Source organism: Watersipora subatra, chromosome 1, assembly GCF_963576615.1.
Source record: "Watersipora subatra chromosome 1, tzWatSuba1.1, whole genome shotgun sequence".
NCBI classification, from domain to species: Eukaryota; Metazoa; Bryozoa; class Gymnolaemata; order Cheilostomatida; family Watersiporidae; genus Watersipora; species Watersipora subatra.
In genome coordinates, this window is record NC_088708.1 from 39,302,168 (window position 1) to 39,410,659 (window position 108,492).

General features: G+C 35.9%; 5 protein-coding genes across 9 annotated transcripts; 3 read left to right on the forward strand and 2 right to left on the reverse strand.

The window, feature by feature from the left end:
* Window positions 1–15,246: 15,246 nt before the first annotated feature.
* LOC137387424 (zinc finger protein Helios-like) lies at window positions 15,247–16,029 on the reverse strand. Its single transcript, XM_068073849.1, has one exon. It carries the CDS (start codon window positions 16,027–16,029, stop codon window positions 15,247–15,249), a length of 783 nt encoding a protein of 260 aa, XP_067929950.1.
* Window positions 16,030–18,549: 2,520 nt separating this feature from the next.
* LOC137398497 (myosin regulatory light chain LC-2, mantle muscle-like) lies at window positions 18,550–27,998 on the forward strand. Of its 2 annotated transcripts, none has more exons than XM_068084622.1 (6): window positions 18,550–18,681; window positions 19,282–19,300; window positions 21,724–21,798; window positions 22,657–22,834; window positions 26,985–27,063; window positions 27,657–27,998. In XM_068084622.1, exons 2-6 carry the CDS (start codon window positions 19,289–19,291, stop codon window positions 27,808–27,810), a joined length of 498 nt encoding a protein of 165 aa, XP_067940723.1. In that variant the 5' UTR covers window positions 18,550–18,681; window positions 19,282–19,288; the 3' UTR covers window positions 27,811–27,998. The 2 variants fall into 2 exon arrangements, with proteins under 2 accessions (XP_067940723.1, XP_067940718.1); XM_068084617.1 differs by lacking the exon at window positions 21,724–21,798 and adding an exon at window positions 21,895–22,005.
* On the reverse strand, window positions 27,917–80,880 carry LOC137398416 (cytosolic purine 5'-nucleotidase-like). Its single transcript, XM_068084525.1, has 13 exons — window positions 80,863–80,880; window positions 72,009–72,103; window positions 64,997–65,151; window positions 64,699–64,772; window positions 60,433–60,547; window positions 52,819–52,914; window positions 52,638–52,726; window positions 44,451–44,602; window positions 43,380–43,520; window positions 41,988–42,180; window positions 35,927–36,149; window positions 31,887–32,124; window positions 27,917–28,327 (listed from the first exon to the last, which is right to left on the reverse strand). The coding sequence occupies exons 3-13, from the start codon at window positions 65,131–65,133 to the stop codon at window positions 28,103–28,105; spliced, it is 1,683 nt and encodes a 560-aa protein (XP_067940626.1). The 5' UTR covers window positions 65,134–65,151; window positions 72,009–72,103; window positions 80,863–80,880; the 3' UTR covers window positions 27,917–28,102.
* A 27-nt stretch (window positions 80,881–80,907) lies between these two features.
* Window positions 80,908–81,453, forward strand: LOC137387433 (guided entry of tail-anchored proteins factor 1-like). The gene has a single exon (XM_068073861.1). The coding sequence runs from the start codon at window positions 80,908–80,910 to the stop codon at window positions 81,451–81,453; it is 546 nt and encodes a 181-aa protein (XP_067929962.1).
* A 5,619-nt stretch (window positions 81,454–87,072) lies between these two features.
* LOC137398392 (fibroblast growth factor receptor 2-like) lies at window positions 87,073–101,282 on the forward strand. Of its 4 annotated transcripts, none has more exons than XM_068084501.1 (15): window positions 87,073–87,214; window positions 87,676–87,853; window positions 89,412–89,601; window positions 89,829–89,864; window positions 91,819–91,976; window positions 92,186–92,370; window positions 93,013–93,178; window positions 93,277–93,597; window positions 93,963–94,138; window positions 94,367–94,539; window positions 95,969–96,090; window positions 96,274–96,581; window positions 97,097–97,290; window positions 99,239–99,479; window positions 100,588–101,282. In XM_068084501.1, exons 2-15 carry the CDS (start codon window positions 87,754–87,756, stop codon window positions 100,747–100,749), a joined length of 2,532 nt encoding a protein of 843 aa, XP_067940602.1. In that variant the 5' UTR covers window positions 87,073–87,214; window positions 87,676–87,753; the 3' UTR covers window positions 100,750–101,282. The 4 variants fall into 4 exon arrangements, with proteins under 4 accessions (XP_067940602.1, XP_067940614.1, XP_067940621.1 ...); XM_068084513.1 differs by having other exon boundaries at window positions 89,433–89,601; XM_068084507.1 differs by having other exon boundaries at window positions 87,079–87,214; window positions 87,708–87,853.
* Window positions 101,283–108,492: the final 7,210 nt, after the last annotated feature.

Sequence of the window (108,492 nt, forward strand, 5' to 3'; positions counted from 1 at the left end):
GACCCACTGTGTATGTTTTACTTTCTATGTCGCCAAAGCTAACACCTAATCATTTAATGAATGATTTTATAGAAACTTGTTAGTAACGAGTAAAATGAAATCAAATGTTTTTGAGATAAATGCATAACCAGAAATTTAAAATCTAAACTATGACGTATTCTTAAAAAAAATCAGGTTTGAAACTTTATAAAAAATAAGGAATGTTTCAACAAAAAGATTGCAAAGCAAATCTGTTGAATAACTGTTGTGAAGATATTTAATATTTGTTACTGCAGCTCAGAGTCTCAGAAAATCTCTTGGGAACCAGAACTGGAAGCGATAGCTGAAGAGTTTGAAAGCCGACTAAATCTAATGTTATTCCATAAGCGTGACAAACAGACAAAAAGATCCGGGCTTGAGTTTCTGAAAGGAATTCTTCAGCCAAAACAAAGTGAGTTTTTACTTCTACTTTTTAGTTTTTGTAACATGACCTGCTGCAGTAATACAACAGCTAATCCATTTTATTGCTTTTTCATCTTAACATTGCATTGGTTTCTTATGAGTGACATGCAAATCTTCATCTGTATCTCTAGGTAATCATGATATAGCGCAACTAGGCAGCAGAACATCGATACCACCTGTGCGAGTTCTTGCTAAGCAACTGACAGCGCGGACAGTTGAAGGTTTGGAAAAAATTTATGCGCAAAGCCATAAGCAAGTGTGTAGATGGAGTCTCATTGGTCTCTCTGCAACTGACTCGCCCAACCGACTTTTGAAACAGTTTCAATGCACTGTTGACCCTATACAACCAAATGTTAACCAAAATCAGCAATTCTGTGGTATAGAGCACAATGCTGGAGATTATATGAGGATGGGCGACTCAACACCAAATGGCAAGTGTTCACAGGTGGTTAGTAACCAAACAGACGCGAGTGTAGGAATGGATAGTGTCAGCTCATTGTCAGATTTATACACTGGTGAGCCTTTCCTAGCATCTCTCAATTATAGCTTTATCTACATATATAACTATGGTTAAAGCTTCACAGCGGCTCTACTAGAAATACTGAGCAGACATCGGAAACAAATTCAATTTTAATCCTGTTTGTTTTCACACAAATTAATCATTTTCTATTAATATTTATGTGTTTGCCAGAGAATCATAACAACAATGCAAACAATAGACTTTCTGACCAAAGAAAAGACTCTCCAACGCCTTCTAAAAGTAAGGACCGCAGTAACTGGAGTCTCGCGAGTTTCACAAAAAAGAAAGACACAAATAAGCTGGTGGTTCTGAGAGAGTTGGGTCCTGAATCTATCTTTGGTAGTGGAGGTATAATCACAAGCAACTCAGCGCATGACTCAAGATATCAGAGCACATCTGACTTGCACTTAGCAAACATCAAGTAAGAAGATTATTTAGTAACTAGCTGTTATTATCGAGAGACGTTTAATTCTTTACATGTTTTGGAAAAACACTGAAAAACATTCAATTTTGGGTTGGTTTTTTATCTTGTTACAACTTGGAGTTATTGCTTCTTGTGAAATCATTGCTGAGGCTGTAACTCGGATAAGTTATGTGTTATAAATAAACATGCAAATGCTCGACAGAGTAAGACTATATATTGATGCTGTAGAAATAAACTACCCTATACACCATTATCTGTATAGAGTCACAGCAGGTACTTTCATTATTATCTGTTTAGAGTCACAGCAGGTACTTTCACCCTTATCTGTTTAGAGTCACAGCAGGTACTTTCACCATTATCTGTTTAGAGTCACAGCAGGTACTTTCATCATTATCTGTTTAGAGTCACAGCAGGTACTTTCACCATTATCTGTATAGAGTCACAGCAGGTACTTTCACCATTATCTGTTTAGAGTCACAGCAGGTACTTTCATCATTATCTGTTAGAGTCACAGCAGGTATTTTCATCATTATCTGTTTAGCGTCACAGCAGGTACTTTCATCATTATCTGTTTAGAGTCACAGCAGGTACTTTCACCATTATCTGTTTAGAGTCACAGCAGGTACTTTCATCATTATCTGTTAGAGTCACAGCAGGTATTTTCATCATTATCTGTTTAGCGTCACAGCAGGTACTTTCATCATTATCTGTTTAGAGTCACAGCAGGTATTCTCACCATTATCTGCTTAGAGTCACAGCAGGTACTTCACCATTATCTGTTAGAGTCACAACAGGTGTATGAATAGTTATAACCCATTTACCAAACTGACACATAAATTCTCTAAACAAATGTTCGATGAATATGTTAAAAGCTTCTCTATGATAGCATTTTTGCTGTTAAAAATTATGTTATATATGAATTCCTAAATTTCAATTCTATAATTGCTTAAAATGCCATATTACCTTGTAATTTGATTGTGTAAGGGTTCCTTAAAGATAGAGGAAGGTGCCATCTTATTCGACTGAGTCTCTCCCATCTAGATTGGAGAGGCAGTAAAAATCCACAGTCATTCAGCAAGTTGTCCGGTCTCAATCTAACAATAGTTAAAATAAAATAAAACAACATCTACTAATAGTATGGTTTGTAGCTAGGAATGCACAGCTGTTCATGATATTCTTACACCCATTCAGCCCACTACCCCAGTAGTTCATGATATTCCTACACCCATTCAGCCCACTACCCCAGTAGTTCATGATATTCCTACACCCATTCAGCCCACTACCCCAGTAGTTCATGATATTCCTACACCCATTCAGCCCACTACCCCAGTAGTTCATGATATTCTGACACCCATTCAGCCCACTACCCCAGTAGTTCATGATATTCTGACACCCATTCAGCCCACTACCCCAGTAGTTCATGATATTCTTACACCCATTCAGCCCACTACCCCAGTAGTTCATGATATTCCTACACCCATTCAGCCCACTACCCCAGTAGTTCATGATATTCCTACACCCATTCAGCCTACTACCCCAGTAGTTCATGATATTCCTACACCCATTCAGCCTACTACCCCAGTAGTTCATGATATTCCTACACCCATTCAGCCCACTACCCCAGTAGTTCATGATATTCCTACACCCATTCAGCCCACTACCCCAGTAGTTCATGATATTCTGACACCCATTCAGCCCACTACCCCAGTAGTTCATGATATTCTGACACCCATTCAGCCCACTACCCCAGTAGTTCATGATATTCCTACACCCATTCAGCCCACTACCCCAGTAGTTCATGATATTCCTACACCCATTCAGCCCACTACCCCAGTAGTTCATGATATTCTGACACCCATTCAGCCCACTACCCCAGTAGTTCATGATATTCTGACAACCATTCAGCCCACTACCCCAGTAGTTCATGATATTCCTACACCCATTCAGCCCACTACCCCAGTAGTTCATGATATTCCTACACCCATTCAGCCCACTACCCCAGTAGTTCATGATATTTCTACACCCATTCAGCCCACTACCCCAGTAGTTCATGATATTCCTACACCCATTCAGCCTACTACCCCAGTAGTTCATGATATTCCTACACCCATTCAGCCCACTACCCCAGTAGTTCATGATATTCCTACACCCATTCAGCCCACTACCCCATATATTGAGAATTGAATAAACATATTAAACATTCACTGCTGTCGGCAGCATTTACTAAATTGAGTGTATTAAGAAAATTTGGAGAGTAGTTATTAAATTATTGGTTTCACTGAGCAGTTGCGAGTATTATAAAATTTCTTCACTTTGCTTGTTGTGGTTATTTAAACTACTACCAGTTAAGCCCTCAACAGTCATACAGTTATTCTCTTGTTGCAGCATGCCCAGTAATAGTGAAATAGCTGCCTCGGGAACGCTCTGTGACAGCGCACTGCTTCATTTCAGCGCAGAGGTTATAGCTCGAGAACTAACTCTCATTGACAGAGCAATACTAATCCGATTGAACTACAGTAAGATAGTCAGTTCTATTAGAGACCACAGTCTAAACGCAACACAGGTACTACATGCAGTCTGCCAAATCTTATTGACTGAACTTTGTCATTGATGGATTTTACCGGCCTTGTGTTTGCACTAGCTATTTTGTCTTTTTAAACTATTTAATGGTTCAACTAGCTGTGCATGTTGGGAAGGAGGTAGAAGGATAGAGAGATGGTAGCAAGAATGGTTAGGAATGACAACTAAAGAAAACCTGGAAATATTAAAATGTTTGTGCAAACTATGCTAAGCTATGCAAGAGAAGTACTGTGACGCGAGCTCTATTATACCTGCATAAGATTTTGTGTTTGTCTATTCGCAGAGGCTAGGAAGTCATCAGCCGCTAGCAGCATCTATCAAACTAGCTGAAAGGCTACAGAGCTATTTTCTGTCTGAGATCCTGAGATGCCAAGATATCGATATTCAAACAGATGTCCTTCGGCATCTCATATCTGTATGGTTTGCGATTTCTCCGCTTTATTGATTTACTGCATGGTTACACGGCACTGAAACTTCCTGCTCACGCGTTCGGAAAAATGTCGCTAAGCAATTCTTTTGTTTTAATAAATGCTTTTTAAAGGCGGTTTTTGACCTTCTCGAGCGAACTGTATTTCATTACTATAAATGTAACGCATTACCAGTAATCTTATGTAACAGGTATGTGTACTGCTGAATAGCCAACACAACTACAACAGTCTATGGGTGCTAGTGGAAGCCCTCAATAGTCATCCGATCAGGCGACTGCATAATGTTTGGTCAGCATTAAAGAAACACAGTCTAGACAAGTACAAGTAAGAGTGTAATAAGTCTATGCATTCGCTTTATTTTATTCTCTCATACTTCCTGTCTAGTGTTTCTTATTTTATTCTCTCATACTTTCTGTTTGGTGTTTCTTATTTTATTCTCTCATACTTCCTGTCTAGTGTTTCTTATTTTATTCTCTCATACTTCCTGTCTAGTGTTTCTTATTTTAATCTCTCATACTTCCTGTCTAGTGTTTCTTATTTTATTCTCTCATACTTCCTGTCTAGTGTTTCTTATTTTATTCTCTCATACTTTTTGTCTGGTGTTTCTTAGTTTATTCTCTTATACTTTCTGTTTGGTGTTTCTTATTTTATTCTCTCATACTTCCTGTCTGGTGTTTCTTATTTTATTCTCTCATACTTCCTGTCTAGTGTTTCTTATTTTATTCTCTCATACTTTCTGTTTGGTGTTTCTTATTTTATTCTCTCATACTTCCTGTCTAGTGTTTCTTATTTTATTCTCTCATACTTTTTGTCTGGTGTTTCTTATTTTATTCTCTCATACTTCCTGTCTAGTGTTTCTTATTTTATTCTCTCATACTTTCTGTTTGGTGTTTCTTATTTTATTCTCTCATACTTCCTGTCTAGTGTTTCTTATTTTATTCTCTCATACTTCCTGTCTAGTGTTTCTTATTTTATTCTTTCATACTTTCTGTTTGGTGTTTCTTATTTTATTCTCTCATACTTCCTGTCTAGTGTTTCTTATTTTATTCTCTCATACTTTCTGTTTGGTGTTTCTTATTTTATTCTCTCATACTTCCTGTCTAGTGTTTCTTATTTTATTCTCTCATACTTCCTGTCTAGTGTTTCTTATTTTAATCTCTCATACTTCCTGTCTAGTGTTTCTTATTTTATTCTCTCATACTTCCTGTCTAGTGTTTCTTATTTTATTCTCTCATACTTTTTGTCTGGTGTTTCTTAGTTTATTCTCTTATACTTTCTGTTTGGTGTTTCTTATTTTATTCTTTCATACTTCCTGTCTGGTGTTTCTTATTTTATTCTCTCATACTTCCTGTCTAGTGTTTCTTATTTTATTCTCTCATACTTTCTGTTTGGTGTTTCTTATTTTATTCTCTCATACTTCCTGTCTAGTGTTTCTTATTTTATTCTCTCATACTTTTTGTCTGGTGTTTCTTATTTTATTCTCTCATACTTCCTGTCTAGTGTTTCTTATTTTATTCTCTCATACTTTCTGTTTGGTGTTTCTTATTTTATTCTCTCATACTTCCTGTCTAGTGTTTCTTATTTTATTCTCTCATACTTCCTGTCTAGTGTTTCTTATTTTATTCTTTCATACTTTTTGTCTGGTGTTTCTTAGTTTATTCTCTTATACTTCCTGTCTAGTGTTTCTTATTTTATTCTCTCATACTTCCTGTCTGGTGTTTCTTATTTTATTCTCTTATACTTCCTGTCTAGTGTTTCTTATTTTATTCTCTCATACTTCCTGTCTAGTGTTTCTTATTTTATTCTCTCATACTTTCTGTTTGGTGTTTCTTATTTTATTCTCTCATACTTCCTGTCTGGTGTTTCTTATTTTATTCTCTCATACTTCCTGTCTGGTGTTTCTTATTTTATTCTCTCATACTTCCTGTCTGGTGTTTCTTATTTTATTCTCTCATACTTCCTGTCTAGTGTTTCTTATTTTATTCTCTCATACTTCCTGTCTGGTGTTTCTTATTTTATTCTCTCATACTTCCTGTCTAGTGTTTCTTATTTTAATCTCTCATACTTCCTGTCTAGTGTTTCTTATTTTAATCTCTCATACTTCCTGTCTGGTGTTTCTTATTTTATTCTCTCATACTTCCTGTCTAGTTTTTCTTATTTTATTCTCTCATACTTCCTGTCTAGTGTTTCTTATTTTATTCTCTCATACTTCCTGTCTAGTGTTTCTTATTTTATTCTCTCATACTTCCTGACTGGTGTTTCTTATTTTATTCTCTCATACTTCCTGTCTAGTGTTTCTTATTTTATTCTCTCATACTTCCTGTCTGGTGTTTCTTATTTTATTCTCTCATACTTCCTGTCTAGTGTTTCTTATTTTATTCTCTCATACTTCCTGTCTAGTGTTTCTTATTTTATTCTCTCATACTTCCTGTCTGGTGTTTCTTATTTTATTCTCTCATACTTCCTGTCTGGTGTTTCTTATTTTATTCTCTCATACTGCCTGTCTGGTGTTTCTTATTTTATTCTCTCATACTTCCTGTCTAGTGTTTCTTATTTTATTCTCTCATACTTCCTGTCTGGTGTTTCTTATTTTATTCTCTCATACTTTTTGTCTGGTGTTTCTTATTTTATTCTCTTATACTTCCTGTCTGGTGTTTCTTATTTTATTCTCTCATACTGCCTGTCTGGTGTTTCTTATTTTATTCTCTCATACTTCCTGTCTAGTGTTTCTTATTTTATTCTCTCATACTTCCTGTCTGGTGTTTCTTATTTTATTCTCTCATACTTTTTGTCTGGTGTTTCTTATTTTATTCTCTTATACTTCCTGTCTAGTGTTTCTTATTTTATTCTCTCATACTTCTTGTCTGGTGTTTCTTATTTTATTCTCTCATACTGCCTGTCTGGTGTTTCTTATTTTATTCTCTCATACTTCCTGTCTAGTGTTTCTTATTTTATTCTCTCATACTTCCTGTCTGGTGTTTCTTATTTTATTCTCTTATACTTTTTGTCTGGTGTTTCTTATTTTATTCTCTTATACTTCCTGTCTAGTGTTTCTTATTTTATTCTCTCATACCTCCTGTCTAGTGTTTCTTATTTTATTCTCTCATACTTCCTGTCTAGTGTTTCTTATTTTATTCTCTCATACTTCCTGTCTAGTGTTTTTTATTTTATTCTCTCATACCTCCTGTCTAGTGTTTCTTAGCTACTTTTGTGTTCATAGTTGATTTCTGCTCATTGACCAGATGCTGGACTAGACTTCAGAAATGGATTGATCCAAAGCATTCTCAGGGACAACTTCTAAAGGTTTTAAAAAAAGTGGAGACAAAACCACACATACCTTTCTTTGGCCTCTATTTTTATAATCTTCTGTTTGCTAACGATAACATTGCTACTAAACTGGAAGACATGATCGTTAGCCAGAGCTTTGTAAACAGTAAGTGATGTAAAATGTTACTATGCTGACTAGATGCTACCTGAAAAACTGCTAAGTAAAACAGATCGTGTAGGATATGGAATGGCATAAATTTGAAAGTAGATAACTATGTGAACGGGGATGACAGTCAGGTGAGAAAGAGTTGTAGTGATGGGGACCACTCCGGTAGTCAGCACACTTATGATTCTTGTAGTGATGGGGACGACTCCGGTAGTCAGCACACTTATGATACTTGTAGTGATGGGGACGACTCCGGTTGTCAACACACTTATGATACTTGTAGTGATGGTGGACAGCTCCAGTAGTCAACACACTAACCTCTATTTTAAACTAACGCAACTGAAGTTATATCTACTAAACTGAAAAATTGGATATAAATGTAAATCAAATGCTTCCTTGCCATGGTATGTCCTTTTTAGAAATACAATGAACATTTATAGCATAAACTTATGTGATTGCGTCAAGTGCCGCTGAGGCTGCCTTATTGATAGGTTTCTGATAGCCATTTGCTGCCACCTGTTACCTACTATCGTTATCTTCCAACTGACATAACCGACACTCGGTCATGTCAGTCACTAGTCAGCTACTTGTTATCTGATGTCAGTTGACATTTGTTTGCTATTGCTACCTTAGAACCAACTGGCAAGTCTAAGCACTGGTCCGGTGATACTCTTGTGAACTCTTTGAAGGAAGAGATAGAAATGTTCAACAATTCCGACACATTTTACAGCCGAATGGTGAACAGCTGCATTATGTATGATGAAAAATGCAAAGGTCAGTAGGTGTTGCAAATTTAGTTGTTTTTCACTATAGGAACTCGGGCTATATGCTATCTATATCAGTAATTATGCTAGTAAAAGGTATAATTGAACATTAATTCTTATAGAGAATGTGACTGACAAGAACGGAAGGATTGTGATAATTGACAAAATAAGAAATTAAGTAGTAACTGAGATGATAAACAAAAATAGAGAAGTCAGCTAACAATTTAAACTGACTTATCAATTTCCATTGATCGAAGAAGAGAAAGAAGGGAAAAACAGAGCGGTAAGAGCTAAATTATGCATATGAAGAAGAAACAGGAACGTCGGCATATCCAAATCGGAAGATGAACGCTAACTAGGAGATAGTTAACTAAAAACGCTGTTGCCTTAGAAAGCCCAATTGGTGATCTAACAAGCCCACTTGTATAAATCATTAGAGTATACTAGCTGTTCCGGATAGTTGAGAGCCTAAGAGCAACCCTGTGCACTAGTATGATTAAAAAGTGCCATGACTATTAATAGTGATTTATAAAATAAAAGTTTTGAAAAACTGTCTAGAATCGGTCAATGTCTAGCAGGATGACTGAAGGGAGAACAGAAGCACTATGAGTGAACTCTGCTGAACTAAGTACAAGGTCATATGATATCTACCAGCTATCTACTAACTCATCCTTGTATGATATCTACCAGCTATCTACTAACTGATACTTGTATGATATCCACCAGCTATGTACTAACTCATCCTTGTATGATATCCACCAGCTATCTACTAACTCATCCTTGCATGATATCTACCAGCTATCTACTAACTGATACTGGTATGATATCTACCCGTTATCTACTAACTGATACTTGTATGATATCCACCAGCTATGTACTAACTCATCCTTGTATGATATCTACCAGCTATCTACTAACTCATCCTTGTATGATATCTACCAGCTATCTACTAACTCATCCTTGTATGATATCTACCAGCTATCTACTAACTCATCCTTGTATGATATCTACCCGCTATCTACTAACTCATCCTTGTATGATATCCACCAGCTATCTACTAACTCATCCTTGTATGATATCTACCCGCTATCTACTAACTCATCCTTGCATGATATCTACCAGCTATCTACTAACTGATGCTGGTATGATATCTACCCGCTATCTACTAACTGATACTTGTATGATATCTACCCGCTATCTACTAACTGATACTTGTATGATATCCACCAGCTATCTACTAACTCATCCTTGTATGATATCTACCAGCTATCTACTAACTGATACTTGTATGATATCCACCAGCTATCTACTAACTCATCCTTGTATGATATCCACCAGCTATCTACTAACTCGTCCTTGTATGATATCTACCAGCTATCTACTAACTCATCCTTGTATGATATCTACCCGCTATCTACTAACTCATCCTTGTATGATATCTACCCGCTATCTACTAACTCATCCTTGCATGATATCTACCAGCTATCTACTAACTGATACTTGTATGATATCCACCAGCTATCTACTAACTCATCCTTGTATGATATCTACCCGCTATCTACTAACTCATCCTTGTATGATATCCACCAGCTATCTACTAACTCATCCTTGTATGATATCTACCCGCTATGTACTAACTCATCCTTGCATGATATCTACCAGCTATCTACTAACTGATACTTGTATGATATCCACCAGCTATCTACTAACTGATACTTGTATGATATCCACCAGCTATCTACTAACTCATCCTTGTATGATATCTACCAGCTATCTACTAACTGATACTTGTATGATATCCACCAGCTATCTACTAACTCATTCTTGTATGATATCCACCAGCTATCTACTAACTGATACTTGTATGATATCTACCAGCTATCTACTAACTGATACTTGTATGATATCCACCAGCTATCTACTAACTTATTCTTGTATGATATCCACCAGCTATCTACTAACTCATCCTTGTATGATATCTACCAGCTATCTACTAACTCATCCTTGTATGATATCCACCAGCTATGTACTAACTCATCCTTGTATGATGTCTACCAGCTATCTACTAACTCATTCTTGTATGATATCCACCAGCTATCTACTAACTCATCCTTGTATGATATCTACCAGCTATCTACTAACTCATCCTTGTATGATATCTACCAGCTATCTACTGACTCATCCTTGTATGATATCCACCAGCTATCTACTAACTCATCCTTGTATGATATCCACCAGCTATCTACTAACTCATCCTTGTATGATATCCACCAGCTATCTACTAACTCATCCTTGTATGATATCTACCAGCTATCTACTAACTGATACTTGTATGATATCCACCAGCTATCTACTAACTCATCCTTGTATGATATCTACCAGCTATCTACTAACTCATTCTTGTATGATGTCTACCAGCTATCTACTAACTCATGCTTGCTTTTTTACTTGAATACACATTTTTCTTATACAGGGCGCCTCAAGTCAACACCAGAGCTTGTGACACTTGATGAAAAACGGATTAATGATGCACAGAGAAAACAACTCCTTCTTCACCAACTCGCTTCTGTCCACTATGACTATGAGTATAATGTTAGTTTGAGGGCCCACCTACTTCGTGCTCCATATAATGCGATGATACAAAATTATCTCATCTCACTCAAGGCTAAACCACTTTCTAGTTCAAAGGACAAATTCTGAGATATGGAGTCACCGATGCGCTTCATCTTACATGGGTGACTCTGATGAGAAATTGTAGGCGTTCAAATGACTGATGCGTCTGCTTTGTTGAGTGTTTTTATCCTTGATGACCTTCAGTTTTCTCTGTAGGTTTGTCTCAAACATATTGCTTTCATTCGCATTAAAATAAGTTCACATTTTTTACCCAGATTATTTTTTCTGCACCCTGTGGTCTGTCTAACTTCAATGCTGCTTTACTCGTTTCTTGTGGTTGAGCATGATGTTGCTGGGACATGAAATACATTAGATTGAGATACAGTATCTGTTGCCGGTTTGTACTGATTGTATTGGAACTAAAAAGCTGAAAAACTAAAATTTGCATTAAAGACGCTTTAAACAATCCATAATATACTTGATTACTTGTTCCACATGGCAGAGAAAAATTCCCACAAGTTTTATAAATGTCAATAACCCAAATAGTATCAGCTTCTTTTTGCTATGTTGTAAGCTGTAGTAAGTTGTAGCTATACCATTGTAGTTGAAACAGTTGTAGCTATACCATTGTAATTGTAACAATTGTTGCTATACCATTGTAATTATAACAATTGTAGCTATACCATTGTAATTGTAACGACTGTGTTCTATTGCTACAGATATTCTGAGTGTTTTGGTAAAATGAATCTATTACTACTGTGCATTTGGGGAATTGTTATTTGAACAGATTATGTATTAGTATTACATATTGAGAGTTATAAATTGATTCTTCATAAAAATAACATTTGTCATTCAATTGGTCACAACATTTATAAGTATTAAGAACACTACTGCATAATATTTTCTTAATTAAAGTAGGTCACTAGGTTAAACAGAATACTCCATAGAATAGCATGTTCAATATAACAATTGACTATAGTGCATGTTATAGTATATCAGCATGTTCAATATAACGGTTGACTATAGTACATGTTATAGTATATCAGCATGTTCAATATAACACTTGACTATTGTACATTTTACGGTATATCAGCATGTTTAATGTAACAGTTGAATAGGGTACATCCTGCAGTAGATAACTGCAAGATTAACATCTCCGTTGCATGTCTGATTATGTTCATTACCAACATTTCTATGACACTCAATTTCGTGTTTACACTATCTACATCTATAGACACTTGTCTGATAGTTCTAAGTAGACATGAAGGCTAACCTACTATTTGAATTTAATCAGCTTTGTCATCATTTGTTTGCAATCACTAGAATCATGTAATTCTAATAACTAATAACTAGAATAACATGTAATACATGCACATGTATGACAGCGTGAAGGTAGCTAGATACAACAATTCATTGTACGCCGGGTCTTCATAGTCTTTGGCATATAAGGTGTTGACTACCCACCATGACATAACATCACTTAAGGTCTCACATCAGCGCAATATGAATACAGAGGCAACAGCTATAGAAGGCCAGTTTGGTACATAAAATGACACTTTGAGACAGGTGCTTGCAATGCTATGTTAGCTTGTAATCAGCCTTCGACACCAAATGATTCATTGCACGTTCCTCTCTTACAAGTTATACACCTAATTTTTTATTTTCCATATTTTTGTCTCTAATATTAATATAATTAAATAAAAATATATTCTAATAATGCAAGGTAGGTTCTAAGTAGGTATTTGAAATATCAAAATCATCCAGTTCATCAAGTTTCTACCAATTCAACTGTGTTTGGTGCCAATCAAAGAAGAGACAGTGCTTAAATCGTTCCTTACATGCAGACATTTAAATCGGTTGAGTAATAAGTATAACAGATACAAGATCTGCCACATCTAAAGATGATGGATGATGAACAGCCAAGAGATGGTCTACTGTTTACCATCATCGAAGGGTGCATCTAGCTGTGTTTCTTTGTTCATTGCACGATTGTTGTTTACCAAATCGATGCCGCAAGCATTTGTTCAATGATGTTCACATACATGCGAAACTATAGTTTATGTAACCTTTGCTTCGCACTACTCATTTATTTATCAGCTGGGATAAACAGGAGTCATGTTTTTTGTACCTAAAGTGTAGAAATCCTTTGTTCAACAAAAACACCTACGCCATTTTCAATTGTCTGCATAAATTAACAACTTGTTTTGAGTTTTATGCATTCTAGGCTAGATCGATTGATTACATTTATGATGCATGCTGAGTTGTGTTTAGAATCACAGGTCACTATTGATTGATAGTCAGCGACATTGTGTAATGTTAACACCCACCCAGTTTTTATTCACAGGCAGTAACCTCAGTAAAAACCTGCCAAAAAAACTTTTTTTTCGGTTGCCTTGTATATAATTAAAATTGTGAAATATTATATTTTTATTAACACGCATCAGTCTTTAACCTTTCCTGTGACAGGTTTATACACTAGTCAAATATATGCAATATCATAGACAATATAGTTTAAAAACTGTATTATCTATAATATTGATAATATAGACAAAGATTATAATATTTGGCATTTATTTAATTTGAACCATATCAAATAATTTATTATCTATTAATAGATTTAGATTATCTATGATAAGAATCAAAATGTCAGTTTTCTAAGCTTTTTAATGAATCCAGTGAACGTTACATTTATTGTCATTTTTAGGTTTATCTCCCCCTTATCTTTAGACATTTCTGTTATCTGGTAACTGTGAACAGATTATCACTTAACAAGCTTGGTTTGACTAATCTGATGATTGTCTGTAAAGTTTACTTGCTGACATCTCTATTCTCTTTTTACAATATTTTAGGTTTTAAACAATTCTGTCAGAACATTCTTCTCCGTACTGCTGTAGATTCACGTTTCTTATATTTTGTGTGTTCGACTACTTCTTTATCCATCTCAGCCAGCCAAGGTCACCCATGCCTCGCTATGACTATATTTCAGCCAAACACATACACCATGCCTCACTATCACACTATTTAAGCCAATCACACACATTGTGCCACACTGCCACCATTTCAGCCAATCACATTCGCTGTATGCTTTACTATCATAATCGTAGCCTATCAAACTGTTTTCTTTTTACTGTGTTTATTTATTACATTTTACTCAAACCTTTTCTGTGAGTTGCTCTCACCTTCAAAAAAGCCATGTCTTTATTTGCGACATCATCTCACAGCTTCAATTAGTTATACAAGATTATACGAGGTTATACTAAGTTTGAAGAAAAGCAGAAAATGTGAAACAGACAAATATTTAGAAGTAATCTTTCGTAAGTCACAAACTTTGAATATAATATATTTACATGTCATAAATAGGAATATAATATATTTACATGCTATTAATAAGAATATAATATATTTATATGCCATTAATAGGCATATAAATCTGCTATGATCAGTCATAAGCACACATAAAATATAAAACAGTATAGAACGAGTATAATATGATTATCTAGTGGCTAAATTTGCTTTAAGTTGACAATAATATTGATTTTTGTTACAAATGCTAATAAAAGTCTTTAATGCTAATCTTTTAATGTCTAGTATGTAACTAGTGTGTGTAACTACTGTGTGTGTAAGTAGTGTGTGTAACTAGTGTGTGTAACTACTGTGTGTGTAAGTAGTGTGTGTAACTAGTGTGTGTAACTACTGTGTGTGTAAGTAGTGTGTGTAACTAGTGTGTGTAACTACTGTGTGTGTAAGTAGTGTGTGTAACTAGTGTGTGTAACTACTGTGTGTGTAAGTAGTGTGTGTAACTAGTGTGTGTAACTACTGCGTGTGTAATTAGGGTGTGTAACTACTGTGGTTCACAGAATCGAGTTTTATCTCTATGTCTGATTATGATTTGTCAAAAAGCAGAAGCTGATGTCAACCTAGAGCTGACACCAGCCAATGGGGTATCCTTCGTCTCTGACACCAGCCAATGAGGCATCCTTTGTCTCTGACACCAGCCAATGAGGTATCCTTTGTCTCGACACTAATTTGGCGCTGCTATGCCGTTAGCTGTGTATGACGTGAGCAGCAAATTGTAATGGAGTAGAGCACTTCTTTCCACAAATGTTGCACTGCAGCGGAGAGTTGCAGTTGTGTAAACCAGCGTGTAGATTATACATGGCCCTGTCTAAAAAGATGATATCACAGTATTCACAGAAGAGTAGTCCATTTAAGCTGCCGATGCCTCCAGCTTGACCATCTCTGTTTGCTCGTGCATCAGCCTGGATGTTGTACGTCGGGGGTGACCGACAGCCTGCAGCAGTGAACTCGTGTTTCAGAATTGCCAAATGATAATCTGATTGTAAAGTATCATTGAAAAGATTACTATGACTTCTTTTGTTACGATCAGTTCCATGAGCGACCTCATCCAGGCTTGACTCTCTTAATTCATTGCTTGGAGACTTTGGCTCCGACTTGCATATTCTTTTTGCCAAAGGCTCTCCATACTCGACTGTTTCTCTAGTGCGACACGCTAAAGGGTTTGTCTCAAAAGCCTTCATCGAACTCTCAAAACTTTTCGTGTAATTTTTACTCAATAATGCCTGATCAGTATTTTTACTGTATTTAGGCTTTGACTGCAGAGACTTGGCTATACTTTTAAGTTGCTCCTTACAGTCTTTTGCTCGCATTTCTGAAGATCTAAGGCTAAGGTCTAATGGAGTTTTGGTCGTGTTATGATGAGAAAGGACATGCAAGAGACATGTATCTTCACACGCAAAGACAATGCCACAGAAGTGACAAGAGAAAGAACCAGCCAGGCTGGTCTTCTGGAGGAGATGAGGGCTCATTGTGTGGGACAAACTGTGCATAGCTAAGCTATTCTGGTCTTCACATACCTGCAGCATACAAGTTTTCATAAGTCGTCTAGCTTGCGGTTAACTGCTTGAAATGGATATAAACCTTTAACAATACCACGACTTCAATTGATTTTCTTAATAAACAAAATGTGTAGAAAGTAAAACAAAAATAAATCATTGTGTAGCCAGAATCAACTAATAAGTATTACTTGAAATAACCCGCCAAAGTTTGCAAAATGCGCAGCTGCTAACACTGGCCACATTTGTCCATGGCAATAATCAAAGCCTTTCAGCTTTCATGGCTATCCAAAGTAACAAAACAAAGTTTGCAAAATAGCTCAACTCACCAGCTGACATATGTCACATTTGTATTCCATGGAGTAACCAGTAATTTGGTTTTTTGATGGCACTTGTAAAAGCCTGTCAATTATTCTAGGGCTAGGGCTGCAAGCTCTTTTTGACATGGCAGAAGGTAGTTGTAAAGCCTTCAAATCCTCAGCTGTAGAAAAACTGTGGTCTAGCATATGCATAGCCAACAGATCCCTGCTGTCAAAAGTTCCTTGACACTTATCGCACTTCATTGTTGACATGTCACAGCAGTTTCTCTCTCGCTCTGCTACAACAAATGATGTGAGTTGTCAGTGTTGAGTATCCTATATCAATGTGAACTCTTTAATAATTTATAACTAGGCGCAACCCTGGCTTATAAAATAATGATATTATACTAACAATGGCAGCAATTTACACTTTACTCATTTATTATTGATAGCAGCATATATGCTGCCATCAAAACCCTTGTCATTTTGTCAGTGTACCATATGGGATTAAAATTGCTTGAGTATTCAGCTTCAATGAGCTCTTCGGCTTTTCTTGCTAATGAACACAAGAAGATACGAAATGGTTCTATCTAATTAAACTGTCAACTGCTGCTATTTTAGTGTCCTGATATAGAATAACAGTTGGAACAGAAAAATTCAGTGTTTTAGGTTCAGAGGTAAAGACATCGGTTTGTTGATTGGTAGATGTCATTCATGAGTTGTGGTGTTTTCTAACCGAAACCAAAGAAGGACATGCTTGCATTATAATGATGCCTTTAATGATGCTTTTAATTTATTACTCAGCAGTTAAGCCGCTGACAGCTATCTAAAAGTTGCATCTTTTATGAGTTTTTACATCATTCTGTTGCGAGTTGTGGAGCTTAACAATATCTCTGTAATGGAAACCTCTTATTTACATTAGATCCTTCGAGGTATCTGCTATTAAGGCAGCAGCGCTAATTATAGTCTGCCATTGACAAATGAATCAATACCAACCAATCATACTTGTGGTTTTACTAAATAATCGAACATATATAGTGTATATTTCCCAGTCACAATGCATTTTGTATATCACAAAGTCGCAATGTGTTCTGTAGATCACTCAGTCACAATGTATTCTGTAGATCACTCAGTCACAATGTATTCTGCAGACCACTCAGTCACAATGTATTCTGTAGATCACTTAGTCACAATGTATTCTGTAGATCACTTAGTCACAATGTATTCTTTAGATCACTCAGTCACAATGTATTCTATAGATCACTCAGTCACAATGTATTCTGTAGATCACTCAGTCACAATGTGTTCTGTAGATCACTCAGTCATAATGTATTCTGCAGATCACTCAGTCACAATGTATTCTTTAGATCACTCAGTCACAATGTATTCTATAGATCACTCAGTCACAATGTATTCTGTAGATCACTCAGTCACAATGTGTTCTGTAGATCACTCAGTCATAATGTATCCTGCAGATCACTCAGTCATAATGTATCCTGCAGATCACTCAGTCACAATGTATTCTGTATATCACTCAGTCACAATGTATTCTGCAGATCACTCTGTCACAATGTATTCTGTAGAGCTGGTTACAATAACATGTTGTAAATCATCTAATCACAATAGTGCTCTGCAGATTGTTCAATTACTGTAGCATTCTGCAGATCATCCATCTTAATATTACTATGTAAATCATTCAGCCACATTAGAGATTACAACCATAGTAAAAATATTGAATGTTTTAATCGAGTGCTCATTTATAACCAAACAGTTTATAAAAGCTGAGATATCATATTCGACTAGTCATGGAGGTGCTAACATACATGCGATGAAATATTTTATAGGTTAACACAAAGAGCTCTTAAATAAATTGTGATTAAATCTTTTTTGCTGTACGTGATACAGGTTTGCCTTTGAGTGATTTTGAGGAGTAATAATGACATCATCTACATGTAAGTTGACTGCAGTCGATCTCATCAGACAAATGTGAGTTTGAAAGAGTGTCTGCTAATTAGGCAGAAGGAGGCACGGATCCTGTAATAGCTCTGAGATGGCTCATTGTTGCTCTCCTTAGTTTAATTAGGCTAGGATATTGCCCTCACCTGCGCTACCTGCCGCACAAGCTTTAATGACACATGCCATATATGGCAAGCCACCAGCAGTTGGTAATTAAGCTTTAGCTGCTTGTTGCGATACTCTCATCTCACTTGGCATCAGTGGAGGCGTAGGGCTTGTAAAAAATAAGCGAAAAGTAGTGTTTGGGAATTCTAACCTGCCGCTATATTTTCGAATCTCTGGATAAGATTTTAAATACAAGACTAAATATGTAAGTGAATGGAATCTATTTTATTTGCATTATCAGAAAATATTCTTAATTAATTGTATTAATATCAGAGACAAAAACGTGGAAAATAAAGAATTATGTATAGAACTAGTAAAACAGGTAAGTACAATGAACCATTTTGTGTCAAGAGCTACTTAAAAGTGTAAATAGCATTTCTGCACATGAGCACCTGTCTAAAGGTGTCATTCTATGCGCCAAACTCGCCTTTTATAGGTGTTGCTTCTGTACAGTCATATCGGACTTATGTGAGAATATAAGTGATGTTATATTACAATGGGAAACATTTTATATGCTGGAGACTGCAAAGATACTACGTCTAATGCATTATTGTATCTATTATTATTGAAGGTAATGATGACAAAGGTGGTTAAATTTAAATTGCAGAATAGGCAATATGTCTAGTTACCACGAGTGTTACTGAATTAGTGAAAACCAAGTTCTTGAAAATATCTATTATAATTTTTCATTAGTTTTATTATTTAACCATTGTAGTTTTGCTTTCTGCAGACTTATCATAAATAAACAGACCGTGACACTGATGTTTATTTACATCAACAAACTGTTTTCTTTTTTATTTTGTAGATCAAAAATGGCTGAAGAAGTAAGTAATATTTATTCATTTTACTATGCGACAATATATAAATTTAAAGCAAAATCTTAAATCTTTTATATTTAGCTATTATATTATACATGTAAGTAACAGCATCTTTGATAGAGTGTCTATATACATAGTAATAGACCTACGTAGAAGTACTATTCATAGACATAATGGCTGATAAGGTGAGGCAATAAAATGCAACAAAAAGGTACAATTAGCTTTTGGTTTGGAATGTGTGAGGCAATCACCAACTCCTCTGCAATTAAACAACACGTGATGTAGTAGCCATTAGGCTTGATAAAACAGGGATGCAAATGCTTGTTCACACATTTTATTGGTAAAAAAATCTCAGAACCTACCTCTAACTAAATTGCCGTTCCTACTGGCGTTTCATCATTGAATGAGATATTTATGACTAGTTCAAATGTCAATCCAATTTAGAACAGCATGCAGACCCGGCCCGGCCATGTTGTGTTGATGCATTTAGCATAAATATTTTACGACCAGACATATGGTTTTCTTTTTGAAGAGAGAATTATAGTTTAATTCCACTTTTAACTTGTCTGTGCTCCAAGTTTACCAATTGTTCAGTAATATTCATATGTTTGACCTGGAGCCAGTGAACAGGGCAAAGCTAACTTACAGTGTACAATGTACTTACAATGTACAATCACAGCATTTACAAGCATAATAAATATTTTACAAGACAAAAATCTAAACTACTGCGTATAAGCGCAATTAGTTTTTACGGGTTCATCTGCGTGGAAGATACAGAGAGTCAAGTTTTCTGTCACATATTGTTCAGGACTTACCCGCTGCCTGTGAGTTATGATAGGTACTCAGTGCAGAGACAGCTTGCTTTTAATTATTCTAATAACAAGCAAGCTACTATTTGATTGTCAACTAAAAAGCTTGAAACCGGGAATGAAAAAGAAAGGGAATCGCAACACTCATATAGCTATGGTATAGTCAAACTCCATACATTCATATAGCTATGATATAGCCAAACTCCATACATTCATATAGCTATGGTATAGCTATACTCCTTACACTCATATAGCTATGGTATAGCCACTCCTTACACTCATATAGCTATAATATAGTCAAACTCCATACACTCATATAGCTATGATATAGCTATACTCTATACACTCATATAGCTATGATATAGCTATACTCTATACACTCATATAGCTATGGTATAGTCAAACTCCATACATTCATATAGCTATGATATAGCCAAACTCCATACATTCATATAGCTATGATATAGCCAAACTCCATACATTCATATAGCTATGATATAGCCAAACTCCATACATTCATATAGCTATGATATAGCCAAACTCCATACATTCATATAGCTATGATATAGCCAAACTCCATACATTCATATAGCTATGGTATAGCTACACTGTATAGTTGCACATAGCTAATTACTGGATCATGTTCTCCCAATACGGTGTTAGTTGACTCCATCAACTAAATCAATTCTCTCAGCAAACGCAATAGACAGCAATTACGTGAGTAACTCAAATGCCAAGGTATTCATAGAGCAATTTATAGAGCAATTTATTACGCTTGAAGGAAATGGCGAATGGCTTGAATACCATTTTTATGTTGCTCCACGACGTCATTCTCTTTTATCCTATCGTAAACCAGTTCTGCGCAACTAATCCTCAGAACAGGCTGCAGAGCAATTCCGTAGCCTTGACCTAAATACTGTGGTAAAAACACAAATCTTCTCCTTACACGCGTTCTTGAACAAGAAGGTTGTCTGTTTTGAAATTGAAGGCCTATAGAATTTGGGCTCATTTAAATATGAAGGAATGCTACCTTATGTTATATGATCACTAAAATGCTGGGTAAGGTTTTTGTAATAGAAACTTATATGTTGGGTGATATGTTCGTTACAATACATTAAGTAGCTATACAATATTTGTTATACACCAAGTAGCTGCTGTCTTGGCCTGTTTTGGCAGCGATGAAGACTTATAAAAATATACACTAGCATTTACTGGGCTAAAGTTGACATTGTAAACAAAGTGACTCCTTTTAAGGGATTATCCAACTTACCTGCGCACTTACCTATGCAGTCTAGAGACTACCACTTGAAAAGAGACATACAAATAAATCTTTATGTAAAACTCTGACTAAACATTTACAAAATAACTTATTCAAATAGTATGTAAGGCCATATCACACTGCTATATGTAGCGTGTTATAAGTAGCATGTTATAAGTAGCGTGTTATAAGTAGCGTGTTATAAGTAGCAGTGATACTTCGTATAAAATTAAACTGCTGTAGAAAGAAAACGCTAATAGAAGTTGTAGAAATCATTGTTTCCAGCTCAAAAGGGGAGGTCTTGGTATACCCAAGCACTCCATGACTGGACTATTACATTGCTTATTTCGTATAATTGCCAGAAAAAAAGAATGCACAGGGCGACAACAAATGTACTAGGAATGTTCTCTCAGAGTCAACTTCAGGAGTTTAAAGAGGTAGAGAGAGAGAGGGAGAGCGTAGTGATGTTGAGTGCTGCTATGTCTGTATTGTCTGTTCGCTATACGGCGTGTTCTCATGTCATTCCTTCATAGAAAGCCAACAGGAAGAAACAAGCGGAAGGAGATGAGCCTAGAAGGGCGCAGAGAACTACCTCTAACGTCTTTGCATTTTTTAATCAAACTCAGATACAGGAATTCAAAGAGGTTTGATTGCTCTTTTTATATATGTGCTTCCAACCATTTTACTCTACAAATGCATGTTGTTGTTCATTTGTTTGTTTGTTTGCTTGTTTGCTTGCTGCACATACAGTGCATGTACATGTATGTACATGTATGTATATGATTATGATGATCATCTAACAGGTATTTTCTCAAAATTTTTTGTCTCGATTAAATAGCTTGTAATCAGCTATTATATAACTTATTATATAACTTATTATATAACTTATTATTAACTTTCATCATGTTAAAGATAAATTTAAAAAAATCATATTTTTTTTGCTTAAATTTAATTCTGTTTGTAATACACATAGATATAGTAAACCCTTACTATATCTATGGTAATACATTATGTTTAAACTCGACTGTTTCTCACATGTTATGATGTCAAGTGATTTTATTGAGTTACACATGGGTCTCAATCAAGCCACGTCACAATTATTTCTTCATTAGCCTCTGCTCCACCTGTTTCATTTTATTGCTAATATTCGAATGAAAGAGGAAGACAAATAATCGTTTGTATTTTCTTAAGATACCTAGGTTGGATTAAAAAGAGACTTATTTAAAGATTAAAAACAGTTTGCTTCATTTTATTACTAAAAATAGTCTCTATAAGCACCGAGTCATCTTCTCTAGGCATTCTCCATGATCGATGCAGACCGCGATGGTTTCATTGGCATAGAAGACCTTCGAGAAATTCATCTCAGCCTTGGAAGACAACCTTCAGATGAAGAACTAAATAAAATGTTGTCTGAATGTCCAGGACAACTCAACTTCACTTCATTTTTAACCTTGTTTGGTGAAAAGATGCATGGTATGTAGAGAGTTTGTTTTGATCATATCAGGGGGGCCGGTGACAATATTGTTTAGAAAAACAGTACATGTACTCAACTAGTCTAAGTACATGTACTCAACTAGTCTAAGTACATGTACTCAACTAGTCTAAGTACATGTACTCAACTAGTCTAAGTACATGTACTCAACTAGTCTAAGCAATGACACTACTAATCGTTACTATAATAAGAGCTGTGTTCGCCTGACCAACGCCATTGTTGGATGCTAAGAAAAAGATTGCACTGTACACGATTTGAACACGCAGTCATTGACTTTTTACACCGACACACTGCGCCAATCATTGAGCTTTCCTGGATTAAAATAATTGTGCATATATATGTACGTACTTATTCTCTGTGCTTTATTGACACATCTGACAATCTCCTACAGCTCACCAGCGTATCAACTAAAGATACATTCTGAAGAATAGCTTCTAATTCAACTGAGTAGATATGCGTCATTTTAAGTTTTTGTATAATTTGTAAGTAAAGTTAATAACCGACTAAAGTGGTGCAGAGACGATACCAAGATTTGACCTACTAGTTTATATTGGTAGGTCATATGTACTTAATGGTTACTGTTTGACCTACTAGTTTATCATCTCTAAAGATATATTGCCGAAGTCAACAATGCATGCCTCTATCAACCGGGCTACAAGCCTCATTGTACATGTACATGTATGTAGCGATGCACAACTTTCTCTTCATGTGAATTCGTAGAGATTTGTCTGCCTCTTCAAATATGAATCAGTAAGGGAACATAACTCTAACAAAGTGTTGTCACAATAATATAAAGCATGAGCTTCCAATTATTTAATAAAAAATAATAAACAATTGAAGCGAGTCTTAAACAAGAAAAAAAAATGTAATGCTTGTATCAATAACAAAGGGAGAACAAAACTTTAATCAAGCAACAATATAGTGGCTTGTAGTGACAGACCTGAATATGTTTTACTTAAGCTATGGTGATGCTAAACTTAAAATGTTTACACGTGACAGTACGATATTTATATTGAGCGATAATCTTTTTTAGCCTTTTTGGGAAGGTTAGGGCTTAAATGATAGGTTACTATGTAGTTTGAGTTTCAATATTCATTGCTCAACACTGGGAATGGCTCAACCGATAATATCAGAGCTTTGGGGGGAAGTTGGAAAGTTCTGAAAATGAGAGAAAGTTAAATATTGAAATTTAGAGTTTGTGTCTATAGTCTTTCGGGCGGCAGACAAGTATATTTCACACGTTGGCTCTAAGGCTTAGACTATAATAATATTAAAACTACAAATCTTAGTATGGCAAAACAAACCCCTCTGACTGTTTTGCAAAAGCAAAACAGTCAGAGGGGTTTATCCTCGGCTATCGTGGTTACAATATATAACAATTTATAAATGTAGTTTATCTTCACTTTAATTTAAATAAACAATTGAGCTATAATGCTATAGTGGTCAACTCTTACTACAAACAATAGCAATTCTTTATAGTATAAAACTTTTTAGAACCACATTAGTGTATGCCTAACCTCAGTGTAAGTCACATTAGTGTAAATCGAACCTCAGTGTAAGTCACATTATTGGAAGTTTAATCTCAGTGTAAGTCACGTTAGTGGAAGTCTAATCTCACGGTAAGTCACATTAGTGAAAGTCTAATCTCAGTGTAAGTCACATTAGTGGAAGCTTAATCTCAGTGTAAGTCACATTATTGGAAGTTTAATCTCAGTGTAAGTCACGTTAGTGAAAGTCTAATCTCACGGTAAGTCACATTAGTGGAAGTCTAATCTCACTGTAAGTCACATTAGTGGAAGTCTAATCTCACGGTAAGTCACGTTAGTGGAAGTCTAATCTCACTGTAAGTCACGTTAGTGGAAGTCTAATCTCACTGTAAGTCACATTAGTGGAAGTTTATCCTCAGTGTAAGTCACATTATTGGAAGTTTAATCTCACTGTAAGTCACATTAGTGGAAGTCTAATCTCACTGTAAGTCACATTAGTGGAAGTCTAATTTCACTGTAAGTCACATTAGTGGAAGTCTAATCTCACTGTAAGTCACATTAGTGGAAGACTAATCTCACGGTAAGTCACATTAGTGGAAGTTTAATCTCAGTGTGAGTCACGTTAGTGGAAGTCTAATCTCACTGTAAGTCACATAAGTGGAAGTCTAATCTCACTGTAAGTCACATTAGTGGAAGTCTAATCTCACTGTAAGTCACATTAGTGGAAGTCTAATCTCACGGTAAGTCACATCAGTGGAACATTAGTAACTTTAAACCTCGGTGTGTTAGAAGGACTTGCAATATCCATTGTCCTGAAAATACCCCTATTTTCATTCTTATACTTTTCACAAGCGCAAAAGCTTTTTAATAAACTAAAACCTTGGCTGCGTTTTGCATTTGCTAACCAGCTGTTGTGAGTGTTATACAACAGATAGCTGTTATACAACCAGCTGTTGTGAGTGTTATACAACAGATAGCTGTTATACAACCAGCTGTTGTGAGTATTATACAACAGATAGCCGTTATACAACCAGCTGTTGTGAGTGTTATACAACATATAGCTGTTATACAACCAGCTGTTGTGAGTGTTATACAACAGATAGCTGTTATACAACCAGCTGTTGTGAGTGTTATACAACAGATAGCTGTTATACAACCAGCTGTTGTGAGTGTTATACAACAGATAGCTGTTATACAACCAGCTGTTGTGAGTGTTATACAACATATAGCTGTTATACAACCAGCTGTTGTGAGTGTTATACAACAGATAGCTGTTATACAACCAGCTGTTGTGAGTGTTATACAACAGATAGCTGTTATACAACCAGCTGTTGTGAGTGTTATACAACAGATAGCTGTTATACAACCAGCTGTTGTGAGTGTTATACAACATATAGCTGTTATACAACCAGCTGTTGTGAGTGTTATACAACAGATAGCTGTTATACAACCAGCTGTTGTGAGTGTTATACAACAGATAGCTGTTATACAACCAGCTGTTGTGAGTGTTATACAACAGATAGCTGTTATACATCCAGCTGTTGTGAGTGTTATACAACAGATAGCTGTTATACAACCAGCTGTTATGAGTGTTATACAACAGATAGCTGTTATACAACCAGCTGTTGTGAGTGTTATACAACAGATAGCTGTTATACAACCAGCTGTTGTGAGTGTTATACAACAGACAGCTGTTATACAACCAGCTGTTGTGAGTATTATACAACAGATAGCTGTTATACAACCAGCTGTTGTGAGTGTTATACAACATATAGCTGTTATACAACCAGCTGTTGTGAGTGTTATACAACATATAGCTGTTATACAACCAGCTGTTGTGAGTGTTATACAACAGATAGCTGTTATACAACCAGCTGTTGTGAGTGTTATACAACAGATAGCTGTTATACAACCAGCTGTTGTGAGTATTATACAACATATAGCTGTAATACAACCAGCTGTTGTGAGTGTTATACAACAGATAGCTGTTATACATCCAGCTGTTGTGAGTGTTATACAACAGATAGCTGTTATACAACCAGCTGCACGTGCTACACAATCTTTAGACGAGTGCTTTAGCGACATTGCTTAAGCAATAGAAATTCTTGTCTCTTGTCTCACTGCATGCAAATCAATAGAAATGAGTACTTCCTGGCTAGACACTGACTAACTACAATTAGTGTAGACAATGATATCTAAGTAAATAAATCCCATTTTGTCATTGTGTGTGTTTGTTAGTTCGTGTAGACACCATTCATTTTCACATTTTATGGCCGATTTCACATTTCTGAATTTCACACTCTCACTTCACTTCTTCACTATTCTCTCTGCCTTCTGACAAGTCGCTAAGATTATTTGTTTTCAAAACTCTGTTTAGTTTCTAAGAATCAAGCTCTTAAACACCCAATTGTCTCCAGCTGTAACTAATTGTGGCTATTGTACGATATTGTGGCTAAGATTTTATAACAGTTTTTGTAAAATAAAAACTGAAGTTTTCTGCTCGTAAGCAATGACATGCGACGGCATCTGACATAAAAACACTTTCATTTTATGGTCTGTTGAAAAGCTCATAGTTGTACTTCTAACATATAATATATTGTAACTGGTAAAATATTTGTTGCATCCATATATGTGATTATTAAAGGAACTGATCCAGAAAACACACTTAGACAGGCTTTTGAGCAGTTTGACCCAGCCAGAGTGGGGAAGCTTCCAGAGGAATAGTAAGTGTACTCTGTCTAACGTACTGTAAGTAGTAAATAAACAGTTTCAGGCTTCCTTGCACTAGCTCTCCACTACTCATTTAGCTTTCGTCCAGTCTACCCAGAGATAGCTTCATTTGTTCAAAACTAACGGCTGTCTTGTTTTGGATTCCTGCAACCTGCGACACGCTTGCATCCTACTAGCTCGGTTTTACAGCTCACTAAACTACATATCTCGAATCGCTACCAATAAGTCTATATGTAGAGACAACTCAAAATGAAAACCGATCTTTCCCTTTTGTATTTTTTCTCACGGGCGGTTGTTATGAAAGTCTCGTGATGGGTTTGATTCTCACTATTGGATGCTTTAGTGATTGTCATGCGCCTGAAGAATAAAATGAAATCCAGTCATTTAGTTACATGACCATTTTTATTCTTTCAACTTGATAATTCATATTCTCATAAATACATCACACCCCTTTTAAATAGTCATTGTATGATCTCTAACATGTTTGTTTAGATATAAAACTCTATTTCAGGATTAATATAGGCTGTCAATCTTATACAACTATTCTAAAACTCTCCTCAACCATCTTTGTTGCCTTTCATTGTAGCATAAAGGATTTGCTGCAAAACATGGGAGACAATTTCAAAGAAGATGAAATTCGCCAAGTCTGGAAAGAAGCACCCATATCTGGAGGAGTGTTTGATTATGATGCATTCGTTACTCTCATAAAGAGAGGAAATCAAGAAGAATTGGCAGCATGATCTGCCGGATTTTTTGTCAATCATAATAAAAATAATGACAATGATGTTGCTCAGAATCGTACGCTGACTCGTGTGTAGAACAGATTTTAATTGCTAGTATTATAGCTCGTTTTGTGCAGTTTTATATGCTTAAAATAATGTGAATAACAAATAACCTAAACAAATAAAATTGGAGGGTGTTTGTAAAACTTTCAAAATATTAAACTATGGTACCATGTAGTTGCTATAATGGCGATAGTTGAAATAAATGATTAATGAAGAATTAATAAAATTTATTATAGCCTCAATTCTCTTAACATAATCCATTTTCAGCAAGTTTATGAACGGGCGAGCCTTCATCACTAGACATGTCATCATCCATGTTATGGCAGCTGCTGTCCATAGTAAGTTGGTTAACCTTTGGCTCACCATTCATAGCTTCATTCGACCAAGTTCGCTTGTCCCTCGCACAAACTCCACCCATACTTTCATCGTCATTGAATTGCTCAGTATGCTCGACAGTCGACTCATGAGGCATCTGCAAGCAAAATTACTATTCAACACCAATCTAGCAGATATGGTGATCACAAGCGACTGATCTAGCAGATATGGTGATCGCAAGTGACCGATCTCGCAGATATGGTGATCACAAGCGACCGATCTAGCAGATATGGTGATCGCAAACGACCGATGGTAAAACAGAGTGTAACAGAGACAATCTGAGAATCAGCCGTGACTATAAAAAGTTAACCCACATAGGTTGGACTCGGGGAGTTAACTGCCTGTTCAATTAATATTTTTCTGACAAACTTGAGCAGGCATCTGCTGAACAGTGGGTAAGTTTTGTATCATGAGAATCAGAATGAGGTACTGAGATGTACTTCATGGCTGAACTTAATAAAGCCTAACCTGAACCAATATTGTTCAGATGAGGTTTGGTAAACACCGAGGCTGAACCCCAATGGCTTCTGATACACCAACTTTTGTATATTGATAGTAATATGCAAACAACAATATGCAAACCTTACGGAAAAGACCGATACAAGTTGATATATAAATGTCAAGATGTCATCATAGTGACCTTGTTCCTCCCTAGTTGTTCTGAAATATATTGGTTTTACGGCAAATACTTTGTAGTAATGCTAGTCAACTGTGCATATAAACGCGAGCCAACAAAATAGACTTATTAGGGAACCTGTACTGACAGAGGTAAGCAAAGGTAAGTAAATTATCAGGTCCAGAAGCTATCAAATTGAGGCTGTCTTAAAGGTTGACTTGCAACAAAATTCGCATTACAGTTATTTGATACCAAACGATTCACCATGTCTTACTCTGTTGTGTTGTAGGTGCCAAATATGTGGGAATGTGATTACAAGCTCTTAAAAGCGAACAGTTAATTGCAGCCATCACGAAAACACCGTAGTTTGGAATCCCTTTCCAAAACGGCTCAAATGGGACGTAGTTGAACAAGATGGCTTCTGTTTATACTTTCATGCAACCTCATTCGTACAAATATTTTCACAAATATACTTCACGCATTCAATAAAACCATGCCTATTGTTCTTACACGTCTATTTCATCATCATTGTAATGCTGGCATTTTGAGCACTGATATTTCAGAACATACCACAAAAAATTGTTTAATTTTTTAACCTTAGCTTGAACAATTGTATATCATCCTCTGATAAACATGACGAGCCTGTTGGTCTCCTGTGAGGATCGAAAAATGCTGCAGAAATTATTCGCGCTGTTTGGCAGGAAGTATGGGTCACACGATCAGATTACGACTAGACGATTAGACCAAGCCGAAGCAAAACCGTAAAGTAGCGAGCATCTATATTTATTACGGGCTTTTCGGTAAAACCCGAAGTGTTTGTCATAAACTAGTGCTCCGAGACGTTTGATATTGAGCCTTTTATTGGCCGTTCAATTCATGTGATAACATCACGTGTCAAAACAATAACCAAAATGTTTGAGAACGTCATCAAAATAAAGAGATTCTACACTACAACATTTTTGTGATAGCTGTGATTAACTGTTTTGAGCTTTTAAGAGCTTGTAATCACATTTCCACATATTTTGCGCATGCAACACAATAGAGTAAGACATGGTGAATCTTTTCATATCAAATAACTGTAATAACCTTTAAATAAGAGACTATCTTATCAAACTTGAGACACAAAACTAGATCAAGTCTGCATTAGTTCAATCAAGTCATTAGAAATTTAAAATCATTCTCTAACATTTGCAATAAATTTATTTAATTGTATAACTTGTGGTTTGAATTATCTTAATCTCAACCAGATGCACCTAACTCTGAGCATAAAAGGTTGTGTAAGCTCTAAGTGAAACCTTTGATGATGTAGAGAGCCTTTGATGGTGTGCAGGGGAAGATTTCATCAACTGGTCAATAAGTTGGTAAGTGAAGGCTGAGGTTACCTATTGATCACTTGACGAGTATAAACCGTTACATTCAGGTCATTGACCAGATACAAGGGATGAAACTGATCAGCATATCTAACTGGTAAAGATTTGTGTGACTTATCCAAAAGGCAAACTTGACCCAAACAGAATGCAGAGAATTTTTGATTAAATGTATTTAGCAAAATTCTTCAGGTTTTGGAGACATTCTCATACCAAATGAAGGGTTGAACACGGACAGTTCAGAATTCAGGCTGATGAGTCATTATGCTGCGCCTTGGTAATATTTAGATGGCAAAAAACTAAACTATAACATGCATGTACCTAAGGAAATATAAGCGTGCTTCATTTTATATAACATAGAATCGTGTGGAAAGAATACTAGAATGGCACTAAAAACAGAGAACTCTATAACCAATTCACTTGAGCAGTGACATCGCCAATACAAGCTACATCAACAGTTTTATTGGAAGCACTATCAAAATTATTCAAAAATCTTTAAAATGGCTCTACAGTGAACTTATAATTCCAAACGTCTTTTAAAAGACGGATGTCGAGGATATGTCGAGGATATGTCGAGGATATGTCGAGGATATGTCGAGGATATGTCGAGGATATGTCGAGGATATGTCGAGGATATGTCGAGGATATGTCGAGGAATATGTCGAGGAATATGTCGAGGAATATGTCGAGGAATATGTCGAGAAATATGTCGAGAAATATGTCGAGAAATATGTCGAGAAATATGTCGAGAAATATGTCGAGAAATATGTCGAGAAATATGTCGAGAAATATGTCGAGAAATATGTCGAGAAATATGTCGAGAAATATGTCGAGAAATATGTCGAGAAATATGTCGAGAAATATGTCGAGGATATGTCGAGGATATGTCGAGGATATGTCGAGGATATGTCGAGGATATGTCGAGGATATGTCGAGGATATGTCGAGGATATGTCGAGGATATGTCGAGGATATGTCGAGGATATGTCGAGGATATGTCGAGGATATGTCGAGGATATGTCGAGGATATGTCGAGGATATGTCGAGGATATGTCGAGGATATGTCGAGGATATGTCGAGGATATGTCGAGGATATGTCACGCATGGAAGCAATTTGGCCCTGAAGATTGTCTCAATCGTGCCAAAAATTAGCCATAACATCACAAAATGATAAATATGACTGAGTGTGCAGAGGTTGCTATTGATCTTGTCACGCTGACCTCTAGCAGCTACCGCTGACATTTACCAATACACAGAATGAGACCACATGAATTAAATTAGCAAAAGGCTAACCATGCCCAGCGTTATCAACCAACTAACAAATATCAGAACTATTTATTTTACCAAAATCCATCTTTTACAAGTTCAATTATATTTTTGTCATAGACAGTAGCTAATCATGACGACACAAGTTACATAAAATGAATTTTTAATTAGCAAATTAAATGCACTTCCAATACATTTAATCATTAAAATACCAGGTTTAGAGTAAAGTTTTGCCAACAATTTTTTTAACGTGTTGCTTATTGCTGATAGCCCTACAACAAAAATCTAAAGGATTATGAGTTATATACAGGCGTGGCAGATTTAATGATGTACATGTTAGCAAGGGGAGCACCCAAGAATAGGAGAAGGGTAGTGCAGGAAGTGAAGGACTATAGCCAAAATACACACCAGCATGGGTGGTGACCTGAACAGGTAGCAGAAAGGGTAGTGCAGGAGGTTGAGGAAGCTGGCAGCATAGATGTCAGCGTATCTCATCGCTTGACTCGCAAAGAACGTCTGCCGAGAGCCGCTTCTGAATAGACTTCCTATTTTGCCGTAGCTCATGTCCATATTGATTGTAGCCTCTCGAATGGCTGCCTTAACGTGTCTTGTGTCGGGGCGAGTAGTGGTGCTGCTGTCCAATGCCCTAATAAAATATGGGATGTACGAAAAATGTGATGGCAATTTATAAATCTGTATCATTCCATCCTACATAATTCCATGACTCTTTCCAGTTCAATAACACAAACACACCTCTATGAATATGTGCAACTATATATAAAAAATATATATAAATAATACACCATAAAACCTCCATTTGAACGCCATGGTGCTGTATTTGCCAATCCGTTGACTTTCGTGGCGTTTAATTAGAGATGGCACTTTATTTTTGGACTAGCTGGTCAGAATTCTGGATAAATTTAAAACTTTTATGGGCAAATCGATGTTAATGTCGCCTACATCCGCACTCTCCCTCGGGCCGAACGACATTAATAGTGTCGGCGTCAGCATTTTTGCTAAACGGTTTGTTATATACTCCAAAGTATAAGATGGAATTAAGCAAGGAACTACTCCGAGTAAAACATTAGACTAATGCAATTATTACTCATTTTGAAGAAAAACCAAAGACCTTGAGTTAAAAAATGAACTTTGATACCCGGCAACCATGGCTGCCCCTACATCGTACGCTGTACCTGAAGAGCATTCTAATCCTTTATCTAAATGTTTTGAAGTCTTCAGATCCAGTTGAAAACCACCTTATGGACGATTCTGAACACAGTGAATCAGATTTATACCTTAGTGACTTCAAATCAGAGTGCAGTTCTGATGATTGTGATAATCGACCTTCTCAGGCTCACGTCATCAAAACCATGGCAACCATGACAACAATAAGGGAAGAATTAATTGTTGTTGAAGTAATCTCGTCATTATTAGTACAATTTTGCAAACAAGGAAAGAATTAATCGTTGTTGATGTAATCTAGTTATTATTAGTACAAGTTTGTAGAAAATCTTCTACTGATCACTTTCTATTTTGAGTTCATGAAGAGCAAACAATGAATGTCAAAGTAGAGGACTACAGTGAAACTCGGATAACTCAAACTTCAAGGGACCGAGCAAAAGTGTTCGAATTATCAGAGTGTTCAAGTTATCAGGGCACTGTCACAAGTCCATGTATTTACTTATTTATTAGTAGATACATGAACATATACAAACTATAATATAAATCAAAAGCACAAATGGCTTGTTTCAAATTAAATGCTTCTAATGTAAAGTTTAAAACGTTTTTATCAAAAAGTATAGAGATTTTTCTATCACTTGAGATTGGTTTGTTGTTTGAGGTGATGTTATTGCCAGGACGTTTTTTAGATTGACATTGGCAAAACTTGATCGTTGCTGAAATGCTAAAAACAAAGACATCTTTTTCTTTTGAGCGTTTTACCCACGATCAATTTTGCCGATCTTTCTTGAAGTTTATGGAAAGATTACCTTACTTTACCTGGGATTCGTTAAGAGCAACACTCCGAGGCAGTTCAATTAAAAGTTTTACGCTGTTTTACGGTACATTGTATATCACTCACGCTTTTTGAATGGATACTTATTGAATGTACACACGTATTTTGTGTTTAGGTCAAACGATGAATAGTTTTTTTTAGCTAAGACAACGTATACGTTTGACTACAACAATTCTTAAGACGTTTTAAACATTCAACATTCTGACGTTGATTCAACATGGAATCAACGTCGGAAAACTATTCATCACGGGCTAGCCGGGTCACGCACTCAAGGATTTTCGCCACGCAAATACAAAACAAAAACAACATGCTGTTTTTGTTTTGTATGTGCGTGGCGAAAATCCTTGCGCCCGTGACCCGGCTAGCCCGTTCTATTCATCGTATAGCAGTATAAATCAAATTTCACCAAACCTTTAGAACAGTCGTTGACAAAAATATTTTGCCGATGGAGGTAATAACGACGCTTATGAATTACGAAAAGTTGAGGTTTACCTCTATGGCTTGGAATAAAGTGATTTTCTAAAGCGATAGCAACCGTTTCGGTAGCCGTTGGGCAAAAAACAGTTCGTTATAACAGTGTTGAATTCGAGTTATATAGAGCCATTTATCATTGCGTGGGAACAGACCAAGCAAATCCAGTCGAGTTAACCATGTGTTCGCTAAATCCGAGGGCGAGTTATCCATGTTTCACTGTATTTTATTATAGACTAGTGGAGTACTGCAGTATTATAGTGGAGGACTATTAGAGGTGGCGTTCAATTAAAGGGTGGCACTGTATTTTTCAACCCTTCCCCTATAATGGTGTTCTATTAAAAGTGGCGTTTAAATAATATAATATATATGTATAACATAATATAGTGTATAATATCACATACATGTAAAATATATATCATTTACATAAACAATATACATAAATATATAAAACATAATATATCACACATTATATAAAATGTTATACATATATTATATAAATATGATATACATATTTATATAATATATGTATTATGTAATATATACTACATAAATATATACTACATAATATAGGTATATATTATCTAGTGCATATATATTGTGTAATACATATTTTATTATAAAGTGTATATATTATATATTATATATAATACAGTATATATATTAAATAGCAAGATTGAGTGTTTCAGCTCAAAACTTTCATTCGTCCTTGGAAATGAAAGTCTCAAAATGTTTTGTTTGAATGCCAAATTGTTTGAGATCTACAACATTTTTTATCGTATCGTGTCTAAACACCAACTGTCCTTCATAAAATTCGGGCCTCTTTTACGTATATACTACCAATCGCGGATCAAACTTGCTCGGACACGGAGAAACGAACGAAAGGCCGTGTCGACCATAGTCCGTGTTCGGTTAACAATGACGTTTTGTTAGCTCAATATAAGAATATACATGTGCATGTATACAGTAATTAATATAATTTCATGAGTACAATTTAAATATAATTCACATACTACAGTTAATACACAAACAACACTTAACATTAATGAAACGATAAGAATGAAAGTGTTATCGTGTGTTCTTTTAGCTGCGGTATTTCTTTGTAGAGCGATGGCTATCGGTTTCATTACATCAAAAAGTAAGAACTATTCAATAGATGGTAAAAATATACATGTACAAAGCAATATGTTTATAATAATTATGATCAATCAAGCTCAAAATTCTTAGAATATATAACTTTGGTATTTTAGAGCTGTTTGTGTCACTTTTGTTTACAAAAACTACATGCATATCACTATTAAAATGTTGTATTTAAATCGTTTACACCAGGTGAAAATTCAATTTAAAAATAGTTTTATTAATTTTATATATACCAAGTAGCTAGCACTTGTGTAGTGAAATCATCACCAAATGCTCATTATTTTACTGTCTCGTGTCTCGAGTCTCGAATTTTTACAAGACAGTGTCTCGAGTCTCGTCTCAAACTTAAAAAACCTGTCTCGTTCCACCTCTAATGTTATGTATGTAGCTGTGCTGCAGCTGCCCATCATTATAACTTTTGGAGATCGTCCACAAGAATATTTTTTCAAATATTGAAGAACAATCTCGAAAAAGATACATGTTAATACACAGCTCCGCAAATACACGACTCTGATTACACATGAAACACATGACTTACTACATATGCACATATGAAACACATGACTTACTACAAATGCACATATGAAACACATGACTTACCACATATCCATGTATGAAACACATGACTTACTACATATGCACATATGAAACACATGACTTACTACATATGCACATATGAAACACATGACTTACTACATATGCACGTATGAAACACATGATTTACTACATATGCACGTATGAAACACATGACTTACTACATATGCACGTATGAAACAGATGATTGTATTAAAACACTACAAATAGATGAATACTCTATACTAACTTATAGAGCTCTCCCAGCTGTCCCTCTAGACTCTGTATGTCCTCGAACAACTCGCACTTGTCTGTCCAAACATGCAGCTCCCTAGCGAGCTCTGGCACAATCAAAAATGTCCGCCAGCCTCTCATCTTCTTCGATTTGAGAATATCACCAAATATATGGTCCCCAACATAGAGAACATCACAACCTCTCGCACCAATCATATCCGAAAAAACATCACAAGACCCTACAAGTAAAATTATACTAAGATGTATACTGTTACTACAAGTATATATTAAATGTATACTGTTGCTACAAGTATATATATATATCAAGATGTGTACTATTACTACAAGTATATATTAGATGTGTACTGTTACTACAACTATATATTAAGATGTGTACTGTTGCTACAAGTATATGTATTAAGATGTGTACTGTTACTACAACTATATATTAGATGTATACTGTTACTATAAGTATATATATTAAGATGTTCCTACAAATCTTTACAATAGAAGCCATGCCTGTCTGAAGTCACTGGAGGGTGGGATAAAGGATTACGTCATATGGAATTTGAACAAACGACATTCGGCTTAAGAGTCATCACTCTAACGCCTGCACTTACGAGTCATCACTCTAGCATCTGTATTTACGAGTCGTCACTCTAACACCTGTATTTACGAGTCATGACTCTAACACCTGCAAATACGAGTCGTCACTCTAACACCTGTATTTACGAGTCGTCACTCTAACACCTGTATTTACGAGTCGTCACTCTAACACCTGTATTTACGAGTCGTCACTCTAACACCTGTAATTACGAGTCGTCACTCTAACACCTGTACTTACGAGTTGTCACTCTAACACTTGTACTTACGAGTCGTCACTATAACACCTGTACTAATTGACCGCTTTACAGCGTCTCTGAATAATTATGCAGAGACTCTGCGCTTGAGCAGCACTCCTGAACTGCCACACTACTAGTATATATAAAAAGTGTATTGAAATTAAAACTATTTTAATGGTGACTAAATATGAAATGAGATAACAAATTAGCATTCAATGAGGTGATTAATAAGATGCGTAAATATATACGATATATGTCTACCTGTCAGTGCTGATATGTATTCTTGGAAGATAGCTTCAAAACCATTTTATCAATAACCAAGCTACTGACAACCTCAAAGACAGGAAATGAAATAGAGGAAAGTAACCAAAGTCAAAAATATCAATGATGTTATCTTAAAAGGTCACATATTGTGACCGAGTATATAATAGAACATGTGATGTTATTTCCTTCCAATTTTCAATTCTAGCCAGACATGTAGATAAAATCCTGTTGACAACCTGGTCTCTCACTCACACAACCATCTATTAAGTTGAGAATCACATACGGTAATTCCGTGACCTCTCTTGGCCAATAAAGACTCCTGAAGCTAACAGGAAGGATATTCACGCAATTGATTGCAAAAGATTGTAGCAAGAAATTTGTATTTCCAACAACACAATGTTCCGACAAGGCAACAAGATACAACTAGCCATGACTACCCTATTCAAGAGTGACTGTTACACACGACAAGGCAAGTCATAAATATCTCCAGTCATATCTGGCTTGCAAAGGCCTGTACAGGTGCAGGGGTGGCAGGGGTGGCACTGCGAATGGAATCAAGTGATGAGGATGTGAGGAAGAAGATGAGGATGTGAGGATGTGAAGAGAATGTGAGGAAGCAGGATGAGAGGGTCTCTCAGAGCTCTATGATTTGCCGTGTGCTGAGAATAAAAGTGAAAATTCTTGAAGCGATGACTGACAATAATTTACTATTATGCTCATTCCTATATAAAATTGGAGTACAGTGCACCCTCCGGATACCATCACCCTGATATACAGTGCACCCTCAGGATACCATTACCCTGATATACAGTGCACCCTCAGAATACCATTACCCTGATATACAGTGCACCCTCAGGATACCATTACCCTGATATACAGTGCACCCTCAGGATACGATTACCCCGCATACAGTGCACCCTCACGATACGATTACCCTGATATACAGTGCACCCTCAGGATACCATTACCCTGATATACAGTGCACCCTCAGGATACCATTACCCTGATATACAGTGCACCCTCAGGATACCATTACCCTGATATACAGTGCACCCTCAGGATACGATTACCCCGTATACAGTGCATCCTCAGGATTCGATTACCCTGATATGCGATTTGTTCACCTTACGAAGTTGAACATGGTGAGGTTTTCAACTCATCACACAAATTTGATTTCACCATATGAATTCAAGAAATTTTTTGCCCTAGTTCAAATTTGGCAGTCGATGTGCTTATTACGTACATCGAAATAGCAAAGACGCCGAAATGCGGTTCGCCGAAAACATTTTCACAACATTTGGAAAAGACACGGTGACCTATTTCTCTCAGGTCAGCATTCCAAGTGGGAAATTTTGTGAAAAGTACATAAGCGAGAGCAAATATTCATTTTTAGCGTTGTACTCCATTTTACTATAAACTTTTATTCAACATCTATATATATATTTCTCAAAGTATGTGTGTATGCAAATATGTATGTGTCATTCCAACTATAACTATTAAAATCTTGATTTGAAATTCCGCATTCTGATGAATTTGAACTCACGACGAATGTATCAACAAGTTTCTTACCAAGTTTCATAACAAGTTTTCTTAGTTCGCTCTACCACTGAGCTACAATGGCATAGTAATTAGATATGTTTTCATATACGACATAAACCATGGGCCTGCTAATTATTTCAGCCTTGCGTCCACGAGATACAATGCTTCTGTTCGAAAATATTTTGGGACCTAAGTATATGCAACGCAATGCTTATACGTCTTTTTTCGTTAGAGCTAATTTATTCGGCCCCACGATATCGACAATAATTTATCACAAACTGAAAACTCGGTTATCAATCAAAGATTTTGAGGTTTGTTTGTCTCGGATCTCGAACATAAATTCGAGAGCTTGCACATTAAAATTGGAACAGCTCCGGCAACAGCATGAAAACACGGAGAAGCAATTTACGCTTCATATATTCTTTACAAAAAGGGAGGAACCATCTTGGACAAAGAGATTTACCGAATAGATTTGCTAGAAAAATAGCCCCTCCAGTCGAGTTACCCTAAGTTGTTTTGGAGGATGAGTCTCTTTTAAAGATGTGAAGTAAGGGTGCTATTGCTGTTTATATTTTCTTTTTCCTACAATTTTTGATGTAACTAACCTGTTGCATTTTTTTCCTGTTTCATTATCAATTTCTGCAATTTTTGTCATTGTATCTTAACCTTCAATGCTTTTGATGTTTGGAGAGCAAAACATACAGAATTTTTACTTTTGTTTTCCTTTTCCATCATCATAAATAGAAAACCTTTCATTAAAATTAAACACGATATACACCATATCTACTCGTTATTATTTAAAGTATGCAGTATACAGTACGTACAGCTTATGGTGTATAATGTAAAATGCTTTACCGAAGTTGTTTTCTCGCTTTGAAATGAATTAAAATGATTCATTCATTCTAATGGGAAAAATTGTTTAATGTGACGAACAACTCGGTTTTCGAACCGAGATTTCACTGTATGTTAATAAAAAATATACATCGTTGAAAGTTATGAAATTTTAAATTTACAGTCGTTTGAAACCGTGACAATTGTTTTATTTCTTTTGAATTTAGTTGTCCTGAACAAAACCTTTTCCTCATGATACGAAGTTTGAAAGTTGCAGTTGTTTGACAAAATTTGAAAACATTTACAGTTGACTTTATTTTCTCTTTTAATTTATTTCAACTACACAAAACACTTCTCTCATGATGTGTGGTTGGAAAGTTAGAATGGCAAATGTTGTTATATGTTAAATGCAGATCAATTTTCTGCCCAAAGAATTTTTTATTACCCAGGCAACGCCGAGTAGCGCAGCTAGTACGTATATAACTACAATAATCTATATTTAATTCGTTAGCTATGGAATCGGAGACTGATATAAATGTTACAGGACGAAGGAAAAAATGATCTCATGATAAAAAAAGTTGGAGATCACAAATAAATAAGAAGACACCTGTATCATTAATATTGCCAAAGAATATGGTTGCAACCAATCAAAAAATTGCAACTATTATTGAGAACAAGAAAACCATTAAAACAAGCAAAGCAAGCAAAGGGAGGAGCAGCCGACGGCGACGTGAATGAGTTGGAGGCCATGCACAGGATCAGCAGTCAAGAGGAGCAACAATTTAGTGGCGGGAAGTATAGTCATGAGAGGTACATGAGTTATTTTACAGAAATTTTGAGAAGGCTTGAGAAAGACTCAATTGGATAGATTTTTTTCAAAAGATGTGTCCAAAAGCACAGATGATAACAGTGAATCTAACTAAAAGCACAGATGATAACAGTGAATCTAACTAAAAAGCTAAAGATGAAAGCACTTCAAGTGTTTAATTTACTGATGTGGACTGGTACATAAAAACAATACTGCACAATGCATGTATAATGTATATCATTAATTGATCTTCTTTGTGTGGCATGTTTTACATGTTTTATTCATTTCATGTTTTAGTTTATTTCCTGTTTTATTTATTTCATTTTGAATTTATGTTTTAGTTTCTTGTTTAACCATGTCTTCGCAGGCGGGCCTGTTTTCTACTACGTAAATACAAATCATCTTATGTATGTAAAGCATATACAACTAGCCACTGAAGATAGTTGATGCATCCACATTACTTTCTAGAACTTGCTAAAACCCTGCCCTCTAGGGCATAAATACGTACAAACCTCTGTATGTATGGTTACATACATACATTCTTGTGCACATTTCATACAAGACAAACTACAACTTCTGGATCCTTTTACAAGCGTTAACTAGCTAGCAATCGTCTGCCTTGCACCAGCATTTACAGCAAGCATCTTCTTCAATAAATGATCAAATAGGCTATCTTCTACATTGCACCAAGTTAAGCTTGTTGCCTTAGAGCACCCCTCCACCAACAGGAAAGCTGTCTCTTCCTGGTCATGTCAGTTTTTCAGAACCGAAAAGTGGTTAGCTTTGTGTTTTAAAATCAGTAGAAAAACTGGAGTAAACAGAAGTAAGTTAACTATTGCCTGGGCTCATCTCCATCAGCCTCAACAGAAGTAAGTTTACTATTGCCCTGGGCTCATCTCTATCAGCCTCAACAGAAGTAAGTTTACTATTGCCCTGGGCTCATCACTATCAGCCTCAACAGAAGTAAGTTTACTATTGCCCTGGGCTCATCACTATCAGCCTCAACAGAAGTAAGTTTACTATTGCCCTGGGCTCATCTCTATCAACCTCAACAGAAGTAAGTTTACTATTGTCCTGGGCTCATCTCCATCAGGCTCAACAGAAGTAAGTTTACTATTGCCCTGGGCTCATCACTATCAGCCTCAACAGAAGTAAGTTTACTATTGCCCTGGGCTCATCACTATCAGCCTCAACAGAAGTAAGTTTACTATTGCCCTGGGCTCATCACTATCAGCCTCAACAGAAGTAAGTTTACTATTGTCCTGGGCTCATCTCTATCAGCCTCAACAGAAGTAAGTTTACTATTGTCTTGGGCTCATCTCTATCAGCCTCAACAGAAGTAAATCAACTCGTCTCCAAGCATGATTAGAGGGAGTAAAAGTGCATTGTTGGACTCATAGTGCTCAGCTACAGCTACTAACGATACTTGTTAGCAAGGACTTGTTACAAAATAGAGTAATATTAATAATCCTTATCATAACTTCTCATTTTAAGGAATAAAACTTTTGAAAAAAATGAAAACAATTCAAACCACCTTAAAGTTGGCTGGTTCTCCGATGTTTTGAAGGACTTAGTTTATTTAGATAGTCTACTTAGATATTTAGTCTAAAGTCTTCTAATAAGAACAAAGATGATCTTAAAACTGTACTGACCCCCTTCCCAAGTGAAAATAAAACTAAACTTGATGACTGAGATGAAATGTGTTAAATTTTATTCGATTTCAATGATCTACGGAATTATATTACATGAATTCTTTTCATGAGAGAACTAGAACACGCCTCCAGAGAACTTACCTCCAGAGTAGATCGAGTGCTTCTCTAAAGGTCCGATGGGAGATCCTATCTTCAAGCCCGAATTATTGTCATTAACCTGTCTGAGTGGAGTTCCAGTCCCAAAGTAACGAGGTTTGCATGCATCCACCACTATGTAATCAAAGTAGGACTTCCACGATCTCTTTTCATCACTCAGTATATATGTCATTACAGCCTGATGAGAGGTAAAAAGATGGTAAACAACTTGTTAAAAAATGTTCAAGTCTGCTGACGGTTACTACGCAAACACGGAGTTACATTCACCCATTATTCATTAGCGAAATCATTGATTGTGATCAAGTGATTGACCTCTTGTAATTGGTTCCATGATGTCTCACTGTATAGACTATGTAATAACTGTATAGACCGCGACAACTGTGTCAAAGTCGGTGGAGGTTTTTGCCACCGACTAATGCCCACTTTTACAGATCTCCAAAGTGTGCATTTTTAGTTTGCACTTTTATACATTTTTTGAAAAATAATTTATAATAAAATGTTACCTGTAACCCTTTGTTACCATATTTCTTTCCTTTTGATGGTAAGACTGCTTTTTGGCAGCATTTTATTGACAGGAATGATCATAACAATTGCATCACAACAATTGTATCGACTCAATTTGCATCAACATTCACTGAACTACCATCAGATTATAGAAGAGTTTTTATCAGCCTAGTGTTCCAAACTTTTTTCCATCAAACCAGTGTCTAACACATATACAGTGGACAGCCATAAGGTGCATATATACAGTGGACAGCCATAATATCCATAGATGTATCCATAGATGTACTAAGTTTATCAACCTAAGCGTTTTCCAGAGATGTACTAAGTCTATCAACCTAAGAGTTATCCATAGATGTACTAAGTATATCAACCTAAGAGTTATCCATAGATGTACCAAGTATATCAACCTAAGAGTTATCCATAAATGTACCAAGTATATCAACCTAAGAGTTACCCATAGATGTACTAAGTATATCAAACTAAAATTTATCCTTAGATGTACTAAGTATATCAACCTAAGAGTTATCCATAGATGTACTAAGTATATCAACCTAAAAGTTATCCATAGATGTACTAAGTATATCAACCTAAGAGTTATCCATAAATGTACTAAGTATATCAACCTAAGAGTTATCTATAAATGTACTAACAATATCAACCTAAGAGTTATCCATAGATGTACTAAGTATATCAACCTAAGAGTTATCCATAAATGTACTAAGTATATCAACCTAAGAGTTATCCATAAATGTACTAACAATATCAACCTAAGAGTTATCCATAGATGTACCAAGTACATCAAACTAAGCATCTACAATACCAACTATAAGCGTACTGTACTGCCCAGTAAATGTGTAAAAGTTAAGAACTTACGTCCGAGTAGTCAAATTCACTGTTGGTGAGGAGGAAGGTTTGTATGCCGTTGTCTCGGAGTCTCCCAAGAAACAGACCGAGTCTGCTGTCCTTGACCACATAGCGCTCAAGGTTAGCCATCACTGCTTTCTTCAAATTGCCCTGCAGAAACCGACATCCCACTTAGACCAGCCATAGAGATTGGAGATAACGAGAGCGGTGTGTATGCTAAAGGGTTGGCCACATAGCACATACTAACCATGTGCATATCTTGGTGAAAGTAATGAAAATTTATGAGATCATACAGGTTGAAGTTGAACACAAAAAATAAATTTTGTTCTAGCTATTTCCTGTGCTACATTCGAGAGATTCTATTTGCTGCCTTTTGAATCACAATTGAATCTATTGTTTGTCATGAAATCACACAAATACTTTGACCACTAGTATGAAGTTGTCTTACTAACAGCAGCATGAGCAGCTGGCTGAACCAAAGTACCATAAATATGACCAAATGGTTCAGTTGCAGGCCTTTATGCTTCGACTACTTTGGTTGTTTTTCACATCTACAACCTCTGACATTAGAAGCTGTGGTTTAACTTTCGTGTGGTTACCCCTTTATGCAAACAGAAAAACAGCAATTTTCTACCCTTTATAGACTAGATAAAGCCCTGTCATATACAACCTCCCCAACACTAAATCTTCAGTCAATGTAGTCCCTTTATAGACTAGATAAAGCCCTGTCATATACAACCTCCCCAACACTAAATCTTCAGTCAATGTAGTCCCTTTATAGACTAGATAAAGCCCTGTCATATACAACCTCCCCAACACTAAATCTTCAGTCAATGTAGTCCCTTTATAGACTAGATAAAGCCCTGTCATATACAACCTCCCCAGCAGTAAGCTCTAGCATATACTCCGCTATAACAAAAGCATGCAATCTAATGTCAGGCTGCTAACTGTTGCTCTCATTGATGATATACACATGAGGCCTCGCAGACTTGCCTCAATCTTGAGCAAAACAAGACCCGAGGTTAAGACGAGTAGAAATCAAAAACCAGCCATGTCAAGGATACTCACAGCATTCCTTACCTTCATGTGAACCCACTCATTAGCCTTCCTCACATCCTGTTGAATAGACCTCCACGACATGTAGAGATCATCGTGTTTGATCCCCTGGCAATGTTTGGTGTAGCTGGGGTCATTGGAGAAGTAGTCAACGATCAAGGCCAACAGATAAGTCTCTGAGGAAAGAGGGAGAAAAGAGGTAGAGAGCTGATGAGAGAGAACTGATATTAACATGCTCTGATGAAAATTACAGCAATTCAATGTGTTGGTAACAATACTCCTTAGTTTAAAGGGTCACAGGGTCACTCGCATCAAATGCAACAGATCTTTTTGTATCATTTGAGATTTTGTTTGTCGTATTAAGTGATCTGACTACCAGGATGTTACAATATTAAAATTAACACAACTTGATCGCCGTTAAAACTCCCAAAAATGAAAAAAATGAGGTCAATAGTTGCACTTCCTGTTTGTCCCTCTCGTTATGACATCGGCTATTGCGTTCAAGTTGCAGTGTTACCCGCCTCTGCTGATATTGTATTTTCTCATGATTGTTGGAACAAAACTTAAAATTTAGCCTCAGCTACATTGCTATAGATGTTTCAAATGATTTAAAAATAGGTCAGAACTTGTCCTAGTGTTTTCCTCTAAATATACTGTGTAAACACTTGTCAACAACTTGTCAATATTTATCAATTGTAAACAACTATGTTTAGGCATATTTATTTCTTCCGAGTATATAAACTGCAATCTTAAAATGCGACTAGAGGCGGGATCTGACCACCATTATGTTTCAAGGTTAAAATCGATATAACACGATTGCAGCCAAGTTATATCGATTTGAATCTTGAAACTTCCTGACATTTTTTCCGCCACACGATATCAACAAAAATTTCTCTTGAAATTCAAATTTGGCAGTCAGTATGCTGAATACGTCAAAATAACGAAGATGCCGATATGCTATTTGCTAAATCCCTCTCAGAACGACTGAAAGAGATAAGGTGCTCGCGCTCAAGTTAAGAATTGTTCTTTCCAAATTATAGTGAAAACAAAACCGGAAACAGATAAAATTTTAGACGACAAAATTAGGTGATAGATAAATAGGGTGATAAAATTTTAGACGATAAAATTAGGTGATAGGTAAATAGGGTGATAAAATTTTAGACGATAAAATTAGGTGATAGGTAAATAGGGTGATAAAATTTTAGACGATAAAATTAGGTGATAGGTAAATAGGGTGATAAAATTTTAGACGATGACAAAGCTTGTTTTGTTTCAACAAAAGATATGAAAACAGAAAACAAAAGAAATAATGATGAGGCCCAAACTGCGCAGTAGCATTGCTAGTCAAGGCGCTGGGCCACAAGTTAACAGCGAGCAGCCAGAAACTATTTAGTCACCGCCCAACAGGTACAGCTTGAGGGCACGTCTAAAAGTGGGCCCACTCACAACCCTACACAGTTCATCAGGCAGAGCGTTCCATTGTGCTGACTGCTGGTATGACATTCTGTGATGACCCGAAGCAGATTTAGAGGGAAGTAGCTTTAGATTTAAGAAAGAGCAGCGAGTGGGATATTGATGAATGCGATGTGATTTAAGGCTGTAGAATAATTGATGAGACGCGATGAGAGTTCGAAATTTATAGAGTTTATTCACAGTCAAAATTGAAGATTTTTGAAGAAGTGGGCGAGTGTGTTGTGATTTAGGTTTAGTTTAGTTGAAGTTTAGTAAAATACATACTAAAACTTAGCTTTAACTAGTATGTGTTTAGTAAGCTAAATTCATCTAAGCTAAATTTAACGTCTATTTTATACGTCTGTCCGGAATGTAAGAACTCCCTACTGTAGGCTATATACTACACATAGTACATTGTAGTGTTACATTTTAAAGAATAGAGAAAGCATAATATTATTATGCTTTATTATTTATCTTGAGGTGTTGACTGATGTTCTAAAAAAAAATCAAGGAGATTGACCAACCAGAAGCTGAGATATAGCCAGCCAAACACAGGTCTACCAAAAAACAAAAGTGTTTTGGTAATCATCAATATGTGACGTATGAAATCGACTTGTTTGCCATTGGCCAATTAAGCCAACTAATGCGCTCTCCTATAACAATCACGGCGTTTTAATTGGTTTAATCCCTGGAAGTATAGAACAATCAAATTGAGCCTAACAATCATTGCTCTGAGAATTCCGAACCAGTCCCTCTGACCTGTAGATTAGTTTTAGAATAAAATAATTACACGCATCTATTATTTCGCAACATTCTGCTATCACTTTCTACAAATTATATTAGTTACATCATTTACTCTATACGCAGTTATATTATCACTATTTTGTATAATATGCATTATGATTATTATATTAATCATAAAAAATAATCATAGATAAGATAATAGATCAATAGAAAAATCAAATGAAAAGTTATCGTTTTCTTTTCTTACAGCAAGAGCAGCACGGTCAAGTTTTTCTTTTTAAGATTATGGCTGTAGTGAACTTACAGTCTGTTAATAGTGACGATAATCATGAAAATCAACTGAATGCTGCAGTAGATACACAGTAGAAAAATGATGATTGAACAAAAATTTACATTCCCATTTCTTATTCTAAACGAACTGCAATCGCGGATGTCGCATATAGACTATACACGCGCCGTTCGTTGAACAGAGGATTTTCGGAGCATATCCGTGGAGATCGAGTTAAAATTTGAAGCCCAATAGTCAAAATCTGCTCTTATGTTTTGAAAAATCACGGCGAGGGGTTGTGGGCAAATGCCTTTACCACACAATGTTTGCCTGATTTTCTTGAGAAACCAGAGCTAGTCTGTAAATTATTTACTATCGCGAGAAGCGTTTCACATCTCGTAGCCAAAACAATCATTATACGTAACGGCGGTAAGATTGCGCAACTCCGGCACATGAACATTAAGTCGATTTTATACGTCACAGTTTTCGGGATTTTCGAAGGGTTTTCCTCTGATTCTTTATTAGGTAGACCTGTGCTTGGCTGGCTATATCTCAGCTTCTAGTGGGCCAATCTCCTTGATTCTTTTTTTAGTCAACATCAGTCAACACCTCAAGATAACTAATAAAGCATAATAATATTATGCTTTCTCTATTCTTTAATGCAGATAGTAACCACTTAATACAATAAACTTACTGTAGGTAATTATACCTAGTTACTAAGGTTAATATGGTATTTTGTTGGCAATTTTTAATATGTACAGTATGCATATGAAATTTTTATGATTTTTATCAGGTGTTTGCATTAGATAATTACTATGGGTTTCTATACCCCTTAAAATGCTAACACCGGAATGAATTAAAATCACATGGTGTGAGTCCACTGAATATTCATCCATATAGTTAGCCACTTTCTAGGAAAGTATTTTTGTTAGCCATAAATTATTCACCAGCTCAAAGCATTCTGTGAATTATGTTCGATGTTGAGCAAATGATTGCATTCATTCGAAAAACATCTTTGGTTTTAATAGTTTATAAAAGTATTTGACCAGAGATAGAGCGGAGAACAACACTCTACTAGTTGCGAGTAAATAAAGATCGTGCGTTTTCAAGAAGGGAAGTTTCCTGAAAAACAATTGCGCCATTGCATCATCCAAATGAAGTTACATTTATCTCAGAACTAAACAAGTAGCGAATTTACAGCAATGATAGCTTTTCAATGATATAGAAATTGACCAATGGACTGAAATCTAGTGAATTCCCATTCATCTGGTGAGTTACCATTCATCTGGTGAGTTACCATTCACCTGGTGAGTTACCACTCATCTGGTGAGTTACCATCAGTAACTATATCAGTTGCTAAATGGTTTGCATGGAATGGTATTATGGTGCCTTACAGTGCCTCGCATTGCGTGTTTGCAACTCGAGTTGATCAACTCGAGTTGCACAACTCGAGTTGTGAACGCGCAACACGACTTTTCAAAAGTAAGGTGCAATATATTGGTATTACGGTAGCATAACCGTAGATATGGTTATATTAACGATGGTACATAAAGAGGCACCCGTTAGCTAATAGAAATTAAACTATGTGTGTACTGTAAAACTAGAACTAATAGCGAATTATTAGAATTATACTGTGCCGAGTTTGCAACTCGAGTTGTACAACTCGAGTTGCAGAACTCGAGTTGTACAACTCGAGTTGTACAACTCTAGTTCACCAAAATCCAGGCCGAGTTCTTTCAACAGCAACTCGAGTTCAACAACTCGGCTTGAGAACATCTCATCATTTTATTTTCTCTAGCAATATTTTCTATATACGGAATTTATTTTGGTGCATCATTAAACGCCGTTGAGATAATTTCTATGTTCATTTTCGGTGTTCATTCAGTTTATTGTCAGATTCTAGAGAGATGACCCTTTTTTCAAATGAAAAAGAAGTTGCCCAGCTGGCTGCGAATTTCTTTTTCCCAAACAGGTTTGCATACGGCAGTAAAATTTTGGCTCATGATTGGCGTTAGTAATTGAGTTTTAGTAACCAAAACTTACATCATTACATTAGAAATCAATAGTTATAATTAGAAAGGAACACAAAATTCTAAATAACGTAACAAAACTGATATTATCATTCAAAAAGTGCTGTTAAAACGTAAGAGGCGCTCACTTAAAACTCATTAATTAAAGCCATTTTGAATAAAATTTTGGAATTTTGTGTTCCTCTCTAATTATAACTATTGACTTTCAATGTAATGATGTAGGTTTTGATTACTAAAACTCAATTACTAAAGCCAATCATGAGCCCAAATTTTACTGCCGTATGTAAACCTGTTTGGGAAAAAAATTTTTGCTGCTCAGTTCTCATATAGATTGTTTTTAGTTTGCTTTTTACATTCTACAATTGTTTTTGTCTCTTTAAATTTATAGAAATGAATATGCGCAAATCTCGCCAATATATATAATTTAAATATGTATACATATTTAAATTATTATTATTAAATTTCTGTAAATGAAACACCCCAATTACTCACTTTGCTTTCTTTACGAACCCGTGTTAGTTTTGCGTAACGCAACTCGAGTTCATCAAAAACCCAGGCCGAGTTGTACAACACGGCAACTCGAGTTGTACAACTCGAGTTGTGAACGCGCAAGGCGAGGCACTGTAAGGCGCCATAATGGTATTCCATGCATGTATTCCGTGGTATTCAAATGACGTTGCTATAATAATTGGACCCGAGTAATAATTCTGTTGCTAACAGAATTATTACTAGTCTTGTGAGTGAAGCTAATGACAAAAACGGATGAAAACAAATATGGCGTTTACTTTAAATGACAATGTGGGACTCACTGTGAAAGTGATTTCATTGGCTACTCAAATTGTGGAAAATCGGTCTATAATCAGCCATTGAACAGGCAATGCCGATAAACTTCACCATAGACAAAATCGATCTTGGACTCGTTTGCTTTGTTCACACGATGCAATTCTCGGTGATGAAAAAATCGGCCAGAGAACCGACTTGAAAATGGGCTGGAGTGAATGCAGCATTAGTTACTGTAAAACCTCTATTTGAACGCCATCTCTATATGACCGCCACTATTGAAGAAGGTTGAAAAATAGAATGCCACCCTTTAATTGAACCAACCACTATTTGACCACCACTTTGGCATTGATCTTTCCGAACCCATAATATCAACTGATCAGTAGAAAAGTGTCCACAAAATCGTACTAATAATGACTCGGTTACATCAATAAAAATTAATTTTCTCGTTGTCCAACGGCAAGACTTTCCATTTTTTCCCATTAAAACTTTGAAAGTAACATCATAGAAATAATTAATAAATGTATCAGGCTAATAGTAGTTCCTTGTTTAACGCGGTCTTTCTACTTCGATGTATGTAAACCGTGAAAAACGGTTTACATTTACGATGGTAGATAAACCACTAGCTTTAGACTAAAAGTTCTACTTAATGCGCATGCGGCTAAAAGACTATCCATTGTGTGAGATGCAATGCGTAAAAGTTTTGCTCTGCTAAAAAAATTGTTTGGACACTAATATCGACTAGTTCAGCAGTGCGGAAGATGAGTAGAGGTCAGAAGACATTGTGGAAAGTATTGAACAACCAAAAGATGTTCGTTCCATCAAAAAGCAACTACCAGAACACAACTGGCTGAGCAAACGATGCAAATATTTTCGCTTTAAAAATGTTAATTTTTGTTTCTGCATGTAATATAAGTATGGTTCTTTTACGTGACTTGTTCGTAAACATAAACTTGTAGTATTTGATAGATTTTAATTATTATGTAACTTATAAATTTGCAGATTAGCATATTGTTTGATAGCATCATCGTGATTATCTTAACTCGGCTTACAATGGATCGACGCTCGTAACTCCTCTTCTATTGCACATAAAAAGCTAGTTTTTACTGCAAACTGTGAGTGCAATGAGCTTTTATGCAACATTGCTAAATATAACAACCAAATAAAGATATGCCTTCAAATTTAGAATGAAATAAAAATTGAAAGCTCCAACAAATTAAAAAGCAGGACACAGGCTAAAATATAACTGCGGGTTAATAGCAAGCAATAAATATCAACTAGTAGAGAATGTCTGAAATGTCACAAATAATGTCGACCTAGCCAGTATGGATGCTTAACCATGAGTCTCGTATATTGTTTATCATTTCTCTGTAAGACATGAAAATAAATCCCCTTCAGTTTTAGGGAAAATAGATTTCATAAATGTATTTGTAAATTATAAAATGAAATTTTTTTAGTGAGAATACTTTATTTGTGTATCATAGCTATAATATAGTTAATACTGGATAAGAAGGAAAGTTGAATGACATTTGGTTGATGAGATCGAATTAACAGCCGTTTAAGAAGATGGTGATACTGGTGGAAGGTGGTGATACTGGTGGAAGGTATTAATACTGGTGGAAGGTGGTAATACTGGTGGAAGGTGGTGATACTGGTGGAAGGTGGTGATACTGGTGGAAGGTGGTAATACTGGTGGAAGGTGGTAATACTGGTGGAAGGTGGTGATACTGGTGGAAGGTGGTGATACTGGTGGAAGGTGGTGATGCTGGTGGAAGGTGGTAATACTGGTGGAAGGTGGTAATACTGGTGGAAGGTGGTGATACTGGTGGAAGGTGGTGATACTGGTGGAAGGTGGTAATACTGGTGGAAGGTGGTAATACTGGTGGAAGGTGGTAATACTGGTGGAAGGTGGTAATACTGGTGGAAGGTGGTAATACTGGTGGAAGGTGGTAATGCTGGTGGAAGGTGGTGATACTGGTGGAAGGTGGTAATACTGGTGGAAGGTGGTAATACTGGTGGAAGGTGGTGATACTGGTGGAAGGTGGTAATACTGGTGGAAGGTGGTAATACTGGTGGAAGGTGGTGATACTGGTGGAAGGTGGTAATACTGGTGGAAGGTGGTAATACTGGTGGAAGGTGGTAATACTGGTGGAAGGTGGTAATACTGGTGGAAGGTGGTAATACTGGTGGAAGGTGGTAATACTGGTGGAAGGTGGTGATACTGGTGGAAGGTGGTGATGCTGGTGGAAGGTGGTAATACTGGTGGAAGGTGGTAATACTGGTGGAAGGTGGTGATACTGGTGGAAGGTGGTGATACTGGTGGAAGGTGGTAATACTGGTGGAAGGTGGTAATACTGGTGGAAGGTGGTGATACTGGTGGAAGGTGGTGATGCTGGTGGAAGGTGGTAATACTGGTGGAAGGTGGTAATACTGGTGGAAGGTGGTGATACTGGTGGAAGGTGGTGATACTGGTGGAAGGTGGTAATACTGGTGGAAGGTGGTAATACTGGTGGAAGGTGGTGATACTGGTGGAAGGTGGTAATACTGGTGGAAGGTGGTAATACTGGTGGAAGGTGGTAATACTGGTGGAAGGTGGTAATACTGGTGGAAGGTGGTAATGCTGGTGGAAGGTGGTGATACTGGTGGAAGGTGGTAATACTGGTGGAAGGTGGTAATACTGGTGGAAGGTGGTGATACTGGTGGAAGGTGGTAATACTGGTGGAAGGTGGTAATACTGGTGGAAGGTGGTAATACTGGTGGAAGGTGGTAATACTGGTGGAAGGTGGTGATACTGGTGGAAGGTGGTAATACTGGTGGAAGGTGGTAATACTGGTGGAAGGTGGTAATACTGGTGGAAGGTGGTAATACTGGTGGAAGGTGGTAATACTCTAACTGATCTAATCATCAACTGCTGGTATGTAGCCTAAAACCACTCACCTGGCAAGTTGAAGAAAGTGTCTAAGATGAATATGCGGCTTTCTTCATTTTGAATGAAGCGATTAGGGTAATTGGCCAGCACTTCATTCCTGCATTAGTAAGATTATTCCATGTTATACAAGAAACTCAAAGCTAGAGTAGCTACAGCAGGGAATGCTCAAGTTCGTACAGAGGAACTTACCGAGAGAGAAATTTGAACCCATGAATTGCGAGCAAGATGTTCCCATAAGCATCCACTTTGAGTAGATTTCCATAAAGATTGTCAAACCACAGACCTCTACAAGGCACAGACAGCATTCTACTGTAACTAGCAGTCGCTTACAAATAGACATACACGGGCCTTCATGACCGCTCCATACAACCAATGATATACAGCCCCCATGATGGGGGTTGTATATCATCGATACAACAGACAACCCACTAGTATAAAACAAGAAGTATGCAACACTGGACATCACATATAACATAACCTAGTGACATTACACTTAGTTTAAATAAATATTTAGCAATTCCAACTAACAGGACGAAGGTAAAAACATTTTTACATCAAATATTATATAGTACGGTAAGTTGAATTCTATGGGGGCTAATAAAAGGAATAAGGGCATATCAATGTATGACATTTTATTGAGTTACATATGAAAATTTATCCATTAGTCTAAACAAAAAAGCAGAATATTTATTTGTGATCATGAAACAGCCAAGTCAGTATTTGTATAGCCATCAGGTATAATGTATATGTGTGTACAGTATTTGTATAACCATCGGGTATAATGTATATGTGTGTACAGTATTTGTATAACCATCAGGTATAATGTATATGTACGTACAGTACTTGCATAACCATCAGGTATAATGTATATGTATGTACAGTATTTGTATAACCACCAGGTATAATGTATATGTGCGTACAGTATTTGTATAACCATCAGGTATAATGTATATGTGTGTACAGTATTTGTATAACCATCAGGTATAATGTATATGTGCGTACAGTATTTGTATAACCATCAGGTATAATGTATATGTGCGTACAGTATTTGTATAACCATCAGGTATAATGTATATGTGCGTACAGTATTTGTATAGCCATCAGGTATAATGTATATGTATGTACAATATTTGTATAGCCATCAGGTATAATGTATATGTGCGTACAATATTTGTATAACCATCAGGTATAATGTATATATGCGTTCATTATTTGTATAGCCATCAGGTATAATGTATATGTGCGTACAGTATTTGTATACCATCAGGTATAATGTATATGTGTGTACAGTACTTGTATAACCATCAAGTATAATGTATATGTGCATACAGTATTTGTATAACCATCAAGTATAATGTATATGTGCATACAGTATTTGTATAACCATCAAGTATAATGTATATGTGTGTACAGTACTTGTATAACCATCAGGTATAATGTATATGTGCGTACAGTATTTGTATAACCATCAGGTATAATGTATATGTGTGTACAGTATTTGTATAACCATCAGGTATAATGTATATGTGCGTACAGTATTTGTATAACCATCAGGTATAATGTATATGTGCGTACATTATTTGTATAGCCATCAGGTATAATGTATATGTGCGTACATTATTTGTATAGCCATCAGGTATAATGTATATGTGCGTACAGTATTTGTATACCATCAGGTATAATGTATATGTGTGTACAGTATTTGTATAACCACCAGGTATAATGTATATGTGCGTACAGTATTTGTATAACCATCAGGTATAATGTATATGTGCATACAGTATTTGTATACCATCAGGTATAATGTATATGTGTGTACAGTATTTGTATAACCATCAGGTATAATGTATATGTGCGTACAGTATTTGTATAACCATCAGGTATAATGTATATGTGCGTACAGTATTTGTATAACCATCAGGTATAATGTATATGTATGTACAGTACTTGTATAACCATCAGGTATAATGTATATGTGCGTACAGTATTTGTATAACCATCAGGTATAATGTATATGTGCATACAGTATTTGTATAACCATCAAGTATAATGTATATGTGCGTACAGTATTTGTATAACCATCAGGTATAATGTATATGTACGTACAGTACTTGCATAACCATCAGGTATAATGTATATGTACATGTATGTATATGGAAACCATTAGCTGAAATAGGTAAGACACAACGATTAGGGTTAACATGTAATTTTCTGTCAATTCATAACAAACCTAGGATTTGTCTAAATAAATGCTACATCTAAAAGAAATATAGTTTGATTTGTCTATGTTCATCATAGACTATAAACAGTGTCTATGTTCATCATAGAGTATAAACATTGTCTATGTTCATCATTCAGAGTATAAACATTGTCTATGTTCATCATAGAGTATAAACATTGTCTATGTTCATCACAGATTATAAACATTGTCTATGTTCATCATAGAGTATAAACATTGTCTATGTTCATCATAGAGTATAAACATTGTCTATGTTCATCATAGAGTATAAACATTGTCTATGTTCATCATAGAGTATAAACATTGTCTATGTTCATCACAGATTATAAACAGTGTCTATGTTCATCATGGATTATAAACATAATAAACATTATAAAGTACATCTCTTGTGTAGCAGAACTAGCCTCCTACTAGATCAAGTTGGTAGATGTGACACTTTATTAATTCTTAACCTAACCTTTTTAGTGTCAGAGCTACATTACAAATCTTTTATCTATTTCACCAAAAAAAGCTATCAACTGTTTCATATTTTTTGTGTGATGTTAATGTAGTGCCTCCATCAAGGCCTAGTTATTCCCAGGGTGTTGCCATGGCGAACTGGGCTGTACATATTTGCTGTGACTACAAACAAGCGGTTGTGTTGATAAATAAGCTGACCAATGAGGATTGGCCTCAAGGGTGAAAAGCCCACGACATCCTAGCTGGATTTTCCAACACACCTATTTAAGTACTGTCAGGTTATTTATTAGCTAATACGGATCTTTATAAATTTGTGATAGCAATAATGTTTGTGTAGCCATTTGTATCGCTATTATTTGATCAGAAAATGCTACATCTTAGCGATGAAAACAGTTGTGTACAAATTTACTCTAGGCTCATGGCATAACTAATCTATGGAAAAAAAGAATTTCAACAGATTTAATTATCGAAAGAATTATCTACAATGTTTTATCAACAATTCCAAGTTGTAATAGCGTAACAGTTGTCATATAGCTGTTGTATGCAAAAGTATGTTTGTCCATGTATAAATAGCAAATGGCTTATGTTGGAAATGAATACTATTGAATGAGATTGAATGATATTGCTATGATCAACTGTTTCAGGCAATCGCAGTTGTTTCGATTTTACCTCCCCTGATGTAGATCAACATGCTCATCTCGAAATGATTTACCAACGATGATTTGTCGATACGTTGCCAACGCATCGTTTGCGTAGCAAACGCATTGGCTTCACAAATGATGCACCGACTACACATACGACACAATTTTTTGGGGTGTGTAGCCTGGCCTTTAGGAAAGAATCTACTAGCAACCTAGAATGAAGTGCTTCGGTACATTTAGTGCAGCAATGATAGATTTTACTGACCCAGTTCTGCAAGAGATCGCACTCTAAGAACTATAGTACTTTGACAGACAATCTTCCAATGGGACAGACTCCAATTTATACCTCGACTAATTCTATCTTGTTCTAGCGTGGTCCTTAGTCTAGCATGGTCCTTAGTCTAGCGTGGTCCTTAGTCCCATATAAACTTAGTGAAGAACGCTTGGCATAAAATCATGATATGTCTAACATTCCTCCGCACTGTCATATTATTATGATATGTCTCATGTTCCTCCGCACTGTCATATTATTATTATACGTCTCACGTTCCTCCGCACTGTCATATTATTACGATTTGTCTCACATTCCTCCGCACTGTCATATTATTACGATTTGTCTCACATTGCTCCGCACTGTCATATTATTATGATATGTCTCACATTCCTCCGCACTGTCATATTATTATGATATGTCTCACATTCCTCCACACTGTCATATTATTATTATATGTCTCATGTTCCTCCGCACTGTCATATTATTATTATACGTCTCACATTCCTCCGCACTGTCATATTATTACGATTTGTCTCACATTCCTCCGCACTGTCATATTATTATATGTCTCACGTTCCTTCAACCTGTCATATTATTATGAAATGTCTCACGTTCCTCCGCACTGTCATATTATTATTATATGTCTCATGTTCCTCCGCACTGTCATATTATTACGATTTGTCTCACATTCCTCCGCACTGTCATATTATTATTATATGTTTCACGTTCCTTCGCACTATCATATTATTACGATTTGTCTCACATTCCTCCGCACTGTCATATTATTATCTGTCTCACGTTCCTCCGCACTGTCATATTATTATATGTCTCACGTTCCTCCGCACTGTCATATTATTATGATATGTCTCACATTCCTCCGCACTGTCATATTATTATCTGTCTCACGTTCCTCCGCACTGTCATATTATTATTATATGTCTCACGTTCCTCCGCACTGTCATATTATTATTATATGTCTCACGTTCCTCCGCACTGTCATATTATTATGATTTGTCTCACATTCCTCCGCACTGTCATATTATTATGATATGTCTCACATTCCTCCGCACTGTCATATTATTATCTGTCTCACGTTCCTCCGCACTGTCATATTATTATTATATGTCTCACGTTCCTCCGCACTGTCATATTATTATGATTTGTCTCACATTCCTCCGCACTGTCATATTATTATATGTCTCACATTCCTCCGCACTGTCATATTATTATGATATGTCTCGCATTCCTCCGCACTGTCATATTATTATTATATGTCTCACATTCCTCCGCACTGTCATATTATTATTATACGTCTCACGTTCCTCCGCACTGTCATATTATTATGATTTGTCTCACATTCCTCCGCACTGTCATATTATTATGATATGTCTCACATTCCTCCGCACTGTCATATTATTATTATACGTCTCACGTTCCTCCGCACTGTCATATTATTATGATTTGTCTCACATTCCTCCGCACTGTCATATTATTATGATATGTCTCGCATTCCTCCGCACTGTCATATTATTATTATATGTCTCACGTTCCTCCGCACTGTCATATTATTATTATATGTCTCACGTTCCTCCGCACTGTCATATTATTATGATTTGTCTCACATTCCTCCGCACTGTCATATTATTATGATATGTCTCACATTCCTCCGCACTGTCATATTATTATCTGTCTCACGTTCCTCCGCACTGTCATATTATTATTATATGTCTCACGTTCCTCCGCACTGTCATATTATTATGATTTGTCTCACATTCCTCCGCACTGTCATATTATTATATGTCTCACATTCCTCCGCACTGTCATATTATTATGATTTGTCTCACATTCCTCCGCACTGTCATATTATTATGATATGTCTCACATTCCTCCGCACTGTCATATTATTATCTGTCTCACGTTCCTCCGCACTGTCATATTATTATTATATGTCTCACATTCCTCCGCACTGTCATATTATTATGATATGTCTCGCATTCCTCCGCACTGTCATATTATTATTATATGTCTCACATTCCTCCGCACTGTCATATTATTATCTGTCTCACGTTCCTCCACACTGTCATATTATTATTATATGTCTCACGTTCCTTCGCACTGTCATATTATTATTATATGTCTCACGTTCCTCCGCACTGTCATATTATTACGATTTGTCTCACATTTCTCCGCACTGTCATATTATTATGATATGTCTCACGTTCCTCCGCACTGTCATATTATTACGATTTGTCTCACGTTCCTCCGCACTGTCATATTATTATATGTCTCACGTTCCTTCAACCTGTCATATTATTATATGTCTCGCATTCCTCCGCACTGTCATATTATTATGATATGTCTCATATTCCTCCGCACTGTCATATTATTATGATATGTCTCACATTCCTCCGCACTGTCATATTATTATGATAGGTCTCACATTCCTCCACACTGTCATATTATTATATGTCTCGCGTTCCTCCGCACTGACATATTCACTGAGCATCTTCCTAAATTGCCTCGAAGCTTTCCATTCTTGTAGAATGAGAAAGAATAAGTGACATACTCAATGACACTACAGTCATTCATAGACCTAAATCTGTAGTAACTCGTTTTAACATCTATTGTTATATCGTAGAATAGCAACTTACAATGCCCACTGTAGGCCATTAAATTCTCAAAATCAACCAAATGAAAATACAAGCCATGCCAGATGTCTAACATCAGTCATGTGATACTTTAATTACGAAAACATTATCTTCCAGACGACCTTGGTTTCTAGCTGGCCGACGGCCAAAAGAATAACGTAGAAAAGCTCATTTTACAGAGGATGATCAAAGAACCATATTTCCTAGCTAACAACTTGGTTGTATTTATAAATTTTTCTAAGAGAGATTTTTTTTGCCTCACTCAGCATAGTATTTAACATGTTTTAGTGTTGCACACTTGCGGACTGTATTCACAATAATTGGAGAGACCATGGACCGCTTTGGAAGAAGTGATAGTGTTAAACATCAATCTATCCACAAACAGTAGTGTGTCAGTGAACAGTACTTGTCACTAACAGTAGTGTGTCAGTGAACAGTACTTGTCACTAATAGTAGTGTGTCAGTAAACAGTATTTGTCACTAACAGTAGTGTGTCAGTGAACAGTATTTATCACAAACAGTAGTGTGTCAGTGAACAGTACTTGTCACAAACAGTAGTGTGCAAGTGAACAGTACTTGTCATAAACAGTAGTGTGTAAGTGAACAGTACTTGTCACAAACAGTAGTGTGCAAGTGAACAGTACTTGTCATAAACAGTAGTGTGTAAGTGAACAGTACTTGTCACAAACAGTAGTGTGCAAGTGAACAGTACTTGTCATAAACAGTAGTGTGCCAGTGAACAGTATTTGTCACTAACAGTAGTGTGTCAGTGAACAGTATTTATCACAAACAGTAGTGTGTCAGTGAACAGTACTTGTCACAAACAGTAGTGTGTCAGTGAACAGTACTTGTCACAAACAGTAGTGTGCAAGTGAACAGTACTTGTCACAAACAGTAGTGTGCAAGTGAACAGTACTTGTCATAAACAGTAGTGTGTCAGTGAACAGCACTTTTCACAAACAGTGTATCAGTGAACAGTAGGCCTACTTGTCACCAAATCAAAACTGATCAGGAGAAAGTCAAGGTAGTACTTTAACAGTTAGCTCAGATTTCAACCAAAAATCCAGCTCGAATTTGGGCTCAGGTTTCGAAAAAAAAACTCTCACGTTAGTCGGCTCATATTTCACCGTACTATTGTAAATTTAACTAGCGCTGTCGAGTTTGGCAGCGTACATAGAGGCAAGAGAGTATGTTCATCTTTTAAGCATTGATTCCATCTGTCACCAACACCACATACCAATTATTCAATGTTAATGAATAATACATGACTACCTGTGATACAAGAAGAAAACATAGAGTATCCATCCAATTGGAGTGACCATAAATATAATTTGTGACAGTTACGCCAAGCCTTGGCCAAAAACAATGGGAAGACAATTACTGGCAGTTATGAATGCGGTCTAAAAATCAGTGGTTGAAGGTGATGATCATGGTGCAGACATCAACCAGCCATCAATCATAAAAACATAATCAGCACGCGGATGAGTTTATGTGACAGCGTTAGAGATATTACAGATGTTCGTGCCTTTGAGCATAAAATACCTGATGGGAAATGATGGATCATATTGAAATTGTCCGATCTGTGATGGGTAGCCAACGCTAACAAGCCTCTCTACTGTCAGCTTGAAAATGAGGTCCTCCAACTCCACCTTATAGTCTGGAAAGAGAACCGAGAAGGAGCTTGGAGAATTGTCGAGCATCTCCAATAAATAACTTGCAAAAAATACACAGATGATATAATGAGCGTGATAGCAGACATATTTTTGTAATCTATCATATTCAGAGTAGGACTGTCACAGTATTGTGATGTTAAGTTTTAGCGTAGTCACTTAGCAATATGTCTGCCTTAACAACACTATAGAATTAAAAAGCCTATAACTAGAGACTAATTAGATAATGCTAATGATAACCCATAATGCATCAGTAAATATATAAATGTCACAGAGGATCTACTCTCAATGGTAAACAAAGCGGTGAGTAAATTTTGCTAGTAAGTTGTTTCATACATCTGGATGAAGCCAGACTCGGCAGATAAATTAAACCTCGGAACTACGCAGACATTTTATTTACATTCTTGCACCACCTATACAACTCCACCTTCCTACTTGGCTTACTTACACATACATTTGGCCTAGACTCTAGTCATACTAATGCACAGATTTGACCTATATTGATATCACGCTTATATGTTTGACTAGATTTTTATCCAATGTATGAAAAATAGTTAAGTTTGAATGTTGAGCAAAAATTGATGAGAGTTGATGAACTTTAATTGAAATTGAATCTGTTGATGAGTTGAGAGTAAGAAGTCTCACAATTTCATGGTGACAGTCTAGTCATGGCTATAAGGTACAGTAACAGTAGCATATGACAGTCTAGTCATGGCTATAAGGTACAGTAGCATATGACAGTCTGGTCATGGCTATAAGGTACAGTAGCATATGACAGTCTGGTCATGGCTATAAGGTACAGTAGCATATGACAGTCTGGTCATGGCTATAAGGTACAGTAGCATATGACAGTCTGGTCATGGCTATAAGGTACAGTAGCATATGACAGGATGGTCATGGCTATAAGGTACAGTAGCATATGACAGGATGGTCATGGCTATAAGGTACAGTAGCATATGACAGTCTTTAGACTAAAGCATTATGTATTTATAGAGACCATGAGTTAGAATGTTAAGCAATGTTCAGAGCATTACTTACTTCACGGCACATCAAACTAGAGTGCTGAGGATCATATGACAAATCATGAGATATGAATTAGTTCAACAATTGGCATAATCAGAGCGTGTGATAAAAATAGGCTTCTTGTCTATTAGTGAGTAGCTTTTAGCCTGGTTTATATTTCTTCATTTCACTAATGCGCTTACATCTGTCGGCTACACTTGGGTAAACCATGGGCTAAACTTTTGCACACTATTTGTATGTAAGAGGGCTTCCTGAAAAACTAGTGAAATGCGGTCAACTGTTCTGAACAAACTGCGATTCAACTTGGCTTGACAATCTGATGAGCAGTGACCTTATTGAATTAGAGGTATGAATGAACAAAATCCTCCATGCGAGCGAACACATCCATACTCGGTTTGTTGTATTAATTCTTTTGCTACTGAAAGCCGATGTATTGGCTATCGGGGTAATAGAAGTACAAAATGTAAGCTGATGTATCGGCTTATCAATAGGGTTTGACTTTTTTTTCATTACGAAACCTACATATTAGCTAGACCAATCAAATTTTGTCTTCAATGAAACAACCTTGTTGCCAATCACGCGCAAACAATCGGAAATATTTTTGCTAAGCAGTTCCATTTCTAATCATTTTTCAAAACGGGAAAACCAGATCGCTATCGTCATGGCAATAAGAAATTCACTGCACTCGTTCAACGCAAAGGAAGCGTCAGAAATTTTGCAATGGGATTCACTAAACAATTTCATAACTTTCTTGTAGAGCATTTTGTTAATTTTGTTTCGAATAAGATGCATTTTACAGTAAAAAATATCTGCATTGATTCGCGAGACATTGCATAAATACTAGTGATATATCGAACTTCCGAAAACCCGTTTGAATTAATTTGGTCAGAATAGCGATTTAAGCGCAGTAACGAAAGAGTTAAAGTGTACACAGAAGACAGAATAGAAGAGTGAGAATGAGACGTGCTAGCAGATGCTCTGCAAAACAGGAAACAAAATCTTTTGTCGCCCATATTTACACATGTCAAGTTTCATCTTCTTTTTGGAAAAAATTTAACTTGAATCTGTTTATATACAATTTTATATCGGCTCATCTTTAATAACAAATCGTTTATTTTGGTGTAATGCTGCGCTTATTTTGGTGTAATGCTGCGTTTATTTTGGTGTAATGCTGCGCTTATTTTGGTGTAATGCTGCGTTTATTTTGGTGTATTGCTGTGTTTATTTTGGTGTAACTGCGCTTATTTTTGTGTAATGCTGCGTTTATTTTGGTGTAATGCTGCGCTTATTTTGGTGTAATGCTGCGCTTATTTTGGTGTAATGCTCCCTCAATCATACATGTCATACCTCCCTAAATCACACATGTCATACCTCCATAAATCACACATGTAATACCTTCCTAAATCACACATGCCATACCTGCCTAAACTATACATGTCATACCTGCCTAAATCACACATGTCATACCTGCCTAAACCATACATGTCATACCTCCCTAAACCATACATGTCATACCTTCCTAAATCGCGCATGTCATACATGCTTAAATCACACATTTCATACCTCCCTAAATCACACATGTCATACCTGCCTAAATCACTCATGTCATACCTGCCTAAACCATACATGTCTTACCTCCCTAAATCACACATGTCATACCTCCCTAAATCATACATGTCATACCTCCCTAAATCATACATGTCATACCTGCCTAAACCATACATGTCACACCTGCCTAAATCACACATGTCATACCTGCCTAAATCACTCATGTCATACCTGCCTAAACCATACATGTCATACCTCCCTAAACCATACATGTCATACCTCCCTAAATCACACATGTCATACCTGCCTAAATCACTCATGTCATACCTGCCTAAACCATACATGTCATACCTGCCTAAATCACTCATGTCATACCTGCCTAAACCATACATGTCACACCTGCCTAAATCATACATGTCATACCTGCCTAAATCATACATGTCATACCTGCCTAAACCATACATGTCATACCTCCCTAAATCATGCATGTCATATGTACATGCTCAAATCACACATGTCATACCTCCCTAAATCATACATGTCATATATCCTTAAATCATACATGTCATACGTGCCTAAACCATACATGTCATACCTCCCTAAACCATACATGTCATACCTCCCTAAATCACACATGTCATACCTGCCTAAACCATACATGTCATACCTCCCTAAACCATACATGTCATACCTCCCTAAATCACACATGTCATACCTCCCTAAACTATACATGTCATACCTCCCTAAATCACACATGTCATACCTGCTTAAATCACTCATGTCATACCTCCCTAAATCATACATGTCATACCTGCCTAAATCACTCATGTCATACCTCCCTAAATCACACATGTCATACCTGCCTAAATCACTCATGTCATACCTCCCTAAATCACACATGTCATACCTGCCTAAACCATACATGTCATACCTCCCTAAACCATACATGTCATACCTCCCTAAATCATAACATGTCATACCCCCCTAAACCACTGAATGGTAATAACATTCCCTTCGTAGCAAGTCTGCTGCCAACATATGTAACAGTGGCAGCTACCTATCATGCCTGATAATCTTTTAAGCAGTACACAAGAGTGAAACAGAATATCAATTCAATCAGTCTATGGAATGTTGTCATGGAATTTCCCCAAGCATTACAATCACTAAATGCGATTTTCCATGGATGAAATAACTGATGCAATGCAAATGCTGAACACTGCAAGCATTTGTATAGTGAAAGGAGTAGGAGATGAGTGGCACACACTACTCACCTAATACCTGCATTTGTATAGTGAAAGGAGTAGGAGATGACTGGCACACACTACTCACGTAATACCTGCATTTGTATAGTGAAAGGAGTAGGAGATGACTAGCACACACTACTCACGTAATACCTGCATTTGTATAGTGAAAGGAGTAGGAGATGACTGGCACACACTACTCACGTAATACCTGCATTTGTATAGTGAAAGGAGTAGGAGATGACTGGCACATATACTCACGTAATACCTGCATTTGTATAGTGAAAGGAGTAGGAGATGACTAGCACACACTACTCACGTAATACCTGCAAGTGTATAGTCCATATCAAAGCCAACAAACTTTATCTTTGACATGTTCAGACTTCGATTGACAAATATCCTACAATAAATAGCACATATTCTGCAATTAGACTTCCTAGCACTCCACTTTCTTAGAATTCATATCAAATTCAAAGCTATTTAAACATGTAATATGTGATAAAAACACTTCATGAAAATATGTGTTGAGTGACACAGGAAATACACTATCTAATACAATCTAATTTAAAATGAATGCTAGGTAATCAGGGCTATAGCAGATGCATTTATGGAGTTGCAACAGACCTGTGGGATGGCTCTCTCTTGAACATTTTGCCTTCTGGGGTCTGAAGCTTGCTGCGCTTAGCACTTGGCTCGCTGGGTTTCGCTGAAAATTCTTGGGATGTTCTGCCCTCAGTAGACGAGCTTCCTTTTTGAGCCATTCCTACTCTTACATCAGCCTTTTAAATGAAGGATTATAAAAGATTCACCACAGCCAATGGCGGATGAATAGCTCTGGCCACTCATGCGTTAAAATGTTGCATACTTGCGTCACGTCGCAATATTACTTGGTTTAACCTGATATTTATCTAATCATGAAAATGAAGTAACTTACGCTTTTTGGGATGACATGAACTTCAAGTCACAACAAAATTTAAAGCAAACAGAATAAGCCCATGAGAATGAGTTGATAGTTGAGTTGCTCTAAGGTATGCTACTATAGACTGAGTTGCTCTAAGGTATGCTACTATAGACTGAGTTGCTCTAAGGCATGCTACTATAGACTGAGTTGCTCTAAGGTATGCTACTATAGACTGAGTTGCTCTAAGGTATGCTACTATAGACTGAGTTGCTCTAAGGCATGCTATTATAGACTGAGTTGCTCTAAGGTATGCTACTATAGACTGAGTTGCTCTAAGGTATGCTACTATAGACTGAGTTGCTCTAAGGCATGCTATTATAGACTGAGTTGCTCTAAGGTATGCTACTATAGACTGAGTTGCTCTAAGGCATGCTACTATAGACTGAGTTGCTCTAAGGTATGCTACTATAGACTGAGTTGCTCTAAGGTATGCTACTATAGACTGAGTTGCTCTAAGGCATGCTATTATAGACTGAGTTGCTCTAAGGTATGCTACTATAGACTGAGTTGCTCTAAGGTATGCTACTATAGACTGAGTTGCTCTAAGGCATGCTATTATAGACTGAGTTGCTCTAAGGTATGCTACTATAGACTGAGTTGCTTTAAGCCATGCTACTATAGACTGAGTTGCTCTAAGGCATGCTACTATAGACTGAGTTGCTCTAAGGCATGCTACTATTGACTGAGTTGCTCTAAGGCATGCTACTATAAACTAAGTTGCTCTAAGCCATGCTACTATAGACTGAGTTGGTCTAAGGCATGCTCTAAACTCCTTAGCAATACAGTGGTAGACAGTAAACTCCTTAGCAATACAGCGATATACAGTAAACTCTTTAACAATACAGTGGTATACAGTAAACTCCTTAGCCATACAGTAATATACAGTAAACTCCTTAGCAATACAGCGGTATACAGTAAACCCCTTAACAAAACAGTAGTAGACAGTAAACTCCTTAGAAATACAGTGGCAGACAGTAAACTCCTTAGCAATATCGCGGTATACAGCAAACTCCTTAACAATACAGTGGTATACAGTAAACACCTTAGCAATACAGTGGTAGACAGTAAACACCTTAGCAACACAGCGGTATACAGTAAACTCCTTAGCAATACAGCGATATACAGTAAACCCTTTAACAATACAGTGGTATACAGTAAACTCCTTAGCAATACAGCGGTATACAGTAAACTCCTTAGCAATACAGTGGTATACAGTAAACTCCTTAGCAATACAGCAGTATACAGTAAACTCCTTAATAATACAGTGGTATACAGTAAACACCTTAGCAACACAGTAGTATACAGTAAACACCTTAGCAATACAGTGGTATACAGTAAACTCCTTAGCAATACAGCAGTATACAGTAAACTCCTTAACAATACAGTGGTACACAGTAAACTCCTTAGCAATACAGTGGTATACAGTGAACACCTGAGCAATACAGTGGTAGACAATAACACCTTAGCAATACAATGGTATACAGTAGACTCCTTAGCAATACAGCGGTATACAGTAAATTCCTTAACAATACAGTGGACACAATAACAATGCAATCATAGTAATGATGGCCATAAATTTGTCTTTTGGCTCATGAAGTTGAAACATCTGAAAAACATTGAATATAAAACAACAATAAAAATATATTGATAATTGTATAGTTATTAGCTAGCAATATTGATAATTGTATAGTTATTAGCTAGCAATATTGATAATTGTATGGTTATTAGCTAGCAATATTGATAATTGTATGGTTATTAGCTAGCAATATTGATAATTGTATGGTTATTAGCTAGCAATATTGATAATTGTATGGTTATTAGCTAGCAATATTGATAATTGTATGGTTATTAGCTAGCAATATTGATAATTGTATAGTTATTAGCTAGCAATATTGATAATTGTATGGTTATTAGCTAGCAATATTGATAATTGTATGGTTATTAGCTAGCAATATTGATAATTGTATGGTTATTAGCTAGCAATATTGATAATTGTATGGTTATTAGCTAGCAATATTGATAATTGTATGGTTATTAGCTAGCAATATTGATAATTGTATGGTTATTAGCTAGCAATATTGATAATTGTATAGTTATTAGCTAGCAATATTGATAATTGTATGGTTATTAGCTAGCAATATTGATAATTGTATGGTTATTAGCTAGCAATATTGATAATTGTATGGTTATTAGCTAGCAATATTGATAATTGTATGGTTATTAGCTAGCAATATTGATAATTGTATGGTTATTAGCTAGCAATATTGATAATTGTATGGTTATTAGCTAGCAATATTGATAATTGTATGGTTATTAGCTAGCAATATTGATAATTGTATGGTTATTAGCTAGCAATATTGATAATTGTATGGTTATTAGCTAGCAATATTGATAATTGTATGGTTATTAGCTAGCAATATTGATAATTGTATGGTTATTAGCTAGCAATATTGATAATTGTATGGTTATTAGCTAGCAATATTGATAATTGTATGGTTATTAGCTAGCAATATTGATAATTGTATGGTTATTAGCTAGCAATATTGATAATTGTATGGTTACTAGCTAGCAATACTGATAATTGTATAGTTATTAGCTAGCAATATTGATAATTGTATGGTTATTAGCTAGCAATATTGATAATTGTATGGTTATTAGCTAGCAATATTGATAATTGTATGGTTATTAGCTAGCAATATTGATAATTGTATGGTTATTAGCTAGCAATATTGATAATTGTATGGTTATTAGCTAGCAATATTGATAATTGTATGGTTATTAGCTAGCAATATTGATAATTGTATGGTTATTAGCTAGCAATATTGATAATTGTATGGTTATTAGCTAGCAATATTGATAATTGTATGGTTATTAGCTAGCAATATTGATAATTGTATGGTTATTAGCTAGCAATATTGATAATTGTATGGTTATTAGCTAGCAATATTGATAATTGTATAGTTATTAGCTAGCAATATTGATAATTGTATGGTTATTAGCTAGCAATATTGATAATTGTATGGTTATCAGCTAGCAATATTGATAATTGTATGGTTATTAGCTAGCAATATTGATAATTGTATGGTTATTAGCTAGCAATATTGATAATTGTATGGTTATTAGCTAGCAATATTGATAATTGTATGGTTATTAGCTAGCAATATTGATAATTGTATGGTTATTAGCTAGCAATATTGATAATTGTATGGTTATTAGCTAGCAATATTGATAATTGTATGGTTATTAGCTAGCAATATTGATAATTGTATGGTTATTAGCTAGCAATATTGATAATTGTATAGTTATTAGCTAGCAATATTGATAATTGTATGGTTATCAGCTAGCAATATTGATAATTGTATAGTTATTAGCTAGCAATATTGATAATTGTATAGTTATTAGCTAGCAATATTGATAATTGTATGGTTATTAGCTAGCAATATTGATAATTGTATGGTTATTAGCTAGCAATATTGATAATTGTATGGTTATTAGCTAGCAATATTGATAATTGTATGGTTATTAGCTAGCAATATTGATAATTGTATGGTTATTAGCTAGCAATATTGATAATTGTATGGTTATCAGCTAGCAATATTGATAATTGTATAGTTATTAGCTAGCAATATTGATAATTGTATAGTTATTAGCTAGCAATATTGATAATTGTATGGTTATTAGCTAGCAATATTGATAATTGTATGGTTATTAGCTAGCAATATTGATAATTGTATGGTTATTAGCTAGCAATATTGATAATTGTATAGTTATTAGCTAGCAATATTGATAATTGCTTGACATAGCAATAACCATAACTCAGTAGACACTCCTATAACGTAAATTCCAGATAACGTAAAAAATTATGCCAAGTTTTTGCTTCGTACTATGTAAAAAATTCCAAAATTCGATTTCAATGGTAACATAACTCACCGCACTTGTGAGAAAAAACAACGTACGTACAGCGTTATATCTATTATATACACAACTTTCATGACTTTTGGTTCATCATGATAGATCGTCAGATATGTGGACAAAACAGAGAATAGGCAGCCGCACAATTGTTAATAAATACATAAAAGCGATCGATTGGCGGTGTTACAGCATCGGTCTACCAATCTGGATGTCACGAGTTAGAGTATCATCGAACGTTATCTTTTGTCTTAACCTTGACTCTCGATACAGAAAGACGATGAACAGGTCGACACAGCTGTTTTTATAGTAAAAATATATTTTTGTTCGGTTTGATTGTAAACGTATAAAACGTTTGTTATTAGTTTTACTTTGTAGAATAGACTTTGCTGCCTAAAAAAATAAAATAAACAAATCATTGTACATGGACATCGAATATGTGCATTCCCCATCAACTTATTGTAAAGTTACCGCAATCAGGGTCTATAAAACCAATGAAATTGACCAGAAAAAAGAGAGAAGTTGTCGATGCAAACTAATAATGTTCCAGTTACGATACAGCCAACTAATTAAAAAGTGAAGTCTAGTTTTTTCCTTTTTGTATGGCCAGAGGTTTGAGTTTGGAAAGATCTTGGAACGGATTAAGCAATTAACATGTATTTTACTGTTCGTATAACGTAAAATCCCTATAACGTAAACGCTCCTGGAATGTATTATTTACATTATAGGAGCACCTATTGTAATCTAAATTTGTTAACAACCTATGCCACTGCACTGCTCAGGCATAAGCATGCAGTACAATTGAAAATATTTTTTACGAAAAAATCAAATCATATTAAATGAATTTGTATCTCTGCAATCGATTTGACAAAATGCAGAGATTTTGCTGTGTTACATTTCTTCAAGCAAAAATAATGTGATTTATTTATTAATGAATAATGTCTTCTAGTAATTTACTAACACAGCAACTACGAAACGATTTTGTAATTGAGCTCTCAGTGAACAGATAACTCTCGTTTTTATAAAAACCTAAGAATAGGCATTGTTTTTGTTATAAAAGTTGAGATCCTTTGCAATTCACAACTAAAATGGTTCTAGCATGTAGAAACATAAACACAATTTGACAGCGGTGGCCATACGCTGATGTAACCAGTATAATGAATATGTAAGAAGCTAGCAGGAACTTAGGTGAACTCGGGAGGGGAAATGTTCATCTATGATTAAAGTGAGAGGATGTCATCTAGTGCTTCAGATATTAATAGTGCTCATCAAATATTGTCTTCGTACAACTTTTGACTTTTCATGAAAGTGGAGCTGAATGTAATTGACATCCTCTACTAGAGAAATCAATTCACGATAAGAGCTAAAACAGTCACACTACAGCTGAAGAGGAATGCAGATAAAAGAGACAATGACATCAGCCCTTTCAATGACATCAGCCCCTTCAATGACATCAGCTTGTCTCAACCTCTGCCTGAAGGCGACAGCATTATTTGTATTTAGGTATGCTTGATTCTTATAATCTAAATGCGACTTTTGTTTTTTAAATTAAGTATGATATTGGGTATATATCATACAGATATATACAGATACATACAGATATATACAGATATATACAAATATATACAAATATATACAGATATATACAGATATATACAGATATATACAGATATATACAGATACATACAGATATATACAAATATATACAAATATATACAAATATATACAGATACATACAGATATATACAGATACATACAGATAAATACAGATACACACAGATACATACAGATATATACAGATATATACAAATAGATACGGATATATACGGATATATACGGATACATACAGATATATACAGATACATACAGATATATACAGATATATACAAAATATATACAAGTATATACAGATACATACAGGTATATACAGATACATACAGATATATACAGATACATACATATACCGGTATATACAGATATATGCATGGCATGGTAACCAAATAAAAACACTTAAAATTAGTTTTAGCAAATCATTTGATTAGTCAAAAGTAAAAACTCAGTTTTGTGGTATTTGTTAGCAGTGATGTAGTGCTACTCTAACTCTCCCTAACTAAGTTATGATTAGAAAATCTATGTGTTTTTTAAGTATAACTATAGTTAGGGTTAAAAAATTTAGACTGCCAATTCTCAATATAAATTATAGCTCTATTTCATTGATTCAAGTGCACTAATGTCATTATAGTCAACATTCAGTGGCCATTCAACATAAAAGCAGCATACAGTACAATACAGTGATGTAATGGACATGTAACATGACAAGATTGTGATCCTAATTGGTTGTCTACAACAAAGGCTAAGATCAGATTACAGCAAACCAATGACAGGCAGTATTTGTACTGAAGGACAAAGGCATTGATTTTTATTATTTTCTCAACTTATTTATTACTACACATGTGCTCATTTCTCATATCATATACATGATTTTAAAGCCCTGTCAGCTTTGGTGGCCGGGACTTCGCCCCAGACCCCACTGGAGGTCTTACAGCGCCCCCAGCTGTTCCAACCGCCATTACGTGGCGGTGGAGTCGCGTTGCGACTCTTGGTCGCCTACATCCACTTATCTCAACTTTACAGCTATGGTTAAAAAGGTTAGCACTACATCACTGTTTGTTAGTTCAGGTTATCACAGAGCTGAATTTGGGAGAAAGTAAATTACATGCACCCTTCGACAAGAGAATGAAAAAAAGTTGCTATAAAAACACTTACCTTCTATAAACCTACCTCGAGATTCGACCACACCTCCAACTGGTTGCCACTTGTAGTATGTTGGAGTCTAAAACGTGCCCAGCAGACCAGTCCCTCTACAACAGATATAAATTACATTTAATTCCTTCAAAATATCTCTTTAGAAACTTAAATTTGCTTGTTTCACATTTGGTTTTACTCTTTTATTCTAATAGAGAATATCACTTGTGTCAGTTCTCACAATATACCACTGAGTAAAATTAATGTTCAAATGAGAACAGTCAACTGTAAGACTCAGTCCCAAGAAACAGTGTACTAAAGCATTCAGACTTTAGCAAAGAAGGTCAAACATATTTTATAGTGATTGATCAACATGTATAGCTGCAGCAAAGGAAGATCAATTATCGATATTATTGATATCTTGAAGATGCTCGAAGAGATGAATTAGGGCTCTACAAGCCTCAGCTGAAATAAGTGCTGATAAACCATTTGTAAGATGCGAACTGTCAAAGATTGCAGCGATGCAGAACAAATAGTTTTAGAAAATCTGAATGTACAATCAAACTTGAGAAGCAGTTAACCGAGACATAATAATTCAACTGCTTTTATGTCATGTCAGCAACATTTTTGCTGATATATGTCGCTATATGGGACCAAATATCCAACAGCTTTGCGTACTATGCAGGGTCTTAGCATAACGTCACAAGAAACTGGTAGCTCACATTATTAAGCGTACTCAAATGTTCCATTGGCAATGTGCCAGGCTAATAGCAAGTGGCAGGCAACTCTTATTACTTCTCATTGTTTATAAGCTGAATTTTAATACCCGGGCAACGCCGGACAGCACAGCTGGTATATACATGTATATATAATGTGCATGTGTATATCAAGTAATATTACAGTAGATAACTTATTGACTCTACATGAATGATTAAGTTGGCTCGTTGTATTTAACTATAGACAACTGACATATGTCCTGTGATGAATAGCTGCTTTCTAAGTCAAAAAAATATGCATAGAATAATAACAATGTGTGCAACGGGTCATTAGTTAGTAACACAAAGTAATACACTGACTAGAGAATATAATACTAACTCTTGACACTGACAACACTGGTATTAAGTAATCAATAGCCCTGACAATGCTGACATTTGTCGATTGAAGCAATACAATGTACAGATAATATTCTAGAAGGTGATATATGCACTTGCTCAATGTTGCAGCAAATATGTAGCTATAACTTTTTGCTAACATAATTAATTGTATGTTAGAATGTGACTAACCCAAGCCTATTTTTTTATAACTAAAACACATCACCAAATACCATTCATGAGAATTGCCCTTAATAATCTGCGTGGGTATATGTAAATAAAAAAAGAGAATGCATCTGCGTACCTGCAACGAGTACAACTATAACTTGGACATAGATGAGGGCAGACTTTTTGACCCTCATACTTAAATCAGAGTTGCTAAGTTTACAAATACAGCATTAATAGATTTAGTATATTTCTGGTGTATGCACTCAATATCAAGCCAATCAAGCAATACATTTACTTAGGACAGAAGGTGAGTTCAATTCTTATATAATTTTGCAGGATCGTTTGAAGCAGCACAAATGGTAACTATCTTTATATATACGTTGTATATACAGCGGAATCTCTACTTACGAAACTAATTTGTTCTGGATGAAAGCCCTTTCGTAAGTAGAAAATTTCATAGACATTTTAGAAATCGATTTAACCATATACGGTAAATGCCCTAACTCGTCCCAAGTCCCCACAAAACTCAGACAAAGCATTTGTATAAATTATACATACATGTATATGTAATGAGTAAAACCTGTAACAAATACTTGTTAGACGTTGGCCGTTTAGACGAGGCCAGACGAAGTAGGTGTTGTATTGTTGTCTTAGTTTTGTTTTGCTCAGAATAAATGGTTTTAAGAATGCAAGTAGAAAGGTTTATTTACATCAGCATGAGCAAAAAAATTACGCTATACAGAATACACAGAACATGAATTTTCAAAAAAAGCAAAGTTGTTCTACTTTGTATGTGAGATACGATAACTCCAACTTATACAACGAACACACAATGTTGAAAAAATAAAACAACTGTAAAGGTTTTCAAACTTTGTCAAACAACTGTTATTTTCAAACTTCATATCATGAGAAAAATGTTTTGTGCACGTCACAAAATTAAGAAAAAAAATAAAACAACTACAAAAGTGTTTACACATAGATGTGAAATAATTAGCAAATAATAGCTAAATTAAGTTTGTTTTGGTATGATTACAATAAAAGATTACAATTTGGTAATGGTACAATTAATACGAACTGAAAAAACAAAATAAAAATTCTAAATATGTTGAATTAATAATGACAATTTGTGCATAGAAGTGTGTGTGTATAAAAAAAGTCACTCTTCCAGCGGATGTTGGAATCCAGCATCCATCGAAACTTTGAATATGACGATACTGGTACCTCTCGATACTGGTACAAATGTAAAAATGAGATATCGGAGTGTCTTTGTCTGACCAAATGAAGAGAGAATGTAGAGGCTATTCCTACTTAAGATAATATAATTGTTCGCGTAAAAAGTATTAGCCTCTACCGATTTACCAATCAGTTTATACAAAAACCGGAAATAGAAGTGTGACAGCACATTGGAAATTGAACCGGCACACTTTTCTACTAAGCTTGAAGGTTCACTAAATCTAGTAGATACAAACAAGTGCTGCTTATGTGATTTACCAAAATATTTCTAATTGAATAGCATTAATTACTTATTAGCTTAAAACTTTCTTAAATTGATTTCACTTCCATAAGAAATGTAGTGCTTTTTCACACACCTTTTTATTGAGACCTACTTATTCATTCTTATTAAGACTGTCTTAGTCATTGTTACAATATTTACACTACTTATTAAAACCCATTTCGTTGACTAATTTTTTTGAGAGTAGCTTGCCCAATAACCCTCCAAAAATTACTCTAATCCTCCGAATCAATAAGAATTGTAAGTATGAGAATGTTGTATAGTTGGTAGTTACGTTCACGCTTGGTAATTTTTTCGTGCAATTAATGTCCTTGGATCAAAAATGGATAAAAAGTTATGTGTGCCGGAACTGGTAATGAAAGAGATAAAAATTGAACCAATTTTTGATACTATCTGGTTTAATTAAAGATCATGCTACTTTTTCCTCATTCTGCCTTATACGACTACGTAGTTGGTTCTCGTCCAATCTAGTACTAGTAGATGAAAAATTATCTCTGTTACAGGCATAAAAGTTTAATATTATATATTAGAGGATAAATAGGCGACATGCTTCCCAGAAAAATCATCTATGAGATGACTCATCTACATTTATAAGCTGAGAAATTAAAAACTACGTCTAAAAACTACGTTTATAAACTGTAGAAGTTTTACTGTAACCCAGAGAAAATAGGGAAACAGATTTGAGAGGCAAATTTTATTTGCATGCACATTTATCAGCATTATTATTAAATTAAAAATTTTTTTTACAAGATTTTTGCATTTAGGCAGACTAAGCATTAACATTTCAAGTAGTTTTTCATCAATATGATCAAATTCTGATGATTAGTGTCACAAATTCTTTTTCACTCTTGTCAGTTGTAATTTGCTTGCAATATTGCTTGTAAGCACTGAACCTAAATTGGTTGTCAGATTTAAGAAGATAAACGTCCATAGTAGCTAAACCTTTGCCTTGTACCTACTACCTTTCAATTAAAGATGCACAACCAATCAAGTTCACGGCAGATGTTTTATTATGGCTAGGTTTTGTAGTTGCATGCATAACTAATATGGTTAAGCTAAAACAGTTTTACAGCTAGTAAACCGGCGTTAATAACTTGACCAAAAACAAATAGGTTAATCAAGTTGGTGTGGTATTTGCTTGCCATGTGCCAACCACTTGACTAAAAGATACTTTTATTTTACTTTGGTTGTCTTCCTTTTGCCAATTGTGTTAGAGCAGCTGGTTTAGGCTGTAAAGGAGTCAGCTTGAGGATGAGCTAACAACGGACACACTGATAATTTATGTAAATAATTTCCCACTTCTAGTCCACTAATCAAAACGCCAATGTCATAACCACTAATCAAAATCACCCAATACTTTTTATTAGAATGCACGGAATCTAGTTGCAAAAGTTAACAAAAGTTGTAAAATACAATAACAATAATGGCAAACATATACTCTAACGTTAAGTAAACTTTCAATAAATTTGTGAAAGCGGGTCAATTTAATGTTGTAGTCCAATAACTGCAGCAAGATGTACCATTTGATATCAATACAATTTCCGAGTTCGTTGTTTGATTACAATCATTAGCGAAGAGTTGCTAATACAATAGAGCTAACGATAATCACCTAGCGGAATAGATAAGATAACTTTATGAATGAAATGATTTCAAATATTGCAGGCCAAAGTGCTCGACTCAAATTAATATGTTTTAACACGGCAACCCTAGGCGGCCAGTAAGCCCGTCAGTTTTTACACGGCTGTTTTATACCCTTTTTGTTTTTTTGTACAAAAAAAAGATACGTATAGATTAAATATTTTGTGAAAGTGAGAACTATTAGTTTTAGTGAAGATTTGTTGATCAACTTTACTACGAATTCACAACACACTCGTCACCATTTTTTTGTCAGCCATAAAGACCAACGTTTCTTTTGAGTGGTTCTTGTCTAGGTTAGTAGTCGCATTTACTAGTGCAGCAATACTCAATTCTGTGCAATTTCAAAAATTACTTTAAAAAAGATTTTCATGCGTCCTTTGCGAGAATTTTACTAAAATAAGTTTTGTCTGATTTGGAACTCAGATTTTACCAAAAATATTTATGGCGCTTATAAATATGGTGCTTAGCAGCTTCTGTGCTGCTTAATAACTTTATATGGGCAGGCCAAGCAATTACATAAAAACACTTCGTTGCTAATTTCTTAGTGATTTTTAGGATTTTTGCTAGTTTTTTATTAATTTTATGACACAACATAGTATTTTGATATTTGAATGAATGTGAATGAACTTTTAGGTTGTAACCAACTTTTCAGTTACATTTGTTTCATTACTTTTTGTATATGTCATGTGATTGCCTTTGTTTTCACGTACATGTAATTTATTTTCTGCCTTTATGCTATACATATTCCGAGCCGCATTAGGCTGCTACATAAGAATAAACTACTCTTGCTCAGAGGTTGATGGCTTTTTGGAGAGGTTTTTGTGTACAGTTTTACAGTTTCTGCTAATTGATCTTTTTTCATACTTTAAGTAAAATTCATAATGGTAGTCTAGTAAAGAACTGGCATTGTCCCCCCCCCCTTAAGCCAATAGCTGTTGCACATACAAATTCTGATGGGTCCTTGCTATGTAGGACACATGCTATGTCACATGTATAACACGCTAGCATATTTAGGCTTCTCATTTTGATCAGGAAAGGTCTTTGGCTCAGTGCTCTCTTGGTTAGGGGTTAGGTATGTTAGGAGGTAGTCCTCACTGCAGATAGTCACTTTAGATCATTGCATTATCTCTAATATCCTTGATCATATAATCGCCTTTTTAGATATCACGAATTTAAAGATGAGGTGTTTAAAGTTCTATTTGGCTGTATTTGTTAAGCATGAAGGGTTGCACCAAGTCTTCGCTGTATATTTACAATTTAGCTCAACAGTCCAACAAAAAGTTTTAAAAAAGATGGAAGGATTTTTAGCAAAGTGTTTTCATATCAGGAAGTATTCAACTTCAAAAGCAGCACTAGTACAGTTTTGCTGTAGAATTCAGCCAAAGCAGCCCAACGGAGGGAAGGCTAAAGTGTAAAATGAACCACTACTTGCCAACTACGTCATACCAGTCATAGCATTAAAACTAAGTTTGTTATTAAATTTGGTAATGCTATTATCTTAACTAGCTCTACGTTATCGTGTCTGTGCATGTAGAAGAATGCAGTCAAAAATGTTTGATTACTCTTTAGTATGTCATTATTATAATAGCAAAACTATCAACAGGGATGTTGTATGTAAACAAAGCTATTTCACTGAGAAGCCTTTGAAATATGTTGCAATCTCTTGGAAGGTAGAAGATATGTCAGGAAATATAAAAAGATACTTTTTTCACTATTTCCTACTACAGTCAAAGTTAATTCACTTCATGATCCATTATGTATGTTAAGGTATTATATGTTGGGGCAAATCTATATATATATGTCTCAGTTTATCGTCTCACATTCGATCTGTCTAGCTATAGTGATGGGTATTTAGCAATGAGAACTCCGTATTGCAGAGTATTTGATCTCGGAACCTCCCGACCACCAGGCAATCACCTAACCACTTAAGCTACGCGAGATGGATAGATTCCTCGGGCAATTTGAGTCATTATTAGGGTTAAAATACGCATAGCACTTTGCGTTACAGAACATAACTAAAGCTTGTTCTCACGACTCAAACTAGCCATTGGCAACATGCCAGGCTAATGGCAAGTGGCAGGCAACTACGTTACGTGCCACTGTTTATAAGCTGTTTTAATACCCGTGCAATGCCAGACATTCGGCTAGTATTCCTGTAAAAATACATTGTAATCCGTTTAATTCGATTCTACAGGTTAAAAGCCTACAATAATTTCCTAATAAGTACTGCCAGTAATTACACATCGCATTAAAATCATTTTTGTATTATGCGAAATGTTGTTCAAGATCAAATATAAAAGGCAGAATTATATGTATAAAATTAAATCAATAAAACAACAATCAATGAGGTTTATATTGATACTGCGCCTGAGAGAAACGCGAATCGAAATGTTGGCTTGGGATGAGTAGGTTGGAGGTGGTGATAAAGTTATGCAGCTTAATCTAATCTAACTTACTCTAACCCTAACTTGCTCTACTCCGAATTTTAAACAAATTTAGAAAATGCAGCTTGTAAAATTTCCTTATTTTATTAAAGTTTTTGCTAATAGAGTTGATTTATTTAAGGCCTGATGCTGGATAATTGCATTCTCGAAAGCTATGAAAGCTCTTTAGTCTTGACAATGTAGTAAAATACAAACAAGCAAAATGTTATTCAACTACACATCAATAAACTTAAAATTCTTGTATCTCAGCAGGTAGTACTGTCAGCAGGTAGTACTGTCAGCAGGTAGTACTGTCAGCAGGTAGTAGTGTCAGCAGGTAGTAGTGTCAGCAGGTAGTACTGTCAGCAGGTAGTACTGTCAGCAGGTAGTAGTGTCAGCAGGTAGTAGTGTCAGCAGGTAGTACTGTCTTGAGTTTTGTATATCCCCGCATATAAGCAAATTCTATAATACCAAAAAAGTTTGCCAAACTAAGGGATCCTGCTTGTACACACGTAACTTTGATTCAAAGCAAACAAAATGCCATTATGCTAACTTAATTTCAACAACTCCAACTCGAACTTTCATTAACTCAACTTTATTAAAGGTTGACTTGCAACAAAGTTCACATTACAGCTGTTTGGTATCAACAGATTCATCATGTCTTACTCTGCTGTGTTGTAGGTGCAAAGTAGGTGGAAATGTGTTTACAAGCTCTTAAAAGCTCAAAAACAAACAGTTTATCGCTGTCATCTCAAAAACGTCGCAGATTGGAATCCGTTTCCAAAATGGCTCAAATGGGACGTAGATGAACACGATGGCTTTTGTTTACACATTCATGCAACCTCATTCATCGAAATATTTTCACAAATTCCGTAAAAATTTGTTATAAGGGCTCACCGGTAGAACCCGAAGTGTTTGTCATAAACTAGTGCTACGAGACGTTTTATATCGAGCCTTTTATTGGTCTTTAATTTCACGAGATAACATCACATGTCAAAATGATAACCAAAATGTTAAAGTACGTCAGCCAAATAAAGAAATTCCAAACTACGGCGTTTTTGTGATGGCTGCGATTAACTGTTCGTTTTTGAGCTTTTAAGAGCTTGTAATCACATTTTCACATATTTTGCACCTACAGCAGAGCCAGTGACAGTGACAAGACAGTGAACCTTTTGATACCAAATACCTGTAATGTGAATTTTGTTGCAAGTAAACCTTTAATAAAATAAAAACAACAATAATGCTTATCACTACCATTAACTCTTTCACTACCATTAGCTTTTTTACCAAGACAATTAAATATTTGGTATGACCAAATATTTGACATTGATGCATATAAGTTGTCATAACATTTGACCAAATTAATTAGCAAAAAAGTTTTACATCATCTGATGCCATAAAAAGGCCACAAATGTGTTTGGACGTTTTTTGTTCTCTTTGTACTATCGTGGTTGACAGGTTTCGACAAATAGTGGTAACTCGTGTTTCGAGTCACACGAGATACCACAACTACTATAGCTTACGGCATTATTATTACTGTTAAACATAAATACTCACCATCACTACTACCATAGCCCAATAGATAATCATTGGAATTCTATTGATCTACAATTTGTTAAACCTATGTAGCTATAATGTGTCTGTTTGTCGCAAAAAAGAATGTATGCTATAAAACGTGTTTTTGCAAAGCGAAACTTAACTCAGCGTGAGATGCAAACATGTTTTTCACTGGCTCAATGCAAACGGATTGTTTCCTTTCGATTAAGCGGTGACACGATAGGCTAATTATACAACTAATCACCAATCGGAAACACTTTGTACTAAGCCTGCAAAAGCTGCTTCATTTCTGCAACCTTTTTTGCTTTGATAGGTAGGTATGGCGGTGTTACAATATATAGGATCGGCTTATAAGTGATTTCTTATAAATTGCCTGATTTCAAAGCTATTTTTCTAAGGTCGGCTTATATGCGAGATAGATTTATATGCAGGGACATAGGGTAGTTTAGCCTGGGTCTGATCAAAATCACTGAGAAATTTCTGACCTGTGTCAATCCTGTGAAAGTGCACACTTTACTACAGATCAGATGATGTGGACATGGCTGCTCATTCTCTGCCTCACCTTACCACTGTGCGCGAGGTTTCTTCCCTCCATATGCGTACATCTATGGATGCATCTTAAAGGAAGAGCTCGAGAAGCTGAAGACCTCATGAATGAGATTAAGGATCTAAAAGATCAGCAGGCCGAGATCAGTATGGTTGATGAATTCGCCAAACATGCCAAGTTAAACAGAAAGATCAACTCTAAAACAGCAGCTCTAAAAACTATTCAGCAGACTCAGATATGGATCCGTTGGAAGGCGTATTATTACGCTAAGATTGGACTCTATGTTATCTCAGCTGTGGTTTTACTAGTATACAGAAAGGAGCCAGTTTTATTCTTTGATATCAGTACATATCTTGACAACTCCATAGTCTACATCGTAGGCTACATTCTGTCATTTCCTATAGGTATGCCAGGGGCTGTTGGTATGCCTGTCGCATTGTTTGTCTGCAATAGGGTTGTCAATCAGCTATTAAATTTTGTCACCTCTGACAAGTCTAAACAGGCACTTCTGCATGAGCCTGTCGAATAGGAAAACAAGTCTAAGATTTTTTGTCATCTGCAGTTTAGGCTATATGACAAATTAGAAAGCGTATTTTACTTGTCATACTACATTTGATTAGCCAGTGTTTGTAGTGCATTCTTTTGGTTTGCCTATTGTTTTTAGATCATTTGGTAACCAGCCGTTTGGTGTACAGACCTTCTCTGTTGCTGCGTCACAATAAAATATCTGATAACTGCTATAATTCGGTCATTTATGTACCAGGGCGGTACTTTAAAGGCAAGAGCAAATGTCGGTTTCATTCCACAATTCATCTGATATTTTTCTCAGCAGTTCATTTTGAGTCTTGAAAAATATACTATTCTAGTAGTTGACTTTAGTTGATTCAACTTGTAATAATCCCATATGGAAAATAATGAAGTTTGACCTTGAATGGTTATTAGCTATTTTACAATGACTATCAAGATTTGACCATGAAGACCGTAAACTGTATTACTGCTGATAAAGTCAATAAAAGTTTGTCTAAAATTTATCATGTAGGTGCATTTCGAAAGTTTATTAAAAATAGAAAAGGGGTCTCTTGCATTAAAAAAATATTCGCTGTGTGATGTGTTGCTTGATGCCTGAAACAGTAGCAAATTGGCCATATTTATAGGCATGCCAGAATCATTAAATTCCTAACTGTACGTGATAAGACAAGCTCCACCACAGACAGCATTCCATCAATGCATGGCTAAATATAGTACTTCTGTACCTGAAGTTTATTAAAATCTGATTGCATGTAGGAACCTGTATTTACCAACTTAAAAAAGCCAGGCAAGCTTACAACACAATCGGGTGTGCAATTGCAGAGATGTATGTGTCATGATACGGATCAAGTACAAAACCGTAATGCTGTAAATATCCAAATAGCTGCAGGCTTGAGCGATAATATTATTCCAAAATACATAGTATTATCAAACAGCAAAGTTTGTTTGTTGGCAGCCAATGGTTAATGATTGCAGGATCCACAAGCTTCACCTGGGTTAGCAAACAGAACAATTTGAAAGGGTTAATAACTGGCAATAAGAAATGAGTGGACTTAACAATTAGTATGTTTTGAAATTGCAGACTCCGCGAATTGAAAATTATTAAGATGAATTGATTTTTTTTCTATAGATGATTCAATGAGTGAAGTTAAAACTGTCTCTTTATGCCTTTATCCTTTTTGTTTTATTAAATTTAACTTACTAATCATATAACTACAATTTATTTATATTTTATGAGCCAGACTGTCGCGCAATCTAACAATCGCTGTGTATATCGGATGACTAACTTTTTACATATTTTAACAATCGTTGAAACTTGTGTTTTACAAGCTCTACTTCTCATTCTTAATAGTTTATAGCTCGTCCCATTAAGCAAAGGTAGTTACATTTTTAACTGCTTGTCTTGGTGCTAAAGCTGATCAATAAAATGTAACATAATTATACTTTACTGCTTAATATACATGTACATTGCAGTACAAAAGAAGTATAGGACAGCTTGAGATGTTAGTCAGGTTTCACGTGTACCATTTTTAATATTTGGCATAAATACATATATGATATGACTTTTTTAAAAGCTAGCATTCTTCTCTTTATAGTTATGAAAATAAACATTCATTCTTTTTGCAGGTGTTCTATAAAAAGATTTTTGTGTAAATACATACTGCCAGTTTGGACAGAAATCAAAAACTAAATTTGGAGTTATGAAATAGATGTGTCTAGTAACACAACTCCACATAAAGTGATTGAACATCTCTGACAGCTCAATCCGAATTAGTGTGGTCACGTTATCATCATTAGTTATTAACCTACGGCAACTAACTTTTGTAACAACTAACCATAGTAACAAGTAGCCCTTGTAACAACTAGCCCTTGTAACAACTAGCCCTTGTAATAACTAGCCCTTGTAACAACTAGCCTTTGGGACAACTAACCCTTGGAGCAACTAGCCGTTGTAATAACTAGCCCTTGTAACAACTAGCCTTTGGGACAACTAACCCTTGGAGCAACTAGCCGTTGTAACAAATTAACTTATAAATGTGTCGATAATAAATAGAATACTAGGGGGGAGTTACGCATAGAATGCTAGCGATCCTTTTTACGCATACTAAAATATAAGGAAAAAGTTAAAACATGAACTGGCTAGTTACTGAAACCAATAGATAACAAATCAATTTATACAAAAAACTTTAAAGCAAAAATGTAATCAAGTGATTGCTTTAATTATGTATTATATTAAAAAAATACTAGGTATTGTGCACCATGTCATGTTTTTTTCCCCCTAGGCCCAGGTTCAATGCCCTAGGGCACATATCTACAAATTACAAATAAAATTAAAATCTATTATGGTTAAACAATTGAAACTTACTGTGATATAAAAAGTTCTTTGATCTTAAGTTACGGTCTAGTTGAGTTAATTCCAGTTGCACCGTTTGTGAGAATGTGAAGTCTGATTGAGGGTTGCCTCCCTCGTCGCTGTAACCAACTTAGCCAAAACCTCCAAATTTGCTAATAATTTACATAATTGATCTAGTCAAATGAATAACTTCAAAAAATTAAAAGTAAACACTATCATGATCCATGCTAGGTTAGTTAGCGGAAAGTAAGCAAACCTATCAAAAGCAGCCTTAAATTAACAATATATGCTAATCTGGTCATTAATTTGTATTTAGATTTTAAAGCATCTTAAAAAGGATGTCAAACAATTTTCCTTCAAATGTAGAGATAGAACTCTTTAATCCAGCTGTAAGTTGGCCAATGAAAGCTGCTTTACTCATGTGTCTCTGTGTAGTGCATTTGTCCTGCTGGTTCTATGTCATAGGTGTGTTGATAAGCTCAGCAACAATCATAATTGAAATACAGCTTGGTAAGTACAACCTATATACAGCTTACTAGGTACAACCAATATACAGCTTGCTAGGTACAACCAATATACAGCTTGGTAAGTACAACCTATATACAGCTTACTAGGTACAACCAATATACAGCTTGGTAAGTACAACCTTATATACAGCTTGCTAGGTACAACCAATATACAGCTTGCTAAGTGCAACCTATATACAGCTTACTAGGTACAACAAATATACAACTTGCTAGGTACAACAAATATACAGCTTGCTGGGTACAACCAATATACAGCTTGCTAGGTACAACAAATATATAGCTTGCTAGGTACAACCAATATACAGCTTGCTAGGTACAACCAATATACAGCTTGCTAGGTACAACAAATATACAACTTGCTAGGCACAACCAATATACAGCTTGCTGGGTACAACCAATATACAGCTTGCTAGGTACAACCATTATACAGCTTGCTGGGTACAACCAATATACAACTTGCTAGGTACAACAAATATACAACTTCCTAGGTACAACCAATATACAGCTTGCTAGGTACAATCAATATACAGCTTGCTAAGTACAACCAATATACAGCTTGCTAGGTACAACAAATATACAGCTTGCTAGGTACAACCAATATACAGCTTGCTAGGTACAACCAATATACAGCTTGCTAGGTAAAACAAATATGCAACTTGCTAGGCACAACCAATATACAGCTTGCTGGGTACAACCAATATACAGCTTGCTAGGTACAACCAATATACAACTTGTTGGGTACAACCAATATACAATTTGCTAGGTACAACAAATATACAACTTCCTAGGTACAACCAATATACAGCTTGCTAGGTACAATCAATATACAGCTTGCTAAGTACAACCAATATACAGCTTGCTAGGTACAACAAATATATAGCTTGCTAGGTACAACCAATATACAGCTTGCTAGGTACAACCAATATACAGCTTGCTAGGTAAAACAAATATGCAACTTGCTAGGCACAACAAATATACAGCTTGCTGGGTACAACCAATATACAGCTTGCTAGGTACAACAAATATATAGCTTGCTAGGTACAACCAATATACAGCTTGCTAGGTACAACCAATATACAGCTTGCTAGGTAAAACAAATATGCAACTTGCTAGGCACAACCAATATACAGCTTGCTGGGTACAACCAATATACAGCTTGCTAGGTACAACCAATATACAACTTGTTGGGTACAACCAATATACAATTTGCTAGGTACAACAAATATACAACTTCCTAGGTACAACCAATATACAGCTTGCTAGGTACAATCAATATACAGCTTGCTACGTACAACCAATATACAGCTTGCTAGGTACAACCAATATACAACTTGTTGGGTACAACCAATATACAATTTGCTAGGTACAACAAATATACAACTTCCTAGGTACAACCAATATACAGCTTGCTAAGTACAACAAATATACAGCTTGCTAGGTGTAACAAATATACAGCTTGCTAGGTGCAACAAGTATACCGGTTGCTAGGTACAACAAATATACAGGTTGCTAGGTACAACCAATATACAGCTTGCTGGGTACAACAAATATACAGCTTGCTAGGTACAACAAATATACAACTTGCTAAGTACAACCAATATACAATTTGCTAGGTGCAACAAATATACAGCTTGCTAGGTGCAACAAGTATACAGCTTGCTAGGTGCAACAAATATACAGCTTGTTAAGTACAACAAATATACAACTTGCTAGGTACAACCAATATACAAATTGCTAAGTACAACCAATAAAAATTACCATTCAAATGATTCAGTTAATGAGTGGCAAGCACTTTTTACCTTCTCATTACAGGTTTACAAGCTGGATCGACAATATACTCTTTTCAGCAAAGACTGAGAATTAAATTTTAAAACTGGCCACTGTGTAATATCTGTTATATATATATATATATATATATATATATATATATATATATATCTGTATGCTGTTCTTCTTAAAGTAAAATTCATAGAAAATATGCCAGAGTGCCAAATGCTTTTGCGAGTTGATATTTGGCTTAGCTTGATGTGGTCATTTGAGGATGTTAGCAAATCTATGCTTGATAAGTGTGTATAGTAGCATACGTATTCTCCCATTTTAACAGGAGAAGTTGAACACATGAAAATATGTTTCTGACAGTTTTTACAGCTTTTAATGTTTTTCGTAGTCATCTCTCATTTAACATGAGTCCTGACTAGTGAACTATGGTAGTCAACTCCATAACTCTGATAGTCAACTCCATAGCTCTGATAGCCAACTCTATAGCTCTGATAGTCAACTCCATAGCTCTCTGGTAGTCAACTCCATAGCTCTGGCAGTCAACTCCATAACTCTGGTAGTCAACTCCATAGCTCTGGTAGTCAACTCCATAGCTCTGGTAGTCAACTCTATAGCTCTGGTAGTCAACTCCATAGCTCTGGTAGTCAACTCCATAGCTCTGGTAGTCAACTCATTATTTCCACATTTCAGCAAGTAGTGGTGAAATCTTAAAAAGGGTATTTGTATGAAAGGAAGTGTTATTGTCTTAGATATTAAGTGCTATAGTACATCATTTGAAGTATTCTAATTTTTGTAGCTACAGTTATATTAACTACAGTACATGTACCTAACTTATGCATCAAACCTATAGTGTATCAAATGAGTTAGTAATTGTCTTACTTCACTGGTGGCTGTGGGCGGAGCCTTGTCTAGTAGTGTATTAGTGATATCAGAACTGTTCAAGCGAGCTTACACACGGATGGAACACAGTGCCTACACTTGATCATAGCTCCACAAGGTAAACACTTGTTGATTCTGCTGACTGATAACCGCTGTCACTGACATAATTAGTCATATTGGAATATTTCTCTTCTCTCCATAAATCACTATCTTCGTTCTTCCAAGTAAGTATGCAACGCGCGTGCTGATAAAATTACTTGATGTTTTTAATACTCTTGAACCCTAAGGAAAAGTTACATTGAGATGCAAACTAACAAATTCTGTTATACACACCCTCAACTTCAGAGTTACAAATTGACCAAGTTTTCATCAACCTGCATGCAACACGTCCTCAAAAACTATGTAGCTCCTTGGAAGTATATTCAAATAATTGTTTATACATTGAAACTATAGATGGAAAGTGAACTGCAGGCGATGCTTTATGACAAAATGCTGTCTTGTAATGCTGTATTTTGTATCTTCAAACAGTTTTATTGAATGATATGAATTAACTTTTTATTAAATCAGTAACAATATAAAATTAATGAATTTTGTAATATCTAGAATCTATTTTTAAAACAAATCTATCTTTTTTGACACTCGAATGCTTTTTATTTGCAACCAATTTGCTAATTTCTAATTGCAGAGCATACACAGTTGTCTCTTACAACCGAATAGATTCGCTCAAAAAGAAGGCTATGATTTGAGACAAGCGATCACCAAGATGGATGTGTTAAGTGTTTTCACACTACTATATATCTCTCTTACTGCTGCTCATCCTTTGCTGCATCGAAATGTTCGACAACTCAACACGTCTCCTTTAGGTATTTCAACTATTATACGCTAAACAACTCGATGGAAATTGAACATTTTTTTTGACAGAATAAACCATTAAAAGTGCTTGTTTTTCCCGAGTTGATTATCTGTATTTTTGCGGTGCTTCTGAGCAATTATAATAATAACAATAATAACAATAATAACAATAATAGTGTTTAGGAGAGACAAAACTCGATCAAGAGTAATACTTTTGAAGTTGTAGAAGCTCTTCACTGAAAATATGCTTGCTTGTATTTTCTGATTTGTAGCAGTAGGAGTTTTTTAATATTATTTGGCATTTTACAAAGAGGAAGACAGACTGAATGTGGAAAAGACTTCTGCAGTCTGCAGACTATGATAAAGGAAATCATTCATGCTCTTGTTGACTCTTACAGCTTGTGATTAGCATAATTGTTTGAAAGTTGCGTGTGAGGTCAGTGCTGAAGATGTTAAATTATACAACTGTTTAATAAGGCCTGTTATTATTAACTCGAGTGTCAAACCTTGCCTGTCTCTCGGAACACGACACCTAAAGTTAATTAGCCTGTAGAATATCCTATAATAACAGCGTTTTGTCAAGTCGCCGTAGAATTTGAAACTGCCTTGATGGAGCTTTATTATCTACGACTTTGCTAAAATCAATTCATGGTTGCCGTATTCTAGGTGATACAGCTTGCTTTCATTCAAACTAAAACGCTTTCACAAAAGACAACTTAAGAACACAATAATGTTGCACTTTGTTTAAGGTTTTAGTTTTTGTGATTGACAAAGCACACGATTCCCTAATGAATGCAAGAGCTATGAACTGTAACTGTATACAAGAGATGACTGAGTCACGCACCAGCACAATCGCTATTGTCAGACCGAATACTACGAAAAAGCCAATGCTGGCATGCGGTGCAAACTGCAAACACAGAATAAAAACAATTGTTTACGTTTAATTATTAAAATGACATCTACAGCTCTTTGCTTTTAAGGTTCTAAATCCATTGCATTCACTCAGTAGCGGCACTAGATTGGTATTCTGCAATACCTTTTTTTGGCAGGTAGAGTTTACCGTGTCAGCTGACATAATTGGCTGTCATAGACTTCAACACTTATGTTTTCCTATCTCTGTGAAATGTTTGCAAAGAAAACGGTATTGTGTCATGGTCTGACGAAAGCCAGATATTTGAGCTACACAATGTTACATTACCCAAAAAAACCTCTGTGAAACATTTGGTTATCACATACTTTTTTTCAGTAATGGTGGACTTACTAGTGCAGAACTACTAGAAAGTTTCTCGTTTGTTAGTAAGTTATGGAGTCTGTGTGATCTTCCTAAGCTTTGTCATCGCGGGCAATATTAAAGACGCTGTGTAAACGCGAGTATTGTCTGAACAAACCTTAGCAGTCTTATCACTGATGGCGATATAAGCCAAGAGTGTTGATTCCACTGCTTTCTCCCCCTAGTCATGCACTGCAGCTGATACCTCGGGCTTCAGTCGAACGAAATCGAACTCCTATTTAAATTCTTATTTTTGGCTTTTTATTTTTACATTATCTCAGTGAGATTAATCGTTTTAGGCTCTGACCTGTTACCTTCAGGTGAATCTCGACCTCCGAATGGGCCACGAATCAGAGGCAACAGTTTTGAACTAATCAGTCTTATGGAAGGTGAAGATTTGGGACTACTACCTTGCGAAGTGTCAAATCGTGGAGAGGCTTTCTTGCATTGGTTTAAGGACGGGCTTAGAATTGATTCAAGAAATGCCTCGTAAGTGTCTCACACTTTTCCCAAACTATATGCTCTGTATATTTGTACGCTAGCATGCGCCATTCATACAGAATGCAGTTGCTGTTGTCGCTATGAATGATGAAATTGGTTATAATCCATCTTTCCTGTATGTTCGTGTCTGTCTTAGCCTTAGCTTCTTGTTATGCATGAGTTTGTGTTGGAAGCTTGTTTGTTGATTGTCCACTCGCTATCTGTTTCGTCTGCAGCTTTAGCAACGGCCACTACTGGCTGCATGATCAAAGGTAAGGTTGGAGTAGCTTGGCTCAAGTCTTTTTTCTCATTTCTCTGATAGGCTTCTTTATTAAAGTCTGGTACGACTACATTTTTTTCCTTCTACATTTTTTATACAAAAATATTTCATTGGGTAAATTTCATTGCAGGTTTATTTAAAAGTATGCATCGATATTCCATTCACATATGCAATTTATTGAAAATGCCAAAAAGACAACCAATGAGCAGACCGTTTCAGGGAAAAATGCGTACCAGGCTTTAGACTCCTGTTATTGGTGAGGAAAAGGAAAACATATCTTACCCTCTGGGCACCAATGCTATCTAAAAGCTTAGGAGTGGCTCTAAACGCCTTGGTGTGTGCTTAAATATAACTTTTCTTTCACAGTACTTTTGTCTTCAATTTCACTGCTTCAACAAGTCTCTCATACCATTTCCTTCTAGCCTGCTAGCAGTGGTAACAATGTGGTACATTGTACAGTATGTCTTTGCTAGTAGTAGTAACAATGTGGTACACTGAACAGTATGTCTCTTCTAGTAGTAGTAACAATGTGGTACACTGTACAGTATGTCTCTGCTAGTAGTAGTAACAATGTGGTACACTGTACAGTATGTCTCTGCTAGTAGTAGTAACAATGCGGTACGCTGTACAGTATGTCTCTGCTAGTAGTAGTAACAATGTGGTACACTGTACAGTATGTCTCTGCTAGTAGTAGTAACAATGTGGTACACTGTACAGTATGTCTCTGCTAGTAGTGGTAACAATGTGGTACGCTGTACAGTATGTCTCTGCTAGTAGTAGTAACAATGTGGTATGCTGTACAGTATGTCTCTGCTAGTAGTAGTAACAATGTGGTACACTGTACAGTATGTCTCTGCTAGTAGTAGTAACAATGTGGTACGCTGTACAATGTTGTGGGAGCCAAAAAGTCGTAAATTAGATTGAAGTGCACAGATAAAGATTGCAAGGCTCCTATGGATATGAGATTGGCTTAGAGCACGAAAAGGTTGAGGCGTCTACTATTTGATTAGCTACGTGTTGGAACCTAAACTAGCTCAGTTTTTCTTCAGGTTATCAATGAGTGATATTGTGACAAAGCCTAGTAAAATATATTGTAAAGCCGTGGTCACACGGGCACCGAACCGAACTAAATGACGCAAAACGACGTCGTTTTCAGCTCTAAAAAGTTCGGCTGAGGACATTTCTGGCCAAAACGAACTATTTCGGTACTGCTCGAAATTTCGTGCCGAACCCTTGCTCTTATTGGCTGGTTAAAATTCTAGAATTCTAGCGAGCACGCGTCACATTTCTTCTTACGTGCGTGTGAGTAAAGTTAAAAAAGAAATGGGACGATACTTTTATTTCGTTTAATAAACAACATGAAGCAATTTACGACAAGGTTCACCCGGACTTGTGATTGGGTTGCATAAATGTAAGATGTTGCACTTAAGTTTTGCATAAATGTAGGGGAATGGTTGTGATTTTCTTTCGTGTAGAATATAAGTAATGTGTCATATTCATCCTGATGAACTATCGTTGACTGATTTATTTATGTAAAACCACAGTACTATGATAAAGACTGTTTTTGTTTGTTATGTACTCAGCATAGAAAAACATTCATATGTTAATAAAAAAAATATAATTATGTTGATGGGAAGGGTTAGCAAAATATTTGTATCGAGTGATTTATTTTGAGCAGCCGAACAATCTTCTGATAAATCTGCTGTGTAATTATAATTTATAATTGTTCCTCAAAGTTTTTTTGTTTACAATAGAAATATTTAACTCAAATACATAACAACTACTAATGAAACCGTGTCATGTCTCTATACGTATGGTATCTAGGAAGCAAAGTTACTTCGGTGGCCGTGTGACATGTGCCACGAACCGAACCAGCCTCCGAACCGATCCTACTTCGGTTCGGTGCTCGTGTGACCACGCCTTAAGTCTGCTGCTCTCTCTTTTAGGTACCAGGTAGTGAAAGCTGGGTTAAAAGTGAAGAATGTAAAAAAGGCAGCAGAAGGGCGCTACACGTGTGAACTATCCGGTGCCGATGGACTTATTCAAGAAAAAACAATTATGGTGGATGTAGAAGATACTCCTCCGGATGTCTTTAGCAAAGTTGGTAAGTTGTGTCGAATTCTATGGTTGGGCTTGCATTAATTTGTTCAGTAAATGATTACATCTATGCATATTTCTATGGATGATGTGTAAAAGTAAGAGTCTGTCAATCTTTTTCTACAAAGTAATTAAGAGGCAAAGTGAAATGTATGTTGATATATCAACAATAAAAAACAAAGGTCTGGGCTGTAAAAACACTGACCTTTGCTGCAGGTGCTCTAAGGTGGGTGGAAAGTGAATCACAGCTGGATGATCAACAAACAATCACTGTGCTAGTCGGGGAGGAGTTTACTTTCCGTTGTGAAGTTTACGGAGAACCAGAAATAAAAGCTTACTGGTCAGTTGATGATGTTCCGCAGAACTTTCCAAATTCACCAAGCACTTATGACAGGGAAAAGGTGAGCTTCTATGCATGCATTGTCATAGATAGCTATAACTATCTGCTAGTAATGGTCTCAAGTTTTGATTGTATTTCTCATGTAATCACAGGCATTTTGGTTGGCTGTTTAAACATATATATCCATGATGGGGTCATCAAAACTGAATGATTGCTTTAGACAGCGATGTAGGTGTTGGATACCAATGCGTTTATGACCAATGATACCTTTTACTTCTTTACCCTCCAATAGATTTTGGTTATTGGTAAAATCTAAAAACCAGAAAAAATATGTGAATGGGAACATAGCTGCTAGTGGAAATACTTAGTATATTCATGTGAATCTTTTAAAAAATCAAATTTTCAAAAAGTATTTTTATTTATTCTTTAGTCATTGAGTATTTCAAACAGCTACTCGTGTAATTGATAGTAGTTAAATATGGTAGAGGTAATACGAATAATAGAGAATCACTATGTACAGGTTGGCCATAAAATATTCCATTTGCGATATAATTTAGGTGATATCGGACAAGAGTCGACTTATATGATAGAGCTAAAGCTATAAAAAAATTGTTTAATGCTTTCACGATGATCTCTGTTTTGCCGACAATTATAGTAGTTTTATTAATTAGATTAAATGTGAATTCTATCAATTTTCATATAGATGAGAATAAAGTTTCCCTCAAGGAGTGATGAAAGACGCACAACTCTAACATGGAAGGATGCGCAGCTTAGCGAGCAGCAAAAGACATTTAGCTGCTTGTTTGTCCAAACTCTGAGCAATGGAACCCAAACCAACTTCACCAAATCCTTTTACTTGGATGTAAAAGGTACTAAGGAATTTATATTTCTCTAAACAGACACATTGAACCACAAGCTATGATTTTTGTTACATTTTTAAAAACCTTTTACATTTTCATTTCAACAGAAGATGGTGTGATACCACCTACAATTATAAATGATAATCTCAAACCACTTGTCGCCTACAAGGGAGAGAACTACACTTACGACTGCCGTATTCTCAAACCAGAAGAACAAAACCGACTGGTATACTATATTTGGGGACGGTACCAAGGCGTGGACGTCAACAATGCGTTGAATCTAACTGACTGGAAGCCTGGCTCCACCTTAGAATTAATAAATGTAACAGAGGCGGATGAAGGAGAGTACGTTTGTTTTGTGACCAACATGAAAAGTCGAGATTACCGGGTCTTCAACTTAACAGTTACTGAGAGATATAAAAATTCAGGTAAATTTCATATCAGCCTTCTTTTCGCATTGCTAGTATAAACTTGGATCACCTGAAAAGGATGTCACACTTCCTTTCATATTTATGATTCATTTAGTCTATGTTATTGTCGTTTGCTTTATGAATCTTTTTATCTTTTCATTTGTTTTGCCCGAGTTCTTCCTTGTTTTTGTTATAACTTTGTGAAACAGCCGCTCTACCTATTTAGATAAATTAAGGTTGAAGTATTTATGATTTCATCATAATCATTTAAACACCGTCATTTGCCAAAGTTAGGTCAACTTTATGAAAGCTATGATGCCTGTTGATCCATGACACATGTCACTAGATCCACGAAGTCGGTAGCAAATATATGAACATTTTAGACTCTGGTGAGCAGCAACATGAAGTTGAGACGCCGACAGACGGTGGACTGTACGTGATTATAGCCGCCATTGTTGCTACAGTCTTTGTGACATTTGTCGTCAGCGGCGTCATCATTTGGCTAAAGAAAAGGAAACCTGTAAAGCACGCTAAAAAGAGAATCATTTTATTAGCGCCGGTATGACTTGCCACCAATATTCTCTTATCATCTAAACCATGTAAATTTGAGGAGATAAAAGGCGGGAGTTTGATGCCTTGTCTTTGTAAAAGAGTCTTAAACTGTTTGATAGAGATTATTATATATTGATTACCGGATTAATGAGCATTTCAGACACTCTTATTAAATTGCTCCGTGCAGGTGTTACACACCTTATTCAATTCTTGAGCATTGTTTTGTCTTCTTTAGACGGAAACATATCATGACTTTATGAAAGATTCCTCATCTGACCTAGTTGAGCCCCTTATGCCTCCGATGGTCCAAATACAAGGCGGTCGAAATCGATTGTCCTCCGAGATTTGCTCTTACTCTGACTATGAATTTCCATTGGATGAAAAGTGGGAGATCCGACCTCGCAACAGGTATAGCTTAGTTTATTTGTAGCAATTGAGTCAGTTGAAATTTTCATTTTCTTAACAGAAAGGCTATAAACACCGAATCTGCTTTTGCATCCCAATTCAGATTACAGGTTATTAGTGTATGACACACGTACACTCTTTCACCTTTGCCTAAAGCATGTCTCTGTAAATGGCCTGTGAAGCGGGTGCCTGATAAACCACCCGCAAATTAAGGAGAAGAGTGTTCACTTAAGACGCTAGTTCTGATTGAAGTCACATTTGCAGGTTCCTAGTTATTAACTGGTTATTGAGGATGCTCCTTGCCTTGCCACATCCTCCTGTTTACAATTAGTATTATTGATATAGACACACCATGATTGGTCAATTAGGTACTTTCATATGGCAGCAGCATCGATCTAGCCTGCACCATTTACCACCGGCAGCAATTCAGTGCACTTAATACTCTATGCTGCACTCATTATATTAAACAAGGTTGGATTCTATTACAAGCATCAGGTATTTGGCTGCCTTATAGGAAAAAACACATCTTAATAACGTGGCAAGCTTTTATTTATTCATATTCCTTTCTTCTGAGGAGAGTGAGTGAGGTGATGAAGATGACTATTTGTAACACACATACATACTTAAATAGACATCTTATTGTAACACACATACATACCTAAATAGACATCTTATTGTAACACACATACATTCCTAAATAGACATCTTATTGTAACACACATACATACCTAAATAGACATCTTATTGTAACACACATACATACCTAAATAGACATCTTATTGTAACACACATACATACCTAAATAGACATCTTATTGTAACACACATACATACCTAAATAGACATCTTATTGTAACACACATACATACCTAAATAGACATCTTATTGTAACACACATACATACCTAAATAGACATCTTATTGTAACACACATACATACCTAAATAGACATCTTATTGTAACACACATACATACCTAAATAGACATCTTATTGTAACACACATACATACCTAAATAGACATCTTATTGTAACACACATACATACCTAAATAGACATCTTATTGTAACACACATACATACCTAAACAGACATCTTATTGTAACACACATACACACCTAAATAGACGTCTTGTATTTTAGCTGTCATTAAATTATTTACTAATACATTTCTACCCGCTAAATGACTATCAGCCAGCAATTTCACCATTCAAGTTGTGAGATAGCTGAAAACTGAAACAATTGTCAGCCATACTTGAATAAACATCATGTTTGTAAATGGATGGCACAGATTTGTCAACCTGACTGTTAACTCAACAATCAGGCGCATGTATTTAAACTTTTCACAATTGCTGCAGCCAGACAAAGAAAATATCAGCTAAAAAAACCTTATTCCGGTAATAAAGCAGTGTTAACAAACATTACGCTGTTCTTACAGGGTACAGATGATGCACCTACTGGGTGAAGGAGCATTCGGATGCGTGTACTACGCTGAGCTGAAACCGCCAGCCTCTGAAGATAGCAGCTTAGTGACACCGATCGCTGTCAAAATGCTCAAAGGTAAGAACAAAGCTATGCTATTGCTGTTATCTAAATGAGTGACCTGGCGAGTCATTTGACCCTCCTACTGTCTGCTGGCTGTCTCTTCACTAATTGCTGAGACTGCCCTCTGTGAGAGATTTTGGCTTCCTTTTATCGCCTGGTGTGGTTGAAGGTCTAATGATAGCCTGTGCACCCTTGTAGCTGATGCGACGGACAAGGAGCTGATAGATCTGGTGCAGGAGTTGGAAGTAATGAAGAGGTTCGGTTTACATAAGAATATCATAAACCTCGTTGGCTGTATGACTCGAGATGGCCCGCTCTATGTCATTGTTGAATACGCTGAGCATGGCAATCTTAGAGATTTCTTGAGAAGCCACCGACCCGCTTACTCCTATGGCAGCCGGATTCTCAATAACCAGCAATATAATGATCTGCAGTTGACGCAAAGACATCTTGTTACTTTTGCGTACCAGGTAGCTGATGGAATGAACTACCTCGCCAGCCAACAGGTAGATAAATTTGCTCAAAATCTCATAGGAAAATTACTTCTGTGCCACTCAACTCACACAAAAAAATTATGGTTTGCTTGAATCTGAAGCTTTTTCTCTTTATTCAAAGACATTTTTGATTTCTCAGTTTTCTTAGATTATGATTCAACTAGGAATGATTTTACTTTTGAAGCAGCATTGTGGCAGCACACAAAATGATTCACAGGAAAAATAAATATTTCAACAGAGCCGCTGGTAAGAGAGTTGTGGTGACTTTGTGGGGCCAAACAGCTTTTTTATCACTTGTTTTGATATGCGATGGTCCATTATTAAATCACAATGCACTCCTTGAAAACTGCTGAGAACAACATCGGCACTTGATGGCTCAACAGTTGTTCTCATAAAACCCTATCAAGTATGCCAAGCTTCATCACTTTGTGGTCATTGAAATTCAATCAAGCTTTGACGGTGTCGTTTGTGACTGCTCAATGCTGGCAGAAGCCTCTTTAACCGGGCTTGACTGCTTCATATTTCAGTGTCTTCACCGAGATTTGGCTGCTAGAAATGTCTTAGTTGGAGACAACTACGAAATGAAGATTGCTGACTTTGGTCTGTCCCGAAACCTTGTTCAGTCTGATTATTATAAAAAAGTTACTGAAGGCAAGCTGCCGATAAAATGGATGGCACCCGAAGCATTGATTGATAGGAAATACACAACGAAGAGTGATGTGTAAGTAATATTCTATTACCCGTCTTTTTGTCTTTGAAAATTTTTGTATACTCACACCTGGTTGTACTGAACTTGAATTTAACTGCGACACGATTGTGAGCACTTTGTAACGCAGCTCATAAACAATGGAGTTAAGGATGTGAATAGAAGATTGACAATAGAGAGAAATGTTAGATAAACACGCCAAGGAGGCCAGCGCCAAGGAGGCCAGCGGCACTAAGTCTCCATTCTATACAGTAACTGAAATGAGCACCAGACTCCTTCCTTCTATATAAATAACTGGCAGAGGCAATGCTGGTCTTGTGCTTATCTTCTTTGATACTCTATTTTTTTATTGCAGAAATTTTAGTTTTCATCAAAACCCAGTATTTAATGAACTTAGCGGTGACTAAATTTAACTTGGTAAATAAATGATGTTTGTCAAGAATTGTGATTAAGAATGATTGCTTGCAAGAGTGTGAAACAATACTATCAGTCTATAATTATATTTAAATCTCAAAGTTTGTGTTTCTGTCTGTATGTTCTTCGGTATGTCTGGCTATAGCTATTAAAAATTCAAATCTTGGAATTAAAATCTCGCATCCTGCTGGATTTAAACTCACGAAGAATGCAACCGCAGGCTTGTAGTCCTACCAGGAGTCTACGAAGGCTCTTACGATACATAGCTCTTGCTATATACTGTATACTCCCTTTTGCCCTTACGATACATAGCTCTTGCTATGTAATGTATACTCTCTTTTACCCTTACGATACATAGCTCTTGCTATATACTGTATACTCCCTTTTGCCCTTACGATACATAGCTCTTGCTATGTAATGTATACTCTCTTTTACCCTTACGATACATAGCTCTTACTATATACTGTATACTCCCTTTTGCCCTTACGATACATAGCTCTTACTATATACTGTATACTCCCTTTTGCCCTTACGATACATAGCTCTTGCTATATACTGTATACTCCCTTTTACCAATTTCATGCGCTAAATGACGTATTAATTAAAACTCTATGAACTCTATGAAACACGATGCTTTTTCGTGTTTTCATGAACTTCTATATCTGGTTTTTCGTAAGGTTCAACTGCTAAATCGATAAAAACTAATACCTTTCACCCGAACAATTGTACTATTTCGAGTAGGAATAGCCTCTACATTCTCTCACAGTTCGGTTAGACAAAGCTAGTTCAATATCTCATTTTTACAATTGTACCGGTATCGAGAGCTACCAGTATCGAGGGCTACCAGTATCAAGGGCTACCAACATCGAGAGGTACCAGTATCGAGCGGTACCAGTATCGAGAGGTACCAGTATCGAGAGGTAACGGTATCGAGAGGTAACAGTGTCGAGAGGTACCAGTATCGAGAGGTATCATTATTGAGAGAAACCAGTATGGGCCGTATTCAAAGTTTTGATAAATAGCTTCTTATAGAACAGTAACCTTTTTTTTATTTACATTTCTCTGCAATAATTTTTATTATTAATTCAACATATTCAGGATTTTTATTTTGTTTTTTTTTCAGTTCGTATTAATTGTATCATTACCAAATCATCTTTTATTGTAATCGTAGCAAAACAGACTTAATTTAGCTATTATTTGCTAATTATTTTACATTTAAGCACTTTTACAGTTGTTTTACTTTGATTCTTAATTTATTTGACCTGCACAAGACATTTTCTTCATGATATGAAGTTCGAAAGTTACAGTTGTTTGACAGCTTGAAAACCTTTACAGTTGTTTTATTTTTTCTGTTAATTTATTGAAACTATACAGAACACTTTTCTGATGATGAGAGGTTTGAAAATTAGAATGATAACTGTTGTTATATGTTAAATAAAAATAAATGTTTTGTGCAACGACTCTTATTACCTGAGCTATGCAGGACATTTAACTAGTACATCATATATTGAAAAGAGGCAATATTTTAAAGACAAATTTTACATTGTAGCTGGTCATATGGAGTTCTGCTTTGGGAAATATTCACGCTAGGAGGCAACCCTTATCCTACTGTGCCTCACGAAAGACTCTTTGAGGTGTTACAAGAAGGCCACCGTATGGACCGGCCAACATATAGCACGATGGACATGTACGCAATCATGAGGCAATGCTGGCAGTATCACTCAGCTCAAAGACCAACCTTTGCAGAAATCTTTGAAGATCTTAGAGAAGTAGTCAAAAAGACGGGAGATGTGAGTTAACCACTGTTAACAGTCATGTAAATGTCTGCCCTTATTGTTTCTAGACTGCTTTTCCAATTCTAGGCACCACTTATGTCACGCTAAACCGCATTTATGTTGATTCAATACTCTAATGCATTGTGGGAAACGCTGACAGTCTTAGCAGCTGAGAGGCCGAGCCGTTTGCAGGAAGCTTTTATCGGTGTCTGCAAAACTAGGAGTGTGCGATTAACAAAAACAGTTAATTGCATAAAAGCCATTACCTTTGAATCAGCCAGGTACGATCATCTTGCTGCGTGTTCCAACTTATAAACAGGCTTATTTAATAAACACAGCCTCTAATTGTTAATAAACAGCCATAACGAAGAGATCATTGAGTTTAATCATTACCAGAGCATGCGAATCATCACTTAGTCTCCACCGCTATGATGAAAAGGCCAAGCGGAAAGCGCGTTGTATTATCAGCTCGGAATGAGCGTCAAGGCGGCCTGCGCCAGGCAGGATTTTTAGCTGCTGTTCGCCAGCTACTCTATTTACGTTTACATTTTATCTCCTTGTTTGATTATCGTAGAATATTGTGTAGTCCACTCGAGTCGCATTTACTCAGCTGTTGACTGACAGATATAAATCTTTTTCTCGTGTCAAATGAGGTTTTTATATAAGATTACCTTTTATTATACTACTTATTTACTCGGCTGCGAACAATACGCCTTATTGGCTCTGAGGCTGTAAGCTCGGCGCCTCTTGTCCACCCCCCCCCCCGCGCTATCTTCATGTGTGACTCATATGACCCAGGTTGAAAATAGCCAGTTTGTACTGCGTATTGGGAGCTAGTGTAACTTAAATATAACGGATTCTAGCTATGATCATTTCGCATAGCTCACTGATCAGTGGGCTCTCTAGAAATGTAACAGGTCTGGTGCCAAATTTACTGATTGGCTAAAAACGCAAAAACTCATATGAGATACGCACCTGCAATAATACAAAGTTAACCTTTCGCGTTTTTATGATATTAAATTTTACCTAAGAAGTTTTTCAATGCCGATTGCCTCTATGTTTGGTAAAAGATATATGTCAACACGGCTTTTGAAAACATATATTTAATATTTTGGTTTTTTAGGACATCCTAGATGTTGACCCGTCACCAGTAACAACTCCTAGAGAGAGCACAACTTCTCCACGCACCAGCACAACAAGTTTCAGTTGTGATGAGCCAACTACACCGGTTTTATCTCCATTGCCTCCGATGTTGCCAACGCTTCCAGCCGGGATCATGGTTTAGCCTTCTGTATACAAACAGAGTTCTCCAAAGAAATTATTTGTCTCTAAAACACTATGATCCTGTGCCACAACCTACATACAATATATAACAAACCTACTGCTTTCGATTGTCAAATGCATGGCACCGCTGATGGACATTTCCTAAGGAGAGATGTTGGAGTTCATAATATCAGGTTTTCATAGATTCAGTGAAATGTATTTTATTTTTATACAATTTGATAATGGTGTATACTCATTGGTGCTGCCTACAAACATATTACATTGTTGCTATGCTGCCAGGAGTCAGCTTCCTAAAGGACTTTTACAATTGGCAGCAAGTCTGGCTAGTCGTTTAATGCAATCATCTTTTGTAGTATAAATGCATAATTAATATAATAATTTTTTGTAAATTGATATTTTAGCCATTGTATATAGTGTACATAAATAGTTTTTTTTTATAAATATTCTGTAACGAGTTGAACTTTTTCCTGTATTTTTAAGACTGTATTTCCTCATGCATCAATATAATAGATTAAATATAGATGTGAGGTAACATGGAAATAATACTCTCCTTCTGACACGAACATGAAGATATTAGTAGGAGAGCTTTATTTATTTATTCCATTATTTTAGCAGAGCTCTTAGTTGCTATGATCTAAGACTAGATATGATCTAAGACTAGATATGATCTAAGACTAGATATGATCTAAGACTAGATATGATCTAAGACTAGATATGATCTAAGACCAGATGCGATCTTAGATGTAATCTAACAAGATGCGAAGTAAGATTATATTTATTTCAAGGCTATTTGCGATTTAAAGCTAATTGTAATCTAAAGCTATGTTTGATATAAAACTAAATGTACTCCAAGCCTGAATTTGATTTTAAGGCTTGGAGGGATCAAAGGCCAAATGGTTCCTAAGGGATCCACGCACTCATCAAAATATTAAATGCTATGTTGTAAATTTCATCATTTTTTGCTGGCATTTAACCAGGTTTATCCTATTGATATATGCTATCACTTTGTATCTCAAGCAGAGAAGTCACCTCTGCTCAGTCTGAATATGATGTGACAAGAGCGCTGCTCATTGGGGCTAAATCATTTACCAGAAAGCTTGCTTTGAACAGAGATCAGTTGTTCAAACAGGACTTCATGAGCAATGAAAATTATTTCTCAAGAGTTGAACTCTGTACTCATTGTACTCATCTGCTGTTGCGCCACTTTTGACCCGCTTGTGAGCTCCGCGACTTCTCATAGACTTCATCTTCTCAATAACAGAGATAGAATGCAGAAAGCGATTGTGTAGACCAGCGATGCGATGTAATCCTTACATAAATATGGATGATGAGGTCGCAGAATGATGGTCGGGCACTATCCCCAGCATTACGGGTGAATATATCAGCTTGGTCAAACAACGATTATCTTTTGCAAGGGTCTATAGCGATGAAGCAATGAAGGCTCAGAGCTGGGAGGCGCTTGTCAATCAGTATCTTCACTTTCATTTATTAAAATATTTCAAACTTATCAGATCTTTGATTTTTTGGCAGCAAAATTTTATGCCGGTAATGCATACTTTATTAGCTTTAGTTTAAGTTCGTTTAATGCCTTGTCTGTCTGTAGGTCTGTCTGTCAGGGAATAAAAATTGAATAACAATAATTACTAATAATAATATTGAATAAGTTTATGATTGAAAAGCCAACTGAAAAGGAAAAGATATAAGATACTTCATATGAGGTCGATAACTGAGGTCAGTTGATATAAGATACTTCATATGAGGTCGATAACTGAGGTCAGTTGATATAACATACTTCATATGAGGTCGATAACTGAGGTCAGTTGATATAAGATACTTCATATGAGGTCGATAACTGAGGTCAGTTGATATAAGATACTTCATATGAGGTCGATAACTGAGGTCAGTTGATATAACATACTTCATATGAGGTCGATAACTGAGGTCAGTTGATATAAGATACTTCATATGAGGTCGATAACTGAGGTCAGTTGATATAAGATACTTCATATGAGGTCGATAACTGAGGTCAGTTGATATAACATACTTCATATGAGGTCGATAACTGAGGTCAGTTGATATAAGATACTTCATTTGAGGTCGATAACTGAGGTCAGTTGATATAAGATACTTCATATGAGGTCGATAACTGAGGTCAGTTGATATAAGATACTTCATATGAGGTCGATAACTGAGGTCAGTTGATATAAGATACTTCATATGAGGTCGATAACTGAGGTCAGTTGATATAAGCTACTTCATATGAGGTCGATAACTGAGGTCAGTTGATATAACATACTTCATATGAGGTCGATAACTGAGGTCAGTTGATATAAGATACTTCATATGAGGTCGATAACTGAGGTCAGTTGATATAACATACTTCATATGAGGTCGATAACTGAGGTCAGTTGATATAAGATACTTCATTTGAGGTCGATAACTGAGGTCAGTTGATATAAGATACTTCATATGAGGTCGATAACTGAGGTCAGTTGATATAAGATACTTCATATGAGGTCGATAACTGAGGTCAGTTGATATAAGCTACTTCATATGAGGTCAATAACTGAGGTCAGTTGATATAAGATACTTCATATGAGGTCGATAACTGAGGTCAGTTGATATAAGATACTTCATATGAGGTCGATAACTGAGGTCAGTTGATATAAGATACTTCATATGAGGTCGATAACTGAGGTCAGTTGATATAAGCTACTTCATATGAGGTCGATAACTGAGGTCAGTTGATATAAGCTACTTCATATGAGGTCGATAACTGAGGTCAGTTGATATAAGATACTTCATATGAGGTCGATAACTGAGGTCAGTTGATATAAGATACTTCATATGAGGTCGATAACTGAGGTCAGTTGATATAACATACTTCATATGAGGTCGATAACTGAGGTCAGTTGATATAAGATACTTCATTTGAGGTCGATAACTGAGGTCAGTTGATATAAGATACTTCATATGAGGTCGATAACTGAGGTCAGTTGATATAAGATACTTCATATGAGGTCGATAACTGAGGTCAGTTGATATAAGCTACTTCATATGAGGTCAATAACTGAGGTCAGTTGATATAAGATACTTCATATGAGGTCGATAACTGAGGTCAGTTGATATAAGATACTTCATATGAGGTCGATAACTGAGGTCAGTTGATATAAGATACTTCATATGAGGTCGATAACTGAGGTCAGTTGATATAACATACTTCATATGAGGTCGATAACTGAGGTCAGTTGATATAAGATACTTCATATGAGGTCGATAACTGAGGTCAGTTGATATAAGATACTTCATATGAGGTCGATAACTGAGGTCAGTTGATATAAGATACTTCATATGAGGTCGATAACTGAGGTCAGTTGATATAAGATACTTCATATGAGGTCGATAACTGAGGTCAGTTGATATAAGATACTTCATATGAGGTCAATAACTGAGGTCAGTTGATGAGCAACTTGCACAAAATTTTAGTAGATTTTATCAGAAAGTATTTTTCTATGATTTGTGACTGTCTTTGATGTCTGAGGTCTGACTGCCAGCATGTTTCAAGATTAAAATAGACAAAACTTGATTGAGATTAAAATGCTCGTAGGAAACATAAGTGCGAATGACATCACAGGTTATTATAGTTGTGATAATTGATATCGGCTGCTTTGTTCAATTTGCAGCGTTGCTAGCATCTTTTCTGTCGGTCTCTGCAACTATAGACGTTATAATCACACTTTTACTTGATCTGAGCAATTCAACCGTTCAAATACAGTTTTGCCAATCATGAAACATACTGGCCATCCGACCACATCAGACATCGAAAACGATTGCAGATGATAGAAAAATACCGATACTTTCCTATAAGATCTACTAAAATTTTATTCTAGTTCATCTTTAAAGGCTTTTAACACAAATGGCTGGCACTGAGCCATATAATCTATTACAGTAAACTGACCAGCTCCTTATGTATTATACTTATGCGCTATCAACAAACTGAGTGACAGTCCCTTGCAGCCAGTGATTGCATGCCTATTGCTCTGGTAAAGTAATACTGCGCATTGCTTTCATAATTCATCATTATGTGCTATGATAATAAAGGAAAGAAAAATACTCACTACGATTAGGACTGCGCAGTGATTGGCTTTCACGAGCAGTTTCATGATCTAACAGGTTAGTGCTATGACTTTGTCCATCTTTGGTAATGTCGAAGGTTTTCCAACATTTTATAATTTACACTGGACGCCGTGCCGGTCCCCTGTCTTAAAATAGCTTCATAAATAATAGTGCTGCATACGACAATATGGTGTCGCAATATGGCCGCTGTTATTCTATTTTGTTATAGGGAAACAGCTGCGACACTTACCGTTGGTACTTGTTTAAAAGTTGACCCTAAGGGGTTTGCAATATGTTTTTTTGTAATCTAAAAGTGAGCATATGTTCAAAAGCTTGAAACTTTATTTTTTGTTCAAACTAGAAAGAAAATAGGGTAAGTCTATAAAATAATTTATGATTGAATAAAACTCTTTGAGAGTAGCCAAGGCTGCATATCAAACCTTGACTTACGATCATCGCTACTTAGAAATCTGTCGTCCTAGAATGTAAAACTTTACAAAATATTTGCCTTAACATACAAACAATTTCCATCATTGATATATGAAAACTTTCAAAAAATGACAGTTTTGTAAGTAAAGGCATAAAACCCAATAGATATTAAAAATAAAACCTCAAAATAATAAAACATTTTTATTTAAGAGGTTCAAATGAGTTACGCCCCGTATATACATATATATACCTTTAAACTCCGCATTACTGAGCCTCCGCTTCCATTCATTGCTTTCAAAGTAAACGGAATAAAAGCTTTTTTACCTATTATAACTTCATTATCATTGTTTTTACAAATAATTTCGGGTTTTCAATCTTTTTAAAACAAGCTTATGTTTTGCTGTTAAATGTGACTCAAATTATGTAGGCCTATGGTTGTTTTTGAGCTCTAGAATGAATTAAACAAAATACTATGTAGTCTTTTAAGAATATTTGTTCCAACATATGACAGTTTCAATATACAAAGCAGCTATCAAATTAACTTCATATGAAAAGGTTAGACTATATTGTTGCAAACAAAGATCTTGCATACGTGAAAAAACCTGCCGTAAATTTTTATTGCTAGTTATATCTCCGCTTTTATCCAGGTCGTCAAAATTCTGTAATCTCTTGCCTGACTGACAAGCTTCTGTTGGTTTTTGTTTGCAATTTATCTAGATTTGTTTTTCTGCCAGGTTTGCTGATGTACCAAGCAAAACACAGTGTCAGCTGGAGGCAGATGTCATGACTATATAATTGTAAGGCTAGCAAGAGAAAACCCTGTTGCTCTTACATGAGAGATCTGCAGTGAGCCCAGCTAACATAACTTTTATTGATGAGTGATGACTATGAATATGTGGCAAGAGGCTGTTGGCGTCTGAGCTATTGCAAGGTCTCTGGCTTCAGGATTACACTAGCAAGATCAATATTGAGGTTTGGCAGCAGTGGTCTGCTGCCATCTGTTAATGCCATCAAAGGAGCGATATGAATGTTTGGTGATTGCAAGGCTTATTCAAAGAATGATCCAGGGACAATATGCGGTTGAAGCTTATATGTTTATCATATTAATTGGCATTACAAAAGCGTCAAAGTGACGATGAGACCAAATTTAGTTGACCTCTTCAACTGGATTTGTGGTTGAATGTTTTTCCAAAGTTGATAGGAATTCACACCAACTCTTCACGCCACCTCTGTGCAGTGGTTGTCAGAAAAACCAGTAGAGTACTAGGCAATTGCATGTAAAGTCTGTCACATGAGACACATACTGTAGATTGTATGAAAATGAGTGCGATCTGAATAGAGACTCATTTTTATGATAAACTTAGACATTATGCAATGAGTCCTTCTTCAGATCGCTCTCATTTTTCTAAAATATATGGGTCTCATGCGATATTACACCATCAACCATAGATGTATTTACACGGGACCAAAGAATACCAGTATCACTGACATTGATATGATACTGGTCTCATAAACATTGACGTTGACATAAATATGTTTCTGTCTATTAATGCTACAACTATTGGAATTTGTAAAAAAAATGATCATTTACTTTTAAAGAAAGGTCAAGGTTATTAGTCAAGTAGTAAACAAGTTTAATCGATGGAACAATGAAGTTTATTACCTCATATGAAAAGAATTTTACATGCCTGCGAATTTGCCGCATAACACTTGCAAGCCTTGCGATGGTTTTAACACCAGGCATCATACAAAAGAATCGCCCGTTATAGAGGCAGAAGTTCAAAAGCTATGGCTGAAGTTTTTATAGGTGGTAGTTAGTTGCGGCTAATGGAGGCTTACTGCTCCAGGTCACTCGTGTTCATAGAAAGTTAGAAACAAAGCAGAACTAAAATTACTTACAGCTTCACTAAAAGCCTGTTGTAAGGAAGATCCCTACCAGTCTTGCAATGTTATTAAATTCAATTAGAAACCATAAATCTGACAGACTTAGCATGTGTAAATTATTAAGCCACAAAGACTGGCAGCACTTGGCTTAAACTACCCACACTTTCAGACTAATGAACTTATTGACAGCTAACATAAAACGCAAAAACCAGGGCAATAATTGCAGTGAAGCGTGTGCTTAACTCGCGGCAGCTATCAAACACTACGGTCTGTCTTTTCTGCTTTGTTTCGTGTTTGACTATGCGCTTGTACTAACCGCTGCAGATGCTGTTTTGAGCCGCCGGCTACTGGCAGAAGTCAGCCATTATGCTGCTGACCACTTGTTTTGCTGACTATTATTATTATATTACACCAAGCTAAGAATAAGGGGAGACAAATGGTAACTCATAGATATTCAAATTTCTATATGAATAGCAGTTTTAAAACTTTCTATGAGCGGTCAAGTAGAACTTCACAAAATTTTTGTGTGATGAAAGAGAACTTACCATCGCTACACGGACTGCTCAAGGATGACTCAGGGTGAAACACTCTACTGAGAAATGTGAGAAGAAATAGCCTATGTTCTGGAGCGTTCTACAACCAGGTCACCAGCTAAGCCGGTTCCCCGCTAGTAGGCCAGCGGTAACTTCCTGCAAACAAGTACAATTGAACGATTCCTCATACTTATGGCTAGTTGTCTCCAAACGAAACGCAGCCTGTTTCACATTATTGGCAGCGTCATATGACATACTTTGCTGTAAACTTACCAAAACTAGCTGTTGCTTTTGCATTATTTTTATCAAGACAAAGTTGAAGTAGAAAATCAAGCGGAAAACTACTCGTGTAACTAAAACTTTTGATGGGTTTGAGAGCCTAGCAGGAGGCTTACTTGCAGCAATAATAAATCATAATAATAATAATAAATTAGATAAAATATAGATTGACTCACTCATATAATACTCGCATCTATAATACTCGCTTCTATAATACTCGCTTCTATAATACTCGCTTCTATAATACTCGCTTCTATAATACTTGCTTCTATAAAACTCACTTCTATAATACTCGCTTCTACAATACTCGCTTCTATAATACTCGCTTCTATAAAACTCGCTTCTATAATACTCGCTTCTATAATACTCGCTTCTATAATACTCACTTCTATAATACTCGCTTCTATAAAACTCACTTCTATAATACTCGCTTCTATAATACTCGCTTCTATAAAACTCGCTTCTATAATACTCGCTTCTATAATACTCGCTTCTAGAAAACT

Excerpts from the sequence above, each read along its gene's own strand:
- LOC137387433 (XM_068073861.1), top strand. The coding sequence starts at position 80,908 with ATGTGGACATGGCTGCTCATTCTCTGCCTCACCTTACCACTGTGCGCG.
- LOC137398416 (XM_068084525.1), bottom strand. The coding sequence starts at position 65,133 with ATGGCTCAAAAAGGAAGCTCGTCTACTGAGGGCAGAACATCCCAAGAA. Across the intron at positions 52,727-52,818 it reads GGGTTCAAATTTCTCTCTCG|GAATGAAGTGCTGGCCAATT; the intron begins GTAAGTTCCTCT and ends TTACTAATGCAG. Across the intron at positions 36,150-41,987 it reads GCACTCGATCTACTCTGGAG|GGTCTTGTGATGTTTTTTCG; the intron begins GTAAGTTCTCTG and ends TTTTACTTGTAG.
- LOC137398392 (XM_068084501.1), top strand. The coding sequence starts at position 87,754 with ATGGATGTGTTAAGTGTTTTCACACTACTATATATCTCTCTTACTGCT. Across the intron at positions 94,540-95,968 it reads GAGATCCGACCTCGCAACAG|GGTACAGATGATGCACCTAC; the intron begins GTATAGCTTAGT and ends CTGTTCTTACAG. Across the intron at positions 99,480-100,587 it reads TAGTCAAAAAGACGGGAGAT|GACATCCTAGATGTTGACCC; the intron begins GTGAGTTAACCA and ends TTGGTTTTTTAG.
- LOC137387424 (XM_068073849.1), bottom strand. The coding sequence starts at position 16,029 with ATGAGCCCTCATCTCCTCCAGAAGACCAGCCTGGCTGGTTCTTTCTCT.
- LOC137398497 (XM_068084617.1), top strand. Across the intron at positions 22,835-26,984 it reads GTTTGGTGAAAAGATGCATG|GAACTGATCCAGAAAACACA; the intron begins GTATGTAGAGAG and ends TGATTATTAAAG. Across the intron at positions 27,064-27,656 it reads GGGAAGCTTCCAGAGGAATA|CATAAAGGATTTGCTGCAAA; the intron begins GTAAGTGTACTC and ends CTTTCATTGTAG.